The 134,403-nt window shown below is 35.3% G+C and overlaps 2 protein-coding genes across 3 annotated transcripts; one reads left to right on the top strand and one right to left on the bottom strand.

Annotated features, from left to right (window-relative positions):
- The first annotated feature begins 34,373 nt into the window (after window positions 1-34,373).
- LOC105213949 (carbonic anhydrase-related protein 10) lies at window positions 34,374-131,324 on the top strand. Its single transcript, XM_054231309.1, has 8 exons — window positions 34,374-34,637; window positions 85,913-85,963; window positions 96,576-96,712; window positions 96,802-97,014; window positions 117,743-117,838; window positions 118,101-118,322; window positions 124,848-125,031; window positions 127,787-131,324. Exons 1-8 carry the CDS (start codon window positions 34,580-34,582, stop codon window positions 127,807-127,809), a joined length of 984 nt encoding a protein of 327 aa, XP_054087284.1. The 5' UTR covers window positions 34,374-34,579; the 3' UTR covers window positions 127,810-131,324.
- On the bottom strand, window positions 75,910-78,333 carry LOC128922025 (piggyBac transposable element-derived protein 2-like). Of its 2 annotated transcripts, XM_054231308.1 has the most exons (3): window positions 77,981-78,333; window positions 77,142-77,903; window positions 75,910-77,086 (listed from the first exon to the last, which is right to left on the bottom strand). In XM_054231308.1, the coding sequence occupies exons 2-3, from the start codon at window positions 77,899-77,901 to the stop codon at window positions 76,065-76,067; spliced, it is 1,782 nt and encodes a 593-aa protein (XP_054087283.1). In that variant the 5' UTR covers window positions 77,902-77,903; window positions 77,981-78,333; the 3' UTR covers window positions 75,910-76,064. The 2 variants fall into 2 exon arrangements, with proteins under 2 accessions (XP_054087283.1, XP_054087282.1); XM_054231307.1 differs by having other exon boundaries at window positions 77,142-78,333.
- Window positions 131,325-134,403: the final 3,079 nt, after the last annotated feature.

Genomic DNA, 134,403 nt, shown 5'->3' with positions numbered 1-134,403 from the left:
TGGAGCACATTCATCAAATGTTGTCATTTCAATTGCAGTTGTTTATTTGCACTCTGAACCGACTTTGAGTGACAATTTCGGCATTCAAATCTTTCACATTTGAACACCAGAAACTATGATTAATTTATTACTAAACTACTGTTGTAAATGTGGTGAAATAATTTGTAGATAAGAACTTAATTTGAAATGTTTAAGAGCATTGTCGGAAATTCACACTTGTACAAATTTACTATTCTACTAATTTGTCAGCACTGGCATTTGTCATAGTCAGCTTAAAGCACTAGTTCAGATAGCATGTGTGCGCTGTTGATAACATTTTCCCATTTATTTAACACTTATTAGTAGAAAACAAGAAATGGAATACATGAACAATACAAACCTGCCATATTTATCACATAATTTGTTAAATTTCAGACATTTTGCTGTTGTATGTGTTTCAAAGCAGTAAATAATTAATTGAGTATATTGACCAAAACACATTCACCATAGAAAAAGTAAAGACATTCAACAAGTACAGCCGTAATGCAATTATTAGGTTTTGGTGAATTCCAATGTGATGGGAAATTTAATGTTTCACAACAAAAATCAAAAATACATGCACTTAGAAAATGCATTATTATTGCTACGACCAGTGTAGTGCAGTTTATTTACATTAAGTTGAACAATTTATATTATGATAATATTATAGGGATGTCAACAATTTTAACTCCGCTGTTATGTGTGGAATGTTCACAAACATGTTGATAACAGCAGTTATTTACACAAATATGTAACGTATGAGTGTCATTTCTAAATGAGCATTTCAGCACCTCCTCATTTCAATTGTCAGGCCACTTACCATTCCAGCTGTGCACATATTAATTTAATGAATATTTTGTTACGTATACGCACAGTAGGCCATGCTCTCTAGTACAAACACGCACTAAGAAGCGAAGACATGCTAACTCCTTATTTGTCTCATTGTGGATCATATCGTTTGTTGCCAGTATGGGTGAAGATGACTGCCAAGTATTTCGTATTGCCACTTAGTTATTGTCTCAGCAATTAGTGTAATTGTTGTTGTGCTAGATGCTGTAGATAAGTACACATCTTCAACTTACTGTCATAAAAGCGCATTAACTACTAGTTGTTGGCAAATAAGCATGTACACAGCTAGCATGAAGCACAAGTAATTAAATTGCTGCAAACCAAGCGTAAATGTTTGGTGATTTGTGTAAGCAGGCAAGTGGAAAATACACCATACCAATGTGAGTTAAGTGCAAGTATGCCAATTTGCTGTATGTGAATTTAACTATTTTAAATTACTTGCCGAATCAATTATAGTTAAGCATCAGTAGTGACCAGGTATTAATTTCATTAGCCACATGTCAGTGCACTGAAATGTGCCTAAAGCTATATACAACTGATGTGTGAACTTTGCTTTTCCCCACACATACCTCTTATAACTAAATGGAACGCAAGTAATCAGTTACTGGTGAACTTTAAACCATTGTTAGTTAATTGAAAGATATTAGGCACATTAGATATGTGCACATAAATTGCGAAATTAATTAGTTATGCGAAATTAGTCTTAGTAATTTTTCAATATAATAAATTGGAAATTACTGTTGGAGAAGATATTATATTTTTCGTTGCTTATTAATAATGATATCGCAGTACTAATATGACAAAAGAATATGAAAAAGTAATCTGAAACTTGAATTAGAGCAACTATGGTTGGTTATTACGCGTTGAGAGTCTGATCAACCACCTCGCATGTTCGAAATTTTCAATTAATTTTTTTTACTATTAATAGCGTCAGACTACTTTAGGCATAGGTTGACGTCAGCGTGTAAGTGAGAAGCGGTACGAATCTTGAAGCGATAATAGTTCAAATGAGGAGTAATGCTATATGATGTCAGGGTGGAGGCGACGAGGTGAGGCGATCTGCTGTATTTTTTTTTTGGAGATTTCGATGAATTCTGTGGAAGGCTTTTATATGTTAATGATATGATTAACACTTTTGTTGAAAAAAATTGGAATAAATCCATACAACTAACTCAAAAAAATAGCCAGGACCATTGATAATCAAAGTTTAAGAAGAGTGCGAAACTAAATTATCAATACAAAAATAATAAAAAATGCCAAAAATTATACAATAAAACAAATAAAACAACAAATACTTACAATAGCAAAGATAATTTTAAACGAGCTTTACACTCTTGACGTATCTGAAAGTTGCTTTGGTGCTCGCACCTTCTTTGACATCTTTGAGCGATTTACATAATCAGATTTAAGAAGCTACCTCATCTAGAAATGTCATCTTATTGTATTGCTTCTTTTACCCACTCTTACATCAATCTTAGCCTCGTTTGAGTGCCGGGTCACAGTGGAACCGCGGAGATCTGCAGAGCTGGTGAGCTCGCACATAAGGGTGTGCTAGCCGCCATCTCATCAGACTGGGAACGTGTTGGTGCTCTCCAGCACTAGATCTATAGTCCTCTCATGAGCTCAGTGTATGACTGTGAGATGCTTTAGACTTAGTGTGGATCGTAGCAAGTTCACTTAAACATTTGAAAGTAACAAGTGAGATCCATTGGATCACCCCTTCAACCTAATCTAACCAAAAGTACTATGAGTATTTAGTACTCCCGAGTGAATAAAAAATAAATTATTATTTAATTTGATCATGATTTTTTTTCCTGAGATATGTAACTGAAATTGCTGTTGGCTAAATTTGAACTTCATGGTCCAAAGTAAAATTCAACGTTCTTTTAAGGCAATTAATAGGCAACAAAATTTAATTGCAATATCAGTATTTTCCTTAATTTTAATCACTTAAGTACTCACGGAGACTTGAAGCACTTTTTAAGGTCATAGGCGCAATACAGAAAATAACTGTGAAGTGCTATTCATCTCGTACAAGTGGTCACTTGAGATCATTTTTTTTTTTCTTTTTTGCCTACCTAAAATTGACGTTAGCACTCGAGCGTAATATTTTAAAACTCTCCGCACTCAAAACGCTTACGCATCCATCCGCTACTTTCAATTAAGTACTTTTACAACAAACCGGCCAGCCAACCGCAACGTGGCTGGACTTCATTTAGGGTTACGTATACGCCCAAGAGGTCGCGTAAAGTTTCACACACAAACGCCTCACACATACACTTACTTCCATATGCACAGGGTTCGATTACTCAATGATTTGCTTGGATTTTGAACAAATGAGGCAAATATATGCGAACGAGCGCTTGTATGTGCGCTTTTGCGGGTGTGTGTGTGTGTGTGAGTTGCTGTTTCGGAAAATAAACTTTAATGAGTTTTTCGTTTTTCAACCGCAAAAACCATCGTAACCGAAATGCAGCAGAAAAACTTTTTAAGCCTTCTGCGTATTCGAGTAGTACATGTAGGTTCGTATATGCGAAAGGGTTGTGTGTGAGTGTGGTTAGTGTGAATGCGAACCGGTTATTTAGCATGCCAAGTAAAGTATTGGGCAGTTGAGCGTGCCGGATTACAATGCTTGCAAATAGAGATAAATGCTTCCATATAAATATGAAAGTACTTATGTAGAGGGATAAGTTTAACAGTTTTCTGCTGCTGCCAGCACTATATATCAATAGCTTGATGGTGAGTTATAGCCGCATGCCACCGATCATGAGTGTATACAAATTCAAATTAATAACTAAGGACGCCACTGCAAGCGAAATTGAATTGCAAATATGTAGGATGTGAAAAAAGAAGTAGCAAATAATATATATGAAAAAAGAAGAAAAAATTAATTATTAATGATAGGGAATTAAAGACACCTCACAGTCAACCTTATAATCACACTACATAGAGAAGCAAGTAAGCCTACCATACTATATATTATCCGAAAGTAGATGGACTGCTGTCAATGTTAGACTACAATTTTTTTTTCATTCAAAGAAACCTTGGACATAAGTGACTCTGTTAAGTTGCTGCTTACCACAAAGGATAAGAAGCCTTGTGACATTGGTTTACAATAGGGATGAGCGATATTTCACTACCGGTGATTTTTTCAATGTGATTGAAAAATCGCAAATATCAACTGTGATCAATTTTTGTAAATATCAGTGATTTACAATCGCAATTGCGGTTCAGTAATTTGAGTTCGATCACAGTAGCTATAGAGAAGTTCAGTGCTTTTGGTCGGGCACAATACATATAGGAGATCAGTAATTCTAATTGGATCACTGTAGCAATAGCAGTTCGAAAGTAGCAATCACTGTTCAGCAATTTTAGTTGCGATTCCGATAATCTTGGGTACGGTGATTACAAAAGCAGTTAAATGTACCCAAAATTTATTAATTAGTTAATTCAGATTACAAAAGCAGATAAAATTTGGATATTGTTAAAATTAATAAAAATGTAAATGTAAAAAAATTAAAAAAAAAAATGCGGGGTACAAATTCTCATGAATTCGTTTTTTTTTTTTTGTTGTGATCGCAATAGCAATATAAAATCACGGTGATTTAAAAATAGCAATCACTGAAATCACAGTGATTCAAAAATAGCAATATCGCTCATCACTAGTTTACAATATGTATGGATTTGGGCAACCAATTCCAGGCAATTTAGAAGCCAGTTTTATAACCTTATTATAGAATTGCACGAGACCAGTTACCTATGGTAATTTACGAAAGTTAAGCCTAAAATTTAACTCCGATTTTGCTTAAGATTGTTATGTGCGTTTTTCAGTATATTGGTTTTTGTTGCCATACTCCACGATGAATTTCATACACCACTCATTACAAAGCAGTGTATAGAAATATGAAAGAGACAAGGAGAAACAAAATTTGTGGTGGCAGCCAATCAAGTGTGGCAGCAAATTAGTAAAAGTTAGTTTCGCAACATATTTTTTCGGAAACATAATTTTTTCCGCTCATATCATTTCTCATTTTATTTTTTGAGAAATCTTCGTTGGCGCTTGAATAAATCATATGGATAGAAGAGAGGAGACTACACTCATATTCAAAAATTGCGAGTAAAAAAATTGTATTCGTTTGAAAATAAAAAATTGTTGCTGAGAGTTAAACTGAAACAGATACATATGAGATTAAAAATACTTTTTATATTTTTTGCACAGTAAAACCACAAAGTTGAAACAAACCGTTGTGCTTCAGAGGGGAAAAAACTATTTGCGTGTGGCTTGATTATATATATGCTGATACATGATACACATGAGTTAAAGCTAGCTCTGCAATAACGGTTTTTTTTTTCTGCAGAAAGAGCCAAATGTTGCATCATTTAATAGTTATCATCATCTCGACTTCGCTTTAATTACATTCATGTCATTTTTTCAACGCGCACTTCGCTTTTGTAATGGATTGCAGACAGAAAAAATCTCTCAATGGAAAAAATAGTATTATTAATACCACTGAATGAACGTCTGGCAGTATGCGCGAGCGCGCAGCTGCAGTTAACACGGAGCAATCAAAAAACTTTTGTTATATTGCGGTGGCAAGTCATCAGTGACCAAGAGGCGGCAATGAAAAAGCAACCAAAAAATGTTTAGCCCCGAAATTATGTTGCTGTCGCCTCGCCGCCACCACCGCTAACAAGTGTTGCCCAAAACTATTGCAATCAACAAAAGCTGCTTCGCTGTTAACTGTTGCTTTGATTTCGCTTGTTGCGCGCCATTTGCTAACAACAAAATATACCGCAATATAAAAGTAAAACAAACAAAAAGGAAAATAGTGGAACAAGTAATATTTTGTCATTTTCGCAGAGCGGCTACTAAATGCGAAGCAGACTTATGTAGCTAAGCAGGAGCAAACGTTTCCTAGCTGTTGCCTGTAGTTACGTGTGGGCAGTAACCACCAAAGTACAGTTATAATGACTATGTTTGAGGCGATAGGAAATATTGTCATTAACACAGCAGCTAGCACATTTTGTTGTTATTGACGTATACATATGCACATATATAGAAATTAAGCGATTATAATCACGTTTATTCTCTGTTGTCTTAGACTTTAATTTTTCTTATTAGTATTTATTTTTGTTGTTTGTTGTATCACTGATTTGTATATCAAATATTTTGTGCATTTTGACAAGTACGATCGATGTTACGTATACGCATCGTCGTCATTCATTTGGTTGAAAAATTTTATTAATATTAAAATTAAAGAACTGTAAGTTATGTAGTACCCTTATAAGCTGATGATTAAGAGAATGGTCAGTAGTGGGCCCTTTATTATGATCAAAATATAATATTATTTTCTTCTCCTCAGATATTGCATTTAGTTTACGAGTCTTATATATGCTATTCCAACCACGTTACAAGAAATCTAATATAAGACAAATAAGCGATTGAAAAGCATTGATATAATATGGTTGAGCGACTGGTCGACACTTACAATAGAAGCTGTAGTCGACAATCGTTCAGTAGCCGATTATGTACTGATTTTGTCACTGATTAAATAGTAGTAGTATGAGATAATAAACAAAATATAATGTTTAGATACTTAGTTACCTGCGATTGTTAGCCGACGGCCATGCAAAATGTAAATTATGAGTTATGATTCCTTGGTGGCTCCTATGTTGGCGCTGGATAGACTCACACAATTGAGGTATAAATTACCCTAGAAACCCTGGGCATTCGTTTGCACCAGCTTCTTATGAGGCACACTTTTTATCAACAAGAAACAGGTAGTAGTTACTTGCAGACGGTTGACAATTGTACATATCTTAATCAAGAGTAGGAAAGCAGCTAAATCCACGAAAAACATAACAAAACTTTCCCGACTGGCCACCGGAAGATCTTCAAATAGGGCAATAATCGTCGATTTACGGAAACATGCGGGAGGTGTATACTCAATCCAATTTTTGACTTCTTTATCAGAATTGAAGTGCTCGTTAGCTAGACCGTGTTCCATCGATCGGAACAAGTGGTAGTCAGATGGAGCAACGTCTGGAGAATACGGCGAGTGGGGTAAGATCTCCCATTTCAGCGTCCCCAAATATTTTTTGACCACCTTTGCGACGTAAGGCCGAGCATTGCCACGCCGGAGAAAGACCGTGGCCTGTGACCGTTTTTCTTTTAGTGCTCGGCTCAAACGCATCAATTGCGTTCGGTATCGGTCTACTGTTATGGTTTCAGTCGAGTAATGCTTCCAATTCAGCATCTTCGAAACCCTTCCACCACCATGCCGGTCTTCGACTTCATGATCACCATTCTTAAAAAGTTGAAATCATTCGCGACATGTTCTTTTACTTAAGACAGCCTCACCGTACGTATCCGAAAGCATTCGATGAGTCTCAGCCCCACTTTTCTTGGAATTAAAAAAGAAAAGCAAAATTTCCCGCAAATGTCGAGAATTCGGCTCAAAAAGTGAAATTTTCAGTTGAAAATAAGTTTGGGATGCAAACAAATCTCTACAAATATTTTGTTGGATTAATATTGACACAAATGTCCAAGATCGATATAAAACGATTTAATCGATATAATCGACCAGTGCTTGACCCTAGAGAAATATGTTGGAAAACGGCAGAATCAAAGTTGTAGACCAATATTAAAATGATCTTAATAAGTTGCGAAAAGAAATACGCCTAATTATGTTCGAACAATACGTTTAACCTCCTAAGGTGTGCTATTATCTCATATTTTCGGATGAGAAGATATTTATTTATGAAAGCCCTGATTAACGTGCGCCACGGATGGGTCTTATTATAATAGCAAGCACTTTAACCCGAATGGGTGTAATTGTGTAGGAGCCACATCATATTATGGTACCCTTAAATTGCAGTTTTTAACGCCATATAGGAATGCAAATAAATATAATCGAATTTGAAAAAGTGGACTTTTTTTTTAATATTTTTGGAAAGCTAGAAAGGTATTTGCATCACGACAATGACAGTGTTCCGTGGTGGCCGCCATACTCCCCAGACCTAAATATTATAGATAATGTTTGGGGATGGCTTGTTAGAAATGTATATGAGAGTAGTAAACAATGTACCACCAAAACGGAACTAATCGACGACTTAAGAGTTGTTTGGTCAACCATTACACTAGATTTTAATAAAAAACTATTGGGTTCTATCCCCAATAAAATTAATGAAGATTTTATTAACAAAGGTGGCACCTTCCACTACTAATTTCAGTTAAAAATAATAATAAATTTAACTTTTCATATGAAATGAACGGAAAAAATGAAGTTAGTGTAAGGGCGCTATCCTGATGACGCAATTATTTCAAATTTTTGTACTGTTTGGTTTTTAATTCATTAATATGAGAATGAATCGTATTGTGTCCTTTTCTAGCTTATTTTGATGCAAATTGATTAAATTATGTTAGAAAAAAGTGTATAAGTGTTAGAGCTCTAACTCCAAAACCATGGATAATATTTGCTATCAACAAATGTTGCTTGGGGGGCGCTATCCTGATGACGCGCAGTGTATAAGCCCAGGATTGTTATTTTAATTTTTTAAGTATCAGTAGCCATACACAATGCGACATACTTTTATAGTAGCGAGAGCAAGTATACCGGAAACTATATTTCAGTAGTCTGTGACACCACTTTTTTGACTTAATTATACAATTGATATAAAAAACAGTAAATGCAATTATTCCGATAAAAATTTTTCGGTGGCAATTACTATTGTTTTTGTTCAGCGAAACCACAAAGAAAACTTATTATCCAAGCACATTTACCCAGCGGCCAAATTTTGCCACCGAATGCAGATATTAATTTAAAAGCTGCCACGGCATATCAAATGCCAGTCAGAGAGGTTAAAGATGCATGCACACATGAACGCACAAATTTTCTATCCAAAATAGCGGTCATCCAAATGTGTGAAATGTGCCAGATGCAAAACGATGCAACGCTGCACAAAACAACAAATCAACAGCCAAAAATATACTAAAAATTTTTAATTAAATCAACGAAAATTTAAATATACAAATTTCTGTGCTTCGTTGCATTTGAGTGCAATTGATTTGACGCGTAGCGAACACAGGCACACACACACACACACAGGTGTATAAACATATTAGAACGAAATTGCATTTTCCACATGGTGTGTGTGTGTGTGGACGATGTTGCGTTTCCCGTTTTGATTGATTTTAGCGTGCGTCCAGCTTCATTTAAGCATTTTACTGCGTACACTAACCCATATACATATATACATATGTATTTCTGTGTTTATTTTAGTGCTCGTGCGCGTCCTTCAAAAATCGTTTAACACAAACTCAATCAAAAAATTGGCAATTGTGTGCAGGAATTGAAATTTAATTTAACAAAATGGCCACTAAATTACGTTATAGACCGGGCCGCTGAAACGGTTAAGGCAACGCGCGTTGTGTGCCGGGAATTGGGGCGAGCGGAATTGCAGCGGTTACACGGCTGACCGGATATGGAGAGCAAAATAGCGGTCGGTATGTGTGCAACGCCAACCAACTGAACTGCAAAACGCAAAACGCTAAAACAAAAACAAAAACAACAACAACAACAACAACGTGCACAGCACATTTTGCAACAAATCAAACACACTTCAAAAGTCATCAAGTCCGGGTGGCCGGTCCGTACGGACATCGGTGACCGCGACCGCAAACGTAACGAAAACGCTGGACATGTGCGTGGCACATTGAACACATAACCAGAAGAGAGAGAGAGAGAGTGAGCCGTAAAAGCAACCCGAGGGCGGGCAGAGCAGCGTAACATGCTGGCTAATATGGTACCGTTATAAAGCTAGAAGGTGCATGTGGCATGCATCATATTGCACATAACAAATGGCGACAACGACTAGGCGGAAAACAGTTGGCAATTGACAGCGCGAGACCGGCGTGCAGAGTATGCTGCGCAAAAAGGCCATACTCGGCAGTAGTGTAGTGCCTTCCACATACAGTACATACATACAGACACGAGGGTGTATATACATACATATATATGCAGTTGTATGCGAAACGCAAAATCACAAATCAGAAAATCACAAAAATTGAGTTAGCGCGAACTGGCGAAGTTGCAATGTTGCAGTTGTGGTCGCCAACGTTGGCAGGCCGTTAGCTGGTTAGCCGAGTTGACCGCACAAAATAGTTGTGCTCAAATGCCACAGTGGTATGTTGCAATATCCATATATGTAGACCGCGCGGTCAGCGGTTGGGGCAGCAGTTGTCAGTTGTGTGTGTGTTTGGGTGTATGTGCTGCACTGATGACTGCCGACTGCTGGACACTTTGGCAACCGAATCAAATACACATTTATAATACGAAATGAAATGAAAATGAACATTTCTAAACTCGTATGCAAATACTTAGTGGCAGCACAAACCAACAGTGGCGCACATTTGTATGTCACTAGTTTGGTTTCGAATATAATACTACAAAATTAAAAACGTTTAAGATTGATGAGGGAAGCTTATGTTTATTTTAAGGTTTTCTTGAAAGAATATAAAAATAAATATAAATTTTTGGATCCACTTTTTCTATCTCCATCGAGCTCCAGTAGCTGTCTAGAACTTTTCTGCACTTGGTTTCAATCAGTAGTCATTTAAAAAATGTCTTAAGAACACTAAAAGACACCGCAAATATAGCCGTATTCTCTGTTTCTTACTTATACACAATATACTTTACTAAAGAGTTATATTAGTATTCTGCATTTCCTAGAAACTTCTTCGTTCTGCAATTGACGTCGAGTGGTCAGATTCATGAATTACACTCCTTTGTATTCTGATATGTGCGGACACGTATGAGTTTCGTCGGAAGAATGTTGGAAATAGAAAAATTTAGATAGCTGCCTGCTCGTGAGTGTATTTGCGAAGAACTTGAAAAATATTTTCTGCTGCGCAAATATGCTTGTGAAATGTGTTTGCATGCTTCAAAAGCACATACACACACACACATGCGCAAACGCGTAGGTGTTGGAAATAAAATGGCTAGCAAATGAATTCGCTTCCAAAAATAATGCAAATGTATGCTTACAAACTTTCAAATATATATGTACTAAATTGCAAATTAACATAAGTGTTTGTTTGCTTTTAAATGGAATGCCCAGTGTGTGTGAATATAAAAGTGTACGTGTAATGGTCTTCAAGAAAAAAAATTAAGCAAACACTTGCTCTTTTACTTTCAGTTGCCTCGGCGAATGAGCTTCAATTGCTTTATGTCTTTTCGCTGCTTCGGGCTTTCAGCACGGTGGACATGCATACAAATAGTCTAAGAAGTTGTGTATTTAGCTGTTAATTTAGAGTAAATGTGTTTATGAGTAGAAAGTCAATGCCAAAGCAATGCAGTGAGAATATCAATTTAACTGGACTCCAAGTATCAAAGTTGTCTGGAAGAAAGCGAACCAAAATCAGTCAAAGTAAAGTAAGACTAATAGTAAAATATTTTAGATCTTAGATATTCAGAAACATTTGGAAATCGGCTGGAGTTGAAATTAGTGATTCTATCAAAAGTGATTGTTAGAATGATGGTTAAAAAGTTTAGTGTTTTAGTTAATCTTCAGAAAGGTTTTGGTAGCATAAAGACCGATCTATAATTTCCGGTATATAATTGCCCAAGTATGATGGATCTGATCTTCGCGACGTGACGATCACCACTAATATACCCTCTGGATTTCATTAAGGGGTGAGGTGGGTTTCAGAGGTTGAAAACAAGGTTATCAGTCAGGTTCTGTAATTCACTTCCGAGTGAAATTCAAGCAAATTCTCTTTCAATCAGATTTTTTTACTTTTCAAATTCCACATTTTTTTTTAATTCTCACTTTCATTCGGATTGCAGAACCTGCCTGAGACAATCATTTATTTCATTTTAACATTTCAGCATATCAAAGATACATATTTAAGTGGCATTTTGTGAAATTTTTATTTCAAAATTTCGAAAACTCAGTTATTGGACAACTCATTATTGCTTCGTCTAAAATCAATAAACAACAAGTAAGGAAAGGCTAAGTTCGGGTGCAACCGAACATTTTATACTCTCGCAATTTATTTAGAGATTTACCTATATTTTCGGTGAAAAATTACCCTTAGGCACTGAGTTCTTCATGTTTGATATCAGGGGCCTTGAAAAGCCATGGTTCGATTTTGACAATTTTTCCACAAGTGATGTCACAGCTCAAATACAGTATTTGTGTAAAGTTTTATTTCGCTATCTTTATCGGTTCCTTATGTATACATTATAAAGTGAACGAATCAGAAGGATTCAAAATTGAGTTATGTGGGAAGTAGGCGTAGTTGTGAACCGATTTCTCCCATATTCCACCAGTGTCATCATTCATTGAAATCTGTCGAGTAGTTCTTGAGATATGGTTTTTGACCCATAAGTGGGCGACGCCACGCCCATTTTCCATTTTGTAAAAAAATCTCAGTGCAGCTTCCTTCTGACATTTCTTATGTAAAATTTGGTGTTTCTGACGTTTCTCGTTAGTGAGTTAACGTACTTTTCGTCATTTTCAACCTAACCTTTGTATGGGAGGTGGGCGTGGTTATTATCCGATTTCTTTCATTTTTGGACTGTATAAGGAAACGGCTAAAAGAAACGACTGCAGAAAGTTTGGTTTATATAGCTTTATTAGTTTGCAAGGTATATACAAAAAACCTATTTGGAGGAGGGGTCACGCCCACTTTTCCAAAAAAATTACATTCAAATGTACCCCTCCCTAATGCGAGCCTATGTTCCAAATAATTCGATATACTATATATATATATTGAATCGAATAAAAAATAATTCTATTCATTAACTAGAAAATATTATTTCAAAGAATTTTTAACGAAGTCGTTTCATAATTTTTCGAGAAATCGTGTCCACCGACTTTGAAAATTAGTTTTGATATAAACGCGTTTAAAGTTTTACATGCAAATGTTGATGCAAACATCATGAAGTGAAGCATCGATTACTCAATAATCAATGTATCTTAAAAAATCGAAATCAAAGACGGCGAAATCGAAGTATCCATGTATTTTGAACTTTTTAAACATACATATCGCTCATTTACTTGAATAGTGTCACAACTCAAAAAAATTGATTTTTCAGGAGAGCGATTTAAGGTTTTCAATTGTCTCTTATTTAGCAAATATAGAAAAATTCCATAAGTTTATTAACAAATCTAGTGGCCTGTAATATATTAAATACAATGTTGAGCATAAATGGACCAAATAGAGTGTACTAATGCTTTTTCTTGGGCATAAACGTGACCCATTTTGAATTGTGTCGTTATTTGTGAAAAATATAATTCAATTTCGCCATCATCTGTCAAATGTGTTGTTTTTGTTGAAAAAAATCAATACAAAAAATTTAATTACTTTTTACCAATATCGTTGTAATACAAAATGTGTCGTTCTTTCTGAAACGAAAACCAAATTCACTGTATGACAATATGTGTTGTAACACAAAATATGTCTACATTTCCGAAAAAATTCCATGCTTAATTCTGGCACAACTGAGAAGTGCCGTTATTGTGGTTAACAAATAATGCAACATAACAAGTTTAATAACGGCACATTCTTATTTCACGGTTTATTTTTCTACGCATCGGAATGAAATTTGTATACAATATGGACTCTGAAATTGCGCACATTTCTGCATACTCAACTCAAAAATCGTGTTTTTTGAGTTGTGACACTATTAAAGTAAATGAGCGATATGTATTTCAATAGTCAGAAGCAGAACCATAAATAAGTGAATTAAAGTAAGTTGACACATTTTATTTCACTTAGCTTTAGCTGTCTGGTAAAACTATTTCGCAATAAATAAGAGTATTTAAAAACAACAACTCAGAAAGCAGTTTCACTGTCAAGAGGTTTTTCGCTTATTCTTTTGTCTGAAGTGGCAACAGACTTTTCAATTCTGATTGATAGGAGTTACACGTGATCCAAGATATATTTGCTCTTCATCAACCTTCCTTCGTTGTACATTTAGATAAATTTAACAGATTACATTTCATATTTATGTTTAGATGGCTCCAAATATCAAAGAAGCGTTCTGTTTCACACTCATCCAAAGATTCTGATTTTTTGCATATTTTATGAAATGATTAAAAAACAAGTAAGGAAAGGCCAAGTTCGAGTGCAACCGAACATTTTATACTCTCGCAATTTATTGCTATATTTTTATAAGATAATACATAATTTGACCCATATATTCGGCATAAACTCCATAGAAAAACGAAAATCATCATATATAGTACATAGGCTGAGGCTAATTGATGAACCGATTTCACTCATTTTCATCACCAACATACATTGTATCTAAGATTATATGCTCACTTAATTTGTCTAAGATATTTCACATATTAACCGATTTATAAGCTAATAAGCCTATTGTATTTTTGAAAATCCTATAATTAGGTATATGAGAGCTAGGGGAAGTTATGACACCATTTCCGGTACAGAGACACTCTATTAGAAGAAAAACATTTCCTCTGAATTAAGTTAAGATACCTAAGATATTTACCGAAATTTTCGGTGAAAAATTACCATGGGATTACCAGTATTTGTGCAAAGTTTTATTTTGCTATCTTCATTGGTTCCTTATGTATATGTATATTATAAAGTGAAGAAATCAGATGGAATTCAAAATTGAGTTATGAGGAAAGTAGTCGTGGTTATGAACCGCTTTCATCCATTTTCCACACGTGTCACCAGGATGTCAAGAAAATATTATATACCGAATTTCATTGAAATCTGTCGATTATTATCCGATTCCAACTATTTTCATGGTGTATGGTGGGGTACGTAAGGGAACCGGCTGCAGAAAGTTTGTTTTATATAGCCTCATTGGTTTGCGAGATATATACAAAAAATACTATTGGGGGCGGGGCCACGCCCACTTCCCCAAAAGTATTACATCGGCCCTTACCAGGACGAAATTTTGTGGGCGTGGCATTTGTCCGATTTTGCCCATTTTCGGAAGCAACCCTCTCACGGTCCCAAGAAATTTGTGTACCAAGTTCGTCAAGATATCTAAATTTTTACTCAAGTTATCCGTTACACGGATGGACAGACAGACATTCAGATTTTTACTCGTCTCGTCATCCTGATCATTTCGTCGCTGAAGGTACCATCAATGCTTTTTGACTATAAAAATTTAGTTGTAGTCCGACCTATTAGATACTCTAAATTGTATCAAATGATAATAAAATATTCATAAATCAAAAGCAAAGAATTCTATTTATATACAAATATCAATGAAACGAAACATTTGTTCCTGACCTTGTGCAATATTCAACAACAATATATTTTTTTAAATAAGAAGTTCGTATAGAAAATGGGTATTGTTTTGTACGATTTAGATAGATATAATTTTTTAAATACAGAGATTATTTTACTTATTAACATATGTAATACGAGTGGAATCGTACATACATACACATATCTCGATACTATATATGATATAACAAATAACCGTCACGTTAACAAAGCTATCAGGGGAGTCATGAAAGTGCAACGGTTGCACCCGGGTTCTTTCATATTTACATACATATCAATATGTAGAGATAAACTCCCACTCACCAAGTTCAAAAGGCGAGCACGTGTTTCCAATGAACCACAGCAAGAGAATAAGGCGAATCATCGTAAATTTAGAGAGAATTATACTGTGAGAGCGCACAAATTGAAACTCGGAGTGACGAGTTCAAGTGTGGTGAATTTACTCAGCCGAATGCCACACACGAAGATGCGAAACCTACACTGACTCTAACAGCCAACCAAAGACAACGTTTGGCATAACAACAAGCAAATAATAATATGCTACAAAAACACACACAAAGACGATGATTACCACGACGAGCGCGCCGACAATGAACAATACTAACGGTGATAAAAGTTAAAGCAACAGTAAAGGCACACAGCAGAAGAAGAGGCAGCAGCAACAGCACCACAATCAGCAGCAGATGTGCGCTTAGCGTTCGTCCTGCAGCACGGCAATGACAGTAACGACAGCGTTGCGATTGTAGTTGGATAAGCGCTGGCGATGTCAAACGAATCAGTGCGTAGTATGGCAGACGAGCAGACACGAAAGGATAACAAGTGGCAGTTACGTTTGAAAAGCGAACGTGTGCGGACGCTTTCAGCGGCAAAACAGATTTTTTCTAGCAAGTGCGAGTGCTGTGTGTTTTTAATAAATAAATAAAAAACGATGTGATAATAATGCAAAGTGAGTTTATGGTGTTAAAATATATTGTTTTTAATTGTTAATGACAAGTAAAGTAATTATTTAACTGATTTACATAACTCGTAACGAAGCACCTTACATTTCGATTGTTAGAATCAGTCAATTGTCAATCAGCGGTTTATATCAGATTTAATAAACACCGCAGGACATACCAACTCATTAACTTGACAGAAATCGCCGTTACGCAAACACTGACAAATCACGCTATTTCGGCGCGCACCCAACGTCGTGTGTAATTTTTCATTGAATTAAATTCGGTGACAAAACATCAAAATTTATTACAGCGCCCGCAGAAGTAATAACAACAACAGCAAAAACAATTAACGCGCGGCATAGCATATAAACCAAACGATTTCGGGAGCGAACGCGTAAATAAACCGTGAGTGAATATAGCATTTATTACAAGGCTGGCGGCGGCGGTCATAAAATTTGAGCGGCCGGTAAATGAATTTCCAGCCTTAATGGTAACGACCGCAAATGACATACTACTCAAAATTAATAAACCGTAATTGCTGGCGTTGGTGACCTTTGAATTGCAGCGGGCGGCAATCAATCGTGTGCCGGCTTTCAAATTGCCTAGCGGGTGCTTAAATAAGCATTAAGTCTGGCAGATATAATTTAACATAATAGCAGAAATGGTGTGAATACTGTTTTGGCAAAAACAACAACAACAACAAATTAAAAAAAGAAATCATACATATTAAGCGCCATTTAAGAAAATAAGAATTATAACAAAACATTCTAATAAAAAATGTTTGGACAATAGCAACAACAATAGAAAAAACAAAAAACATAGCACAGCCATAGGCGCCTCGATTTAGTACGAGCTTATAAAAGCTCACAAACACACACACTCGTACATGTGCATTGACGTTAACACCTGCACGACGTGCCACTCAACGACTGTTAGCTTGCAATTAGTCGTGGCATTTGCAGTGGCTCCCTTTCGTGCGTACTTGTCTAGTACATGGTATGCATGTGCTTTTACGTGTATCGGCTGAGTGTGTTTGTTGTTTGTGTATTAAATGGGAAGCAGTTAAAAGAACCGGCAACGGAAGTGCATGTAAATCACACATATAAACAAAACAAAATGAAAGCGCCATCGTTGCAAGGCAACAAAAAATAAATAATTGTAACAATAAACGTGAAAACAATATGGCGGCAAAAAAAAGGCAACAATAAAGCGCGCCGACAGTGTGTGTAGAAAGTAAAAAAAAATATAAATAAGTGAATAGTGCAAATCACGGCGAGGCGACGAAGTGTGCAGTGAACACTCATAAAAACTGAAACAGTAATAAAGTTTATTAAGCGCGACGACTGACTGCGGCGATACCACCGACGCACAGTGTTCTAATGCTCAGCACGTGCTTGCTAGTGGAAGACTAATATTAATTATTGAATTTTAGGTAAAGCTTATTTATATTTTGTTGTTTATAGAAAAAATATGTTTTTATGAATTTTTCAAAAATCAAAAAATTAACAGTTTGTTTTTTGATTTTCAAATATGCAAACTTGTGTATATTTCTTACGAGTTCAAATACAAAAAGTGCTATAAATAACAATAATTCTTTATTTCGATTTAAGAGTTCAGTTTTTGAGTCCTTCAAATAATAAATTCCTGCAATAAATAAATAAAATAATAAAATATTAAGATACATTTTATCGCTGAAAATAATACTTATTGAGACCACTGTGGTTTAAAAATTACAACTTTGCAAGGGCTCATAGCACGATCTAGTTTAAAATTGCATAGTTCAATAAGAGAAAAATGTTTTCTGAAAATAGTTTATCGCAGTAATTATTTAAAACAGCTTTGTATGATCTTCTTTTCATCGGCTTACACTTAACAGAAGAAAGAAGTTCCCTAGATATCTAAAATATGCTTGTATAAATGTTAGGTTCTACGAGTATAACATCTAACTGAGTCAAAACTTGTGTGGCTTTTCTGACAAGTATATAAAAGCTGTTCAGTTGCAGTCCCTGGAACTATGAGTGATAAGTCTTGAAAATACGTATGGTTTTCCTGCTCGTTAATATTTTAAACCACTTCCGCTAACTGAAAAAAAAAACTTGGTGATATCATACACGGCTTAATTGTTTCGTGCGATCTATTCAAAACTGTAGACAGCGAGCCAACAAGTATTTTTCCTTTTACATCGCACTTTATATATTTCGAAAATTAAATATTTAGGTTTGTTATGATCCCTATAGATATAGAAGAATTTAACAACAAATGATGTCACTTGAAGAAGCGTCCTATATTTATACTCTCGCAACAAAAGTTGCTAAAGAGTTTTTTGAGTTTTTTGTACATATGTCGCAAACCAATAGAGCTATATAAACCAAACTTTCTGCCACCCCACCACTTATGGGTCAAAAACCATATCTCAGGAACTCCTCGACCGATTTCAATGAAACTTGGTTTGTAATAGTTTCCTTACATCCCAATGATATGTTGTGTAAATAGGCCAAATCGCTTCACTACCACGCCTACTTCCTATATACCAGAACTTTGAAGACAATCTGAATCGTTTGCTTTACAATATATAAAGTAAGCACTAGTGAAGATATGGTAACAGAACTTTGCATAAATACTGCATTTATAGTGTGGCAGCCCCATTCTAAAAATCACCGAAATCGGACCATAGGTTGTCAAGGCCCATATGTATCGAACACGAGGACCTCGGTGCTTCTAACCTAATATTATGGTTTCCAACTTTCAATAGACTTTATACAATATATATGACGAATATGTGGGTCAAATTGTGTATTATATAATATATATAAAGTTAAATTAATAAATTGCGAGAGTATAAAATGTTCGGATACACCCGAACTTTTACAAATTTTTTTATGGAATCATGCCTCGAAGAATGTGATATAATTCGGTGATTGTTCAAACAACATTTTGTTTTTGTAATGCAAATAAGAATTGGTGTAAGAATACACTGCGCTTGGCTTTTTTATTCCCTGATTTACATCATTCTAATGAACTATGAATTTTTGAGCTATGTTTAATTTTAGACTGATATTCGGGCGCGCCACATTTTATGTCTGTTTAGAATTTCCCAATGAAGGTTCGAAGATCTCTCGATGTTGCGTGTTTTAGGGCTGGAGAATATGTATTTTGATTGTCAGTGCAACACTTAGTGCCACTTTGTTGAAATTAGTAACAGTCAATTTTTTCCACATAGTAAATGAAAATCCATCGATATCGTTTGACTTAATAAAACATTATTGGGCAATTTCCAAGTAAAGCTATTCAATTTGTATGTATATTATTTGAAATACCCAAGTTAATTTTATCATTATACAGCTATGGTAATGTAGCTCTGGATACTCGCACAGTTTGATGAAGTAGCTACAGAAGTTTTGGGTTAGAACAAATTAGGACATTTATTAAGTCAAATAAATGAAAAGTCATGGCCATTGATTTATATTAATATCTATTGTATGCCATTTGATGCCTCATTGATAAACTATTTTATTTTAAATAGAATAACACATTCAAATTAATATTTTTACGATAATATATTCTACTATTAAAAATATAAATGATTTGTATGTATGTTTGTAATGAATAAACTCAAAAACTACGGTGCCGATTTCAAAAACTCTTTCACCATTCGTCCATTCGTCCGAGTAACATAGGCTATATTTATTGTTAGAATCTCAATATGTATAGAAAAGTGTGCAAAAGCGTATAACTTTTGAAATGTTTGTTTATACCCTAGAAAAGCCGAAGCGGTCTGCTAGTATTATATAAAGTAAATATTTGTTGGTTAAGAAAGCAAATGTTTGTTTGAACAAAAGGATAAAAATAAGTTAAATATTGTTAAAGAAAGAAAGAAAGTGTTTTAACATCTATTAATAATTTATAAAGTCACACGTAGGAACATATTCAGTATGTAGGATCTACGAATGTATGAACCAATTTCTTTAATATATGAAGACAGTTGTCAACTATTACACTCGGTTAGATATGGGACCAAACTAATTTTTTTGAGAGATATAGTAAGTAAATATCAGTTTCTCCGTTGTTCGAAATTGGTCAAACTTATATGACAGACCAAAATTGAGTCTTCGAAAAAAATAAAAACTTTATATTTCGAAAAATATTGGCCCAATATAAATGGAAAAAATATATTTTTGAATAAGAAAAACTATGCAGAAAACAAAAAAAATGTTTTTAAAATTAATATAAGTGTTAAATACGACAACAAATTTACTTAAGGAGTTTTTTTAACTTAAGCGAACATCAAATGGGTCCAGTACTTTTGAAGTACAAAATTTTAAATTTTTTTATAAGATATGACTTTGGCACTTTATTCTTTATTTTATGTCAAAAAATTATTGAAAAAAAAACGTGTGTGCTATCATGTTTAGACTTTCTACACACTGTACATAAAGCCGGTAGATGAAAGTTTACAGTGAAAGCACTACACAAAGGTGCTCACAAAGTTTAAGGCTTTCAAAGGTTACCGTGTTTATTAAATATATTTACGACTATCTATAGACTTATAGACAGATCAATTGGCGGGAAAATTGCTGAAATGAAATATATAGAAGTTTGAACTATCCTCTGTAAAATCGCTAATAACTTGAATTGTTATAATCCAAGGGATATATATATATTTGTTGTAAAACTGTGTAATTATAGTTATGAGGCTAAAGATATTTTTAATGACTTTTTTTTAGAAACAGCTTTTATTTATTTATTACAAGAACAATGACGTCCCGAACGGCCTCCAAAAAAATTCGCGTAACGGCATGTATCATTTCAGCGATTTGGATTATCGGAAATCAAAACAAAGGTGAATCGTTTTAAAGGACATATTCTTGCTGATATTGAACGAAGGAATAACCTTAAAAAATCCTTCGAACTATGCTCAGTGTGACATTATAGTAAAATGGTTCAGTTATAAAGTCAACCGGAACACTGCAAATTTATTATATTAGTCATAGGGCATCCAACGAATCGGTGTAAACCAATTTCTTTTAATTTTTAGAAGTAAATCACACTGTGTTCGAAAGCACAAGTCCACTTAATTCCATTGTGTGCTTCATACATCAAATGATATATACCTTAGTTTCTCTATGTACCATAGGTTCCATGTTTCGTCAACGGTAACGAAAACGCGCCGGAGCTGATGAATAGTGCTCTCAAGATTACCTATGTGGTGATAGTTCGGTCATACTCCATATTACATAAATCTCTTTGAGACACCTACTGTCTCAGCTATCTCATGAGCTTTCAGTGATAGCGGATTTATTCTTGATTACCGTCGGGATCACCAATCGATACTGATTTTTTTTCATTCTAACTTTCTAGAAGTGCGAATGACCTATTTATGATGTCATTCGACTCAGTGGTCCATGAATAAAATAAGGTACATATGATACGTCTTTAATTTGTTTATTTTTGTCCCAATGTCAGCATTTAACATAATCTCTTTACTGATTGTGGTCGTATTTGCGTCAAATTTTATCTGGGACGATATGTAGTATGCAAACTACATAAATATCCAGAGGTTCATTTCAAAAACTTAATGTAATGAATCCATGTCTTCTAATCTCCTGTATCAAAAGTGTAGATTTGCAGAGGACCGACTAGGTTTTCTATTATGATAAATATTTCCAAAATATGTACTGTGTTGTTATCAAATGGTGCTTATGGTCTCAGTTCATTTAAAAATCCACTTATAATACATTTTAATGGATCTATAAGATCAGCAATTTTTTAAAAACCTACGACTAATGTGAAAATATCGACAATGAAAATAAAATTCAAATATTGTAATTCAAAATCAACCAATAGAAAAACTCGTTGTAAAATCGCTTAATCCGACTGAAGTTAATGGCGACAATTCGACTTATTCTAACATTCGAAATTTTGTGTTGCGTTTGGTTTTAAAAAGTATTTTAGAATTGGAATTGAATAACTTCAAATAAAGTTGAAAGGGAGAATATGCCAAATAGAAAACAAAATTTTCAACGCGGCTTAAGCCGATTTAATTCCATATATGTATTCCACAAATATTCCACTACATATTACGCAACGAATTTGTAAAGCTGTTATTCATATTTTTAAAATAGTAACGGCATTCGAAATAACTGATGCAAGTGATATAAAAATATTTACGGTTAAAAATAACAACTTAATTTGCACTTTCGTTTGCATAAAAACTGTCATATTCTCCAGCACTGGCATTGTAACTCACACAATTCGAAAGGTAAATAAATTCAATGAAAAGATTGAATAATTACAAAAATAATACAGAGAAGTGCCATTGTTTTGTAAACACCATAACAAGTGAGGATTTTTACGCGACTCTGTGTGTTATTGTAGTTGTTTGTATTTCGTGGTGGAGGTATAAACAACTTCATTCAAATAATGCAAAGCGGAAAAAAGCAATTAATCACTGATCGACAGAAACGGCTGAAAAGCAAACGTATGAATAGTAAACTGAATGGTGAGAAAATGGAAGAACAATTTAATATTCATTTCAGGGCAAAGGCACGTGACCCATTGTACGTATGTACATACAGGGGCAGACAGACAGACAGTTAGGCAGTAAATCTGCATGGTGCGGTCGCTGACAAAACAAAACTTGCTTGTGGTCATAACGAATTCATCATTTTTGTGCAGGAGCGTGGAAATATGAATGACCAGCAACAACCACATTCACACTTACGCAATCCCATGTGACAGTGTGTAGATTGCAGTACATACGGACAAATGAAAAACCTCGTACGGTGTAAAAAATGAAAGCAATAGCCGGTGGAAATGTTGGGCGAAGAGGGGCGTAAAATATTGAAACGCCGACCACTGGACAGGCAAATAAACAATGGAAAGTACGACACATACAAACTGGCATTTCTTTCATTCCGTATTGCCACTTACAGATATATTTTACATGCCACATTTCTGTAGTGTATGTCACTGGGTTTTCTGGCACATAAAAGCTATCCTCTTTATTTGCTTACGCGGCCACAGCAGCAAAGTGAACGCGTTCGCAAATACACCTGTGCATTGGCAACAAAACAAAAAACAAATACGGGTTAGAGTTAGCTTTTGAGTCTATTAATTCAGTCGGCCACGCTTTGGATATTGCACAAATATTTGCAGCACATTACTTTTAGGTACCGCTATATTGCGCTGGAGAAGAGTTCGTGCGACGTGTTCACATTGCCTTTGGTATTTAGTTAAAATGTCGTTACTATTTGTATACATTTCTCTTTTAAAGTTGGTGTCTTTCTGTGTTGGTTTGTGGCCACATACGAAATGAGCGGATATTAAAATGTCATCATAAAATTTGGTAGGCAAAGAAGGTCGCAATAAAAGTAACACTAAAATGCATGAAAAACATAAACAAATCAATTTGATGTGAATGGCTGCTGAATTTCGTAGCGAAATAATTTCACATTTATACCGGAATTGTCTTTAGGGGCTACAATTTAGTGACACTCATATGACTTCATAGGTAAATTAAGTTGGTCATTTAAATGCTCATTAAATGTATACTCATTTAAAAGCAGAAAAAATTGTTATATAATATAACAATTCTATTTTTGTATACTCACAAGATATGACAATATTTTTACACTTCAACACATTTTAAATTGATTTTGTCGGATCATTTCAAATCTGGTAGAACCTGAACAAGAAACAAGTTATAGGGTAACTCTTGGTTATAGGTGATAATTTGAACTATATTGGTGACAGAAATTGAAGTGAACTTTTTAGGATAAACTTTGGTATTATCTGTATAAATACTCCATAAAAACTTGGAAACTATCAATAAATATCGATAAAAGCAATGGAAATTGTAACTTCCTTAAATTAAGATTTGAGAAACGCACTGCGACCTAAGGTTTATTGTGCCCTTCCTTACATGATCAATAATAATTTAAGTTCTGTTCATGAGCTCACATTTATTATCACTAGAACTGCACCCTGCCTTGCAAGAATACTCATACATATGTATGTCAGTTGGTCTTTCGAATTTAATTTTGCTTAAGAATCACGATACAAATTATCTAATCTATAAGCGATATTTTTAAATCACAATTTTATATTACTATTGCGATCGCAACCAAAAAAAAAAAAACGAATTTATGAGAATTTGTACTCCACATTTTTTAATGGTTTATATTTTGATATTTATTAATTTTAATATCAAAAATTTATCTCTTTTTGCAATTACAATTAACTAATTACTAAATTTTGCGTACATTTAACGGTTTTGTGATCACCGCCGCCAAAATTATCAAAATCGCACCTCAAATTGTTACTGTGATCCTGAACTTCTATTGCTAGTGAACTGTGATTGCTACTGAACAGTGATTACTGCTTTTCGAACTGCTATTACTACAGGGATCGAATTAGAATTAATGAACTGCTATAGCTACTGTGATCGAACTCAAATTACTGAACTGCCATTGCGATTGTAAATCACTGCTATTTACAAAAATTGATCGCAGTTGCTATATGCGATTTTTCAATCACAGTGAAAAAATCACCGGTAGTGAAATATCGCTCATCACCACTCCTATTAGTACATAAAGGATTCTACATATGTAGCCAATCAAAATCACAAAATTATGTTGGGTTAGTGTAGATTGTGACAGGCCAGATTATTTCTACTGTTAGAAAATAGTGAGTAGAATAAAATGGTAGGAATATTTAAAGAATACTTAACTCTGAGATCTCACCTGAAGAGTTTTATTAAAAAGGAAGAGAATACAGAGCATATACTGAGGGTAATAAGGTAAGAATTTTAATTTCTATATTATTTAATCCTAAGTCGACCAGTACGATTCACTTTTTGTAAACTTTATAAGATTTTCTTTGAACCAATAATCAAATTAACATTTTAATAATTCCAAGAAATAACATCCAAGAAATATAAGAAGTTGCAAAAAAGTTGTTTTCAAATTGAAAAGAGTTTAATAATTCAAGAAAGCAGAGTGGAATCGTATTTTAATATTGTACCGCTGTAATTTGGTTGCATATTTTAGCCATTGAGAATTTTTATTACTTACAACAACTTATAACGCTTAAGTCATGGAAAAATATATTTTGCACCTGAGCATAGGAGTCCGCTGCGTACATTAATGTTTATAAAAATATGAAAATGCAAACTGAATACATATTTCAACTTAAACTCACGATAATAAGGCACTTAACATGCACTTACCAGCTGCTCAGATGGGTGTTATTTTATTTTGCTCCTTTTTTGTTTGTTTCCACGTCTGGTGTCTGACATATTTGTGCATCCTTATGGAATAATAATCTTATGCATCTTTAAAGTGAATTAAAATTGGGGGAGAAAATAATAAATAATATTAGCATAGAAGCCAGACAAAACAATTATAATAATGGACAAGTGTTTAATTTTATTATTTTTATAATTCACAGTTTTGATGAAGTAAACATTTTTCAAGTAAATGTTATTGGTTTGGCAAAACTATCCAATATTGGTATTCAGAATCCAAAGAACTGCATCTCAGTAATTAATTAGCCGATATTACTGGTAGTGGCGCTAAGTAAAGTAAAGTCGATTTCCTTGGATAGTTAATATCCAAATTTATATTTTACTCTGCGAAGTTTAAATTTTAATACTAGATATTTAAGAGAAAATGTGAGCAGCAGATCGAAACTCTCCCGATAAAACTTGTATAGGAGCGTACATAAAATCCTACTGATTCTTCATTTCAGCTAACGGTCTTACAAAAATCTTAGAGCAAAACAAACTGAACTGAATGGCATAAATAAGATAATCAAATATTTCTCTTGTTTTGTAGATCTATATGGCAACATATTTCCTCTAATCAATTATACTCTTTATTGTAAGAGTCTTGATCGTTGCATCAATAATGCAACCTACCTTTCAACTCCTTAAAACAAACGAGAGATCAAGAGGCAATATGTTCTATTTAGGATTGAACAGGCAACTGTCCCAACATACGTTGCAGAAATATACATATGTATAAAGTTTACGCTGGTAAGAATTTTTTGGATAACTTACGTAAATTTTATATGTAGGGTCTTTAGCTTTGAAAGTATAGTACTAAAAGAAGAAACGAAGTATTAGGAGCCCCTCTTCATATTGTGTTACAAGAACCGCAATCCTCTATAAATACTAAATTACAGTTCAATCAATAATTTGCCACTTACATAAATTATATGAAACCCTATTGTACCTGAGTTTAATTAAAATTAATACAGAGTATTAATCCCGAGTTCGTAGTGGAGAGGTTCAACTCAAAATTTGAAAGCGGTAACTACTTGTACATACCTTCACTTCAACATCATTTTTTCAGACAATATCCGCAATGACAGCAAAAGAATAACGGTCAAGTTTATGACTAAGGTACTATTATGTCACGTTTAAGTTATAAGTTATAACAGATTGTCAGCGAGTAAACTGGGGCAGAAGATAAATCGCCTACTCTTAACATTGACTAAGTAATCAGTTTTTTACTCTAATATTTGCTGACTTACATTTAAATTACTTGCAATATGCTTGATTAAGTTTCACCTTGACGCAAAGGGTCAAGCATGTGCCTTTAATGTAATGAAAATTCAAAGGTCGTATGTAAAGTAAATGTGAGTTAAAAATAGAGCTGACTGCAATTTCTGCAATGCATTAGTTGAAAGAGAAGTTGGCCGACAGCAAATGTTGCGACATTACTGTTGCATTAATCAATGGCGAAGGTCAACTGCCACCTACAAGGAATCTAAGTGCTTGAATAACTAAAACCGTTAGTCACCACGGCAAAACGGTGTAGCAATTTGTCTTGCATTTGGCGGCGGCATTTTTAATGGCTGACGCAGCGCAAGGTGTTGCACGAATACATTTGCATATCTTTGCATGCACATACACACAGGGGCAAACGCAGTAGACGCAGTAAATCTAGTGCTATGCTAAGTAATGTGCAATAAAGCGGTTCGGCGTAAATTGCATACCACGAAAAATGTCACCCATTACTTGACATTTCAAGTAGAATTATACAAAAAGAATGAGTAAAGTAGCAAACAATAAAAATTAGTTGAAGCTAAAATTGGCTACAAAGTGCAGTGGCAGTTTTTTACTTCATTCGTACATATGTACACATTTGCCACAGTCTGACTCTATATACCGTGTCTGTGTGTGTGTGTTAGCACGCAACCCACACGCCACAACGCGGTCACAGTTCTTACGTATGTAGTACGTTGTGTCCGCTCAAATCAAGCGCTGCCATGCTCTAGCCGACTTTCAGACATATTCACCTTACTAATTTACATTTTATGTCATGTCATGAACGTAATTGAAATTTCCTACCGCTAAAAAGGCAACAATGGCGAGTGAAGTGGTGCACCGGCGACGGTGTGTGGAAATGCGCGGCACTAGCTCTCGGCATGTTGACTCTGCACATACTTAGAAGTACATATGTACCACCACATTTAGTATATATATATATGTGTGTGTATGTGTTTGCAGACAACTCCTGGCTGCATTTGCCTTTTTATAGTCTGTCTCCCCCCGTGCGCTGCACTGTGGCTAATTACAAACAGCGAAAACAATTCATTTCCATGTTCTTTTTCGCCACTTTGTGGCTCCCCCACCGTTTTACTCGCCTCGCTGCATTCTATTTGCTGCACATTTTTTTCTTACTTCATATCTACCGTTTTTTGTTGGTCGTCTTTCATATTCTATTTCTGTTGCAATGGCGTCATTATTATTTAGCTTCTCTGCTTCTGCCCTGCATGGAAGTATAATTTTAGCTTTTTGCGCAGTACCTTTGTGGTTGTTAGAGTTGGAAGGTAGCAAGTTGAATAAGAAAAACAAAAAGAAGTCAGAAATGGAAGTTGCAACTTTATTGTTATTACAAAGTGTTCGTTTATGTTGATTGTTTACATACATACATATATTTATGAAAGTACTTCAGTGAAGAGTGTAGAAAAAGGGAAAACTTTCTGTTGGCACACCCACATAGAAAAAATGTTCAAATGATGAACCAAAATGTAAATCAATTTATTATTCTTGGTGAAGGACATATGTACATGCATTTCTACAATTGTATTATGCATTGTAAACATTTAGAAATGTTGATTAAAAGTGTTGAGATATTACGAGTTTAGAAAGGTATTGCATAAAGCAGGCTGGAGAAGTGTTCCCTCCACAGATTTAGTACTCTGGGTATCAGCCCCCAGATCACCTCTGAGGGTCCTACAAAAGTGTGATCCGGTTTTGAAACATTCTGTTAGTCGCCGCTTCTTTTCATAGAAATTTCGATCGTGACCCCTGTCGTGCCGAAGATACCTTCTTTGCCTACGTCATTAAAGTCGTCAATCACAATTTTGACATCGTGACGGGCATAACTCTCATAATTTCACTCCAGGCGCCCATAATATAAATCTTTAGTCACATCGTCGGAACGTAGGAGTATATATTGCGGATAATCGCTTTGATGCGGATTGTGACTATACGTTCGGAGTGAATGCTAGGGCTCGACGACTGAGTCTCTCTTCCAGCACGAATCTCATACCGAATTTTCACTCCTTTAATGGCTGCTGTAGTAAACGCCACACCGACCTACTCGTCTCAGTCCTTGTTCCGTACATTGTATTTCTTGGACGGGAGTGGTGATAGCATTTACTCTTATGAGGACTTCAAGCAGCTGGGCAGCGGCACCTTCCCAATTAAGTGACCGCACATTCCAGGTGCAGATCGTGAAATCATAGTCGTTTGCTGTTATTTTATTTTCATTTTATCACTTATCATTATCTTCGTCTCGTCACTATAAGGGACGATATTCCAATACTCTTTAGCTTGACATTAAATAAAGCCGAGGTGATAAAACTAGATAGCAGTGAAGATAGAGGGTTTTGTTCGATAACTTTGTTATTTTTTGACAAGAGAGCTCTATAAGATAGCGAGCAGATGAATCGAAGACATTGTGTTTTTAGAATTGTTTACTGTTTATTTAAAAAATAATTCCAATAGCAAAATGCTTTGCTAAATAATAATTAATTTTTTAATGAATGTCATACTGCTGCTGTTCGAATAATTCTGTCTGTCACTGTACACCAGTGTTATGTTATTGAGCTGCGTAAACATTTATATTTAGTCTTGACGTGAGCGGTGTTATTTCTACAAATATTTTATTAACACAGCTGTATTCCTATATACCTACTTACTATGGACATTTATACAAATAATATTTTGTTTTCGTTGATCAAATTCGTTTACGTCTGTGATCAAATTCTTTCACTTCAAGTCATTTAGTTTAGTTTTTGAAGTCATGCCGTATAAACTGAAACATTTGAAAACACCAACAGAATTTTTTAAGTTAAAGTAAAGTAATCAGAGAGTTGTCATTCAATGAAATGCAGTTAATGCAAATAATATCAGCTCTGATATTATGCATATTATTTTTACTACAAATAAAATACTCAACTTGCTGGATATTTCAAACTCGGCCAAGGAACCGCACGTCATTTGCAAACTTGCGCAGAAGAGCAATACCGATTTTGGGATCCTAAATAGTGAAATGTTCAATACTTACATAACTAGAAGAAAATACAGCTATTTTCTTAAATAAAGAAAATTATAATTAAAAAAATAAAGAAATTATAATATTAAATTTTATACACTAGGCAATATGTAGCGTTAAATCAATAAAGTAATTTCCTTTAGAGAGAGAGACAATTACATACATATATGAATATCTGATTAAACCTATATCTAGACGAGGTTTCTGCTTCCATTTGTGATATGCGTTTGGACTAACAAGGTTAAAGACTACTCCGAACGGCTAATGGGAGTATTTTAATAATTTTATTTTACAATTTAAGTCTTAATAAAATTAACTAACATAATGCCTTCTGCTATTAAAAAAGAGAGGACCATACACTTAATGTTTAATAAAATATTATTGGCACTGAAAACGCGCGAAATCGGCCGAATGTCTTATTATAGAGTAAACCAACTACTTCATTCTCCTGATATGTCTTACGAAAATGGTACAATAAGTAATTAGTTTTGGTACAAAAATCCCATATTCGATGGTCGATTCTTGCTATTAGAAGAAAAAGAGCGCTATATACTATGGCTCTTCTCTTTTGATAGCCACCATCAAACATATTTTCCGTCATCGTCGACGAAACATATATACATTGATTACACCGCATCGTGCGAAAAGTAAAAAAACGATAGCAAAATATTTTGACAAAATATAAACGAATTGTCTCTAAAATGACCAAAATTTTATATATAATATTATAGTAAAACTGTTTTTTCTGGAAATCTAACGGTACTTTTTAAAAATGGAATCGACGACGCGAGTACATGTTCATTTTCACATTGTAGCGAATACTTCTGAACTAAAGGGGAAATTCAATGAGATCTGCCGAATATTTACGTTCCTAAATTTGAATGATTTTAAATGTATTTTTAATTAGAAGGTATATATTTTATATTCCAATAACAATAAAAGCTAATTTGTGTTGTATTTTTTAATTTTAATCAATGCTTTTCTTTGCCTTGTTTTTTGTAGATTTTGTATGCGTCTTTATTATGTTTAGTTAAAGTTTTAGTTCTGTTCACCCCCTCTTCCTCTTTGACTTTTTTGTCCAGTGTATTTGTGGGTGTCTTAAGTTAATATAAAAATTAAAGTTTGCTGCAGAAATTTGCAGATATACGCATAATCTACAATATTCTAACATCATCTTTCTTTCTTCAAAGCCAAATTTGAATTTTTGGTGAATATTTGGATAAAATTATTAACTACTAAAAGTGCTTTAATTAAATTAGGAAAATCACCAGAAACCCTAAATTATGGTAAAGATGTTAAGGAAAAGCTGCATTAAATTTAGCATAAAAATGGACAATGGGCGTGGCGACGCTCACTTATGGGTTAAAAACCATATCTCAGGAACTACTCGACCAATTCCAACCAAATTCGGTTCACAATTTTTTTTTGCATCCCAATACTACAGTTTGAAAATTGACGATATCGGTTTACAACATTTACACCATAATTTTGAAATCCATCTTATAGTGTTTTTGGCTATTTCGGTAAATCTATCAGATACGAACATAGCAACATTTTTTGTTAAATATCTGATTATAATGTCTTATTAGATATGTATGTATGGAAATGTCTAGTTAAGAAATTGTATATGTATAATATGTAAATGTAAAGAAGTGGGCGGGCGGGAGTGAAGCACGCCCTTTTTCCCTCCATGTATTACGATCTCTGTTATTAACCCTAGACGGTCATACTTCGTCAAAATGACTACGAACTATTTTATTTTCACTGTAAATATGTTTTTAATTGTTCGTGTTGATCGTGTTTTAAGTTAAAAGAATATAAGTTTTCCTTTTTATTTTTGCTTGTATTTATTAATAATGAAATAAATAAATTTAAAAAAAATAAAACGCGTTCATTATTTCGACTCACACCCTACTCAAAATGGATTTGAAATAAGTCGTCGTCATATTGACGAAGGATGACGTTAATGTACAAAAAAAAAGGATGACCGTCCAGGGTTAAAATAAATTGACAAAATTTAAAACCAAAAATAACAAAATTATTATAACTTGTCCCGATCGTTCCTATGGGAGCTATAGGATACAGTCGCTCGATGTGGCTAATTTTTATACTCTCGCAACAAAGTTGCTACGAGAGTATTATAGTTTTGTCCACATAACGGTTGGTTGTAAGTCCTAAAACTAAACGAGTTAGATATAGGGTTATACATATCACAATGATCAGGGTGACGAGTAAAGTTAAAATCCGGATGTCTGTCTGTCCGTCCGTCCGTGCAAGCTGTAAATTGAGTAAAAATTGAGATATCTTAATGCAACTTGGAAGACGTATTTCTTGGCACCATAAGGAGGTTAAGTTCGAAAATGGGCGTAATCAGACCACTACCACGCCCACAAAATGGCGAAAACCGAAAACACATAAAGTGTCATAACTAAGCCATAAATAAAGCTATGGAAATAAAATTTGGTACAAAGGATCGCACTATGAAGGGGCATATTTGGATGTAATTTTTTTGTGGAAGTGGGCGTGGCCCCGCCCCCAATTCGGTTATTTTTATATATCTCGCAAACCAATTAAGCTATATAAACCAAACTCTTTGAAGCCAGTTCCCTTACGTACCCCACCATACACCATGAAAATAGTTGAAATCGGATAATAACCACGTCCACCTCCCATACAAAGGTTACGTTGAAAATTACTAAAAGGGGGTTATCTCACTAATGAAAAACGTCAGAAACACCAAATTTCAAATAAGAAATGGCAGATGAAAGCTGCACTCAGATTTTTTTACAAATTGGAAAATGGGCGTGGTGTCGCCCACTTATGGGTCAAAAACCATATCTCAGGAACTACTCGACCGCTTTCAATGAAACTTGGTTTGTAATAGTTTCCTTACATCCCAATGATATGTTGTGAAAATAGGCCAAATCGGTACACAACCGCGCCTACTTCTTATATACCATAACTTTTAACTGAATCGTTTACTTTGCAATATATAAAGTAAGCACTAGTGAAGATATAGGAACAGAACTTTGCATAAATACGTTTATAGTGTTGCAGCCCCATTCTAAAAATAGCCGAAATCGGACCATAGGTTTTCAAGGCCCCTTATATAGAACATGAGGACCTCGGTGCTTCTAACCTAATATTAGGTGTAATATTAATAAAGTTAAATAAATAAATTGCGAGAGTATAAAATGTTCGGTTACACTCGAACTTAGCCCTTCCTTACTTGTTTAAAATATATTTAAAATTTGATTTTTGTGAAAATTTTATAGCGATATCTCAACGGGAAGTATTTATGGCCGCGGCTTCATACAAGCGGAACCACTGTGGCATTGTTGCGTATACCTCAGACTAAGATAGCGATGGATGGTAGCAAAAGTTGTTCATAAATTCGCACTATTGTATACTAATTTCCTAGGTAATACAAGTAATAATACAAATATTCAATATTCGAGAAATTTCAATGAATTTTACACTTAATACTTTATTTCAGAGAGTGAGAGTATTTAATTTTAATCTGTACCTTAATTTGGTCTTTGCTTCGTTTCTTTTGAAACAATTCTTTTTCTATTCCCCTTGAATGGAGAACCTCAAATGCGTATTTCCCATACTTGAAAGTATTACTTCATTCTATAGCAATTCAATACTAAAAATCGTATAAAATGGTTATTTCAATAAGCATTGAACTTATAAGTTTGTGATAACCTCAAACGAATACTCAATATTTTATTGAATATATTATTGAATTTTTGAATTTTGCTACTCTCAGTGTTTTTCTCTGCAATACATATAAAGTTTAAAGTACTTTTAAAGTGAGTCTGTAAATAAATAGTTCTAGACAATAACTAAGACACTATTAAAAATACATACATATACATATGCATGCAAATTATTTTATCGGCTTAAATATAAAAGTTCAAAATGAAATATGCCAACAAATTGTGCACTATTTTCTAATACATTCGCATTGTGGTCGAATTGTATATATACTATAAAATAAAATATAAATATAACAAAAATGTATCTAGATATTGTATATGTGTGTAGCCAACCAATTGCAGTGAAGGTGATTTTAAATCTGCTAGCAAATAAAAACTTTTGCCATAAGCTTGCAACAATTTTAAATATTTTCGAAGTAAAAGTGGCTGCTATTGAAAGAAATAAATGTAGAAAAGATTGACTTAATAATTCCTTAACCTAATTTCTTGATGGTTTTATTTGATCCACAATTCGAATTTATTTAAATTGCGGTAGGAATTTAAAATGTTTCATGCATCGAACGAACAAACTTCTGGCGAATGCAGACTATTGTCTATCATATTTAATAAATCTCACAAATTTTTTATTAACACATAAGCAAAAATACATCTTCACATGCAAATATTAAAATATGTATATATGTACTTCGATATGTAATTAAAATATAAAATTTCAATTATTTGCAGTGGCATTGAAACAACTCGGTGCTCGGCAATAAATGAAAACATTCGAAATATGGGTGCACACTCATACGCTCGCATGCAGTGGCAACAACGGTAAACAAAAATAAAATCAAATAAATTTCAACAAGTGCTGAGATAGTCAAAAATTGCAACCGACGACCATGAAAGGCTGTGTGAAAGTAAAAAGCTTAAAAATAGTTTCTGCAAATGGGACTTTTCGAGGAATGCAACACTTGACAAGCCAGCAGTAGTTGCGGCTTAGAGAGCAGTCGCTTGAAAATAAAAGCAGAAGCAGAAAAAGCAATCACAAAACTAAAACAAAAAGCCACAGCAGCTGCAAGCGGCCGGAGCAAAATAACAAAAAAAAAACATTTGAAACAATCAAACAATCAAACAACTGCACAATCGCATTTGTGTATTTAACAATTTTCGCACAAACACACACACACACACCTAGCAGCGTAATACACCACATACGAATGAAAAATGAAGCCAACGGAGTTGCTGTCCTACTTTTGCCTATTGCTTTTCACAAGGACACAAGGTGAGTGGGCAACGCACGCATGCATGTGTGTGCTTAGATTGTCTAGATTTTTACAATCCATTATGTAGATAAGACTTAATTTCAGATTTTCAAGATTTCGGAATTTAAAGCAAATGCATTTTGGTGCTCGTGCAGCAAGGTTTAATTTTGGAGATTAATTGAGCAACTTGTCTGCAGAAATTTCCTTTTACATGAATAACTATGATATGATACTTGGAAAGTACTGTTATTTTTACATTCCTGAAGCTTGTTAATTATTTGTAGTTAAACAACAATATTAACAATATAAATTGTTACTAATAATCATGATTAATTATATTAGTTCCACAATGAAAATTGCTGTTTTAGAAATATTAAACAATTTTATCAAGTGAAAAGCATTTAAATCCTTCTAAATGTTTTCTGAAATGGATGGGAGTTTTCTTAGTTCCAATCCCGAATATGACATTAATCTGATAATATACCATATGATAAGTGTCAATTGGGAATCTTTTTTTACGATTTTCTTCCACAACAGAGAGATATAACGACGCTGTAGAGGTGATTGAAAATAATAATATTACGAAGAAGTAAATGAAAATATAATGTCTCACAATGAGTGCGTCCAACCTTTTCCGCAACTGAAGATAACCTCGAGATAATCAACATTTAGCAATTTGTTATATAATAAATGAGAAATTTTAGATATTCGTAAATCAGAGAGAATGTTTTAAACTGTGAATATTCATTAGCTTAGTGCAAACAAAATATAAATCAATCCCCTGTAGAAAATTACAATTGTAGAGGTAGTATACAGTTTGTACTACTAACTTTATTATCTAAGTCCTTCACATAATCGGCATTTACTGGTCATTGGGAAGCCAATGGTACAACTGAAACCGTCGGTATTTATGTTATCGTACGGAGGAATTTAATAATTTAATTTAAACAATCTGAAACCTTTCACTAGATTATCAAAATGGTGATAGTGAAATGGGTATAAATAAAAATCGTTTACTTTGTATTACATGAAATTGACGGAAGATTTCGATCAACATTTTCTATTTTGCGGATTCAATGATTTCGTAATAAGCGACATCTATTACCCGCGGAATGTATTTTTTTGAGTCGGTAAGTGAGCTTAATGTGATCGTAAATTTTATATTCGATACGGTTTCAATGATTCCGACGTAACATTTTTCGATCGAATTAAGCCACTTTTCGATCGAAACGGATTCAATGATTAGGCCCAATAATTGCAAGAAAATTATTGCCCTGACTCTCTTCAAATACCTATATTTTCGGAAAAAAAGATTGAAAGCACTGTGGTCCTCATGTTCGAGACATGTGGCCTAGAAAACTTATGCCCCGATTTCGGCGATTTTTGGAAAGGGGCTGCCACACTATAATTGCAGTAAGGAAATAGGCGTGGTTGTGAAACGAATGGGCTATAGCCCTTCTGTACCATCTTTATAATGAAATTTAAATTTTCTTGTGTTTTTTCATTTTATTTCAACATAACCTTTGTATGGGAGGTAAGCCTGGTTATATTCCGATTTCCTCCACATTTGAAATGTATGAGGTAGTATCTAAAAAAAAATATTATAGAGAGTTTCCTTGATATAGCTATAGTAGTTTACGAGATATGTACAGAAAACTTATTAGGGGCCACGCTCACTTCTCCAAAAAAATTACATCCAAATTTTGTATTGTACCAAATTTTACTTTCGTAGCTTTGTTTATGGCTTAGTTACGGCACTTTATGTGTTTTCTGTTTTCGCCATTTCGTGCGCGTGGTACCATTTCGCCCATCATCGAAAGCAACCTTCCTATGGAGCTAAGAAACACTTGTATCAAGACATCTTAATTTTTACTCAAGTTACAGCTTGCACAGACAGACGGACGTATAGACATGACAGAATTTGAATTATACTTTTCACCCTGATCAAGGTGGTATATCTAACTCGTTTAGTTTTGGGTGTTACAAAGTTACAAAAGTTTGTTGCGAGAGTATAATTAACTCCTAATAGTATCATCTGAAGTAACCGGAATATTTGTTTATTTAAGGTTTGAAGCTGAAATTAGAACTTGGATGAAGGAGAAGAAGTAGTGCTTGGAAATAAAATTGGACTTTTGGCAGAGGCAAGTGAAAAAAATCCTTCGTCCGAGTCCATGTAGATTATATCTCAAAGACCTGCCTAATATTTCATGATTGGTTTGAGTATTTCTCGACATATCATGACAACAGTCTTTGAAAACGTAGTTTTGTAAAGTTTTGAGAAACCATAAAACTATCCTAAAGCTGGCAAAGACAGGTTATATATCAAAAACTATCACTCGGATCGAATTTTAAGACAATATTCTATGGCTGTTGTGGAATATAATTAGACAATAAAAATAATCGATCTCAATGTGGTCCTAACAGTAATCTATTGTATAAATATAAGTAAATTATTCAGCATATCCAAATAGATTATTCCAAGGCTATTTTATAGTTAATCAGTAAAATATAAAAACAGTCTATCTCTATGGTTTTCGCCGTTTTATTTTGGAGTAACTCACCGAAAATTATAATCATCAAATTTAATCTATTCGGAACAATAACAACTAAACAATTATTTTCTCTTATTTTCTCCACACATATTAAGTGAAATGCTAAACATTTTACAAGAAACACATCAATAAACACTTTCGATTATTTGCAAGATTCAATGTTCACACTTAACGGTACACACATTTTCTAGCTGTTAAACTCCCCCACCATTATTACATTTTACTACTTTATCATTTTAGTTATTTATTAGCACTTCACCGGTGAAGCTTTAATTTCTTAAAAGCTCATTTCAAGAAATTTGCTTTTCTCGCACTTTACACGTTGCTACGCACACACACACGCACACGATGCAGTAATGTGAGCGCACAAACACATGGACGTAAGAGTTTAACATATAGCAGAGTCGTAAGCAACCTTGCAGCTGATTTATTGTCCATAAAATTTATGGTAACTTTAATCCAAGCGTTTTGCTTCTTGTACCGTGCAACAGCATTTTTTCCAAGCACCTCACGGACAGACAACAGACGGGCGAATAGTTGTGCATGGTTTGTAGAATAGTGGAGAACGTTGGAAGACGCGTGGGCGGCGTCCAACCTTACAAGGTGGGAAAGTGGTGAGCGCGGTAACGGACGGAGCAACTGAAGCATGCAATTTGAAATACTCCACACTGATAGTAGCGGGATCTGCTATCTGCTTGCCGTGCACAATAAATGGTGGAACTTAAATGTCCTGGCGTCCTGGTGTCTAGCACCAAGATCCTAGCATCCGCTCTGACCGATTTCGCTGTTATTGCTTTGCGCGCTGCTTGCTGTTGTTGTTGTTGCTGTGAACAGTTTATCCTACCGCCAAGCTTAATGCTTTTGTTTCCTCTTTTTATTCATATTACCGGGTTATTTTGCTGCTGTTTGCCTGCTGTTGTTAGTTATTTTAGAGCAGCATGCATTCCCGGTGAGTTTATTTATACACACACATGCACCTTTACGCTTAATTGTATGTGTGTTACACACGTACACATTTACATATTTCGAGAAATGCAATGCGCGCCGGAAACTATACTATAAATAGTGGCAGGAGGTGCTGCCGAAAGTGTATTTAGGTTACGGGATTTTTGACAAAAAACTTAAAATGAATGAATCAGAAATAAAAAGCAAGGCGAAAAGTCTATTTTTATTTGCTTTTAAGTCATAGTTAAGAAACAAAAAAAAAACAAAATATTTAGCTCTAGGGAATCAACGAAGGGTTTATTTAAAACTGTGCCTACCACTGAAGTTTCCAACGAATATTTGCAGCTTGGCGATGTGCATCACTGCCGAGTGCAGCCAGAACTTCGCGCGTTCCAAATCCTCACAGGCGGAGGAGATTAGGTCCAGCAATAGCAGAATTGCATAAACTAAGTAGTTGAAATGGGCGATAGTGCGAGCCAGCGTTGTCGTTTAAATTTATAAGGCAAGTTTTGGGACAATTTACTCTTTTAGTAACTAACGATTGTTGTGGAAGAGGAAACTGTTTTATGCAAGGTGTGCCATTTCGATTGCATGGCTATAAGTAAATTATATATATCGACATATTAAGTTGAACTAAATGTAGCTCAGTGTATTAAGTTCAGTGCGGTGATAATGTTATTATTGAATTAAGTCGAATATATATATAGCTATTTTTCAAGATTAGCGCTGTAATGGTTCCGACGTTCGCTGAATGTATTTAAAACATCAATTTTTTTTTCAAGGAGTTCCTAGCTGTATTCGATTAACCTTAACGATTTCATTTATTTATAAGTCTTTATATGTATTTTAAAATCTTTTGAAACTGATCATCAAAGGGAAATTATTGTCATTTGGTGTAAAAATTAAAAACATTAAAGTTTTGCTCACTGTCAGATGAGAGACAGATGAGTCGAAATATACTCAAAATATTCATATAATAAGAAGACAGGGTAGTAAAATCTGGAGATCTGGGATTGGCAGTCCATGCCACCTCTTTTTGTCATTAAACATTCTGGGGCTCATTAGATTGTTGTTGCAGAAACTGGTTACTTTAATTCGTAGTGTTTTGTTACCAACAGCAATCGCTAAGATCTTTTGCACTCACTTGTTGCATATGCTTGATAATATCTACAATTATCTTCATACAACTAAGCGACAGTTTGAAATGGGAAGTGTTTCGGTCTCGGTCCATCGCTTGTGGTGTGAATTAATTACTATTTGGTACTTTACAGCGTTTATATTTCAAAAAATATCTGGTCTTGACCGATATTTTGAAAACATACTTCCTTCTTAGATTTTGAAATAAACAAGTAAAGCCTAAGTTCGTGTGTAACCGAACATTTTATACCCTATCTTTGACGCCATACTACAGTGATTGAAATCGTGGTTTAGTTAATCACGCCCACCCATTAATTTAAATATGAAAAATGACGTGACGCTCCCATTATTTGGTAAAAAATATTATCTCAAGTACTGCTCGGCCAATTTCAACTAAATTGTGTACTTATAATTCCTTGACGTCCTAATGTTTAATCGGTTCTAAAATTTTTTGAAATCGGACTATATCTTTTCACGGTAGAGAATTTGACTGTAGGGTTGAAATAGGTGATCGACTTTTATTGTGAACTCTCAACTTGCTTAACAATTTAAATATATTCAAATGGGATGAAATCATCAAGAACATTTAATGGTTACAACTAATCAAGCTTATATCTTTTTTTTTGTATTTTTAGAACAGCTATATGATTAAAACATTTAAAATTTCATTCACATATACATACATTTCAAAAAACTGAAATTCTAATTGCACTAAAGCTTTAATATCAATAAGTAAAAAAACATTTAATAAACTCATATACATACATATGTTTTTGCATCTTTCGTCGAGGGCCAATTGTGGCTAATTTCCGAAATGCATGTAGACATTGGCCTCAAAAATGGCAACCGACCATGTGACAGCATTTTCCATAAATGCATCCTGCTATTACACACTACCCATGTCTACAACAATCATAACGAACTGAGCACAACAAATACATGCAGTAAACCCGTAAGAAAAATAAGTGGCAGGAAAAAGTCAACAAACAGCAGGCGGCAACATGAAATGCAAATTTCTTTAAAGCGACTGCACTACTTATATGATCACATATGTATATACATATATATATATATATTTAAATATGTTTAATGTGAGCTTGTGCATACGAGTACCACTGACATATGTTCACTTCCACTTTGCAACTCAAAACAAAAGCAGACACATTGCAAGAATTCTTTGGGAAAGCAGAAAACTGGCAAAAGGCAATAGCAATAGGAAAAGGAAAAGGCAAAACAAGAATTTGGCATGCATTGAAAGAATAAAATTTGTTGTCAAAAGTCTACTGTAACAAGTGGCAGATGCGGAGCCGTTCCACTAGAAAGGTTGAAGTCGGTTGCAACATACGCGACCTACGCTGTGCACACTTTGCATGCAAAACATATTTCTCTGTATCCGCTATATGCATATCGTCAACCCATGCCGCCGTCCATGCGTCTGTTCGTCCACACATTCCGACTGCACGTCCAACTCGCTGTCAGTGAAGTGTCCAAGTACTGCAATTCATGTGATACCTCTCGGTGTATTCGGGTTGTCGTTTTGTTCTGTTGCCTTAGCGGACACGCATCGTTGACCAAATTTAATAGAAACGAAAATTTCTCTTTATAACTAGAAGTTTGTCTAAATCATATATGTACGTTGATACGAGTTTGTAGGTAATAAATTGGACTCATAAATATGTATGTACTTCAGTGCTGAGGGAAGATTGCAATAAAGCTCTTTAATATGAAATTTCTCTGCAATTATTTGCTTTTTTTCTGTGATTCATTGCATAAGGTATAATTATTATTACTATTTTCCAAAACTGAGAGCCTCGAACGCCGAGTTAGCAGTCGTCGTTCGAGCCAAAAAACTTTGCTTGATCGATGTTGGAATGAGAGTGAAACAAATTTATTGTTCGGTGATCAGTATTCACGATCGAAATCCAGCATGCGATTGCAAGAAGAGCTATACTTTTTTACACAGGAAGATTAACAACAACGCTGACACTCGCATAACAAGTAAGGAAAGGCTAAGTTCGCGTGCAACCGAACATTTTATACGCAATTTATTGATATAATTTTCTGAGAGATCTACCGATATTTTCGGACAAAAATTACCCTTAGGCACTGAGTTTGTCACGTTCGATATCAGGGACCTTGATTTAGATCTTGAATATCATTGCGACAGTGCTTAGATGAGTGTATACTAAATTTACAAATATTCGATTTCCAGTATTAACATTTATCTGGCATAAAATTTAATAAAAATACAAAAACAACTACTAAGTCCGAATTCCGAAGTGAATGAATTCTAACTAAGACCAAATAAGTTCCAAATGTTTGGGTATCTGAATTAAATAAGTTTATGGTGGGTCTAAGCTTCCGTTATATATTTATACTCTCGCAACAAATGTTGCTAAATAGAGTATTATAGTTTTGTTCACATAACGGTAGTTTGTAACACCCAAAACTAAAAGAGTTAGATATAGGGTTATATATACCAAAGTGACCAGGGTCAAGAGTGGAGTTCAAATCCGAATGTCTGTCTGTCCGTCCGTCCGTCTGTGCAAGCTGTAACTTGAGTAAAAATTAAGATATCTTGATGAAACTTGGCACACTTATTTCTTGGCACCTTAGGAAGGTTGCTTTCGAAAATGAGCAAAATCGGACCACTGCCACGCCCACAAAATGGCGAAAACCGAAAACACATAAACTGCCATAACTAAGCCATAAATAAAGCTATGGAAATAAAATTTGGTATGAAGGATCGCACTATGAAGGGGCATATTTGGATGTAATTTTTTTGGGGAAGTGGGCGTGGCCCCGCCCCCTACTAAGTTTTTTGTACATATCTCGCAAACCAATAGAGCTATATAAACCAAACTTTCTGCAGTCGTTGTTTTTAGCCACTTCCTAATACAGTCCAAAAATGAAAGAAATCGGATCATAACCACGCCCACCTCCCATACAAAGGTTAGGTTGAAAATTACTAAAAGTGCGTTATCTCACTAACGAAAAACGTCAGAAACACTTAATTTCACATAAGAAATGGCAGATGTAAGCTGCACTCAGATTTTTTACAAAATGAAAAGTGGGCGTGGCGTCACCCACTTATGGGTCAAAAACCATATATCAGGAACTACTCGACCGATTTCAATGAAACTTGGTTTGTAATAGCTTCCTTACATCCCAATGATATGTTGTGAAAATTGGCCAAATCGCTTCACAATCACGCCTACTTCCTATATACCAGAACTTTGAAGACAATCTGAATCGGTTACTTTACAATATATGAAGTAAGTACTAGTGAAGATATCGATGCAGAACTTTGCACAAATACTATGTTAATAATGTGGCAGCCCCATTATAAAAATCGCCGAAATCGGACCATAGGTTTTTAAGGCCCCATATATCGAACACGAGGACCTCGGTGCTTCTAACCTAATATTATGGTTTCCAACTTTCAATGGACTGTATACAATATATATGACGAATATGTAGGTCAAATTGTGTATTATATAATATAAATAAAGTTAAATAAATAAATTGCGAGGGTATAAAATGTTCGGTTACACCCGAACTTAGCCCTTCCTTACTTGTTTTTCTTTGTATTAAGTAGCAACATAATGAAAACTATGTCACAGGAGGTTAGAACATTACACAATTCGTCAGCATACGGTGTGCCAAAATAAGCATATCCAAAGTAAAAGACAAAACGTAACGCTGAGCATTTTTGTTTTGACCAACAGTTAAATCCTTTACAAAAAAAATAAAAATAGCATTTTGTTTTAGTAAATATATATATATCACATCACATATAAGCGGCGCCATCAAAGTCATGCAAATGCAGTTAAAAGAAATTTCAACGACAGCTGTTGCCTCAAAAAGAATAACAAGTTGGAAATACTAAATGCAGAATTGAAGTTATGTGGCTGTTTAGAATATTTCGTGTGCATAAAATGGCACGTGGTAGTTATAAAGAAGCACCATGGCGAGGAACACCAACAGCATATGCAACTAAAATCAAAAGCGTTTTCTGTGCTCACACACACGTGTATGCACTTTAAGAGCGCTGCATACAAAATTAAAGCATGTGCATGCAAATTCTTAGCTACAACAAAGACATAGTCGCATATAGTTGCAAAGACCTTGAGACTGCGGTTAGTATGTCGACAAGAAAAATTACTCTAGAAATTTTCAGAAACACTGAAGAAACTTTAAATAAAACGCTAGCAAGAACACAAGCAGATAGGATACACTTACAAGCAGAATATATGTGTAAGGAAGGTTGAAAGCAAAGTTGACGTTGAAAGTTAATTTAAACTAAATTTCACGCTTCCAACACCTGCAAACCGACACAAAACGGCTCAAGCGAAAGGTAAAGCTTTACTGAAAAAACGCTATAATTTATAAGCACACCGACATTTCTACGATCTTGGTTAGGTAACACATATGCAGCGCACCTTTTGACCGTGTTTACGTAACCTAATATACGACGCCACTATTTCTGGTCGAATTATCGAATCCGAGCTGCCAGCGGTACGTGGCATTGCCACAGTGTGAGCGTGTGCCTTTGGTAGCGGTGCCAAACTTAAAATTACTTTAGCTTTGATTGAAAGATTTGAAAATCGATTTATTAAAGTTTCACACTATACTAAAATGCACAAAGGCATGCGAGACGGCGCTGAAGCAATTTGATTTAGAAATATAGTGAAAAGCATGCGTTTGCATGCAAAGCATGTGCGTTGCGTATACGCCATGTATCACCAAAGTACCTAATCTGCATAACGGGTGGCCGAAAAACATGAAGATTAGTAATTTCACAAAATTTAATTTAGCTTACATAATTTACTAATAATACTACCCTAAGACTTTTTTGAAAATATTTTACTGAATCCCTCTCAAAATTAATAAGAATTTGTATTCAGAGAATATGATCTTAATACTGCCACTTTCTTCCTTGCTCCAACTTCAAGTATTATTTCAAAACTACATTTTTATATCTGAGCCACCGGCACCAGTGCCTTCACGAGGAAATAGCACTCGCGGAGTGTGCATTTTTTAAATGTATATGTTGAAGTAGTTAATTTATAAAGTGATGTATGAGAAAGCCATTAAATTTCGGTCAGTGCATTTCCGCTGAACTTTTGTACATTCTCATGACATTCTGTTCATTGCCATATATTTCTTAGTTATGCAAACTATGTAGATTTGGCAGCGCAATTTTATTCTGTTGCCATTTTTTAATGCGAACAGTCTAGTGAATATACATCGAAATTGGATTCTAAATTTAGAGTTGTGGCGTGAGTGCATGCATTTGGAGAAATAACACAGCGAAAATGAAATTTAGTTTGGAGTTAATATTTTATATAATAACAACCAGTTTCCAATTTCTTGATTTTCATTTCATATATTAGAGGAGTGTGATTTGAATTTAGAGTTTGGCCCATGAATTTCTATGCTGTGTTAATAATATATTCAAATGGGCTTAACTCCGTTGTTCCGTTGTTATAGGCACTAATTGTGTGTGTTCTCGATTTATTAATTAATTCAATGATTTAATATGAGTTCCATTCCCATACTAATCTAGGAGCGTTTCTTTAAGTAATGGTATTGGTATTGATACCACAGTTGTGATATTTTGAAGAAACTTTGGTAATTTAGCTCATTTTGAAGCACCATCGTAAGACTTCATATACTTGTTCATCGTTGAGTTTCTACCACCTAACTCTACATTTCTTATAGCAGAACATCCAGGTACTTTCCAAATGAATCCGTCTGAGCGATGTCACCGAAACGAGATGATAAAAGTTGTGCAGACTTTAATAGTCAATGAAATGGGTTCAGCGCCTCGCAGCACATTGTATAACGGCGGCTCGAAGAACCACCCCTACGGCGGTTCTTGAATGGGTACTTAACCTGCCACCGATAGATCTCTTTGTCAAAAAATGCACGCGACGACTACTGGCGGGAGGAGAAATTACATATAATACCGGGCAGAGCACGGTGGCTAAAGTCTGACAGGTACGTGGTTGATCCCATTTCTCAACAGAAAAAGAAGATTCCGAGTAAACCTAGAAAAAGATAGCTGCGCATCGATATGGTAGCTTCATGCTTCACTTTAAATATTTGTATGGAGGGCTCGAAAACTAGGGACAGAGTCGGTTATACTGTCCGGAGGCAGTCTTTCAAACTACCAAACCACTGCATTAGACTTGAAGCGAAGATATTTGCTATTGGGAAAGCCGCAGAGCTAGCCCTCAATGCAGCAGCCGGCTACACTAAAGTTAATATCTACGTAGACAGTCAAGCAGCAATAATGGAAATAGCCTCGGTTCGCATTTCGGCAAAAAAAGGCAGAGAGTGTAGCCAAGTGGCTAGACTTCTACTGGGTGCCAGGCCACAAAGGCAAACTGTCATCCGTAAACGTGTCCGTCATTGGCAAACCCATACACCGTTTTCACGACACAAAACTGCTACTGTCACTCGATAGAAGGATGTACATCGATAAGTATATTTTAATTTTTTTCATAAATCAAAGATGACTTTGATTAACCTGAAAGTAAACAGTATTATTATTTGTAAGAGGCACAGTAGTGAATGTTAACCTGTTTATTATAGCTGTAACAACAATATTAGTGTATTACTCAGTTAAAAAATGGCATCAAGTCAGTGTAAAAATGATGTTGATCCATTCTGTTTTATTTGCGGTGAATTTATTAAAGCTAGAAGTAAAAATTTGCTTTATCAACAAAATTGAAATTGCGAAGCCTATGAAGCCTCATTTGACCTAAAAGTCAGTAATCAAAATAATCTATAATGAAATTGTAGAAAAATATAAAAATCAGTCATTTTTGTTTAAAAATCTAAAATTTTTTTCCTTATTTTTGTCATAGGAGAAACTAAAATTTAACATGTAGATGTCAGACCCAAAAATCGTGTTGACCGGTGTATTCAGTTTAATAGATTATAAGCAATAACTGAATTTATATCAATGTATCATTGCGTAGCGTATTTAGATTATAGTAGTATAGTATATCAATTTTTAAACATTTTTAATCTTTATAAGCATAATTTAATTTCCATACAAATTTATTGTCGGAGCCTAAGGATCCCATTTCTTTTTTTATTTACAGCAATAAATATTTAAGTTTGAAGCTATGTATGCTAACTGTAATCGTTTTAAATAAAGAAATTAGTCGAGAAATGCCAAGGAAAATAGTAAACCAACAACCAACAAACAAATACTAAATTAATAAAAAATTAGAAGAAACTTTATCTGTTTCGTTTGCAGCATAATTTACATTTATTTGGATATATTGCAAAACGTTCTCGGTATTACATGCAATTGCTGCAAGACCACAAAACCAAATGTGAATTAGTTTTTATTTGCACTTGTATATTTCCCCAGCAGTCGTGCCATTAAATATGTATTGCATTTTCTAGGAAACTTTGGCAAATTTCAAAACAGTTTTCTTGAATGAAACAGCACAAATAAGGGAAGCTCATTGCAATTCGTTTTAATTTCGACTTGTTAACTTTGCAGTGAAACCGAAGAAAAAGCCGTAGAGCGAAGGCGGAGGAAAAGCGGTGTAAGAAACTAAGCGAGAAGTTGCCTCCACACAGCAGCCAAGTGGAATAAAAGTGCTGGAATAGTGAAAGAGTGAAAGAGAATTGCTGAATAGAAGAAACTGCATAGGGTGGCTGCGGGGTTGTGCAATCTTTGGCCGTTGCTGTAACAGTATTTACTGAAAATTATCGAAACAAATTTAAAATACTCATAGCCCGGATGTTAGTTTTCACAAATAAGCAGATTATATGTATACATAAGCAAATATATGCACATAACGCCGTAAATAACTGCAGTCGCCGTATGTATAACAATGTGAGAACCGCATAAAGTATGCATGAATGAATGAGATGTTTGAAAAATGTATCACAACTGTACAAAGCACTCAATGCGACGACTTTGGCGCACAAACAATTTAAAGCTATACCATAAATATGTATTATAGATATGCAGATTTAGGTGGCAAGCGGTGAAGCTATGCTAATAAACAAATACTTGTGGAAATGTCTATATAGCTACACAGCTAAGCCTTTATTGTGGGTTTATTGGTATGCACGAGTGTTGTTTGTGTTGTTTGTGTTGTTTGTGTTGTTTGTGTTGTTTGTGTTTATACAAACATTCAGGTATACATAACTGTATGCAAATTTAACACAAACATTCGCACATATTCGGTGATATTTACCCATGCATTGATGCTGTGTCAAATCGAGTTAGACCATTATCACTATTGTTATGAAAGCTAAAGGCTAAACAACTTGTTGTGTTACGTACACGACACGTCGCACACCATTTTGATTGCTTTGCATACGTTCCATTAAAGTGTTGGGTTAGTATATGTGTGTGTGCGGTTGCTATTGAAATAATTTAAATGCACCCAGTAGGTACAGTTTAAAAGCGGAAATTGAGTATTTAACTAAAATGAGTAATATTTATAAAATGGTTTTTCTTTGGAAGGAGGTGACAAATTTACTTTTTTTAATTTATATATGCTAGATATTAGGATATATTATAAAGACATTTTTAAATTTAGACAACATGCACGTACTTTATTTTTATCAGAATATTTGATTCGGCCATTTCAATATATAACTCAAGCACCAGTGAAGATATTAGAATAAAATTGTTAACAAATACTGCATTGAATATGTACCATTTACATATTTTTGAAATCAGACTATTACTTTTCGAGGCCCCAGATACCGGACATGATGGCCTCAGTGCCTATTATGTTTATTTACATAAACAAGAAAGGAAAGGCTACGTTCGGGTGCAACCGAACATTTTATACTCCCGAAATTTATTGCTATAACTTTATTAAGATCACACACAATTTGACCCATGTATTCGGCATTAAATCCAAAAGAAAAACGAAAATCATCATATATAGATATGAGGGCTGAAGTAATTCCTGAACCTATAGTTAGGTATATGGGAACTAGGAGATAATATTTTTGAAAAACCTATAATTAGGTATATGGGAGCTAGGAAATGTAATGACCCGATTTTAATAATTTTTGGAACAAAGACACACTATTGAAGGAAAACAATTTCCTGTGAATTACATTAAATTATCTGAGAGATGTACCCTTATTTTCGGTTAAAATTTACCCTTAGGCGCTGAGTTCAACATGTTCGATATCTGGGGCCTTGAAAAGTTATAGTCCGCTTTCGACAATTTTTTCACAAATGAAGCCAGATATGATATACACTATTTGTGTGAAGTTTTATTCCGCTATCTACATTGGTTCCTTATGTTTACATTATAAAGTGTAGGAATCTAATGGAACTCAAAATTGAGTTATAAGGAAAGTAGTCGTGGTTGTGAACCGGTTTCACCCATTTTTATCCGTGTTATCATGATGTCAAGAAAATATAATATACCGAATTAAATTGAAATCTGTCGAGTAGTTCCTGAGATATGGTTTTTGACCAATAAGTGGGCGATGCCACGCCCATTTTTCATTTTGTAAAGAAATCTGAGTGCAGCTTCCTTCAGCTATTTCTTCTGTAAAATTTAGTATTTCTCACGTTTTTCGTTAGTGAGTTAACCCACTTTTAGAAATTTTCAACCTAACCGTTGTATGGAAGGTGGGCGTGGTTATTATCCGATTTCTTTCATTTTTGGATTGTATTAAAAAGTTGCTAAAAGAAAGGACTGCAGAATGTTTGGTTTATGTAGCTTTATGGGTTTGCGAGATATATACAACAAACCTATTTGGGGGCGGAACCTATGCGTCGCACGGACGGACGGACGGACGGACGGACAGACATTCGGATCTATGAGAAAACAACTATATAATAATGATAATAATCCTTCGCTTTGTATTTACGTCTTCTACATCTATTTAGCAAAAATATTTTCTCTCTAAATTTATATTTCACCTTCAAGTGCTGAATGCATCACATGGCTCTCATGCACATAACATATTTCAGTGACTGTTTTAAAATGATTAAATAATATAGTATTTGTATATATTTTTGTAGCACATTTTGCCAAAAATGAACTTGGTAAATTTTTAAACATTTAAGTAAACAAAAAAATATTTTAAAGATAAACGCTTAAATTGCTCCAAACTATAATTTTATGTGTTGCATGAATGTACATATGTACATAGCATATGCAGCCATTAAGTGAAGCATTCCGACAATTGCCCATGAAATTGCTATGACGCGCCAAACATGCCACAGCATAACTGTCAAAATTAATACTAAAATTTTATTGGTCATAACGGAAAATGGAAAACAATCGAAAATCATCATTACAAGTGTTCTAAAAATTTATTGCACAAAAACAGACAGGCTGCCAGCAGAGATATTGGGAAACAGAGACGAAAAAAAAAACTACAAAAAGAAAATAGTAAAAATGAATTTTTGTATGAAGACATTTGCTTGGGTATATTGGACAACCGAAATTTGGCGTTGATGTGGCCAACAGCAGGTGACACATTCGCCCGGCGGTGTGAGGCTTACGGTATACAGCTGCAGGCAAACTAATAACATGTGCATATATACATACATATATACTCAGGGAAGAGTAAAATAGCTCTGTTAGTTGCACATGTTGTTAGAGAATATATAGAACAGAATAGGTATATACATACATATGTTCAACGGGGGCACGCAATGTGCGGCAAACGCTATACAATGTATTTGCTTGGAACTCCAAGCTTTTATTTACACACGCTTGCATGTGTAAGCTTCTATGCCGCAATCGAGGCGAATATTCGCTTTGTCGTTTAATCACTCGTTTTGTCGGCAATTACCATTAAACTCATTTGACTTTGTGAACTTAGGACATGTTTACATATACATATAACGGTAACACACATGCAATCAAAGCGCTTGCATGTGCCTAGAGGCAGCTTCGTCTCGGTAAGTTCGTACATACATATATGTAGTATGATACATATGTAAGTATTTGGACAGACAGACAGCGGAATGCTTGGACCTCTGCCAATTGAACAGTCAACTTACGGCCATGGAGCTAATAAATGTCACTGAAGGGTCGCTGTGTCCATACAAATTAGCAGTCTATACGCGTTCACATATACATTTCCATGCGCCAGGCACAAGCAGGTTACGTAGTTGCGGCATACTCACGTGTGCGAGTACTAGGTAAGTGTGTGTGGGTGCTGCTACTCACATACAAATATTAGATATTTACACCGGCAGTCTGCTTGGTGTAATCATTTGTTGTTGTTGTTATTGCGCTTGTCTGAGAGCTAATAAAATTTGTAACAAAGCAAATCCCTAAAAATCGACCGTAATTGACATTGAGTTCAAGCAACAGCGAGGACTTTTCGAAATTAGATACCGTCGGTCAAATTAGTACATGCATATGTGTTATATATACTACATATTAGAATGAACTGTGAGCTTTTATGGACTAAATAGAGTCAAAAGTTGAAGACACTGTGGTTCTGACTTGAGATGTTCATTATCATCTTGATTGATCTGGATCGGTCCCGGTGTTCTATAGACATCTAAAGCTCATAGAGGTCATTTTCGAAAGGTAATGCTTATATTTCATTCCAGCAATGGAAAAAAATTATCGTAAATCAATCAGCTTAGCTGTGGTTAATCAGGAAGGACTTTGATGAGTAGATGAGCTATTTTATGGGAGTTGGAGCTTTAAGTTTGGCACAAGCACAGAACTACCCATCCGAGATAATTAGAGTGGGTGTGTATTATTGACATAGATTTGATACATATAACTCGGTGAGCCACACTTTTAATATCACCAAGATATATTAGTATATTTTACGATCTTTCTTTTATAATGGATGTAAGGACTTATAAATTTTCATCTGGTTCTGGGCGACTACTGGATTTGATTAGAAGTTTTTCGAGACAGGAAATCCACTCGGATTATGGTTTTTCTATGTTAGGAGGCGAGCCCTGCTAGGAAAAAATATGTTTTGGTGAACAACGATCTAATTGAGGTCCTGCAGTGTGGTTCTGTGTATCTCTAACCAAAGATTAAGGTAGTTTAAAATCTTCATTTAGTTATAAACTTCATAGAAAAGGTAGATAGAACATAGATTAATCGTTACCCGATACAACTGGTTTTTGGTAGTGGAAGTCAAAATTATTGTTTTTTTTTTTTCAAGTTGAGAGAAAGGTTTTAGGCTGAATTGACTTCTGAAAGATAAAGATTTTCTGCATGTATTATAATACAAATTATTTATCGTTATTTATTTTATATCTATTGGGTTTAGTCTGCCATATTACTTTGAGGTGTTTTTTTTTGGTTACTAAATCATTCTACATTTTTTTAATATAATATAATCTACTACATGTTTAAACACTGTGCACTTTGTAATTACATATGCTGCGTATATAGTATGTGATATGTATGTGAATTCGCGTTTGTAGAGCAACGTATAACACTATATTTGTATTGCTATTAACTGACAACAACGGAATGTCAATTGGCCATTTGCCTTTCCTTTACTCCCAGGCCACTATGTGGTTCGCGTCATGTCCTAGACTGCCATTGCATATAGGTTTTACTGCATTTGTCTGCGCACACAAAGTACACCTACAAAAGCCATTCTGTTAGCAATTGCTGTTGTTACTCTTGTTGCTGTTAATGCTATAGCAAATGCTTAGTCGCATTATAGTGTCCATCAAAGCTGTGAAATCACTACTGGCTTTAATGCAACCGCTGTGTTGACCTTGCAATTGCTGACCCTCGGCTTTGTGACGTGGCGCATGTTGAGGTGCCACAGTGACGGCGGAATAGTTGCTAATGTTGCCGTTGTTGTTATATTTATATTTGCCTCCGCATGTTTGCCGTGTATCATTAAATCGCTGACAAAGTACACTATGTTCACTATGTGCACTAGAACACACTGAAAATGCCAACACACATACACCATATGCTATAATGTACACAGAGTTGGCAATTACCTACTAATGTGTATATAAAGGGTGCTTTTTAGAGGCATAGCATTTTATTTCAAATAAAAGACAGAAAACTGAGTTGGATAATATTTTGATTTGATTAGATTCTCCCCAGAAATAGAAAGAAAATTTCCTTTGAGTAAAAGGAAGTCTGAGAGGTTGCTTCAATACCGACTTTGTGTCTAAGTTATAAATTTGGGTCCTAGACTACGAAAACATTAACGATGGCTGGCTCGCATAAGTCCTTGCATGATACTTTTTCACAAACATTTCAGTCGCTTATTTAGCAACAATTCTTCTTGAAATTATTATATACTATTTACTATTATATATGCTAAATTCCTCTAAAAGTACACCCTTTGCTTGATCGTTTACATAGAATACACCATCATCACCTCGACTTTTGTTTGTTTTTGATATTTGTAATGCGATACTAAATTAGTTTCTATTGCTGCATGCCTGAACTCCCATTCGCTCAGATAAATAAATAATTGCACAAAGGTAAATTGATAATTAGAGTAAACACTTAGTCAACACTGCAGTATCCCTGTAGTAAAACATCAAATTACTCAGTAAACATATTACTTGATAACCTGAAAATTCTTCTCTCTGAAATTGCTCTTTAATTGAAGGTTAAATATTTTTGTTGATTCTCAGATTGATTTGCGAATCACGAAATTTTGAAAATTTGGAAGTATTTTGAATTATAATAAAATGCAATAGTAAATATTCCAAATTGGAATTAATTTAATGTTGTCTACAGCTATGGGATTTTTATTATGAAAGGACTTCAACTTCAACTTCATTTTGTTTGAAAAGGTTATATCACTTTAATGTTTCTGGTAGAGATTTTTCCGGAAGAACAACCAAAAAGCTTAATATTATTTTAGATGAAATTCCATTTTATAAAAAATGTTACTGAAATTTAAAGTAAAATAGCACGGGACCCGATTCGAAGGCTCTTTTCACTGGAGCATGGTCTTCCATTCGTACAACATGATCCCATACAGTACTTGCTCAAGCGGACGCCTCCAAAGATCTTGCGGAGAACAGTTCTCTCGAATGCTCCAAGTACCTCCTCACATCGGGTTATCGGGGGGAATAATTAGAGACTTATAAATCATAATTTTTATTCGTCGAGAGAGGGATCTGATTCCCATTTGCCTCCCGATCACAAAGTAGCACCTCTTGAAACGAGCTATTCAGCGATTGATCTTCGCGTGGAATCTTTTTTGTGGCCTCCAGGCCTTCAACCTTCAGCTGGGGTTGTGCCACTGAGTTTAAGACCCGACACAAATTATGTTCTGTATGTGTTCCAATGAAAAGAATATGGACCTTATATATGTAAGTGGACGGAAAAGATTATCTTACAATAAACAAAAAAGTTTGAGAAATATTGGTATATCAAAAAACCTTGTTTATGAATCTGTTAGCAAAGGCCAACATGTGAATTCTGTTGAGATGAGAATACCAAATATCAATTTGTTACTAAACTCATTAGCGTCGCTGTTCCCTACTTCAGCGTTTTTGCTTCCTGGTATACTAACGTCAAAACTCATCGGTTAACACCTATATAAGAAATGTTTAATCTCATATAGAGCTGACCTTTATGACGGGCAACTAATTTTCCGAGAATAGACCCGACTGTCGTTGGAACGGTAAAATGGAGTTAAAACTTGTTATTAAACCATCGCATTTTTTTTTGTTTCATAATTATCCATTCTTTAGCATATTTATTTTTTAGTTCAATAGTTCTAATCAAGTGCTTTTGGCATTGTTGCTACTAAACAAATATTATAGTTTAGCTAAGAGCTTATAATAAAATGAAAAATGCTTTAAGGCATGCATTTCATAACTAAAGCAATAAACAATATGATATGACAACTTATAACAGCATATTTGTTTAAATAATCGCTATCTGTTTCACATGTTTTTCACAAATTTTCATAATCAAATGCGTTGTGACTCATTTCCTTATAAATCCTGTCAAAATTGACGCAACCAAATGTATGTGACATATATGTAGGTCTGTAAATATTTTTTTTTTGTAAATAAAAAAATATGTTTTTCTGGAAATTCTCGGAATTCACAAACTGCAAAAAGCTGTTATTTAATAAAAAAATCGTGGGCTGGTATCATTGATGACGTGACAAATTTTTTGTTACCGTTAAGCTATTTTTAAAGTGTCGCAATTTGTTACTTCCCCCATTTCCCACATGCTACTATTTAATTTTAATATTCCTACTATGAGTACTTGCGTACTCTAGTGGCACACCACTGCTATGGGATTGTGTGCGCACATTGTGGTTTAAGTTTTTGTCGGGTTAAATGCCATATATTCCTGTATTTTGTCACCTGCACGTAAAATAGCGTCCACACGCCAGCCAAACGTGCCACAAACATGTAAATAATACCAACATTTACACGTTTTACGAATACTTTCATTTCGGCACGATTTATTGGTGATATAAACACGCGACTCGACTAGATGTGAGTGAGACTATTATGTGAACGGCAACACCTCAGTGGCATGTAGAGCTATGTATGAAATCATACAAAATATCGTAATACTTATATGTATTGCAATGTAAATACATATGTATGAGTATATTTGTATAAACTCTCTCTCGTACACCTCTACTAGTTGTGAGCGTGTAGTGTTGGCATGCCAAATGATGATGTATCTGGCTTTGTGACACGCCATCGTTACCGTTACGAGGTGTGGAATTGTAATTAAAATGAGTTTTATTTATGTGCTTTCTTCAAGTGTGCAGCTGTTGCGCTTTTAGTGCTTGATTTGCATAATTCTGTGTGGCCATGTCCAAAATCACTTGAAATAATTTAGCAGCCAAACATTTACAAGTTTTTTGTAACAATGAAGCTTAACTGAGCAACATCATAACCTACCTTACTTTTGTATATTGGTCACAAAGGTCAACATTCATTTTTCATATATTGTACATATTGAATTGGAGTAGAAATTATTTTCTGAACAACCCATAGTCGCCACCTGCTTTACTAGAATCTTTGATCTTTAATCTAGCACTATCAGGCATTTAAGTGAATTAACTGGTATGTAAATTAAATGCCAAGTGGATTTGTGATAAGTTCAAAATCCATACTTACTGCTTACCTGCTTTTAGATGCCCACTGATTATCATGACGACAATCTTAACTTAACCTAACATTAAGTATACTCAGAACATACAGTACTTCTTCGCAAAGTCTTATGTTTACAAAATATTTTCAAAAATTATAATCTTAGTTTTAACAATAACATCTTCCATTGTAAAATTTTCCAATTAAATGCCAGATATTCACTAGATTTATCGAAATTTAATCAGCAGAAGCTATTATTATTCCATACTTTTGCGAAAACCGAAGAGTGTGCAGTATTTCGCCAGAATGTTACAGAACTTATTTATTCCAAGCAACAGGCTTCCAATAGGTTTAGTCAAAGATCAAGATGAGACTCGTTAAGAGAGTTCACATTATGGTTTAATCCCTTAAAAAACTTTTTTTATGTTATAAAATTCAAGAAAATTAATATATCCAACAAGAGAGTGTATATATTAAATTATCGATTTCATCTTTCGTACTTCCTTACTGTGTACATACTACTAAATACTTTCTGACGGACACCACTTATTCCAGTCAGGCACTTTACTAACTTGCTTTGATAATTCGCGCGCCAATAGTGAATATCCAATAAAACCAATTCGCTTTATTAGGAAATTCCATTGATGGTGCAAAAATAGAATTGGCTCGTCTCTAGCAGTTTGCTTTTCGCTGTACTCATTAACTATTTTTTCCTTAGCTAATGCTGTGGTTTTGCATTTTTTTCATAATTGCGCTCTTTCTCTCATCATCTGTTGCTTCCTTTCCTCTATCAAACCACTTACTGCAAATCGCTGAGATATTGCGGGTATTGCGTTTACAAATTTCACAATTACGCGCTTTGGCGCAACAAATCTCAGCATAGTTGCTGGCATGTTCTACTTGCATTGCGTAGTTCGATGTCTCCGGATGATATTCTCTTCGATTATGCTACTATTTTGCTTACTCTTTAATGCTTCATTTGTTCCATTTTCAATGGTAATTAATCGATTCATTCATTACGCAAATTGTGTTCCAACAATATTTCCTCCTTTGCCGCGTAGTTTAAGTAGAAACGCGCGCATCATCCACTTAAATTCATTTTATTATAGTTTGCGTTCCATTATATTATATTATTGGTTTACAATTTGAATAAGGGTAGCAGATCAAAGAAAGCAAATAGAAACTGGGTCAAACTGTAGCGAAATTAAATACAGTTTTCGTAATTTAATCAACAAAATTAATGAAGTAGCATGTTTGAGCAAATCTGGGTGCTTTTAGTGAATTGGATTTAAGTTTAACTTTTACTGAAATTGCTGGTTATTATTTAGTATTAAATTTTCCTATTATGACTATGTACATACACCAATAAAAGGCATTTGCCTAAGAAAATCGCGGCGATTTGGATACGGTATACTATCATATCTTCTGTATAAAGTCAACTAAAGCCACTAATATAATTTCATTGGAGTATGGAAACTAAAGACTTTTATGGATTTCAATGATTCAATGATTTCAATTTACCGATGACATCCTAAATATTGAACGTTGGTACAATATCAACCAGAAGGTCGAAAGTCATTATATGGATGTTATGAGAATGTCTGGATCGATTTCGTCAAAGTTTCCCATTTCATTGCCCATGCTCCATTGACAATATCGACGGAGTAAGGTCAGCCGGAAGAACTGAGATATTTATTTTCTGTAAATGGGAATTTGGGAGAGGTCTGGGCCGATTTCCAGAAGTCTTTGACCCGAGTTGCCATATGTGAAGAATAGTAAAAACACATACGGAGCTTTAAGACTATGAAAGATATGATTTCCGCCATATGGTTATGTGTGAACTTATATTATTATTCGTTCTTTCAAGAAACTTTTATTGCTATTCTATGCCATATATTATTATGCCAATTTAGTCTCAACTTCACTGATTCTACTTTTGCAAAACCTTTAATAATAACATCACTGTTTACTGCATCGACATCGGGTAGAAATTGAAAGGCAACTGTTGAAAGTGATGAACTACATGGAACTAGCTGGAACAATGGCGTATGAAAGCACAAACAAAACCAAATATTCGCTTTATAGCGTATTTGCCTATCGAAATTTCTGTTGGTCTGCGAATAGCGTCCGACATTTCGTGGGGCTGTGTGAGTTTAGCGGAAACAAAAGCTGTAAAAAATTGTTTAAAACAGGAAAAACAGATTGAAATCTGTCTCAAATCAATTCAAGCGTAAAACTGCATTTTTACTATGTTGAATCCTTTAGCAATAGAGAAAGTTAACAAACGAACCGAAAAGGATTCACTTTACGGCAAAAGGGTGGTGCTGCTGCTGGGTGGCATCAAAAAGACAAAAGCACAACGAGTTGGCTGTGGAAAAAATGCAGCTGCTTAAGCGTGAATAGAACATTGAAAAGTGGGCTTGAGCGGGTGGCGGCCATTAAAGCGTTTGAAGCCATGTTGGCGTTGTCGTTTTCGGTGACGATGGCACTGCCGTCGAACTCCTTGTCGCTGACCGTAACTGCTCAACAGTAAAATTACTGCAAAAACACTCCAACAGTCACTCGTCGCACAGTCAATCACACCCAGACACACAGACAAAGAGTAATGCAACGAGGCATATACTAGATATAGATATAAATTTTCCGGACACCAATGATCCGAGGCCAATTTGAAGTGCTGGAAATTATGTTATGCCCAGCCATTGTTTGATGTGTCTGTGGGGCAAGATTATTGAGCTCAGCGTTAACCTGCCGTACTTATCCTTAAATACCGCTACATACAATACACACAAGCGCTTGCGTTGGCATGGGAACGCGTATTGATATAATACCGATGGGTTAATCCTTGGGCTCTGTGCGCTTGGCGTGCACGCTGTCTTTTATGTGAATTGATTTCTTATAGAAATTTAATTTTTGTGAATTTATTTTGATAATGCGACATGGAGTAACTGGAGTCAAAACGCTTACCCAAATTTCAGTGGTGTTTTTATAATAGGGTGTTAGTCATAATTTGCAGCCACTTACTGGCAACAATGGAAATTAAGAATAATTAATTTTAATTTTTTTTTTGAAATAAAAAAATTTCGTTTTTTGTTTTTCTGCTAAAATTCAATTGAATGTAGATAACAATGAATACGGATGGGTTAATTGACTTCTAGTTTTTAATCAATTTGAATAAATGTTGTATTATGCTTAAGATAAATTATTAAAAATATAAAATATCAGTTATAAGATTCTAAAAAAAATGGGTAAAACTGAATAATTGTACCACAAAAGTCTCCAGTGCTGAATCTAAAAACAATATGATAATACGTGCCTAACTAAATGACATGCGTTTTCATAACAAAAAATATTATTTTTTATCTTGTCGAAATGCGACCGTTTCAAAGCATTATTTTGTTGGATGTTTTTCGAAAACTGGAATCGAGCTCACTATGTTGGGTTCAAAATGATAAAGTGAGATTTTTGTGTCTACGCATTAAGCAATTAAAGCTAAAGATCATTATCGTATGATATATCTAGTATGAGATGGATTGTTTTCAAAATCATATTTACCCTATTAAGGCGAGAGATATATTTTTACCAGATATTTTCACTTAATTTAAAAGATATTATTTGGCATTTGTTCATCGATTCTCCGCACAGCTTTCTTGTAATCAATGGAAAAGTTAAATAAAGCGATTTAATATCCTTCCGTTTTAAATCTGAAATACTAAAAATAACCAAAAATAGAATCACCAACGATTTTCGTTTATTTTTTTTAAATCGGTTATTTTATCAACATTAATTTTCTTTTTTCCAACAGACCGATTCACATTTGCATTTACATACAAATCGAATTAGATTAAATTGGTAAAGAAAATCTAAAAAAAGAAATGCAATTTCATGGAAAAAACACACTTCAACAGCGAATGCAATTCTTTGCATTTGTCCATCCATTTAGTTGATTTCCATCGACCGCAATTGAGAAAATCAATCATAATTCAAAAGCAATTAGTAAGCAATAGCCAGCAGCTTGAGCAAACAAACATACACATTTTTTTTTCATATTCGTCTACTTTATGTTAAATTCTTCTCGTATTCTACTGCTCCCAAACTCGTGGCGTACATTTAACGTTTGAAGAAATAGAAAAATACTGTTGAAATGGAAAGGATTGGTGGCAAATAAACAAACGAACAAACAGGAAGTTCCTCTTGAATTTACATAAATCCAGTTGTGTGTTTGTGTGTGGGGGCATGTAGCACATATAGAACACCGTACGTTGAAGGTTAATAGTGTGTGAGTGATTGCCAATATCGATAACGGAAAAAAAATTGTGATAGCAAACAAGGTAACGATTTACTTCGTACTTCTAGCATACGAAATGTGGTGAAGTATTCAAACCATTTTAGACATGCTTCATTCCGTTGAAAGCTTGTAGGTGTATGTGTGCGGTTGTGCAGGTTTCGTCTGCGTGCGATGTTCCAAAAAACCATGCAGATTTGACTTACAAAGCACGCCCACAACAAAATTGCTCGAACGCACTCGATTAATACTCTACTCTAACTGCCGAAGCGCAGTGGGTTGAAATGAATTCCATTTTTAGTAAAATTTAATCCAAAATAATTTAATAAATGTGGTTATCGGCAGGGATAAACAAGATCATTTCGCACGATAAAAAAGCGTTGCCCACTATAAGTATAATTTCACTCTGTATAACTATGAAAATAAACTTCAAATCCTCATTTGGATACCTGATCCACATAAAATATAATAAATTTAATATCTTAAGAGGTTTGCAATGATATAGAAACTTACCTTTTTTTTGAACAGTAATTAAGACTTTTTATGATTTGCAATATTTAAAATTTGATATAACGTACTATCACTGAACTTAATTGATGTAAGTGAACGGAGCTTCAACAAATTTATTCCTCTTAAAAAATTAATTTCCTTTACGAATCTAGTTGAATAAGTCTAAAACAACGATTAATTATTGATTTGCAAAGATCCATGTTTTCAATCAGATATGATTATAAGACCCTCGCTTGTAACTCGATATCTTTATGAAATAAGTAGCTTGGTCGAAAGTTAAAATTTGGTATTTTTAGATGAAAACTGTTTGATTATCTCGACCAAGATATTGAATGCTTCCTTACGAAGTGGCCTGCTTATTTGATGTTCTTAGCATTTGTGGATATTCTCGAGTGTTTTTGTATACGCTTACAATTTTTACATTCTTCAACCACTGTGCAGCAAGCATTCTAGTCTAGTTCATAGACATTCATACACTTGGGAGTATGTTCCCTTTTCTCTCTTACTATTTCCCAGTAGGAAGTTTAAATCGATTACTGGCTTTTGAGTGTTGTACACGTATATTTGTTTGCCGTGGATGATCAAAAAAAGAGAAACATCGATAGTCAAGTGGCATTATCGGTGCTGATGGGTAAAGGCCGACGGAACGTGCACAAAAATATTGACTAGTCATATTGTATTTGTTTGTATTTTTCATTTGCTTTGAATATGCACATCTGTATACGAATATCCGTCTATAAATAAGTAAAGTGTTGGTATGTAAAATGACACTGAAATAATTTCAAATAACATCAAATAAAGTATTCTGAGACAAAAATAAAATATGTATAAAAACATTTTATAAAACTTTCTGATTCATAAATTAATACAAATATTGTTTTTTTAATGTAAAGAGACACTTCTTGATATGCTCAGTAATTTTAAAAAAATTCGATTGAAAATTTCCGATTGAAAAACTGTTCTAACCTGTTCTTTTTTGCAGGCCAGTCTAGTTAATATAAATGAATTCCTTGATTTCAATCCCAATTTATAATTTTCGATGTCAACTATATCTTGGCGTACATTCATTAAACAATTAGATCAGATAATGAAGCCCTAAGACTATTTTTAAACAGAAATAACTAATAACTAATTAAAACAGAATTTACTTATTTGGTGTTGAAAGAGTCTCAGAAATAGATGACGTTCGGCAGGTGTTTTTTCAACCACAATATATAATATGTTAGAAACCGCGATTATTTCCGATAGAGTTGCAAACATATTTATTGATAGTTATAAACAGATAGTTACAATGAAACAGTAATATTATTATGATCAAATCTATCTGTGTTAAGTTTCTTGAACTTATCTTGGGATTCACCTGGATCGAAGGCTTACGTGGCGGAAACATATAGCGAGTAAAGTAGCTTGCATGAAGTTAAAAGCAGCAAATTTAAATTGGCTTCTAAACAAAAATTCTAAACTTAGGCTAGACAACAAAGTCCTGTTATACAATGCAATAATAAAACCGATTTGGATGTATGGTATTCAACTGTGGGGTACGACCTGTGCAACCAACATTGATATAATTCAGAGATTCCAATTTAAAATGCTTGGAACAATAACTGGTTCACCATGGTACATGCGTAATGAAAATATCCATAGGGATCTTGATATTCCTATGGTAAAGAAGGGAATAGAGGACAGCAGAAAGAAATATATTTCTAAACTTCGTGAACATCCAAACCCATTGCCAAATGCCTTGGTACATTCCTGCAACCAAACACCTTTAAAAAGAAGATCTACCTGCCTACTAAAGAGCAACGTTCTACCAAAAAAGCTCAAACACATTCTTGAGCTTACTTAGTTGTAAATAGATTTTGATTTTAATACTTATTTTTAGGATTTTTTTTTTATTTTATTAAAGCTTACGTAATAAACAAATTATTAAATAAACTAAAGTACGCAGGCTTTCGGCTGAAAGGAAGCTTAAATCCTCCGTTCAGGATTTAAACAAAGCAGATTCAATAAATAAAGAAATATTAAAAAAAACAGTTTCTTCACCTTTCAAATAGTTGTTATTATTAAATCTGTAAGTTTTACTTCAGTCCAACACAATATAATTGAAATGTAAAGCGTGTTGTTATTTACCATTAAATATTCGAAATGTACATACTGGCTATGTCAATAATTTGTAACTGCTTGCATATAGCCAAAATTTCAGCAAAACAATTTCCATTATCATTAGAATTCGCACATTAATTATTTCATATTTCCTGCACGCACACAAGGAATGCCATAAAATATTCAAGTACTTGGCTAATTTCACTTTCCGTCCGAGAGTGCAATCAAGTCTTCGTTCATGTCCCTCCTTCATTATATTAATCTGTTTTCCCTTTTGTCGTTACGCCATTTAATCTTTGTGAATGTTATTGGAATTGCTTATTATTATTGTTGTATAGTACAAGATTACAGCTTTATAAGTACATATAAATGTAGCCCAGATATTATATGCTTGTACGGAGAGTAGTGAGAGTTCTGCTCACTTGAGTTAACTGAACGGAGCTGCATAGACCGGAATGGGTTCAAGTTGAGTGTAGTAAGTTGAGTACAGGATGAGATTGCATCAAATTGCACTTCCCCTAATTTGTCAAAAGCCGGGGAATTTACAATAACAATGCACTGAAACGATTACTGAAACCATAGCAACAACAAATAAGAGTTGCGATAAACAATATGAAGCCAGAGGTGAAGAAGTGTAGTGCTGCTCCGCTCTTGTAGTAGGGAGCCACAGCGTGCCGCAGAAGAAGAATGTCAGGATTAAGCGAAAATTTTCACTGACATTGATTTGTTTGTGTTGACTTAAGTTGTTGTTTTTGTAAGTGTATATTTAATTGTACCGTTGTATGCCGGCATGTTCGTTGTCATGTTGTACGAGAACGCTTGTTGTTGCCTTATGGCATTGTTGTTGTTGTTGCTGCAATCGCTCTGCAGTTTGTAAGTTGTTTGCACTTTCGCCTGCCCGTCGGCCCTGCCAGTCTTCAATGCAGAATAAGCTTGCTTTGAATGCATTCGCTGTTGTGAAAGGCGATCAACAACTATCGCCGCTGTTGGTTGCTGGCTGGTCGCGCTGTTACTGTCACTGTTATTGTTGCTATTGTCGCTGGTGTCATTTCTGCCGTAGACAATGGTCGAAGAATTACGAGAAGCAATACAGGTCAAAAATGTCTGCGAAACTAGGAGACAAGCAACAATGGTCACCTAGTTGTTGTTGGAGCAACGCGAGCTCGGTAAATAGCGGTAGCCCAGCCGGCAATAACAGAGACAATCATACCTGTAACTGTTGGAAGTAAAACAACAAACAAAGATTAACAATGCAGGTGGAAGTGAAATGAATACAAGAAGTTGAGTGAAACCTCCAACAGCGGATAAATTGAAGTAGCGCCGAAGTCGGTATGAAACATTGGTGACAAATGTACATTTTAGTTGCGCATACATAACGGCCATTTTCTTGTTCTGTATGCACATTGTGTACAAAACCTGCCGCTATACTAAGAAAATACTTCCGGGGACGTGTATGACACATAGAGCTCCAGTATGGCTGTCTGCGATTTCAAAAAGCACGCTTGCAGCGAATTCAAAGTATGAGGAGGTTAACAATTATAGAAAAAGTTTCTCCAAACAAAATTACGGAAGAACTTCTCCGTTAAGAAGAATATTTTTTTAAAGTAGGTGAGTCTATTAATGACATAATTATCCTTTTCTTCTCGTTTTCCATAAAATAGTTTAAAGCTTTCATCGAGCTTTCAGTGGAAGCTTGCAGCTCTCCATAAATATACTGGCAGTTTTGGTTCGGCGCATTCAACTGTATTAAGTATCCAGAACTGCAACTTATCCGTAATGATTTTTTATTAAAAAGGGTTTTGCACCTGACAATTCGTTTTAGCGCAGCTTCTACGAAATTCGTGGTCTTTCTTTACTGTATTTTTCTGCTCACTTACATTTATATTGTTGTAAGAGATGACCGCACTGGGAGTTACAATGCACGAGTTGCAATAATCCAAAGGGATAATACAAAATGACGGCAGTTAATTAGCAGAAGTGGGTTAGTTGTTGCAGCAAATTATTGCGCATTTGATTGTTGAAGCAATTTCATGCTCGAAATCGGGCTGAATATTTCTTTGAATGAGTTAACATTTGTCAAGAGAGTATTATCGTTGACAACTAATGAAAGTGGAAGATTTGGAATCATTTGTACTTCATTCAAAGTAAAAGGTAATAAGATAAAATGTTGTGTAATGACGTTTATAAGCAAGGAGAGTTAGATACAAAAAATTATAACTACTTAATAGCTATTTTTTACCGTTTTAAGGCTTACTTTATACAACAGTGTTTGCTGATATGCATTTATTTATAGGACAAATGGATTATAAAATATTATAAGCAGAGTTCTAATAATTCTAAGATAGATACACTGAAAGGAAATTTGATTAAATTTTTAGTCATTTTATACTGCATGTTTGGGACAAATCATTCACTTAGGAATCCTCCATTTTGAAATGGAGTCATATCAGTCTAGACCCGTATGTTCGAGGATGGCGATAAGATTAGGTTAATCATTTTATCGTTGAACGACACAAGAACCGCTTGTCTCTTTGCATCATTACTGGTCTCAGCTTACCGATCTACAAAACTGAGGTTTCGTTGTTTTCCCACTCAATCGGTCCCTTACAATAGATATGTTATGCTCTCTTTGCGAATTTAGTAACCTCGAGGTGAGCTCCATTGACCTAAGTACTGGTGTTGATAGCTGAGGTTTACCAGTTCTTCGGCCAGGGTTCCTTTCCCTACTATTGAAATTTGTAAAAATGCGTGAAACGGAAACCTCGAGGTAATCTGATTTGCCTCATATCTAAATTATGGACTGATAATGGCAAGAAAAAAATATTGGAAAAATTGTTTTAAAATTTTGTAATAAATACTAGGTCAAACTTGATTTTGTTATTTAATCATCAACATCTATGGACTCTGTTTAATTCTAGACATGACAAATCTGCACTTGGAATTTCTATTTACAGACGTAGATTGTCGGTCTAAGTCGGGTTTATGAATTTATGAGTGCGCTGTAAACTAACATATACTATTATATAAAGTAAATTAATTTCCAGTTTGCTTATTTTTTCAACTCCACACCTTAAACTATGGAATCTTTTATGTCAACGAACAATATGATTTATATTTCTTTAATGAATGATTTTGACAAAAAAATACATATATTTTTCTTCAAACACATTTTGCGGCACTTTCACAATTGCACTACCTCCGATGCTAAAAATATCACATTACAAATTCATAAATAAATCGCGTGAAATAAATCCAATTTATTTATACGCTTTGCAGAAAACTTTCTTTTCCATAGCTGCTACTAAAGCTGTCACTTTACAACTGCAGGCAAATAAAAACGGGCTGAGACGACAGGCAAACAGTAAGTTCTTGCCAGGGGTAAAAGGTTGGCAAATACAACTTGCTACACTTGCGGATACGCGGGCCAACCGTATACCAAGAAGGCAAAAAAGATGATATACCGAAGGGAAGGCGCAAAGTAGGGGCAAAAATTGTAGATGCAAAAACCAACACATAACCGGAAATATCAAATCGTATTTTAACAACTGCACGGCAAAACGACAGGGCAACAAACATTTGCATTTTTTGCCGCTCACTCAGAAATGCGATAAAAGTGAGTACAACGAGCTTGGACTTGAATTTCGTTGGCGTATTTTTTATACGCCGTAACATAAGGACGAACATAATTCCTTTTATTGCAACCATAACTGTTGCTATTTAAGCGGCTCTGTGTGGCTGCTTCGCAGTGCTGTTTCGTTGTCATAAAGTAATAGGAAACGGTAAAAGCGGCTGTGGGAGAAATTGTTGTTGCCCATACACTTATGTGTCAGCGTATGTGTACGGCTACGGATACATTTCGATTTCTGCTTGTTGCACTTTTACGAGTATTTCGTTGGCAACTTGAATTTCATTTCGTTTCGGCTGCTTGTTGCATATGGCGAGCTCCAGTTTTTATGCCAAAGCACTTTGCATTTGAGTAATTGAAATGCCATTATTTCAACCAACAAGACAACTTGTGTATGCAGTAAACTTTCGCATGAAAAATGAATATTACAAATAAATGAAATTCAATAATAACAAAGAATGCGAAAAACCGAAACCCTAACGGGAGGGTTATACGGTATACAGAAGCCCATTAAGTTCCGAGAAGCGAGCACTTAGCAAAGGCGTGTTCAGTCAACTTTAAACATGTAGCATACATTCACACGCACATTAAATATAACTTGATATATTTCAAAGTTGTAGACAAGGTGTGGCGTCATTGGAACACGCTATGTGTTGCAAACGAAATTAAAATGTGAACGGGTGAGGCAAATCGCAGTAGAAGCATGTTGCTGACACTGATTGAAGGTTCCATGCCACTGATGTGTTTCTCTTCCCACATTGTTTTTCTTATTCTCCTCTTTACTCTTCTCTACTGCTGTCATCAGCTGTCGTTTGCTCGCCTACTTACACATATGCTAATACTACTAACATGTGTAGAGTTAAGGCATCAACAGGATGTTCAGCAATGTGAATTGTCAACAAAAATGAAAACACACACGCACACATCAACAAACGCATACGCATATGGAAATCCAGTTTCAGACATCGCAATGCGTACATAAGTGAAATTACTTTTTAATGACGACCTATCCCGACCTGCCGAAAGGGTTTATCTTGCGATATTGATGTTGAAGTGCACTAAGCGCAAACATATTATGTATAACTTTATTTTGGTTACATCAAAAATAGAATACCCATACAATGTATATGTAGTCAGCACTTTAAAGAGGTTACATACGGTATGCAAAATCCGTATTCGTATACTATTTTTTCAGCGAAAATATAAATTTTCAAAATTTGAATATAAAATCTAGATTTGGATGAAAGATGACTGCATAATGCCAAATGTATTGATTATTATATGAAAGTAAATAATATTTACACAAAAACTGAAATTATAGCATAAACATATGCAAAATCCGTATTGGTACACCCCTAACTGATACCTATGTATAATCAATACTACCTCTTGACTGGTGTAGACACCGCTTACGCGGTTATAGCCGAGTCCAAAACACGTATCCCTCCTTCTGGCAGTTTGGCGCCAATTGGTTATTCCAAGCGAAGCCAGGTCCCTCTCCACCTGGTCCTTCCATCAAAGTGGAGGTCTCCCTCTTCCTCGGCTTCCATCAGCGGATACTGCATCGAATACTTTCAGAGCTGGAGCACTTTCATCCATTCGAACAACATGACCTAGCCAGCGTAGCCGCTGTCTTTTTATTCGCTGGACTATGTCTATGTCGTCGAATACCACATACAGCTCATCGTTCCATCGTCTGCGGTATTCGCCGTTGGCAATGCGTAAGGGACCATAAATCTTCCGCAAAACCTTTCTGTCGAAAACTCCTAGTGCCGTCTCATCGGATGTTGACATCGTCCACGCTTCTGCACCGTAAAGTAGGACGGGAATGATGAGAGACTTGTAGAGTTTGGTTTTTGTTCGTCGAGAGAGGACTTTACTTTTCAATTGCCTACTTAGTCCATAGTAGCACCTGTTGGCAAGAGTGATTCTGCGTTGGATTTCCAGGCTGACGTTGTTATTGCTGTTAATGCTGGTTCCCAGGTAGACGAAATTATCTACAACTTCAAAGTTATGACTGTCAACAGTGACGTGGGAGCCAAGACGCGAATGCGCCGACTGTTTGTTTGACGACAGGAGATATTTCGTCTTGTCCACGTTCACCACCAGACCCATACGCTTCGCATCCTTATCCAATCTGGAAAAAGCAGAACTAACGGCGCGGGTGTTGTTTCCAATGATATCGATACCATCGGCGTACGTCAGTAGCTGTACACTCTTATAGAAGATTGTACCTTCTCTATTTAGCTCTGCAGCTCGTATTATTTTCTCCAGCATCAGGTTAAAGAAATCACATGAGAGTGAGTCACCTTGTCTGAAACCTCGTCTGGTATCGAACGGCTCGGAGAGGTCCTTCCAGGAGGATGGAGTCATATGTAGAAGTTCACGTAAGTGAGGAAAGCTTCTGACTGTCATTCACTTGGGAGTGGCCAGGAACGATTCTTTTACATGTGGCTCAAGCAGCTCACGACTTCCGGTCTTAGACCAAGTATCCTCTGGGTAGATAATAGACATCCGTTTGGAGACGAGCTAAAGTGAGAAGGCGAAACCCGCTTATGCGGTTGTGCGTAGGGTTTGGGATAGGCCATAAATTTTCAATTGGGTATAATCAGGGCTTTACGGTGTTGGTTTTAAGTAAAATGGGCAGTAGTACAAGATCCAAAGGCGAGTTTCCAGCGATATCCACCCCATAATCCACTCCAATTTTCACTTTGATTAAATTTTTTTCCTAAAATATCAATATATTTCTTGGAATTCATTATTCCGTTGATTGGGACAAGGATTCTTACTCCAGCTGCAGCAAAACGTTCCCAAAACATGACGGAAAGTCGGTCTTTTTAATAGCTGTTACTGGAATTTTTGTTGCAAACATACGGCCTCAATTGCTGCAAAAAGTGGTCCACAATTGGGCCTCCCGCCTGGAATATATTATAGCCAGCCTTGGCGGCCACTTGTCCGAAATCATATTTAAAACCCATTGGAAAGTCCTTATCTTAAAAACTAAATTCTTAACCATAATACTAAATTATATGCATTTATTTCTTCACGAAAATCAGAAGTCTAAAAATCAATCCACTACACATGACAATAATAATCATCTTATCAACCTCTTACCAAATTGATTTAATTTATTTGCTCCTAGTGCTTCAATTAGCCAACACCGAATCGAAAATTTTAATATTAGATTTAAATTTCTATGAGAATCTTTATATTTTGAAACCCCGCTGATATTTCAATTGAGTTCATCACAATCTACGTTCTTCGGATTCATGAAATTCGATTAAATTTTCTGTGCGAGAACACAAAAATGTAAAGCTGTAACCTTGCAATGTCATCAGTGTAATGAGTATGGTATGGTTCAACATATAACCATTTTTATGATCCCAAGCTGTGATCAAACACCGAGCCTCGGATGAGAAAACCCCCTTTTGATGACGACCCCTGCAAATGTACTAAGGATCATGATTTGAGGGCATGCACCTGGAATGTCCGGACTCTTAATTGGGAAGGTGCCTCTGCCCCTCTGGTTGATGTCCTCATACAACTAAAGGCTGACATCATCGCCATCCAAGAAGTGCGATTGACGGGACACGGACGGAAGAAGGTGGGTCCTTGTGACATCTACTACAGCGGCCATATAAAGGAGCGCAAATTTGGTGTTGGATTTGTGGTGGGAGAGCGACTCCGTCGCCGAGTCCTGGCATTCACCCCGGTGGATGAACGTCTTGCCACAATCCGCATCAAAGCGAGGTTCTTCAACATATCGCTGATTTGCGCCCACGTCCCAACGGAAGAGAAGGACGATGTGACCAAAGATGCTTTCTATGAGCGCCTAGAACGCACCTATGAGCGCTGCCCCCGCCACGATGTAAAAAACGTGCTTGGCGATTTTAACGCCAGGGTGGGTAAAGAAGGTGTCTTTGGCACAACAGTCGGAAAATTCAGCCTCCATGACGAAACATCGCCAAACGGCCTGAGGCTGAACGACTTCGCTGGGGCCCGAATTATGGTTGTCTGTAGTACCAGATTCCAGCATAAAAAAATTCATCAAGCAACGTGGCTGTCCCCTGATCGAAACACGCGCAATCAAATCGATCACGTTGTGATAGACGGAAGACATGTCTCCAGTGTTTTAGACGTGCGTACGCTCCGAGGACCAAACATTGACTCGGACCATTATCTAGAAGCAGCAAAGATACCCACTCGCCTCTGTGCAGCAAAGAACGCCCGTCAACAAACACAAGGAAGGTTCGACGTCGAAAAGCTGCAATCACAACCGACAGCCGAACGATTTTCTACTCGACTTGCACTCCTGCTCTCTGAGAGCACTCATCAGCATCTCGATATAAGGGAACTGTGGAACGGCATCTCAAACTCATTGCACACCGCTGTAGCCGAAACAATTGGTCTCCGGCAACGCCAAAAAACCAGCTGGTACGATGAGAATTGTCGTTCCGCAGTGGAGAGAAAACAGACTGCCTACCTCGCAACGTTGCGATCGACCACAACACGTTCGGGGTGGGATAGATATCGAGAACTGAAGAGGAAAGCGAGACGCATTTGCAGATATAAAAAGAAAGAGGCCGAAATGCGTGAGTATGAATAGCTTGAAAAGCTGGCAGACAGAGGGAATGCTCGAAAATTTTATGAAAAAATGAAGCGACTTAACGAAGGTTTCAAGACCGGAGCATCCTCATGTAGACACCAAGGTGGTAATCTGGTAACCGATGTCCAGGGCATACTGGGATTATGGAGGGAACACTCCTCCGACCTGCTGAATGGCAGTGAGAGTACAAATCCAGGAGATGGCGAACCCGATTCCCCAATCGATGACGATGGAATAGATGTTCCATTACCCTCGAAGAACAACAAAGCTGCGGGGGCCGATGGATTACCGGCCGAGCTATTCAAATACGGCGGCGAAGAACTGATAAGGTGCATGCATCAGCTTCTTTGTAGAATATGGTCAGAAGAAAGCATGCCTGGCGATTAGAATCTTAGTGTGCTCTGCCCAATCCGTAAGAAGGGAGACCCCACAATCTGCGCCAACTACCGTGGTATAAGTCTCCTCAATATCGCATATAAGGTTTTGTCGAGCGTATTGTGTGAAAGACTAAAGCCCACCGTCAACGAACTGATTGGACCTTATCAGTGTGGCTTTAGACCTGGACAATCGACAACTGACCAGATATTCACAATGCGCCAAATCTTGGAAAAGACCCGAGAGAGAAGAATCGATACTCACCATCTTTTTATCGATTTTAAAGCTGGCTTTGATAGCACGAAAAGGAGCTGCCTTTATGCCGCGATGTCTATATTTGGTATCCCTGCAAAACTAATATGGCTATGTAAGCTGACGTTGAGCAACACCAAAAGCTCCGTCAGAATCGGGAAGGACCTCTCCGAGCCGTTCGATACCAAACGAGGCTTCAGACAGGGTGACTCACTATCGTGCGACTTCTTCAATCTATTGCTGGAAAAATAATACGAGCTGCAGAACTAAATAGAGAGGGTACAATCTTCTACAAGAGTGTACAGCTCCTAGCGTATGACGATGATATTGATATCATCGGAAGCAACAACCGCGCCGTTTGTTCTGCGTTTTCCAGACTAGATAAAGAAGCGAAACGTATGGGTCTGGTGGTGAATGAGGACAAGACGAAATATCTCCTGTCATCAAACAAACAGTCAGCGCACTCGCGTCTTGGCTTCCACGTCACTGTTGACAGTCATAACTTTGAAGTTGTAGATAATTTCGTTTATCTGGGAAACAGCATTAACAACACCAACAATGTCAGCCTTGAAATCCAACGCAGAATCACTCTTGCCAACAGGTGGTACTTTGGACTGAGTAGGCAATTGAAAAGTAAAGTCCTCTCTCGACGAACCAAAATCAAACTCTATAAGTCGCTCATTATTCCCGTCCTGAAGCGTAGACGATGACAACATCCGATGAGACGACTCTTGCGGTTTTCGAGAGAAAGGTTTTGCGCAAGATTTATGGTCCTCTAAACATTGGCAACGGCGAATACCGCAGACGATGGAACGATGAGCTGTACGATTTATACGACGACATTGACATAGTTCAGCGAATAAAAAGACAGCGGCTACGCTGGCTAGGTCATGTTGTACGGATGGAAGAAAACACTCCAGCTCTGAAAGTATTCGATGCAGTACCCGCTGGAGGAAGCCGCGGAAGAGGACGAGCTCCACTCCGGTGGAAAGACCAAGTGCAAAGTGACCTGGCTTCACTTGGTGTTTCCAGTTGGCGCCAAAAAGCAAAAAGGAGGAATGAGTGGCGCGCTCTGGTGGATTCGGCTATAATCGCTTAAAGCGGTTCCTACGCCAAATATATATATATAAGCTGTGATCCGGAGCCATTTTTCGCAAATTGCTAACAACTTTATGATGGCTATTATGTTTCACGCCTAAAAGCATGCTATTGCTTTGGCAGTTTTCGTCCATCAACCCACCCCGTTCACATATTTGTCATTTCAGGTTAAACGTTTACTTTTTTTATTCAACTTCGTCAGCGGCGCCACACCTTCACATCGCTGCCTTTCACTATTTGTTTGGTTTGGGTTCACCCGTTCGGCGTTCGTCGCCAGCTCACCACAGAGAGATAATCAAATTCGTTATTTACTTTATTTTCTTGTTTGCATGTGCGTATATATGTTTGTGGTACCAGTCTGCAGTGATATTTTGTCGCCGGTGTCCTCGAATGTTGTTGCCGTCACACAAAACTGTCATGTGGGTGTGCCAATTGTTTATTTATCTGTGTGTTTGTTGTTGTTTGTTTATGTGTTAACTGACTCAAAGAGCCGGTTAGTTTAGTTCGTGGCTCCGCCGTTGTTTGTTTGGTTTGTCAAGTGTAATGACAAGCCGTAGCGGACTTCCTTTTCACTGCGACGTTTCTCTTTCACTGATATTTTGTCACTTATTGCAAATTGCTGCTATACCCTCAATTATTGTATATGTTTGTGTGTGATATGGATATTGTTGTCATTTTTGCCTTCGTGGGCGTTTATGGGCGTGTATGTGGGTGTGTTTGGTCGATGTTGTTGTTGTCAGCATTTGTCATTTCGCATATTGCAGGAAATTAAAATGACACTTTGCCACAATGAAACTTTTATAGTTTATGGCTTTTTGCGATTGTGTTGCCGCCTGTGTACTTTACCATATACTTTGCCATATCCAAATGTTATTGACAGTTATTAGGAAAAGGAGCTACAGATAATTGTGGTAGTAAAAATTTAAAAGTGTTTATTTTTGTTGGGTGCAGTTTTATGGTAGCAATTGTGAATGCCTAATAGATTGTTAGCACAATTAAAATAAAGAATTGTTGCAGCAGTTTCAATTGAGGAATAAACAAAATTGTCAAATATCAATTTAATATTCTATTTCGTAACTAATATAAAAAGGTATCTAACATTATTTAAGAAACGCCAATTAAACATATCTGAAGCCGCAATTTCTCACTCACAAATTTAAAGCTACGCGTATATATGTTTGATGGTCAAGTTTTGATCTCTAAAGATAATTATAATATTGTTAAATTTCTTCAATCATTACCTTTCTAATATAAAATATTGTTCAATAAACTTTTAAATCCACTTTTTTATTAAAGGCTGGATTTCAATATTTCGAACTTTAAAAAAAACTTTTTGTTGGTTTTATTAATTAACAATATGTTTAACGAGATTTATCTATGAACTATCGAAATATTATTGGTTTTGTATGTTACGGTTATAGTAGAATCGATGATAGCGCGCCACACCTTTCTTTCCCTCGCAGTTCGGTGCCAGTTGGAGATCCCAAGTGTACCAGGTCGCTCTCCACCTGGTCCCTCTACCGGAGTGGAGGCCTTCCCCTTCCTCGGCGTCCTTCAGGCCTGGAGTGTTTTCGTCCATTCGGACAACATGACCTAGCCAGGGTGGCCGCTGTCTTTTTATTCGCTGAACTATGTCAATGTCTTCGTATAACTCGTACAGCTCATCATTCCATCGTCTGCGGTATTCGCCGTTGCCAATGCTCTGAGGACCGTAAATTTTGCGCAAAATTTTCCTGTCGAAAACTCCCAAGTGTCGTCTCATCTGATGTTGACATAGTCCAAGCTTCTGCACCATAAAGCAAGACGGGAATGGTGAAGGACTTGTAGAGTTTGATTTTGGTTCGTCGAGAGTGGACTTTACTTTTCAAATTACCTACTCAGTCCAAAGTAGCCCCTGTTTGCGCATGGTGAATATCTGGTCAATTGTGGATTTTCCAGGTCTAAAGCTACACCGATAAGGTCCAATCAGTTTGTTGACGGTGGGCTTTAATCTTTCACACAGTACGCTCGATAGAACCTTATAGGCGATATTTAGGAGACATATCCCACGGCAATTGGCGCAGATTGTGGCATCTCCCTTTTTATGGATTGGGCAGAGCACACTGAGAATCCAATCTTCAGGTATGACTTCTTCCGAGATGCTTTCTTCCGACCATATTCTGCAAAGAAGCTGATGCATGCAACTTATCAGCTCTTCGCCGCCGTATTTGAATAGCTCGGCCGGAAATCTATCGGCCCCCGCCGCTTTGTTGTTCTTCAGGCGCATAATTGCTATTCGAATTACTTCATGGTCGGGTAATGGAACATTTGTTCCATCGCCATCGATTGGGTAATCAGGATCGCCATCTCCTGGTGTTGTACTTCCACAGCCATTTAGAAAGTCGGAGAAGTGATTCCTCCATAATCCCAGTATGTCTTGGACATCGGTTACCAGATTACTACCTTGGTCTCTACAAGAGGATGCTCCGGTCTTGAAACCTTCGTTAAGTCGCTTACATTTTTCACAAAATTTTCGAGCATTGACTCTGTCGGCCAGCTTCTCAAACTCTTCATACTCACGCATTACGGCCTCTTTCTTCTTTTGTCTGCAAATGCGTCTCGATGCATGATGATGATGATGAAGACCATGTATGAATTATGCTGTGCTTGTTTTGGACACGTAATGGGAGATAAGGTACCAACGGCTGAGTTTTCGGAATTTTTAAATGAAAATTTCACAAAATACTATTTAAATATGTATCTTTGATATGCTGAACTGTTTAATTGAAAATACAATTTCTTTCAAATTCTGAAACCCACCTAACCTAACGAGTTATGCATGTTACGCAACTTACTGTTTAGGACTTTTGCAATTATAATTAGTGTAGCTAGTTATCGTAATTACACGCGTATAAAGAAATTCGCTAGGCCGAATTATTTTTTCTGCGATTTACCAGAACTGCTCTATCTATACCCGTTTCCGAAAGTCCACATTTAGAAGTAGGAACTTTGTTTATTCTATATTGTGCTTTTTATTTCATACATACTTATCTGGCTGGTAAAAGTTTTATTGTTTACATAAATGTTTGTAAGGGAAATTGGCAATGCTTAGTTCAGTCTTGAAAAATATTTATAAAATGTTGAATGATTATTAATCAATTCCGAAAAAAGTTGTATTAGATCTACACATTTTGCTCCTCTGCTGTCTTGACTCCAACCAATTTTCCTATTCCTCGAAAACGCTATAAGTTTAATAATGTGGCTCATGTAGTGCTAGCAAAGACCTCGTCATGTAACCAGATAGATAACTCTAGCGCAAAATAAAATAAAATCCGGCATCTTTGATATATACTATACCAACACAAGCGGCTGCGAAAATTCAAATAAATTAAGGAAAAGAGAACGAAAAAGAATAATTAAGCTGGAAATTGTGAAAAGATAACAGACAGAAACCAAAAACAAAGATGTCAGCAACTTGAAGCTGTCCCTTTCCCACCCGTCACCATCAACGAGCAACAACAATACACCTGCACATGCAATTGAGCCTGAAAAAGTGTTGACATTAAGCAAAGTAGAGATATAGGTGTGTGTGAGTAAGCGGTCGGTGGAAAAAGCACCAAGTAGAGATAGTAAATAAACGAACTTGCGAAGAAGTGTAACGAAATGTTGAATGTCCGAACTGCCACTTGGTGGAACGCACTTAACCCTTTCGACCCCGATTTTCTTCCTGTAATCTTAAAATTTTTTTTTAGTTTTAATCTCATTATATTTATTCTAGAAAGGTATAGTAAAATTTTCAACTCGCCACTCCCACCCGTTTGAGCGCTACAGAATGTTGCCTGTGAGCAACGTTGGGCAATGGTGGTATAGAATTTATTAATATTTTTTTTTTCTAATCGCATTTTATTTTATTTATTGGGGAAAAATTAGGTATGAAAAGACAAAAAACAGTTTTTATTGTTATTGCAGCAAAGATGGACCTTACATTTAAGACATTTGGACATTGGAGTTCCTGTCTTGCACAACCTGCAGCGCCCTTTTTCACCGAATACTACCCAATGTTCCGTCTTATCATATCGTTTCGTTTCTGGAGGGTTCGGCTGGAATCTGTACTTTTTCGTATCGCTATCATTCCTCTCTGCGTTGGACGGTCTGCCTCGCTTTCTTTGCATAGAAACTGCAGAAGACGTAGATTGCAGAAGGGCATCAGCAATTTCCAGTTGAAATTTTATTAGGGGAATGTGTTTCTGTTTCGGATGAAGCAAATTTAAATGTTTTCTATAAAGCAGCCACGCATTTGTAACAGACGTTCCCAGACACCAATAAAAAATTCGTATATACCACTTCCTTGAGCGGTGGTTAACTTTATAAAGTTCCATCAACATGTCCGCTAGATCCACACCTCCCATGCCTTTGTTGTAGTTAGCAACTATCGCAGGTCTTTGGACATCTACGTGTGTTTTTTCTTTTGGGTTCCAACGTTTGCAAATGCCAACTGGTTCATGACTTATATGCGATGATATAAGTTGGACCGGCTTATTGTCAAACCACCTTACACATACAATATTATGATTGGTTTCACATTTCATGTCATAAGATCCTCTTCCACGTTTTTTGAGTTCCGCTTCTGAAAGTAACTGGCAGTTGCTTATTCGATTTTTACGTATAGTACCAGTGGCGAATATGCCCATTTCCTTCAATGCAATCAGAAGGCTTACTGATGTAAACCAGTTATCAAAATAAAGTTTGAAGTTCTTGTGTTTGGGAATAGTTTTCGCTAAATAGAGAACTATATCCGAGGAAAGTCCCAATCCATATGATTGACAGGTGCCTTCACCAACATACAGCGTGAAATCATATACAAGTCCAGACGTTCCAGCACGCGTAAACATTTTCAACCCCCATTTGTGAGGCTTAGCTGGATTGTATTGTTTGTACGTTGATCGTCCTGTAAGCAAAAGTAACAACAAAAATACGGATACAACACATGTGTAAGCACATACCTTTGAACGCAATTATTTGCTCATCAACGCTTTGATGTTCTTCTTGAGGAAGTTTATTGAAGTTTTCTCTGATGATATCGAGCAGTGGACGTATCTTGTATAGCTTGTCATAATTTAAATCTTCTTTTTTAGGCTGCTTGCTGTTATCATTAAAATGTAAACACTGTTTAATTTTGTCAAATCTATTACGAGGTATTGAATCTGTTATAGCGGTAAGCTTAATATTTTGAGACCATGCCATTTTAAATTGGGGTAGTTTTAAAACACCTAAGTACAGTAGAGTACCAATATATCGTCTTATTTCTACACTGGTACATTTAAGTTCAAGGCCCAGTTCTTGAAGTCCATACAAATCAGTTTGCTGCGTGATCAAATCAATAGCACGACAGTCAAAAAATTGTGAAAAATATTCTACGGGCATCATGACGTCGTGAATTTCCAAGTCGACATCTGCCTTCCATACACTTTCAGGAGCTTCAAATGGCTTTGATCTCCATTTTAATGCCTTCGAATCAATTTTTTCAATGCAAAACCCTTCACTAGAACAAGATTCATGCTCGTTGTCTTCCGTAATTATATTGTCAAGAAGTCCGATTTCTATGCTTTCCCCTCTTTCCATAATCCCTTGCAAATTCTGCTCCAGCACTGCAGACACATCCTCTATCTCATCACCACTTTCTTCATCAGTTGAAACATCCCAATCGAAGTTTAAAATTCGTTGTACGTCCTCATTTGACAAACCTTTATCTTGAGGCCTCATAACTAAAGTCATGGAAATTTTATACCACAATTGCCCAAAGTTGCTCACAAGCAACTTCGCATATGTAAAAATTACTCACCTGATGTTGGTTTAAAACTAAAGAAATTTTCTTGCAAAAATATTTCACTTAACAATCGCTGAAAAGTAGTTCATTTACAGATTGATAATTTTTGTTACAATTATTTAAAAAATTCTCTCTTTTAAAAATGTTCTCCTTCATGCAGAAATAAATTTTCGCCGACACTGCTGCAGTCTTTATCAAATTGCTTTGCTAAATGATTTACTAGTGATTTTTTTTTTGATCACACCACGTGCTGACTCATAAGACTACCGTTATCATATCGGTTCAATAAACAAAAACAAAAATAACGCTGGTGGTAGGCCTATGAACTAGCGAAATTGCCCTCAGGCAACATTGGGGTCGAAAGGGTTAAGCTGCAAACGCCCACAACTAAAGCAGTGGCCGCAATTGCCGACAAAACGGTACTCGGCTGTGTGTGTGTGTGCGTGTGCAATGTATGCGTATAAATATGTATGTGCTGCGCCGGGGGTGGTGAGGGCGTGCAAGGTGTTACGGATGCTTTGACGTGGAGCTCGAGTGCAGACGCAGTAAATTAACTTAATTAAGTGCTGCTTTGGTGAAGCGGCAGCCGCCAAGGCGCTACAACAACATTGTTAGTGCTTAGTGTGAATAAGCTGCGCTTTTGGCTGCAAAAGGCAGAGTTCGGTCGGTTGCCGAGCGGTGAATGCGGTGCTGTTGGTGTTGATATGCCGACATTAATGTGTTTTTCAAAGCATTTGCCGCTGCGCAAGCGAGCTGATGTTGGCGCTGGTGTTGTGGGCAGTCGCTACTATTTTTTTTTTTTTTTATTTTTTTCGAATATTCGCAGCTTAACTTTGCATTTAACTGCGCATACGAATGACTGCACTCTGTCAAAGCAGCATATTCGGCACATTCGGCCGGTGCGCAGTGAATGGAAGGAGTGTGTTTTATTGACCAACATTTTTTTGCGAAACTAATTTATTCACCTGGTTTAGTTTTCAGTAAAATTTTTTGCCTTTGCCAATTCCTGTGCTTTAAACTTGTGTTCGTTAAATCACTTTATTTGCATTTCATCTGCCGTAATGTAACCAACTTAATGATGCGGAAAGTTGTCTGACTGCAAATAAGCAACGCTACGACTCACTTCAGTTCAGTGGCTGCGCGTAGTTGCAATTAAATTTAGTTTGTAATTTCTAAAAGCAACTTTGACTAAATAAAGCTTTGCAACAGGAGCAGCAGGAGCGCACAACCGGAACATGGTTCAGCAAAATTTCATTGCATTTCATGCGCTTTGACAAGCGTCAACATGCGTTTCGACACCTTCTGACAGGCGCACGATTGGCATAAAAGGATTATCTGCGCCAGCACCGCACGAAAGGCAGCAATGAAATTTGAAGAAAGCGAGAAAGAAGCAGAATCAGTAAAATACACAAATTTCTTTGCGACATTGGCAGTTATGGTAGAAAAACTGTACTGGCACTCAGCGTGTCTGCTTGTAGCTCTAGGAGTCACGTGGAAATTCGCTGAGTCATTGAATGAAATTTTATGCACTTTACCGGCTAACGAAAGTAAGCAGCAACTACCGTTGAACATAAATCTCAGTGAATATACCATATAGAAATATAGAAAAAATCAGCGAATGAAAACCTTGCGCTAATGTTATTACTTTCCTTTCAACTTGTTGGCATATTGCTGCAACAACAATGCACAGCAGTAACAACAAAACAACAACAACAACAAAGTTACTGTCAATTGTGCCTCGCAGTTAAATTGCGAGCACGCAAAGCCGAAAAAGCAAAGTAGTCACCTGAATAGTATTTTTGCTAAAGCGGAAGTTAACAAATTACGAAACGATTGACGTGGTAAGAGAAATGAGCGCGCAATTGTGGCGTGTTAGCAAATACTACAAATACAAGAGGCGGTATTAATACAATAAGAAATACTCAAGTAGCATTACTATTGCGTTGCTTCGAGTTGTATATCCATTCATCTTCTTCGTTGTTTTCAAATATAACCGCTATGCAAATATATTTTTTGTGGCACTATCTTTATCTATTCCCATTTGCCATTTGTCTACGCACTCATTACAACAAAACACTTGAATTTTTTTTTTAAATGCGGCATACCCGCTCGTCTATTCCACTGAATCACATTCAGCCCACGTGCGCAATGTAAGTCAATATTTATTGCTTGAAAGAAATTCATCTACTAAAATTATTGCAAATCAAATATTTATTTAGAAAATAAAATTGATTTTAGTAGTAATCAATTAATTTTTGGTATACAACGAATTTTTTAAAATTATGTGTATCTTTCAGCTGAAATAATTCCAATTGGTTAATAAGGCTAATCAAGTGATAAGTACAAAAATTATTCGACAGGGGTCACTAGTGATTCCTTTACCAGAGCACACTTGTGATGGAATATCAAACTAAAAAGTGGTATCGAAGATAACTTCAAAGTAGAGTCCGACCGATTAATTGGTTTTGGGATCGGCCAGTATCGCACATAGAAATTAGCAATGGCATGGTCCATATTGGCCGATTCTTTGTATTCTTTAGAACATCACTTAAATTAATGTCTTGAAAATTGCTTTTTTGATTTCTTCAGTTTTGTTTAGGTTTAATTTAGCACTGTAAGAATGATTGAATGTCAAGTACGCAACAAACAATTTTTTCAACAATTTGTAGAGATTTTGAAGTTTATTTCATAATGCTAGACTTATAGAATTGGCAAAAAATTGGAACAGTCGATTTTCAAAAGTTTCTCTTAAGATGATTTTTTCGCAAGCAACATCATTCGCCATAGGCAGGAACAGGTAATAATAATCTTGGAGCCTGGTCTAGTCAATATATGTAATCTGTCAATGCTCTGATGAAACACATATCTTCTCTTATTGGCCGGCCGCTTCTGGGCGATGCCAAAAAAAGCTATACACCGCGAATAAATTATTTAATTCATAAAAGAATCGGCAACGGCATTGGTATCGGTCGGGCACTACTTCGAATATTTTACTCGCAGACCTGAAATAAATTTTATATACTAACGAAAAACTTTACAAATAGTGTTGCACAAGTGAATAAATGAATGAAAACGAATCTATGCGTTTAAAAATTTGAAAAATACAAAAAAATTTAAAAAAATATTAAAAAATAAAAAAAAAACAAAAAGGGATTAAATGTCTGCTACGTCCACGTCGTTAATCCTAGGTTACGCTAATTGCAGATAATAATAGTGCATTAATCAATGATTTTTCACCATGTTCTGAGTTGGTTTTTTGTTTGTAGCTCACACAAATATTGCTGTCCCAAAATTCCCTTTGGGGGATAAAAAGGTGATGAAATAAGGAACATTTTAAGATATTTTCGAAAAAAAATCGAAGGGGGCATAAGTTGTTAATAATTCAAAAAAAAAAAAATTTTATAATTTTTTGCTATGAAATATTAATTTTCAAAATTTTTACGATATACAGTTTCAAAGTTTGAGAAATTCTGTACAAAAAAGTCACATGGTGTTTTAAAATCTGTTCATTAGTTTTAAAGTTATGGCGGTTCGAAATTTTTTTTACAAAAAACTTTGGCCCCTTATAATATGGCAACCCCGCGTTACACAGACCTAAAACCATATGTTTTGTTTTAGGTTTTACATGTACTATAAGATATATAATTGCCAAAGAAAATAAAAAACTTTTTTTAAAGTGGCTTTTTTTCCAGAGAATGCCCCGCCTATAAAAATGTAAGGACTCTTAAGTAATAACTATTCCATCCAACATGTATGCCTACTCACGCTTAATGACATCAAACTTCGTCATGTTCCGGCTAATTGCGCTGAAACAGCAGCTTTAAATACTGATGACAATCCTCATTCGTTTAAATTTACACACGTTATGTCATCGTCAATACGGATTTTCTAACTTCCTTGTCATATCTTCAAAATTCTCAAAAGAATCTCATTTCAATTTCCATACAGTTTTCTCATATCAAATTAAAGCTAATTTGATAAAATGCTTTTAAAATAATTAGTGCAGTCTAAAAGAACCGTAAATTTAAATTAAACGTTAAACTTGAAGTCGATACGCATCGAGTAGTTTCCGAATTTCATCGTTTACCGTTTCAAAAAAAATAGTTTCGGGGGAAGCTCGCTTGAAATCTCACTTCCTGAACTTGTGATGTTGTTACTGCTACTCTACTACATTTTATAGCTTTCCCAAAGAAACACTATACTTTGATTTATGAGTCATTATGAATTTTGGAAGTAGTACAGCAAATTTAAAATTACAGCACTATCTCCTTAGGCCAACAAATTGGATGGTGTGCCCATGTGCAATATCTACGAAGTCTAAAGTTCTAATTAAATGAAATAAAAAATTTAAGTGCATAAGTAAACCTCGCAAAACGCCTTTTAATGACCCAAATCACATCACCGTAAACAAAAATGCATAGTGCAATTCGCTAGAGTGCACATGTATGAATTGTGCAAGCTGCAATCAGGCCATTTAAATTTTCGCTACAATCCATTCTTATGCTACTAACCATTTGTGGTATGTGGTGTGCTATTTGCCGTCTTTGGCCAGCAGTTTGCCTGGTCTCAGTTTCCGGTGGCCATCGGGCAATGCGGTTACAGCGCTAAGGCACTGCTGGGCAGCGGTTGGTAGGTGAGGCGTGAGAACAGAGAAACATTAGTGCTGACCCTACTTCCGCTACCATTCATTTTATTATATTAAAGCGAGTGAAAATTGCACAATAATATTGCAAAGTCATGGGCAATGATTGAAATTAATGGATTTCTAAATGTTTCAACTAACCCTACGCGCTACATTTTTGGCTGCCAATACAACTTCTCGTTCGTTCGTTCTCGTTATTTTGTTGTTGCTCTACGTTTTTTGCCTTCGTTTTTGGGTATATTACAACAGCCGCAGCATTGAACTTTACACTTTTCCATTTCTCACTCGTTTATAGTTTTCACTAGTTTTACGCTTATTCACACCCTTGCAGAACAGCAGCAGAACACCTTCCAATTTCCCCGCCAACCCGAAATGACTTTCACCACTCTCCAGCAGTTTCGCCAGCTCAGTAATTTTTCGTGAATATGTCCGTTTTCGGCACAGAACCACGAACGCGCGTGGATATATTAATGTGTGTGCGCATAGTTGGCGGCTTCTGGCTGCATAACGGCATAGTGCGATGATTTTAGTATTAAATTTCCCTTTAATGTTATTGTGGAAGGCCATTCATGTATAGGTGTGCTGTACTGGCACAGACCATTTACGATCGTTCGTGTTCGGTTGCACGGTTTTTATTTTTGTCAGCTCTTGCAACCGAGAACCTGAAAGTGTGACGTGAGCCCCTCCGCTACCACCCGCACCCTCCTCTAATAGTTATTGCATTTTTAGTTGGTCGATAGTCTTGGTAAATGGTATTATGCTCTTATAGTTATTTGTAACTATGGTTGTTATTGGGCTTTGTTGTTACTGTTAGTGTAGTAAGTTAATGTTATCTCGTGAGTGGTAAATAATGCATTTAGTTTGCTAAATACTTAAAATGAAATTAATGATAGTGAAAACTGTACCATTTTTAACACTCTACATACGTACATATATTGGTGCAAACATATATATATACAGAGTATATATGAGAACGTATGCTTATACCAATGGCTTATGCTATTACAGCAATTTCGGAAATTTCAAATATTTTGTTGTTTGTATGTATTCAAACCGTTTACGCACTGAGTGGAATATCTATATTATATTGCTACATATTAATATTGAAAAAAAAATATGTGTACCAGTTGCACAGAGTGGCTGTGAGTTTAATTAATGTAATTACTAAAGCAGCACATAACTTTCAATTAAAATTTAATATAATTTAGTTCATTCAATACAGTTAAAATTGTTGTAAATGCTTCGTTAGCTTGGCAGTTTTATGTTTACATAAAAACCAGCTGCTGTATAAAATCGGGAATGTAGAAACAATATGCTAATAAATGCTTCATTTGAATTTAAAATATACAGTTATGTCACCTTAACAATTGTCAAATAAATTAAATTTAAATATTTCAGTTAATGTGCGCTACAGCTCTAATAAAATATTGATTTTTTAATTACCTAACACAAAAGATGAATTTGTACTGATTTGGAATGATTGAAAAATGTTGTTCGAAATGAAGGATGTTTCGTGTTTAATTAATTTTTCATGCCAATATCAATATTCTACTTTATATTCAACATACTTTGATTTATGCATGTTCATATTAGCTGTCTACTACAGCTAGGTACTAATTGCTTGATTTGTACTAGAATACAAGTCTGTATCGTTTACATCCATACAATGGCATTTTCAAATTTTGATTCCAAAAATATTTTAACTATAAGCAATCCATAATCTATTCCATGGTAATTTGATCGGGATAAAGAAGATTTTTCACATTAAACAGAGTTAAGATCTTTTGCTTTTTGTTGCCATTGAAAAAACATGTATTGCTTTGAAACTCCAATGCTCTAAGACCAGATAGTCTTTACTATGAAACACCAACTCAAACTAGAGGTATTTCTTCAAGAAACATATTGATTTAAGGTATTGGTTGATATAGGTGAAATGATCATTTTCTAACGGAAACCTGTAAAATTTTTATCACAGGTTCAAATTAAAATACTCTCTTACGAAGTGCTTTATATATGAGAAGAGAGAAAACAGACTACATACCTCGCAATGTTGCGATCGACCGCAACACGTGCGGGATGGGATAGATACCGGGAGTTGAAGAGGGAAGCGAGACAAAAAACGAAAGAGGCCTAAATGCGTGCGTATGAAGAGCTTGACAGGGGTAATGCTCCAAAATTTTACGAAGAGATCCGGCGACTAAATGAAGGTTTCAAGACCGGACCTGTTGGACCCCCAGAGGTGATCTTGTTGTTAATGACCAGAGTATACTGAGTTTGAGGAGGGAACACTTCTCCAGCCTGCTGAATGGCAATGAAACTACAACACCAGGAGATAGCGAACCCGATTCCCCAATCGATGACGATGTCTGACGATGAATTGCCCGACCGTGAAGAAATTATAATAGTAATTACCTGCTTGAAGAGCAACAAGGCGGCGGGGGCCGATGGTTTGGCGGCCGAGCTATTCAAATATAGAGGCGAAGACGAAATATCTCCTGTCATCGCATTCGCGTCTTGGCTCCCACGTCACTAACACTTGACAGTCATAAGTTTTAAGTTGTATATAATTTCGATAATAATGTCAGCCTTGAAATACAACGCAAAATCATTCTTGCCAGCAGGTGCTACTATGGACTAAGTAGGCAATTGAAAAGTAAAGTCCTCTCTCGATGAACAAAAACTAAACTCTACAAGTCACTCATCATTCCCGTCCTACTTTATGGTGCAGAAGCGTGGACGATGTCAATATCCGATGAGACGGCACTAGGAGTTTTCGAGAGAAAGGTTTTGCGGAAGAGAAATGTTCCCTTGATGAGCTGTATGTGTTATTCTACGACATAGACATAGTCCAGCGAATAAAAAGACAGCGGCTACGCTGGCTAGGTCATGTTATTCGAATGGACGAAAGTGTTCTAGCTCTGAAATTGTTCGATGCAGTACCCGCTGGTGGAAGCCGAGGAAGAGGGAGGCTTCCACTCCGGTGGAAGGACCAGATGGAGAAGGACCTGTCTTCACTTGATATTAGCAATTGGCGCATTGGACTCGGCTATAACCGCGTAAGCGGTGCCTACACCAGTCAAGAAGAAGAAGAATAGTTCAAAACATAACGGGTAATTCTTTAGTGTAAATTTGCTAGAGCTCTTTTTGAATGTGGGTAAAATGTCAAGTTGTTATATTGAATTATTACTAAATTGATAAATTGCATTTCTACAATCTATCGTTAAGTTTTTCTTTAGAAAAGCTATGTCTATTTATGCCACTTAAGAATAAAAAAGTAACTGTATCTGTTGTTTTTTACTTTTCAGTGATATTGGCAGTTAGTTGGGAAGAATGGTGGACGTATGATGGCATATCAGGTGAGTTAAAATAGCAAATATCAACTATATATTCTTTCCTTATGAGGTGGTATTTACGTTTTAAAAATATGAAGTTATTTAAATGAATTTATTGTATAATAATATTGCAAAGAATGTGTTCCCGTGATTAGTTATATTAATTACTTTGTTACTTTATATTATTATTATATTTTATTTATATTATTATTTTTAACTGAAATTCTACTTTAAATAAAAGAAGTATTTCATTTTATAAAACTAGTTAGTGTCCAACCAGTGTTCCCTATTTTAAATGCTTATGTTGTACTTAGTTCGAAAAAGCGACATTTATTTTATAAGGCAGGAGTTACCAAGGCGTATGAGTAACCTACATCCATAATCTATAAAAACATGCATTTTACATAAATATTCAGATGTAGGTGGAATATAAAGAAAAATTGCCTTTATATTCCACCATTTTCATAGTTTATTACCTATCATTGTGATGACATTTAATATATACGAACTTGTAGCAGTAAAACATTTGTCATAAGTTCAAAGAAAGAAAAGCCAATACAAATTTAAATTTGTCAAACATTTTTCATAAATCTTTTCAACCAAGAGAATTATGGTGCCCTTACTTTAAAGAAACTTGAGGAAGTATGAAAAACTTAGCGCTTTTTGTGCACGATCTACATACATATAAAAGCATTCAAGCAATTCGCAACAAATTATAAGCAAAATTTATTCAGCAACCTAAACGAAAAGAACGCATACTGAAAGTGTGCGCGTTTCGGCTACATGATCTATGTATGTACGTGCAGGACCAGATGTGAGGATGTCTGCGAAATAAGATTTGGCTAACCCGTTTCATAAATAATTGTAACCAATTATGTAACCCCGAAATCTATAATTATTCGTTGGTTCGCTAAGTAATATCTTAAGAAACTGTTGGTTTCGAAAAACAACAATGACGACATTTAAAATTGATACTTTCATTATGAAATGTTTGAACACCTACTATTGACTCTGCACTCTGCATCAATTACTTTTAATTTCTTAGCAGACTGAATTTGCTGAAATTTCAGAACCTAGGGCTTATTTCGATTATCGAATAATGCTTTAAAGTAAAAAAAAAAATATTTGAATTGCAGACAAATCTTTAAGCAGGAATTAGTGGTCTCCCTTCTAGTGCAACGAAGCACCATTTGTAAATCTAGACAGCGGGAAGTGCATGCATTTGCATGCATATTTGTAAAATCACACAATTTATATTGGTGTGTTCAATATTTATAGGAGCGCCGTGCTCTGGCAATTGCGTTTGGGCGTACATGTCTGTACTTTAGTGTAAGTGTAAGTGAGAGCATGAAAGATTTCCTGTTACTTCCGGTTCAGAAGCGATAAATATGACACTCGCAACAACGCGCTCCGATTTTCCTCACGCTGGTGCTACTGACTGTGGCTTCATTACTTCGTATTTTCATTAGAGTGGTACAACTGTTTTTGTTGAAAACTTTATACATATATAAATTACGGAGAAACTCACGCTGAAAATGCTCTAAATTTATAATATTTAGGAATTTATAAAAGTTATACAAGCTGTAAAAGAGTTAAGGATTAAGAAGTTATTCCGGATTAATGTTGGATCTACGGGAAATTAACCTTTCGATATAGTCCTTTCGAGTTGATCCATCCTAATGTGTACCTATCTACGTAAATTTATAAAATACTTGCACCTTTGATTCATCTTTTGCACTATAAATACAAATTGTGTTTGTCTGGCTTGAACAAACAAATATATACACACTTATTCCTGTCATCGCATCCATGCTTTTGATACCAGTACTGTTAAATTGCCATGTTGCCTGTCATCTAAACTTCATCAAATCTCAATTTGATCCCTGCTTACAATTTCACATTAAAAGATAAGCTTTATCAGTCTTACCACATTCTACTTCTACTTTGTATCTTCAACAATCCGCTGGTTAACGATTTAAATGGATCTTAGTTGTAAAGTACGCAACAAGCTCTTCAAATGTGTAATATTTTCGTAAGAAGATAATAGCAAAGTATTCGAAGTTAAGTAGAAAATACAGGATTAAACTGAGATTAGAAACATATAATGTGATCATTTAATTTTATAAAAATTTACATTTATGTATATATTACTTTGATAGTTATCGCTTTCTCCTTGCGCAAAATAGAGCTGCCAAGATCAACATTAATATTGATTCATTTCATTCATTCAAAGGCAAAGTAAAGGTTTTTTCTGCCCAACTTCAGTTCAATTTTAGCAGCTCTCAAAATCGAACCCATGAATATATTATAGCTTTTAGCATTATTGATAGCAAAAAATAACAGCTTTTAGATTTGGTGATAGTAAAAATGTAAAGTCTTAGATACTGTTTCACAATTGCGCTTAGAAATAGTTCAATAGTTCTTTTTTTGGAGATAAATGAATGCTATAAAAACAATAACTAACAAATAAATTCACCAAAGAAATCTAATAGAACCACAATAGCCGTCTTTAGGGGCATTTCAGCGACGCATTGCAGTCGTTTTGGTTCTCTTCTCACTCAAAGGAATTCCAATATTCTCGCATAAACTTTCTGAGAAAACACCAAACGCCATAACGCCACGTTCGTAGCTTTGCGGCCATTCAGGACACATAACTACTTTTGGTATTGCACATTTCAACTTCTCACATCCGCTTCAACGCTTCGTGACTTGTCAGCGCCGCGTGTTGTTGGTTTGCTGCATTTAGTGGCGAAGTTCTAAGTGCGAAATTCTGATGCCTTGAATTGCTATACCTGAGGTGTACGCACACTCGCGTGTGGCAGTACGTGTGAGTGTTGCTGTTTAACTGGCATTATTCTTTTTATACGCGATGTCACTACACTTCTTCGTTTGCTGTTTCGCACTTTCTTTTTCTAATGGCATTTTTTGCAATTTTCTGCTGTGCTGGCATTTACTGTTATCACTTGTTATCGCTTGCACCATGGCACCTGCGCTGCGTTTGTACATCTCGTATCATCGATTGAGACAATCACATCTCCCTTCTTCTTTCTTCAATGTATGCTTTCTTCCTCCCTTGATAACGAAATGTTTGTCCTTACTTCTCTATTGGTAGAGTTACAAAGTCTCAAGTGTTTCTTCTTTAGAGCGTAGAACTTGAATTATGTTGTAAGACGATTATTTAATATTTCAGTTTTTCAGAAGAGTGCAGCATTTGTCCCATTGTTTTTGCAACTGCCGATGAACAAGTTGATGACATCAAAAATTGTTTTTATAATTCAAAATACTCACATTGATTGGTCCTATAATCTCAATAATAGAACCGTCTGATGAAAGTAATCGTCCATAAGGGGCTAGCTTTGTCCAAAAGTAGAATAATTTTGAATTAATTAATACTCGTATAACACTAGGTGGCAGATTTCATCAATAGGGTCTCGCTATAAGCTCCAGAATCGTGATTTGGACTTTATTTTGTATCCACCTTATTCTCCGGGCTAGGTATCAAGTGAATATTACCTCTTATTGTCTATGGAATTTATTTTCGATGATCCAATTATCGTCTGAAGAAAATATTATGAAAATCGAGGGCCAGAGTTTCTATGAAAGTACCTTCAAAATGTCAACAAATTATCGGGCAAAATGGCGCATATTTGAGATTATTATATACGATTAAAGAAAACTTTGAGTATTGGTAAATTAATTTAATAAAATACGAATGTATGTGTAATATCGAGAGGATACTTGGAAATATTTCACAAGGCTTTACAAACATATTTACAAATTGCAAGAGTATATAATATTCGGCTACAGACTTTCCATGCATTTATTTTGATATATTTATTTTTTTAACAATCAATATTGAGAGGAAGTACTATTAACCGATTAAGGTACTTAATTTTTTGCTTCCCGATGTGTGTCAACAAAGATATATTTGCATGTCAAGTCTTGTGTACATCTTGTATTCTCCAGTATGCAAGTTATAGATACGTCACGTAGCACAACAAATAGATTGAGGCGAATAAGAGAAGCATTCGAGCGTTTTTTGACCCCCATGAAAGGAGTATCACAATAAACACATACATTGGCAATACCAGCTACCAAAACAAGTAGCACAATTTAAGAAAGTATGCAAAAAAGCGAGGAATCAGCTTGTACACAAGTATGCAACATTGATAGCATCATCTTAATAGCAGCTGTTGACAGCGACACAAAACAATCATGGCAACCCATCAGCCATTGTTGTCGTGACAAAAATTAGGTGACTGATGCTGTCGTATCGCCATAATCGGCACGCCGCGATTTCAGAGCGCTCCAGCGGTGGTTGCCACACGCATATAAGCAATCATCACCGACGCGACAGGGGGGTTTATAAGTACTTAAGCGAGAAAAAATCGTTGAATTTACAATATGAAGTGGAATCACTAAGACTTTCAGAAGCAAAACAAATTGTGGCTTGAAAGAGTAAAAAATAATGTTTAAAAGTGTAATATGCGAAATCCTGCTGTAGTTTTCGATATTACAGCATGATAATATCTTGATTAACTTCCTTTTAGAGTCACCTAAAATTTGTTATGGAGATGGATGTATGACTAGGATTTGTTATATGTATATGTAAGCTTTAAATTTTAAAAATAAAAATAAAATCAATAACGAAAAGAAAATGAAGGAAATGAGAAGTGAAACAAGCGTACACAAATACAATCGAAGCTATAAAAATTTGGCGGTACTCTACAGGTAAACAATAAATAAGAAAGGGAAATAAAAAATGATAAAGAAACTTTATTTGCTGCATTACACAAATTCCAATTTAAAATTCAAAGCATTCTAGATATTTTTGTATTTATATAAGCAAAACTATATGAATATACATATATGCATGTGAAATTTGCGGTGAAATAGCTTTGAAGTTGGCAGGAGCAACACTCTGCCAGGCGTCAACTATGTGGAAGCCGAGAGAAAACCGCAGCAGTAAAAACCGCAAATGCAGCTGCAACTGAAACACGCGAGGCAAAGATGAGACGATTACTCCAATACCCACTACAACTTACAGTTATTCGTTTTGTCTTACATACACAGGCATGCTGGTGTTTCACACGTTGGATCAGATAAATTTTCAGTCTCTCGCATTTATAGAAAACCGAAATTTCAGGCAACAGAGTTACCAACGCTCTAAATAAGAAACATAATGAAGCGAAACTCTAATTTACTGTACTTTCAATTAACAGTACAAATATTATTTTCAACATTTTGTTATACGGAACTCAACAGATTCGTCACAAAATAAAAAAAAGCTTAAAATATTTTTATTCAAATCTAACCACGACAACCCTTGTTGAATTTCTTTGTGAATCAAATAATTTATTCTTACTTGCCTTCCCTTCGCATTCGCCCACACCCATAAATAACTGCACATTGTATTTTCTTTGGAATCAGTTATGAATGTATGAAGGTCCTAATGAGATTACCGATAAGTAGAACTCTCACGTAAAGCAAATCACACATGCAAATACTCAAATACACCCACAACTTCAGCACATGCAGTTACGAAACAGAATTGCAAAAGTCTGTGTTATCCATCATGTTAAGTTATGCGTTTTGTTGTTGTACTCACGAATTACGTTGCATTGCAAGTTTGTAGATCAATGCTTACTAGTTGGGCTTCCAACAAAGTAATCCAGCGCAACAACTACAAGTTTCAAGTTGCGAGTTGTGAATTACTCACAGTTTTTAGTTTATTCTCTGATATTTGTTATTCTGTTGTACAATATTAGTTAAACATGTAAAGTTTTTAGTTGCTAAGAAAATGCAAGTGCATAAGCACAGGTGATAGAATAAGAGGAATACGAAATAATATGGTTCAACGGTTCTACAGTATCTTGAGTTTTAACTCACTGAATGATACGGTGATAATAACTATCAAACTGCGTCTTGTTGTGACCATCAGGATCAGGAAATGAAGTCGACTGTGGGATATAATTTCTTTAATTTGGTAATTTTTAAAAACTACGACGATAGAACTCCTATATACAAATCGTATCCAGTATAAACCATAACTTAAAGATATAACTATGCAAATATTTCGATGTTTACGAATTAAAATTTATTATTTAGAAGAAATATTATATTTCCGAAGAGATAATGGGTTATCAAGCTATACTATACTATAATTTTACCTTGCTTGTATACTCAATACTTACTTAAACCAATATGGTATACTTATGTATATCAATAAGAAAATAAAGGTAGATATCCATGTATAGATGAATATGAGACTATATTAATAACATAAAGAAAATGCTTGACTTTAACAGATTGTTTCATTACACTATAGCTTAAAAGCGTTAGTATTCATAATTATTAATATACTGTTTGAGGGTTTTTGAGCTTAAAAAAGGAGATGTCTATACAAGCATGTAAGCCTCGACAATGAGCCATAGGACATAACGTATCCTAAGCTTGATCTTCCTTCATATAACAATGTTCCTTGTAGTTCTATAGGATCTGCATCCATTCGCAATTCAAGCTCTGGGTTTCGAATATGCCCGTTAGCATACCCAGACTTTATGGTATCTACACTAGATATTAAACCTTAGCTTCAGTTACGCCCTTATTTTTAAATAGAACCAATTCCTACAAGTAATACATGTTTGTGGCATAAAATAAACAACGGGATAATGCACTTAAGTTTAGACCAAGTTTTCTACTATTTTGTAAGCGACTAACCATACGCTGCATAAAACAAAAAAAAAAACACAGGGACAGAACAAGAGCAGAATGCCAGCGAAAAAATTGCCAACACTTCATAGACCACAAAACTTCGCGCGCTCGGTTTGACTTATGCAACAACCACTGACCACTGGCGCTGTGTTGCAGCCTGTATGCTCGTCCCATTCACCTTGTTTATGTCCCTGTGGCCATTTGCCGATGCCAACCAGTATGTGTACACTACACAGCCGCATTGCCACAAGTTGGTCGAGCTTATTCTTTACTTCACTATTTTTCATCTCGTACACATATGAATATGCATGGGTGTGTGCATGCAGTTGTGTTTGCTGGAACTGTTGCTACTGTTGTTGCAGCGCTTGTTTATTTTTCATATTTCCCAATTTACTGACCACCATCGCTTCATTTTGCAACGGAAATGAACTGGTTGGCCTTTGGATATTAAATGTGTGGTTTTCGCTGATTCTCAGTTAGAAGGCGTTGGAGCAACTCGCTGGGCTTGCATATGAATGTGTTCACCTTTATGTTTTCCATTTGTTTATGTATTTCGTTGGCAGCTGGCAGAAGATGGGATCTGTTGGGCAGCTGCCCTACCAAATACGCTATCTCAGCAATGGTGATACTCACATATATTTGAATGTTTGTAACTCCCCACATATGTATGTCTATTCGAAAGTGCGACACGGTGCATTTGTATTGCACATATTTTTTAAGTCTTGCGTTGACTCATAAATTTTGTTGCGTCCACAACTGCTTCATCCATGGTGCAAGTTCCGCTCATTTACATATGTATATCCGTTATATATCGCATCACCTACAAGCGTTATCCCCCCTTACAAGCTAAACACAAAATTTAGATATCTATGCATATTAGTATGGACTATATACTCCCTAAATCGTTAGCAGCATGAGGGGAGCAATTGACTTGGGTTATTTCGGCGATTTTGTAGTTTATTTGTCATAACTTCGGGCACTTCAGTCGCAAATAGCGCTGCGAAAGGTGTGTGTACATCATACCCCTGGCTTTACCCCTCTCCCTTCACACACTTCTGGTCTACTGATTGGAGGTGGCGGTAACAAATTTTGCACATAAATCTTTGGGTGTGTATTTGGTAATGTGCAAAATAAAGCAATAATTATGCCTTAGATTTCGTTGGAATGCATGTGATATTGGATATATGTGAGAGCCGGTGTGTGAGGAGGTAAGCTGATAAAACTGTCAAGCACTGGCGTGCGTGAGGAGTGGTTATGAGTGCTTTCGGCTCAATGCTGCAACAGTTGCAAGTTGAACTGTAATAAATTTTGTGGGAATTTGTGCGAGATTAGTTGGTGTGTATCTACTTACATATGTGCACACACAACTAATATACCCATGAACAATCGAATTAAATAAGCACTAAATTGTGTGTACTCATTTATAAAATATTGATTCATAATCAATATACATATATAAGAAAATATATACGTTATATTAACTTAAATTTAGCTCAAAGAAATCTATGAATATAAGTAACTTCTGTAGTTCAGTATAAATCGGAGTAATGTCATATATTTTTCGTCCCTTCTCAAATCCCCAGCGAAGGTGCATTTTTCTGCTCAGTAAGATCGTATTAAGTCTAAAAAACGCCATTTCCACCAACAACTTGATTACTACGCGTGATATGGGTATCTTATAACGAATAGAAAATCTATACAGAATTTTGTGAATAAAATTTTAGGTATATTAATGTTACCAATGCTTCACAAAACACGCTATATCAATATTTTATGCCCTTGTGCTCTCATAATAAAATTTATTTACATTTTTCAAACTAAAACAAGTTTTCATTTTCATATTAACTTCAACTTCATCATCTGGTCCCTTTACACTATCCATTTCTAGTTATTTACATTTCTTCGCCAAAACTTTTACTTTCCAAGATTTTTTAGTTGAGTCAAACTTTTAAGTTTATAGTTTTTATTTGTATATTTATTTACTTTTTTATTTTTAGTTTTTTAGTTTGCACAAGCAAACCGGTTGCCTCTTTTCGAATGGCTAGTTTCCGTTTACTTCAACTTTATTTGTGTTTTGTTATTCTTCATTGTTACCTTTATTTACATGCACAACTTAGCTTGTTATTTGCTTGAAACATTCAAAAGTTGTAGTTACTTTACTTACTCTATCATTTCTCTACTACAAAATCATTATTTGCACTATTCAGTTAACTATTTTATTTGCAGTTGTTATTGTTATACTTTATTTAGCAAGAGGCATCGTAATAAAATACTGCTTTTAAAAACTGTATACATTTGTAATAAAAACGTTGCTGGGTTTGGTAAAAAGAAAAGAAATTCACTTCAGGCACATGTAGTACAGGGCGTATGCGTAATTATGAACTAATGAAGATCATGTACGTGGCGTATGAGTAATTTATGTTTATTCAGCCGGCATAATTTTTTTGGTTTCAATTCACAGTTTCAATTTCTTTGTTGAATTTTTGGTTAATTCGAGTACTCACTTAGGGGTATGTTTTTCAATAAAAATTAGATAAATATCCGTAAATCGAAGTTTAATAAATTGTTATATTAAATTCTGTATTAACAAGTAAGGAAGAACTAAGTTCGGGTGTAACCGAACATTTTATACTCTCGCTATTTATTTATTTAATTTTATTAATATAGTACACAATTTGACTCACATATTCATCATATTATGGTATATATGGGAACTAGGAGAAGTTATGACTCGATTTCACAAATTTTTAGTACGGAGACATATTATTAAAAGAAAGATATTCCCTCCGAATTTCTTCAAAATATCTGAGAGACTTACCTATATTTTCGGTAAAAAAATTATTAGAAGTACTGGGGTCTTCATGTTGTATATATGGGGCCTTAAAATCATAGGCGATCTCACACTATAAATGCAGTAGTTGTGCAAAGTTCTGTTCCAATATCTTCACTAGCGCTTAACTTATATATTGTAAAGTAAACGATTCAGATCGACTTCAAAGTTCTGGTATATGAGAACTAGGCGTGGTTGTGAACCGATTTGCCCTATTTTCACAACATATCATTTGAATTCCAGGAAAATATTACGAACCGAATTTCATTGAAATTGGTCAAGTAGTTTCGGAGATATGGTTTTTAGCCAATAAGTGGACGGGTCAAACGCCCATTTCAACTTGTGTGTACCAATTTAAGTGCAGCCCTTCTGTAACATCTTTGTAACGAAATTTAAGGTTTCTGGTGCTTTTCCTTAGTGAGTTAAAGCGTTTTTAGTAGTTTTAAACATAACCTTTGTATGGGAGGTGGGCATAGTTATAATCCGTGTTCCTCCATTTTTGGACTGTATAAGGAAGAGCCTAAGGGAAACGACTCTAAAAAGTTTGGTTGATATAGCTTAAGCAGTTTACGAGATATGTACAAAAACCTTAGTGGGGGGCGTGACCACGCCCACTTCCTCAAAAAATTACATCCAAATTTGCCCTTTCCTAAGGCGAACCTTTGTACCAAATTTTATTTTTGAAACTTTATTTATGACTTAGTTACGGCACTTTATAAGTTTTCGGTTTTTATTTTGTGGGCGTGGCAATGGTCCTATTTTGCCCATTTTCGAAAGCAACCCATATAAGGAACATGTGTACCAAGTTTCGTGAAGATATCTCAATTTTTCCTCAAGTTTTCCGTTGCATGGACGGACTTTCGGATTTTGACTCATCTTCGCCTTGATCATTTTGATATATATAACCCTATATCTAATTCGTTTAGTTTTATTACTTACAAACTTCCGTTATGTGAACTAAACTATGTATAATACTCTCTAAGCAACTTTGTTGTGAGATTATAAAAATTAATGACAAAGAAATTATATAATAGAGATTTAATTTGTGATAAGTATTTGTTGCTCACTCTCCTTCAATTGATTAAATTTCAGGTCCTGCATTTTGGGGTTTAATCAACCCAGAGTGGTCACTTTGTAATAAAGGACGTCGACAATCACCTGTAAATTTAGAACCGCAACGCTTACTATTCGATCCAAATCTAAGACCGCTGCATATCGATAAACATAGAGTAAATATCGACGAATTTTTGAATTATATTCTAAATAATAATATTATGATATTTTTCTCTGCCTCCTGCTTCTATTCCTACTTCTTTAGATAAGCGGTTTAATCAGCAATACTGGTCACAGCGTCATTTTCACTGCTGGCAACGAGACTGTTGCGAACTATGATGGCATGCAAACGCCAGTTAACATATCCGGTGGTCCATTATCATATAGATATCGATTTCACGAAATTCATATACACTACGGATTACATGATCAGTTCGGGTCAGAGCATAGTGTGGATGGATATACATTTCCAGCGGAGGTATGTATGGATAATTGTTTTATTAGTATTATGTATTTATGTGTTATGTGGTGTCCACTGTAATGATGCACATATTTCAAAAATTGTTTTATTAGTTTCTAATATACCAGGAAAACAAAGGAAACCGAAGCATCTCGATACTAAAATTAAAATATTATTAAGTTAATGTAATATATAATGGATAGACGTGGCGTATGAGTAACTATGAGAACTGATTTGTTTTAGTATGAAGCCGCAGTAGATTATATTATTAAATTTTACGCCTTCGAACACACTTGGCTCTAACTCAGAGATTAAAATAATCTTATGCAGACTTAATATAAAATATGCGTAAAGTTAATAAATCAGTCTGATATTTAAAAACTTCACTTGCCACTTTGACTGCTTTAAACTTGAACGTTTTTCTATTTTTAACTTAAATATTTAATTGCTTTGAAAATGTACCAGACTTTTAATCTAGCATTCACGTAGACACATAATTTCTAATGCCTCACATACAGGTTGCTGAGCACTTTTCCATACTACTTCCAGGCGCGCTTCAAATTTAAACTGAAGACTGAGAGCCAAAAGTAAGTTAAGTTGAAATATGTGTCACTCAATCTAAAACAAAAATATGCGACAAGAAGCTGGAACAAATAAGACATCAAACACACACACAACCACTTTGTAAGTACACGCATGTCTAAAACTTGTATGCTGTATTAGACGCGTGCAGTGATATGGAAAAATGTAAACATTTCAAAGGTTGTGTCATTTCGCCAAATTCAATTGTTCATTTTATAAACGACATTTGTTTGCTAAGTGACATACAAATACTGTACGTTAGACATGCGTCACATATTTACACAATTCAAACATGCTGCTAGATTTCCAAAAAAAGACAATTCAAAGAGCAAACTCTTAGACACACGCGCTGAGAGTGTGGAGTGGGAGCACTTTCCTTCAAATCCAAATATCTAAATGCTTCTATGCATACATGTCTGCACGAATTCAATGCCAATTCAAACTTGAATTGGTCCTTTGTCGACACTTGCCTGTACGAAAATCATTTTTTGACATTTGCCGCACAAGTGCACTTATCCAAGCGTTTGAGCATGTGTGCCCATCTAAGATTGTGTGTGTGTGTGAGCTTAGTAATGTAAATATGTTCACACATATCCGCTGTCATGTCGCATGCTTATTTCTGTTTTTATAAATCTCTTTTCCCGACTTCTAACAAAATATGCTTACACTCTCGTGCTACCAACGCGCGGTGAAGGCGGTGTCAACGACAGCTGTTGGCGTTAGCTACTCACTGCAAATACCGATTGTCGTCGTGTTTTTTGTTATATAAATACTACTAAATAGGCGTGCTTACTTTCCGGCTGATATGTCTTAACTCTTCTGCTTCGTTTGCTCTCTGCTGCCTTGATTTTTCGCCATTCTTTATTTATTTTTTCGCATATTTACTTAGATAAACGAGCGGAAGCTTACTCATGTTCGAGTTATTGTTGTAAAATTGTTTGAAATATTTGATCAGCTTTAAAGAGACATAAATGCGGATTTGATGGGATTTTAGACCGTGCTTTTGTCACTTTCGTTTTACGCATTTTGGTGGGGATGCCGCATCATGTCCATTTCGCAGTGAATTTCAATATTTGAAGTACTCTTTATCTTAATCAAAGTAAAGGTAGTATACCTGCTGCATAATCTTTGAAGTAATACTAAATTTTAGCACAGAGGATCGCAGTAGAAATTGGCATCTGTAGTTTACGAATTATTTAAAAAGTGTGTGTGATCCAGCTAATTGTACATACCTAAACAGGTGCTAAAGATTTATCATTCACACTGAAACATTTCTTAACACAGTAAGAAAACTAATGAAATAAAGGGTGATTTTTTAAGAGCTTGATAACTTTTTTAAAAAAAAAAACGCATAATCTCATCGGTTCTTTATTTGAAACGTTAGATTGGTTCATGACATTTACTTTTTGAAGATAATTTCATTTAAATGTTGACCGCGGCTGCGTCTTAGGTGGTCCATTCGGAAAGTCCAATTTTGGGCAACTTTTTCGAGCATTTCGGCCGGAATAGCCCGAATTTCTTCGGAAATGTTGTCTTCCAAAGCTGGAATAGTTGCTGGCTTATTTCTGTAGACTTTAGACTTGACGTAGCCCCACAAAAAATAGTCTAAAGGCGTTAAATCGCATGATCTTGGTGGCCAACTTACGGGTCCATTTCTTGAGATGAATTGTTCTCCGAAGTTTTCCCTCAAAATGGCCATAGAATCGCGAGCTGTGTGGCATGTAGCGCCATCTTGTTGAAACCACATGTCAACCAAGTTCAGTTCTTCCATTTTTGGCAACAAAAAGTTTGTTAGCATCGAACGATAGCGATCGCCATTCACCGTAACGTTGCGTCCAACAGCATCTTTGAAAAAATACGGTCCAATGATTCCACCAGCGTACAAACCACACCAAACAGTGCATTTTTCGGGATGCATGGGCAGTTCTTGAACGGCTTCTGGTTGCTCTTCACCCCAAATGCGGCAATTTTGCTTATTTACGTAGCCATTCAACCAGAAATGAGCCTCATCGCTGAACAAAATTTGTCGATAAAAAAGCGGATTTTCTGCCAACTTTTCTAGGGCCCATTCACTGAAAATTCGACGTTGTGGCAGATCGTTCGGCTTCAGTTCTTGCACGAGCTGTATTTTATACGGTTTTACACCAAGATCTTTGCGTAAAATCTTCCATGTGGTCGAATAACACAAACCCAATTGCTGCGAACGGCGACGAATCGACATTTCACGGTCTTCAGCCACACTCTCAGAAACAGACGCAATATTCTCTTCTGTACGCACTGTACGCATTCGTGTGGTTGGTTTAATGTCCAATAAAGTAAACTGAGTGCGAAACTTGGTCACAATCGCATTAATTGTTTGCTCACTTGGTCGATTATGTAGACCATAAATCGGACGTAAAGCGCGAAACACATTTCGAACCGAACACTGATTTTGGTAATAAAATTCAATGATTTGCAAGCGTTGCTCGTTAGTAAGTCTATTCATGATGAAATGTCAAAGCATACTGAGCATCTTTCTCTTTGACACCATGTCTGAAATCCCACGTGATCTGTCAAATACTAATGCATGAAAATCCTAACCTCAAAAAAATCACCCGTTAGGACAATAAAATAGACCACAATAACTAAAAGATCGAAAGTTTTAGTAATCTGTATATCGGGTTGTACAAGTACGAACTTACGAATTACGCCTTATTGCATTACAAAGAAAATATTTCATACTAAACACCTTCTCGGACAGTTTTATGTTTGCTTGAGTCGGTATTTTTTGAGCTCGAGACAGAGATGGACAGGCCAGGGGGCTGATACTATAACAGCCAATCAAGCGCAATTTCGGTTCCGTCGATTTTATTCCGGTAAATTTGAGGTCAATGATGGACCACACTCTAGAAGGCCTATTGTCGAAAATATCGAAATAATCGAAATAGTCCAGTTCAGTCATCATGTCTGCATTGTTTTCATAACCCTGGACCTAAACATTGCACAAAAAAACTGTTTGGAACGAATTTCAATCAGTGAATCGTTGTTAAATCGCAATAAAATCGATAAAATTCTAAAACGGATGGTTCTTGGTGATAACGATAACGTCAAGCGAAAACAATTAAGAGAGGCTAATAGCGGCGAGCCGGCACAAACGGTACCTAAGCCAGGTTTGGTGGGATTGACAGCAAATCACTTAGCCTGAGCTGCTGCCCTAGGGGTAAACTCTTATTTTTCTCAATTTCTTTTGTCTGAAAGAAGAAGAATGTTCCATCAGGAATATGTTAACTGCATATTCATACTCATTCGACAGCTTATTTATGAAGTTTTCATTCATACACCTCATTATTCGGACCAGTATTTTTAGAGTGGCATTATGAAATTATCTTTAAAATGTCAACAAACAAACGGGTAATTCGGATCATTCTAATTATTATAATGCAAGTGGTTAATAAACCTCTGTTAATGCATAGCAAGCAGTTGTTGAGGCATAATGGAATGTATACTTACATCGTAGTTGTTCGTAATATAGTGAGATATGCGTGTCGACCAAAACTCCGATTCCATAAAAATATAAAGAACCGTTGAAGTCAAGCCAACTATGTTACAACTATTTATAACTCGGCCGAAAATAGAAATAATTCTAATATTTTTAGAATATTATTAAGCTAGTACAATGCAGTATCTAGTTTAATGTAATCAATATTCGAAAGAAAAATACTGAAGATATGGTAGAAACGCAGAGTGGAAAAGCTATAAAAATATGCTCACCCAATTTGTAATCGATATCGCATAATTAAATCAATCTGAAAGCCACACCAATACACAAGAAAATTTCCATCGATTATAAGGCTGCCAAGCACAAAGCCATGCATATGGCTGTGTGTAGATATGCAAATGCAGCCACTAATTTAGCCGCAAAATGTATCAACGCACACACATAATAAGGAGTTGGATTTAGGGTCTCATTTAGATTTACAACGAAAATACCACCTGCATGTTTGCCGGTGATTAAATTTGCACGCAACAAACAAGCTAAGCGCACAACCCAACACACGCACACACAACTGGGATCAGTGCTAACTCTATATGGATGTACACGTACGTACGGACTGACTAAAAGCAAAGCGACCACCAGCAAAACCCAAAACCAAATCGACCACCAAAGCAACACCCGCAGCTAGGCAGCGTGCAAAGTCAAAGGAAACCCCAACACAAATGGCGGAGCGTTAGGCAAAGGCAACCGCCGCTAAGGCAACAAAGCAAAGCTAACTAAAAAGCGTAACAAATTGATTCCGAAGCTCAAAGCGAATGCAAAAGTAAACACGCCGTCTCATACCGCCGCTGAAAACACCACTAAGTGAGGCTGCAGCCAAAGCCAAGCCGCACATTCGCATGCTGTCATGCCATGCTTTCAGCCGTCCACCGCCAGTGTTTAATAATCTTATAAGGATTTCATGAGGATTAATTAAAATTGCCAATTAAGAATTCATTAATGCGTACCAAATTACATGTAACAGACACATATAAAACCGCGCCAAAAGCCAATAGTTGGGCCGCAAAATATTTATTTTTTTGTTATTATTTTATTTCATTTATTTGTACTTTTGGGAGCGAAATTGCAACGTCTGGCGGTGGATTAACATTTTATTTGACACATGCCAGCTTTTCCCTTAACAGCACGTATATTACATTTACAAAGCGTTCTCCCTTTTTCGTTGGGGATTTTTTTTTCGTCCCTCTCACCCACGCTTCATTACACAAAATAGTGGCGGTAACTATGATTTCAATTAATGACGCACCTGTGGAATTGCGCGCATCTCTGCAAATATTATTATTACCGACTATAGTCAACCACATTTATTTATGTACTCATTTATGTATTTAGAACTAATAATTAAGCTGATTTACTCGTGCTTTTGGCAAACAAGCAACGCACACTAATTCCATGGAAACACACTTGCGCTTATATTGTATATATTACCAACGTAAGTACACAAATTATTATGCCTATGAGAATTCGAACATAAACAGCAAGTCAATTATTGCTCTCTTCTTATACATATATATATAAACAACTACGAAAGTACTGCTGTGTTCTAATGTTGATAAAGAGTTACAGTACATGAGGCCTGCGCAAAAATTAATCCACTACCATTTACTAAAAAACGTAAAAAAGTGTTTAATATCGTTTCTGTTAGCTAAAAAAAAAGTTAAGCGATCCGCATTGGATTGTTTTCAAACTATAATAAGTGATTATGGTCTTCCTGAATGTGTGTGGTCTTCCAAATATGTTGTTGCGGTTACGAGGAAATTCAAGAAACCAATGAAATACTGGCCACGAAATTAACTTTTTCCATTTTAAAGAAAATATCAGTGGTCATTTTGAGACAATAATTTAAGAACTATTGAAACACAATCTTTGATACTTTGACAATATTCGAAAAAGTAATATAAGACAATGCCCTAATATTTGTGTTTTTGGCGCAATTACTCGATTTTTCTTTTCAACACAAAATTTTGAAATTTTAATTTTATTATGTTATGATACTTAAAAGCTTTGGAGTGTATGCAAAAACATCACAGAAATTTGAAACCTAATCATATTATAGTAAAGATATAAAAGTACACATAATTTTATTAACACACGGATAGTATATCGGAGCTGGCATAAGATTGGTGAAAAGGTGAAAACATTTTATGTTGTATATAAGGGGACTCAGATTCAGTGAATATTTTTCAAAAATTATGGGCTAATCGCAATCAGTCAAATTCCATAACAAAATACCAGCTTGAGGATATAATGAAAATTAATTTTACGCTGTCCTAAATTTAACTAAAAGATGTATAAAAGATGATCTATTTCGAGGTTCCCTACTTTTTTTAAGAAAAAACACATAAAATTTAAATTTAATGTTTATTATCATTTGATGTTCTTTCAATTAATTTTTTAAAATATTATCTCTTTCAAATATAGACTGCGGCTATGTCTCAGATAGTCCATCCGTTGAGTCCAATTTTCGATGACACGTTCGAGTATTTTGACTGTTAACTCGCGAATGACACACCTGATATTTTGCTCCAAAGCCTTAATCGAAACGGGAATGTCCGCATATAATGATGAAATGGCAGCTCTTGAATCTCTTCAGGTTGCTCTTCGTCCCAAATGCGGCAATTGTGCTTGTTTAGATACCCATTGAGGCAGAAATGGGCCTCATCGCTGAATAGAATTTGGCTTGAAAACGTCGGAACTTCTTGGAACTGACTAGAGCAAAGCGATGTCGCTTGGCAAGGTCGGGCGGCTTCAGTTCTTGCACAAGCTGTATTTTGTACGCTTTCAATTTAATATCGAGAGGTAAAATACGCCAAATCGTTCCATACGTCAGTCCGAGTTGCTGCGTACGGCGCCGAATCGACTCTCCACGGTCTTCGTGTATATTCTGTGGTATATTTTTTTCACTGCGTGCTGGAAGTGGTTTATTCGGTCAAATATTATCCAATAATGAATACTGGGTCTCAAGATGGGTGATGGTGTTGTGAATAGTACGATCAGTAGGTCGATTATGTTGACCATAAGTTGAGCGAAGCGTGCGAAACATGTTCTTTACAGAACCTGAATTTTGAATGAAATAAAGTTGAACAATACTGAACAAAAGTACCTCTACTTGGATCACCCAATATAATAAAATTTCTTATCACTGAATTTCATAGCTTTCATATGTATAGAGAATTAATTTAAATTTCAATTTTGCGATATAAATGGATGTTGGGCTTATTTAAAATATATGTCAAGTAATCAAATGATGACATTTAGCTTTAACAATAGCTTAAGAGGAGAACTTTTTCTCATTATATTTTATAAATAATTTTCGTAAAAATATTTTACAAATTTTTGAATGTTTTCTCCTCACTGCTTAAAAATTACAGAATTACGAGGCTATAATTGAGGCCAACCACAAATTGATGTTATACATAATTTGTTAAATAGTCTACACCACATAGCGGTTTTTGTTTGGATCCGCCAATGCTTACATATCTGTTTACAACTTTCTTGCTATATTCATCTCCGTTATTCTGTTTGCTTTTTGCATTTTTGCTTTACATTCCGAACTGATTACTCAAAATATTACCATGTCCCACTTCCTGTCAGCGCAACGCTTAGCTTCCGTCTGCACCAATACTTTTCCACAGATGTACGCATGTGTGTACCCGCATACATACATATATCCATATATGCCTACTGGAAGTGCTTCGTCAGTCTTTCTAAAAGCCATCTCGATTGTCTGTTGCAACTTGCGTGTCAAAGTCGTTAGTCTGCTCGTTTTGTGGTTTACAAAATGACAAATCCTTCAACCGCCAACGGCTTTGTGCTGTGTTGTTTCGCTGTTGCCGCTTTAACTGCGATCTACCACCACTAACAACAACAAACACAGTGCTATTGGTGCAATTGTCACGGTTTGCAACTTGCTGTGCTATCAGATTGCATTTCATTCAACAATACTGCCAACGACACTGTCATTGCAAGCAAATTCATTGCGGCATTCTTACTTCAAACCATTTGCCACACACACACGCACACCCACGCAGTTAAGGCCACACATGAACTAGCTAAGACAAAGCCCGTAAGATATACATATATGTATATGCGAATACATTTGCATTGCGGTTTTGCGGCAACATTGTTGTGTGCCACTGACATACATATGAGTAGAGCCATACATACACACATACAGGGTGTTTCTATGAAGTGTCAAGCTTTCGTAAATCGGGTCGAACGAGCAATGGGCGGGGACGACTGGTATGCGTGTGCGTGAGTTTATGTGTTGGCACCACGATAAATATGTGTATCTGCAGGACGATAGTGGGGTAATTGTGCTTGAACAATTTGCTAACAATTTGCCAAATGTCGGAGAATGAAGCAAAAAGCACAGTGCTCGTATGCAAAGCACTGTGCTCTCGCATCTACTTTCCAAATTTGTAATACCGAACTGGATATCTGAGCTTTCTAACACCTGCAGGTATGCGCGTTCGAATGCTGCAGTTTTCTTATTGCATTGAAGCTGCTATTGATAAATGAATCTAGTACCAGTGTTTCCATTTGTTTACGGACTGGATCGTTACTACAAAAACAACAAGAGACGTTTGTGTTATACATAATTATTATTTAGTAAGTAAGAAGGTAACCGAACACTTTTTACTCTCGCAATTTCCTTATTTAATTTTATTAAGATAACACATAATTTGATTCAAATATTCAGCATCCACTAGAATAAGTGAAATAGTTATATTTACATTCTATATAGTATATGGAAGCTGAGATAATTCCAGGATTATTACACCCTGAACAGGGTATATTATGTTTGTCACGAAGTTTGTAACACCCAGAAGGAAGCGTCGGAGGCCCTATAAAGTATATATATAAATGATCAGTATGTTGAACTGAGTCGATTTAGCCATGTCCGTCCTGTCTGTCCGTCCGTCCGTCTGTCTGTATATATACGAACTAGTTCTTCAGTTTTTAATATATCGTTTTGATTGAATTGAATTTTGCAGATGTTATTTTCTCTTCAAGAAGCTGCTCATTTGTCGGAACTGCCGATATCGGACCACTATGTCATATAGCTGCCATACAAACTGAACGATCGGAATCAATGACTTGTATGGAAAACTTCCGCATTTTACTACATATCTTCACGAAATTTGGCGTGAGTTATTGTTCATAGAAATAATTTAATCTCCGAAAAAAGTATTCAGGTCGGTTCACTATAGCATATAGCTGCCTTACAAACTGAACGATCGAAATCAATGGCTTATATGGAAAACTTCCACATTTTACTACATATCTTCACGAAATTTGGCGTGAGTTATTGTTCATAGAAATAATTTAATCTCCGAAAAAAGTATTCAGGTCGGTTCACTATAGCATATAGCTGCCTTACAAACTGAACGATCGAAATCAATGGCTTGTATGGAAAATTTTCGGATTTGACGGCTAAAAAGAATTAGTAAAATGTTTTTTTTTTTATTTACTTTTTCTTACGTCTTTAGATTTGCATAAACACATAGTTACTAAAAGAAATGCACCTGTGAAGGGTATATTTGCTTCGGTACAGCCGAAGTTAACGTTTTTTCTTGTTTTCAACTATATTTGCCTCCAAGATATATTATATCCAAAATTTGACGTTCACTTAATCACTTCACACATTAACCGACATATGTATACGTTATTAAGCCCGTGAAATTGTTTGAACAATAAAATATTTGGTATATGAGTTATAGTGGAAATGCAAAGTTTTATTCCGATATCTTCAGAAACTTGTTGACCAATATCAATAAAATTTACATTTCTTGATATTTATTTCGAGTGGAAAATGGGCGAAGTTGGTTAAAAATTTTACAATTTCGAATTTATTCTGACTCTTCAATATATCATTGGTTCAGCTTTACATTTCTTGATATTTATTTCGAGTGGAAAATGGGCGAAGTTGGTTAAAATTTTACAATTTCGAATTTATTCTGACTCTTCAATATATAAACCAATGAATAGAGTCAGAATAAATTCGAAATTGTAAAATTGTGAAACAACTTCGCCCATTTTCCACTCGAAATATCAAGGAAATGTAAATTGCATTGAAATTGGTCAACAAGTTTCTGAGATATGATTTTTGGTACACGCCATGCCCATTTTTCATTTTGTATACAAGTCAATAAAATGAAGTGAGTTAACCAATTTTTAGTAACCTAAAATAAGAGGTAATTTCTCTTTCAAGGTATATGATGGGATATTAAAGAGAAATTCTCCGAGTAAGTTTGGTTTATATAGCTTTGATAGTGTGGGAGATATATACATAAAGAAGCAACATCTTGCGAGAGTATAAAAATATCTATGGATCCCAATATTGCTATTTATTATTTTTCAAATAAAAGTTGGCTGTACTCATTGAACTGGAAAGCATTTTTTAGATATAGTTAAAGTCAAAGTTCTCATTTGGTTTGACTTATTTACACATATTTATGGCAAAAAAGGTTTAAACAATCTTCTAACAAAATTGAATCGGGAAATATAATTTATTTCTTCAAACTTTTGTACGATCAAGAACAGCTGTATATACATATCTACTTCAGCTCACAAATTCATATTACACATTTGTGGGTTGAAGACGGAGTTTGCAGAAACACCTGACTGCCTACGTAAAAAACTAAAAAACATAAATCTATTGGCCCAAAAAGAAATCATTACTTCCAAGTTGGTCACTGGATCGGTGTTAATCAATCTGCTGTGACTGACATTCAAAACAGCATAAGCGCATATAAGACACTCGTTAAGTGTTCGCAATGCAGTAAACTTCACCACAAGGCAGTTATAATTCAAAATTCAAACACATTTACGTAGGCACAAGACGTGTACGATTAACTATGTACTTATTTAAGTGCGCTAGTTAAGTCAAACTAGCCGAGCAACTCAGGGGGATATGCACAGATGTAAGTAATTTCGTAAGTGCACACATACTTTGAATATATAAGCTACATCACATATGACATAGATTTACTTAAATCGGGGCAACTAACACTTGCAACACGAGGAGAAATAGCCTGTCATTAATTGACATGTCACTTCAGAAGGAAGTCACTGCTATAAACATTGCACCAAATAGCAGCATCAGTACATACAGCTGTTGCCAAAATATGAGCAGTGAGTATATGTATATTTCTTACATGATTACCTTTGTAATTACTACTTACAACTTGTACGTGTTCACATCTATGCTGTTATATCTGTTTACCATATATCATTTACTCTTTTAAAGAAGAACACGTTTTAAGAAAAAATATTTGGATACTTAAATGATTATCGCAAAATCAAGATTATACTTATTGAACAAAACTCAAATACAGTTTTCACCGTAGTATGACTATTAACATTTTTGTTTGCAAATGATGTGTCTTGGTTTTGAGATAGATATGTATTGAATACTACGATTACGTGATACATGTTGATTACTAAAGGGAACAGCATAATTATAACTGATTGTGTTACTTTATTTGACTACTGCACTTCTGAAGGTAACACGTTCTCCAACCAAATCCATCAATTAGTTAAGGGATGAAATCTTATATGGGTTATTTCAATATTCTGTATACACTTCACAATAGTCATAGTTTCTCATTAATACCTTTCCAGAGTTATATTCACAATTGTATAAGAACTCTTCAACCATCTGTGTAAACGGATACTTTTGTTCCATAATTGTATAACTAAAATTGAATTATATGAACTTACATACATATATGTATGTATTTGCGTATAAAAAAATATTTTATAATGACATTTTGGTACAAATGCCGGCTGCTGTTCCAATCTATGGAATCACTTTTTCAAGAAGGCATCAACGGTTGGTACGTTCAAAGTCACTTTCTCCACGCTGACTGAACGGAAGGCTTCGAAACTAACTTCGTTGTTTTTGGATTAAAGACAAAAGATTATTTTACGAATCATTACAACAAACTTTGGTTTATGTTTTTTTTTTGTGATCTCAAAAATCATATCAAATGATCTGAAGTTTTTGTTTTGTTTAAAGTCTCAAAACATAAGCTTGGCAACGAATTATGAACCAGATTGGACTCCCACCGATTTAATATATGGGATCGATAGTAAGGATTCTGGTATGGTTCGCCAATAGCGAAATCTACAGCCATATGAATCGCAACTTTTCTATAAAACAATAATAACAAAACAATTATATTAGAGAACTCATTATATAAGGGGAATATGATTTCACGACTTTAAGTTCAAGTTCTACGTTCTAAAGTTAATAATAAACACAAACTAAAACACATTCATATTTATATGTTCATATTCTGATATTCTTCTTCCGACTGTGTAGAAAACATACTACCGGAGTAAATTTTTTAAACCGTTTTAAAACTTGTCACAGTTCTCAAAAACCTTTAATAACTCAACGTGGGTCTAAAATTCATAAGAAGCTAATTTCAATGGCTAAATAATATTCTTAGCAGTTATTGAAACGTGAAAGGTTTTTAATACAGAGCTCAGTATGCTACTTTTTTGATCGCAAGTGTCTGATTGTCTGGCATTTGTATTTAGATATAACAATTATATAGATAGATATCTATCTATCTGTATATAATGACTAATTTGTTATTGTTATTGTACATAGCTTTCTTGCATGCATTTGTCATGCAACATTATACAAACTTTTATTTACACATACTCGTATTATACATAAATACTACTGGCACACAGCGTTTAGGTACAACAACAATACATTCGCACACTCACTGGGCACTGACAACCAACCTTTTGTGTGAACGACCAAAGCAAATGAGGCAATAAAATCAATGGTCAATCCTGTCAGAGATCATTAAACACAAACACGAAGTTACAAGCGGCATTAGTATGAGTAATCAGTACAAAAAAGACGTCAAAAGACAAAGCGATGCCGACTAATAGGCGTGTGTGAGCACAACGGGCGAAAAGCAAGTGGTTAGAGAAAGAGTTTCCATGAAACTGAACACAAATGTAACGGCATGCTGCGAACAATAACACGAATACCTTTCTTCACTCACATGTGTGTGTGTGTGAAATGCGTGAGTGTGTGACCACTCAAAGTGTTGAAGTGTTGCCTAAGGATTATAGCCTGGGTGGTGACGCCACTTCTGGGTGGTACAGCCGAATTGGGGGCCGGTCAATCGGTTATAGCAAATGGCTAACATTTGCTCAGCATTATGTCTTATGTGTTGAATGCGAAATGCATGCGAAATTAACTGGAAAATTAGCGTTTACATAACATGTGTGAGTTCTGTGTTATAATATATGTATGTGGAGGTATGTATGCCTTCTAGTGTTTGTATTGTATATGTGTTCAAGTAGTTTCAACTGTGTCATTGGGGGCGTTATAGTGCACCATAACTAATGACAGCAAATATCAATATATTATATGTAGACCGGAGTATAGTATACAGTTCGATATTGTGATAGCAACAACAACTGATTTATAAAATCATATTAATAATACATGTACGTATCTTGGAGCATATATGATAGCAGCAGGCATGCTCATCATGCATTGTCTCCTATTTATTCTATGAATATCGAAGGCATGACTATCTCCAAATTTCACTACAAAGACAGGAGGAGATATGAATGTGTGTGCAGTATAGCTACGAAATTATAGAACAATATTATATAATCATCCAAAAATTTATAAATACATATGTATGTATATAGCCAGATTTCAAATTGAATGAATGATTGCAAATCAAATAGTAAATTATCAAGTTTCAGTCGTTTAAGCAGTCAATTAGATCACATTTCATAATAAATTAATCATTAAGCACTATGCTAAGCAGCAAATAAAAATATTTATTATGACTATTACGCAGAAATACCATGAAAAATGTCTCAAACACCAAGTTCTAGTGAAGGACAAATATCTATTCACACCAAATCGCATACATAGTTTCTTCGATTGAATAAATACACAAATGCCACCAAATAATATTCACACATGGAGTATATGCATTCATATGTACATGTAACCACAATCTAAGTCAATTTCATACAAAATGCTGCTAAATGGCTATGTCTATATGTATGACGTATATGTATATCTACAAATATGTATGTATGTGCAAAAATATATATGAGAGTACGTATATACGTGCTGTTTGCACACCAATTAGTTAAAATTGCTATAAATGCGCCACAAAGGAGACAGAGTGCCACTCACTCACTTATGCACATACATATATATACGATTTACATACACAAGCATAACAGTTAAAACGGATATACGCGCACATTCGAGCTGAAACAAAACCAAGAGAGCAATTTGTTGCCCACAAAATGATAGACTGCATAGTGCTAAATGCCTGTTAATATATGTATACACTTACATATATACATATATACCTAGAAACAAGTAACTAAGTCTGTGAGCTTAGCTGCAATGCTCGGTTTTATACATACATATACATGGTAACACTAAGATTTGTGTGCGTGTGCAGGCAAGCTTGCATGTTGCCATTATAGTCTAGCGAAATTGCTTACACTAGTCATTTGAGTGCGCTTACACGCTTCCCCATTGTGCTGTTGAGCTAATTTGCTTCATTTGTCGACTCAGCCTACCCTACTACAGGCAGGCACCAAGTGGCCGTTCTTACATACAAACCATTAGTACACAAAATATGTGGAACATAATTGAGCTTTGAGAGACACTGTAGTCTTAATTTCTAAATTTCTATATACAAACTTCAGGAAGCTTTATTATATACCTTATCTTTGATATCTACTTTAAATTCAATACTATCCGTATATAATATTATTCATAAAAGTTGAAATTACAATGGAACTTCTCTAAAACGAATCACCATAATCCAAGAAAAAACTTCAAGTTAGAGAGACTTCTAGTTATAGAATTTTCATTAAAACAAACCTTTTTCAAAAAGCTGTAAAATATAGATTTCTACACTGTTTTATTTATTGACTTCGCATAAATTTTTATTAAAATACTTTAAAACATGTATTCTGTAATTAGGTTTGTTGCAGTTTGCTTTATTGGCTCTTGACGCCTTTGTTCGATGATTTATGCAATGAAAGTGGCACTCTATTGCCTCTTCAAGAGTTCGAGTTGTGGAGAACTTCGAGGTATAGAAATTCGAATTAGGGAAGGAAATTTGTATGAAATTTGGCTTCTAAACGCAATTGCCAATTCAAGTGGAAGTTCCACTGAATATTGACAGTTTTAGTATGTAAATCAAATGATTTTCTGTTAAGGGATTAGGTGGGTTTCGTCCGTGAAAAAAATTACCGATTTTTTTTTTATATAAAAAATTTAGTTTTGCTCTTTAAAGTCTAGCAGAACACATTTATTCCTTATTAAATAGAAATTTTTGAAGAAAAATATTGAAATAGTGACGTAATTTGCGCAGTGCCTCCGCGAAAAAGGCAGGATCTCCTGAAGCTGAAAATATGTGTTTAGTGAAGACTTTAAATCAAAAATAAAAATAATAATTGAAAATCGTATTTCGAAGAGCTGCCTAAAATCCATCAAGATCTCTTGAGAAGATCTCGATAAATACTGAAAACCGACTTTAAAAACATAGTTTTGAGTAAAACGCTTTTCAAGTTTTGATTGACAATTAGATTACTCTGAAGCTCGAAATTTCTCCAGACTGTATCATTAAAACCAATATTAGGATCGGATTTTAGAACAATGTTCTAAAGATATACTTAGATTAGAAGTTTAATAAAATCACAGTAAATTTTACAGTTAAGCGAATGTAACTCCATTAATTAATTAATTTTCTAACTTTATTGCTTTTAATAAATTAATCAACTTTAATTTTTTTACTATGCAAGTTCTCCGAATTGAAACGTCACAGTATTTACCTGCTTGCTATACTTTTTTATAATTATCTTATTTGTTCTCTATGTGGGTTTGTCAACTGTTTTAAAAATTTTTCACTTAGCTGAGGCTTGCTTTTTAAAATAAATTTAATTAAATCAAATTACCATTCCAGCCGTGATTGCATTTAGTATTGCTGTGTGTAATCTGTTGTAATGGAACAATAAATGTACATAGGTAGAGATATATATCAATGCCGGCGATTCGACTACAGACAATAGATTTACAAATAGGTATTAAAGTATATGTGGAATACGGATATTTTACTATCTTACATACACAGCCATTACATACACACTCACACGCACATTGCATTTGTATATAAGTGCTTGTTTTAAGTGCAATGCTTCTGTCCGGGTCAATAGAGCATAGCTGTTGCCACTGATGTTGTTTTTACTAAGCTTTAGTGCCCACTTTATGTAACTGGCTGACCGGCTAGTAACAGTCTGCCATAGTCCGTTCGTTTATTCCCCGCTGTTGCCTTGTGTGTTTTCTCCCTTGGCGCCCCCGTGGTCTATATAGCCTCGTACGAGTATGCAGATATTGAAGCGCATGCAGTTGATTTGATTAGCTTGCTTGTGCTTTCAACGCAAATGGAAACTATTCAAGCCAGATAAATGTATGAACATACTCGTACATAGCATGTGCGCACTATATTAAATATCTTGCCGGAGTCAATGCGTTTGTGAGGAAATGCTTGCACGCAATGACTGTGTGTGTGTGCAGATGGTAAGCAGGATAGTGGCAACTAGGATTGTAATTGCACTTTGTGCTCTACAACAGCATTATTATGCTTGATTTCATTTAATGTATGTATGCAAGTAGTTTACATTGCATCTTAATTCGATTGATTTGAGAGAGTCAGGGTCAGACTGTCTTTTCACAAGTCTTTGAAGAGCAGCTAATGAAAGGGAAATAGCATATATTGCTCACAAAATAACTTCAAGTGTGAAATCAAGTTGCAGAAACTATTAAATGCGCATTAGAAATATGTATGTGGATACATAACTATGTAATTCTTACTTGTTAACATGAGTAAATTTACTGTATAATACAGGGGAATTATTCCGTATGCAAAGTGTTGAGGAATGCAATTTTGCTATTTTAAATGGAGTTAAGACTTTGCAGAATACAATCCTGAGCACCTACTTAACCAATATATTCAGTTTTATATATATTTACTACAACATATTTGATATTAGACTCTGTGCTTTGATTTTGAGGTAGACAAAATGATCTAAAACTTTAAAGCTATGTCTGCCAACAGTGACAAAAGAAAACGATACTTGCGTCTGATAATGTGAGTAGACATACAACAAATCCTCCATTAAAGATAAATAATCATATATCTAAAAATTGTTTTACCAAAAAAAGTCAAGAAAAGGAGAGTACCCTTTCTCCAATATACGATATCTCAAAGCGCGAGAATGGTTTAAAAAAGACGATAAAGGATTAGCGTAGCGAAGAAAGTGAGTAACTAAGAAATAAATTGTTGAAACATTAGAACTCCGCAAAAAACTGATCGATTTTAAACAGAAATATATACTCAAAAGCGTTCCTTGATCCAATTACAAGTATCTTTATTTTCGTATAATTTCTCAATTTAAATAGTGATGAAGATATTAAGTAATAATCATTGAAATTACACGTACAAATTGTATATATACTTGTGATATTTACCCATATACCTATAATATAGCATCTTTCCCCAACGATACTACACCCTCTCGATTTGTTGACGTTATTATTGGTGCTCAACTCACGGCAAAGTGATGCTGTTAATATTGCCTGTTGCAATTTTTCAAGTAGCTGCAGCAACCGTTGTATTGTCCCCTCTCAACGTTGCTGCTGAAATTACGATGGGTTTTCCTTGCCTCTGCTGCTGCTGCGTGCGTTTGTTAACCTCCTCCACCTTCGTATATTTGTTTGCGTCCCGTTGATAGTTGGGATTATTTTGTGGGAATTTATATGCGGCAGCTATTCGTAAAAGGACGCCAAAGACTCGGTCGTGTGTTTGTGTGAAAGCATGTCTCTACAAACCCATGAATAAATGGACAAGGTGCCATAAAACAATAACAAAACGAAAGGCGAAAGCAACAAAAATAACAAATTGCGCAAACACTACAGTAACAAGATGAAGAACAGTGGATAAACATGGTTCAGGCATTACTGAAATAAATGTGTGTGCGTGCATAAGTGAAGAGCGCTACCATTCGGGTCTGCGCTTCTGTAAAAACATATCACACTTAACACTTACAAGGCTACATATGCGAGGATAAAACTATTTGTATACTCAAACGCAAGCCAACTACTACGGTTGGGCTTGTGTGTATGCAGCTTGTTTGCGTCCATTCTCAGATGGGTGCAAACAAAATATTCCTGCAGGAAAAAGTCGACGTAATAAAGAAAAGCTTTGGTTCAGTACTGGTACCACTTTGATAATTGCCAGTTTCTTTGCTACTACGAAGCACTTTTTCATTGTTGTATTCTTATGAGATAACTACAGTTATTTTGCTGCAAGTTCTATGCATGGTTATGCTATTTGTTACACATGCTTGCACATAACGGATTTTTGTACCACCTGAATCGAAACCAGATGAGTAAAGGCTTATATTTCAAAATTAAAATGGTATCCCAAAAACTCCCAAATGTGGTACTAAACCCTCATATACAAAAAAAAAAATCCGGAATCCTTCAAAAATCTTTTGGAACGACAAATATCGTTTTCAACTAGATCGGTTGGATAACTAATGAGCTGAGAGTATTTGAAGCTTATTTTAGAAGATATTGCCGAGAAATGACTATCTCACCTTCTTCAAGGCAACTTCAATTGTCAATATGTATAATGATCGGTAAAGCGCTATAAGAAATACATACGGCCCATTTATATAAATGTAGTCAAATGAAGGTTTATGTCTCCAGTCTCTTATAGAAAAAGGATAACTTCACATTATTTGATAACAAGCAAAATCATACTATAAAAAAGTATATAGTGACATCTCTGTAAATAGTTCATGAGTCAACAATGACATCGAAGGAACCCCTAAAAAGGGTCCTATTCGTAATATGCAGCAACTCGGATATCAATACTTAACTAACCCTAGCCACGATATAATGAATATGACAAACTGCGTCCTCCCAGTTGAATTGATATGGTCTATTATCACTATAATTTCGTAACGTTATTGAAGTATTACGTATAAGATATACATTCATTCATTCGGTCGTTGACTTTCCAGAAGGAATTTGATTTTAATTTAAACACACACAGTTTTAAGGTTTCATTATTAATATTTAGAAAAAACCATAGATCCGCAGTAGCTTACATGTGTCTTTGTAAACTTTTCAATGTTCACTACGAAAGGTTCTCGATTGTATCCCTGATTACTTGGACCACTGCACCACGGAACCGTCCCCTAGAGGTTTCTTCTCTGCGCATGTACCTACGATGGATATGTGGGAAGGAAGAAGTAAATGGAGAAGTGCAGTTAGCTTTTCACGGATGGATCGAAACTAAGGGGGAAAGTGGGAGGGGGAGTTTTCTGCCGGAAGCTCTCTATCAACACCAGCTTTAGACTATCTGACCACTGCAGTGTCTCTTAAGCAGAGGTCGCTGCGATTAAAGTAACGGTGAACACACGGCTCCGTATGGTGCCCTCTTTTAGAGTGGTAGGTATTTACTACGACAGCAGAGCGGCAATACTAGCATTGGAATCGATGACATTACGCTCTAAGGAGAGTCTTAGATCCTTATCAATAGCTTCTAGCTATCCGACTCATGTGGGTACCCAGTTGGAATTGTTGGTAACTGTAAAGCGGACAAGCTTACCAGAGAGGGCAGGGAGCGGGCGTTTGACAAGAGCGTTTGACATGCAGACTACGCATGAGCTCGCCAAGCGCTGGTCAACAACCAAGTTGATGCAAGTTGCCAAAGCTGTATGGAGGAAGGCGAGGTGGAATCATCTAAGCATTACCGTCTCCACTGTCCAGCTTTTGCCAGACTGAGGTTGAAACACCTAGGCTAAAATCGACATTAGCTGACTAAAGAATTTCGTAACAGATTCCAAGCGTTTTGCAAAATCTTATGGGTCTTTGATCCACCGGCAGCTCACTGGTATCACAATGGACAGCGCTCTAAGCTGTCTAAGTGAGATCTTCTGTATTTGCATAGATCTGCCTACAACATATCCTAACGAAAGGTTCTTTAAAATTTTCAAACTCGATTTTAGTACTTCTGCGTTTATAGAAAGTCGTGTTGAGTGTGCCCAATCAATAAATTAAATTGGTGTTAATAAAATATATATTAAGAATCATGCTTATCAATAAAGATTGAAATAATATATCTTACCACTGGGCATAAACACCCACCGATATGTGCAAGAATACTTAGCAATTGGTGTTAAACCAAATTAAGCCAACAATTGCACCATTTCACAAGCAATCTAAGGAATTTATTTATGCACCACTAACACTGACTCCCAAGCACCACAAAAAGCAATATCATTGCAATTCAGATAACAGCACGATTATAAAAGGATAAGTGCATGTATGCATTGCAAAGTGTATATATAAAGATATACATATATGAAAGTAAATATATTATATATTTATGGTAGATACAATCTCAAGAGTTTGTGCAACTGCATACTAAATATATAACTCAAGTTATTGTTAAGCCCATATACTCCTACTTTTTCATTCTTTATACCTACAGGCTGGCTCATAATTCTTTGTTGCTTTCTGCTATTTACTTACAGATCCAAATATTCGGCTACAATTCTCAACTCTATGCAAATTTCTCGGACGCTTTGAATAGAGCGCAAGGCATTGTTGGTGTGTCGATTTTGCTGCAGGTAAGTTTCATATTGGCAAAGCATTGTAGCAATAGTGTGCCAAAAGTGTTCGTTTATTCGGCAATATATAAGTAAATTTAGCATTTAATGTATGAGATATAGTTTTAAACTGCAATAAGTCGTAAATAATTTAAATAATTCAAATACAGTGTAATGATGACATACTACTAATTTATATATATCTTCTATATATCATTATTACTTTAAAGATTCTTTTAAATACCTCTAAAGTAATTACCTTTTTCCCAAAAAAATATTTTAGCTCGGTGACCTGTCCAATCCAGAATTGCGCATGCTGACCGATCAACTGGAACGTATACGTTTCGGGGGCGATGAGGCGTTCGTCAAGCGGCTGTCCATACGCGGATTGCTCCCAGAAACTGATCAATATATGACGTATGATGGCTCGACAACGGCACCGGCCTGTCATGAGACTGTGACGTGGGTTGTGCTAAACAAACCCATTTACATAACCAAACAACAGGTAAGATTGCTATGAAATCTTCAATACGTACCAGCATTTTCAAGAATATAACAATATGTAACTGCCATAATTGAAATCACTTCATGCGTCTGTAATCACCCATGAGATTGATCTACGTCAAATTACCCTTAAGACACATTTTCAATATATAATATTAATTATACTAAAAGCGAATGTTGTCATTCTTAAATTCGTTTATGCTTTTGTTCGTTCGTGCGATTTTTGTACGAGTACTTTTCGTTGAATTATATGCTTTATATGCTGTCAAGAGCACTGCAGAGCGAATGTCAACAGAAATATATGAAAAATACATAACCTTAAGATATACCTTAATGCCGTGTAGCCTCAAATGATTTACACAATCGCATTGGGATTCGCACAGCACAGAGGACGGTGGTGCGTATGAGTAACATTTGTGCACGTGCGCCATGACAAAAGCAGCGCATACAATAACCGCTGCGACAGACGCTTTACTAACTAACTAATGATGATGATAAATTGGAGAGTAGTGGTGATTGTGATTCCAAATCGATAAACATTTAATTTAATTTCATAAATTTACCGCCAAAATAATTTTCTTTTTATTTTAAATTAAACTTAAACAGATTGGGTTTTTTTTTATTAAACAATAAAACGAATATTTCTATTTATATTTTCTTTTATTAATTTTCGAATAAAATACTTTGAACAACTTTTTAGTTTGGATTTTCATCGCCTACGGTATACTGTGCCAAAACGACATCACCCATGAAAGCTGATGTTGACACCACTGACAGTGTGACATTGATGAGCCGCTTGACACATTTTGTCTTACTACCTTTCTACAGCTTTTTATTATTCAGCCACTGGAATTGTTGGTACTTCGAAGAAGTATGATTCCGGCTGAGTGTTTGTGTATGCTCAGGGCAAAATATACACTCATATCCATTAATGGCTACAGGCTTACATATACAAGTATAGCATACCAACAACTAGTACGTATCGCACAGCATGCTACGCAGCAGTCGGTCTAGGTTGTTGGTTACTTTGAGCGCTGAGCCCATGTATGGTATGTCCTTACGTGACTCACGCTCTTATAACTTTTTTTCCCTTTTCGCCATTTTTCACTTGTTGTGACGGTATCGGTTGTATACTTATCATGTTGTACGGTAAGTACGTACTTGCGTGTTGCTGCACTTGTTGCTGTCTCCTTGCGAGCGCTCGAGCACATAAGTAGGCTTCTTTACGTGTTTCATTCATTCCTTATACACTGTTATCTTCTTTTCTCACTTTTTGGCTTGAAGTACTGTTTATATTTTCTTCTTAATTCCGGGAGTAAAGCGAGTTGCTTGCTGAAGCAGACAATTTTAGACGAATTCATCATGTCATTTAATTAATTATTTACAGCTTTTTTCACGGTCGTCACAATATGACGTTCTAATTATTTTAAATGTTAGCACGCAAGCTATAAATACACAAAACTTATTTTATTTAGACGTTTGTAAAATGAAGACTTGTAGGAAGACAAGCACATACGACCTCATATGAATATGTATTATTCGAGTTGTGCTAGCAGAAATGTCATGTCTTTTGCATGTGTTACTGAAAAGAATTCATGGCTTTAAAATGTCAGCAAATGGTAAGTGGCCAACTACTAAAGAGGCTTAATAATGAGATAATGGCCTGGAAGTTCCGGCGTCTGTGTCGAAAAAGGCGAAAGATTAAATACTTTTCTTCTCTTTAAGAAATAAAAATTAAATTAAAATAATTTAAAAATTTTAAGTAAAATATAAAGACATTTACATTACCTTTGACTTTGAAAAATTAAGAATGTATTCTTTTTTTTTATTTGAAGTAATTAATTATTTATGAATCTAATATAATATTATATTATATTTTAATTTTATAAATAAAATTTTAAAATTATTAAATGTCATAAAAATCTTTATGCAAGCACTTTAAAAGCGCTGCCGTGGACTCGCCAACAAATATGTAAAAAGACATGAATATATTTAAAAGCGAAATGGCAAAAATAGCCTGCAATGCTGCAAGCGAAGGTTGCAACCACTACTGAATACTCATGGCTGTGGCTTTATCGATTACTTGTACAATTACGATTCAACACAAAGGTGGCAAAAATAAAATAAAATACTAGCCAATGGCAAGATCGCAGTTCAAGTTGTAAGGAGGGTTAAGTTCGGACGAAATCTAATAATAATAATTAAAAAATTTTAAATTTTAATTTAAAATTCGTTAAATGCTATTTGATCATATTATACAAATCTACATATATGTATATTGAACTTTGATCGTTTCGGCGACGTTCGCAGCAACTCTGACTGTCATCGCGCCATGCTAACCGAATAATGAATTCCTGAAATTGAAACTTGTGATCTCGGCGACATTGAGAGAACACTTCGGTGAGCACATAACTTCAAGTTTTTGCCGGTTCGATTCTCGACTTGGAGCAAAACTTCACCAATTATTATAGTTACCAGTCGAAATGCTCCAACGAGAAATCTAAAATTGGATTCAATGGTCATCTGACCTGTAGCCGCGGCCAACTTTTGAAAGAGATAATCTTTAAAAAGTTAATTTGGTCAAGTTAATTGCTTCAACAACCGCATTTTATTGGTTGATAACAATTTAGTGTCCGACCAATTCCCAATTTTTTACCGATGCCGATGCTAAATTTTTGACCGATGCACAGTATCGGATGCGGTTGCCAAGGCCGATTAATCGATTGGACTATATAACAACTACACTAGGGCTTCCTATGAATAATCTGGGAAGACAATATCATTTCAAGTATATACCTTTTTTGAAAGTACTTCAGTGAATTGTTAAGAATCACAACAGTGTAACAAGTAGCAGGTTTGGTTTCGAAATTATCAGATCAATGTGAAAAACAACTATAAGTAGAACACAACTATAATACTCTGAGGTGACATATACGCTTGGTGTTAAAAAAAGTAAGAAAACAGCGAGTGGGCATACATATCATAGTTATTGCTCACTTTCAGAGCAACAGACTTGAATAGACGGACGACGTTTATTTACTTATTTGTTCATGGCATGCACAATATTATTTTTGTTGTATACGAAAGTATTACAAGATTTTCATGTTTTTCCATCCACTGCTTTTCATAGCCGCTTTTTTCGAGTGGTTTTCACGGCGAAGTCACAGAGATTTGCGCTTTTCTCCGAAGTTCGACCATTGCAGTAATTGACATTAATGACTTGCCTGCTAGCAAAATCGTCTCTTTTCCACTGCGTTCGGTTTTTACTTTACTTCCTCCTCTCTTCTTTTCAATGTTTTTTCTTCCATGGCTTGGTGAAGCATGATGCATATATGCATTTATACTTGTATATGTCGCAAATTGCCGGTGTCATTTCCGTTAGTCGGCATTACTTGCAACCTGTTCCGCTTCCGTTGTGACAGACACAAGCAGAGCTTATCGGCAGATACTTAAATGTTGAACGATAAACATCTAAGGTGTGTATTGTGTGCATTGCAGAAACAGCGTGTATACCGTTGTTATTCAAGCTTAAATTTAATTGAAAATTAACTTATGTTTTCGTAACCACGTTAATTATAAATTTACTACAAATCGAATCCTAAAAACGTTCTCCACCCACTCCTTCGAAGTTGGGTTCATATTCCCATATTTATACCACGGTTTTCAATAATAATTTATAAAGCTTTTGGCTTTCAGTTATTCCTCAACACATATTCCAACACCTAAAAGCAGCTGACTTAACTGCAATTTCCGCTGCTACGGGCGGCATACGTTCACTCTTAATGTCAGTGTCATTTTTCATACGTTTTGTCTCTCTCACTCCTTTCGCCCACCCCATCAGCACTTTAAATTTTGTCCATTACAGATATTTGCAAATACATTACACACTTTTAGCACGCTACCTTGCCGTTTACTTATTTTAAATTTTTTATGCTGCCATTCATTGTTTTACTAGTAATTTCCCGTTAGCAGTGGGCTCTGTGCCACTGCGGCGCGTTTTAATTTGCTGCATTAAATATATGCCGCACAGCAGCGCACTGCACACGAGAAGAATGCTCTACGCTCACAACAGATAATATTTCCGCATTTGCAGTGACACACACAAACACACACTTATGCGACACGGCAGCATCACAGCATTCACACACACACATACCCATATTCCTATAGGCAGGCATCCTTTATGCTGTCGCGTGAAGCAGATACGTAGCATGCGCTCGCGTGCCTTAACTTCCGTCTACATTTTGTCTGCTTTGCATATGTATGAGCAAAAGTACACAACCGTTTACACCAGCATATGAGCTGAACATGCATATGGCACACACACACACACAGGCATAAATAGATTATTATGCTTTTAAATAGTTTGTGTGGGTGTATGAACATATGTATGCATGTGTGGTTGTGTGTGTATAGTTCGTGTCATTTCGCACGCCGCTGTGTTGTTGGTACCCCGACGCGCCACATAATCAAGTCTCAGGGGCACCATTGAAACGCAGCAGACCACAACCTGCCTCGCTTGGCTTTCTCTTGACTCTGTGCCTCTCCATTCTTTGCTTTATCGCATGTTTCTTTCACTTTATTTTTCACGTTTTTCGGTACCCACCACACGCTGCCATTCGCTTAATTAACATTTGCGTTACATTTTTGTAGTTCATTTATTTAAGGTTCACTACAGCGACGCAGCACACCTGCGAGGCCCTACTTACACATGCATATCTGCTATACATATATAGATATACCCGTGGTATACGGAAGCGTATGCACATATTTGCTCAAGCACTTGCTCGAGCTCTTGTGCGCGTCGATGTGCATAATAACGCGCCAAGCGTATGTGTTATCATGTCAGTGGGAGCTGAAAAGGCAGTTAAAAGTTTTTAAAGCTATAAGTCAATATGTCACTCCTTAAACAACTGTTAAAGCCTTACCTTCATAACTGCACTTAAATTCACACAATTTTTAGGGAAATTTATTTTTGAAGAAATTCCTTTAAAGTTCCAGCATTTTTGGAGGTTGAAATATCAACTTTTTTGAAATCATTTACTTGTTTTAGAAGTAATTTTAAGTCAAAAATTATATTAGGCCCTTACAGTAAGGAATAACTAATCGCGGCGCAAATGTAATCCTAAACTAATGTTCTAATGAATTTCGAAACATTCATATATAGCAATCAAGTGTATACGATGTTCAGCGGACTGGACTGAATTGTTGTTATGGTTTTCAAGAAAGCCTTATTTTTGTGGACCTATTCGAATTTAGTGTAAACCAGATCGGAAGAAAAATTTTAGATCCGTACGGATCATGAAAGATTTATCCAATATATAATTTTGATACCTTGCCTATATCTACTGAATCAATTTTGCAGTCATTCAATATCATACATTCATTCTTTTCGTGATGTGTTCGCCTGATATGTAGCAGCAGCATTTTGTAAATCAAAAAATAATATTTCTGTTGTCACGATCACAATTCTTATATAACTTTTTGATTATTCCAAGTGGTATTATATTGGACCAAGTGGTTCATCTCAACAATTCTTCCTCCGTACTGTACTAACGAACCAGCTCTTTAGCCTAATAAGTTATGTTACAGTATAAGAAACTTCATGAATATGAAAATATATGTGATTATCTTAAGTCTTAAATTAAATGAAAAGCATAGAATGTAACTTTTTTGCATTCAATAAAACTAAGAATGAGATAAGAAGAATTGCATCTCTCTTATTGTTATACAAGTTTGCCTGCTGGAACTCAAAGGAATAATCTCATATATATGATGCAGAGCCGTACAGTGGGACATGACATTGTTAATCGTACCTTATACTTTATTTACATTATTTCTAATTCTGTAGTACTCTCTGCTCTATGTGGATAATTCATGTATTCATTGAACAGCTAATTTTGTTTAGCGATTTAACAAAGTTGCATAGCTTGTTTATTAGTTACAAGATGACAATGAGTACGTTTGAACGTTTCTGCATATTGACAATTTAGCACAACAAATTGCATCAGCAAGTGACTAGCGTTTGAGTTACGAGGAGTGGAGTTCTTAAACTTCATCTCCAATATAAAACTTTAGCGGTAGACAGCAGTTATGTAGCGTGAAGCATATGGAGAATGTGTGTGCTAATCCGATAGATTGGTATGATAATTAATGTCTGGCAGTTATAAACTTATTAAACTTTGCCGTGGATTGCGGTGAAGCAGACTGGAAAATTACTAATAAAACTAAAGGATGCAAGTTTTATATAAATTTAAATTGACATTGAAAATGAAAATGAACAATGTGAGGGCTCACATGTACATCTGTAACCAAGAGAAGGAGAATTAGAGGGACATGTCTTTACTCTATCTTATTTTTAACTATGAAATTTGTATTAGTAACGCTACAAAGTTTATTTTTATCACACAAAGTTGATCTTCATAACATTTGTATCTAATATCTAGAATGATAAGAATAATTATTAATAATATTTAAATTATTTTATAATAATTTTATTATCTTCTTTATAAATTTCTTGTTCTAGTTGCACGCCCTACGACGCCTAATGCAAGGCAGCCCCGATCACCCCAAAGCACCGCTAGGCAATAATTATCGACCACCACAGCCGCTACTGCACCGGCCCATTCGTACTAACATCGACTTCAAAACGTCAAAAGTGAATGGCAAAGCTGCGTGTCCCACCATGTATCGCGAAGTGTATTATAAAGGTAAGCCCACTAAGTGAAAATAATAACAGTGAATAGTTGTTCTTGAAAGTATTACAAATTAGACCACATGAAGTTATATCAGACTACAGACAAGTTTATGTTAAACACCTTCGGACAACAAATATAGCTTTAGTGATTTGTTCTGTTGGAAATAAATAGCTAAAATAAGTTCTGAAAATCCTACGAATCAAATGCTTTAGGTTTAGGTATAATATTATTAATTGTCGTTCACTAAATTATTTCGTTTAATGACATCACATTTTGTAAAAATTTAGTTTTAGTTTAGTGCTCTATTGAAGTAGTAAGATCGAAAACAGCATTTTCGAGATATTTTGTTTATTATATTTGCTATCAAAAAAACTATAGAAGCTGTGTAGACTGAACCCCAATACCAAAATCGACTTGCAAAATTTCGTTGCGGTAATTTCGATCTTGAAAATGTACCACGTCATGGTAAGCCTCTTGAAGCCAACGAGTATAAAATGAAGTTGGTGCTCAATGCAAATGGTTGAAAATGGCATAAGGTATTGGATCGAAATGTACAGGGTCAGAAAGCAATTTGTTAAAAAACCATATTAACGTTAAGAGATGTGGTTAAATTCATTTGAAACGAAAAATACTAAAATCGTTTCAACAAATTTGTATCATATCAAATATTTTTGTCTAGAGTGTTTTCATTAATTTAATAAATGATTTGACAATAACTTTCTAAAAAGAACTAAGCAACGGAACATGTTTAGACATTTGATTTTCAATAAGGCTATACTTTATTCGAGTTGATCTTTTTGACAATTGTCAAACAAGGTTTGTTGCTGGCACTCTACCCCATTTGCTATATAGAGCCTCTCGGTTGAAATTTATTCGAGCCAGCCAAAATCATTTCAAAACATAATAGCAAACCCCTATCTTTATAATAAAAGCTTAATTAAAACAAGTAAGGAAGACATAAGTTCGGGTGTAACCGAACATTTTATACTCTCGCAATTTATTTATTTAACTTAATTAATATTATATAATACACAATTTGACCCACATATTCGTCATATATATTCTATAAAGTCCATTGAAAGTTGGAAACCCTAATGTAAGCTTAGAAGCGCCGAGGTCCTCATGTTCGATATATGGGGCCTTGAAAACCTATGGTCCGACTTTGGCGACTTTTAGAATGGGGCTGCCACACTATAAACATAGTATTTGTGCAAAGTTCTGCACCGATATCTTCATTAGTGCTTACTTTATATATTGTAAAGTAAACGAATCAGATCGTCTTCAAAGTTCTGGTATATAGGAGTAGGCGTGATTGTGAAGCGATTTGGCCTATTTTCACAACATATCATTGAGATGTAAGGAAACTATTACAACCCAAGTTTCATTGAAATCGGTCGAGTAGTTCCTGAGATATGGTTTTTGACCCATAAGTGGGCGACGCCCAGCCCATTTCCCATTTTGTAAAAAAATCTGAGTGCAGCTTTCATCTGCCATCTGTTATGTGAAATTTACTGTTTCTGACGTTTTTCGTTAGTGAGTTAATCCACTTTTAGTAATTTTCAACCTAACCTTTGTATGGGAGGTGGGCGTGGTTATTATCCGATTTTAACTATTTTCATGGTGTGTGGTGGGGTACGTAAGAGAATCGACTGCAGTAAGTTTGGTTTATATAGCATCATTGGTTTGCGAGATATATACAAATAACAGATTTGGGGGCGGGGCCACGCACACATCCCCAAAAAAATTACATTCAAATATGACCCTTCTTAGTGCGATCCTTTATTCCAAATTTTACTATTACATCTTTATTTATGGCTCAGTTATGGCACTTTATGTGTTTTTGGTTTTCGCCATTTTGTGGGCGTGGCAGTGAACCGATTTTGCTCATTTTCGAAAGCAACCCTCTCACGGTCCCAAGGAACATGTATTCCAAGTTTCATTAAGATATCTCAATTTTTACTCAAGTTACAGCTTGCACGGACGGACGGACGGACAGACGGACAGACGGACAGACGGACGGACAGACATCCGGATTTCAACTCCACTCGTCATCCTGATCATTTATATATATATAACCCCATATCTAACTCTTTTATTTCTTGGTGACACAAACAACCGTTATATGAACAAAACTATAATACTCTCTTTAGCAACATTTGTTGCGAGAGTATAAAAACTCGAAGAATGAAAATTTTCAGTTTGGTTAGCATAATCTTGAATAGTATAAAAATTTTATTCGGTAACCGTTATTTAAAGAGGTACTAAATTTATACCAAACTAAACATATGAAAGTAGAATTTTTGGTGATTTTTGTTCACTCATTCTAACTGTAACTTTAACTTTGTTTTTCAAACCATTTATCAAGCATCTACCACCCTTTCATATATAAAAATTATAAAAGAAATACCAATATGCAGCAATTTACAAATGTGTTCTTACGAAGTCACTTTCATAAAAATGATTGCTATCCTGCTTAAAGGTTATCTAAGAATATACTATTTTATCTTAATTGCATATTCATATTCAGAAAGCAACGAGAAGACAACTGCTACGATAATATTGTCGCAATTACAGATTTATGCTCTCATATACACAGATTTTATTGCCGTTATTTATAAATCATTTACCAGAATTAAATAATTTATTTGCAAAAGTTCAACAATTAAAGCCCGTAATCGTTTTAGGTGTAGTTTTAATAAATTTGATATATTTTATAAGATGTATATAATGTGATAACTTTCATTCACTTCATTTCCATTTACGGCAGCTACAAGTTGGAGACAGCATTGAGGCGGAACTCGGCTATAAATAACAACATTAGCAGCAGCAATCAAAGCCAAACGCATTTGCAACATCAACTTACAACAGTTATCAATATAAGCATATATTTGCACACACTTATACATACATATGTACGTAAGTACACGTAAATCGGCGTGCAACAGGAGCTTCCATAAATTTAAATAAATATATTTCTAGTAGTAATGTAATTGTAATGAAATTATTGAATTACATATGCATAGCTGAGTTACAATGAGGTACATACATAAATATGTTCATATATAATATACATAATAGTAGTGTAGGTGCATATAAAAATCAAGCAAATAAAATATACGTACATATATGTAGCTGTATGAAAGAAAATAAATTAGACTAACAATAAAGATTGCAGTTAGAAAATGTGTGTCTAAAATAAGGGAGCAGAATTTCTATGAAGCAAAGCAAAGTGGGCAAAGCAGTAGCGGAGGAAGTAGTACATATATAATCGTGTAAATAAGCAACTACTAAAAAATATTTTTGTAACCAGGCCCACTGAAAATACCAATAAGTAGTTAGTAATAGCTACATTATATAATACTAGTATAACATTAGATGAAGCTAGCATAATTATATATTTCGAAAAAAAATATCGAAATATATATTATTTGCGACTATATAATATCTATAAATATACGTACATATATAGCATATACTGTTAACTGCTTCTTGCCATCTGCCTTCTATAATTAGAATCCAAATCAACATTTCATTAATCATTGTTCGTTCGTTTCTAAAAAAGTACTTGACTAAGCTTTTTAGTTTTGCTGACATATGCGTTTCTGCGAATGTTGCAAGTGTGAGTAGAATGCAGTGTATTCGAAGAACACCTCAAATGCCACTCTAGTAATGTATGCTGATTTCGCCATGAAAAACCACATGATTTTCTTATCATATATGAATATTCATACTTCGACGTCATAATCGAAGCATGTTTCGCTTCAGCATCTTTGAATCATTCGTAACAGAGTTTCATATGGGGAAATTACTTCGAGTGATGTCAATATGCTCTCGTGACTTCAATGTCCAATTTTTTTTTCGTGAGTCAATCAGACGTTTTGTGGTAATTGCAAAAATGTAGTTTCCATAAATAACAGTGGAAATTCCCGTTTACTATTTTAGGTACAGCAGCTCTCTAATAAATTACTCACATCAAGCAAATATAGATCGCCTGAGACATTTTTCTTCGGAGAGACATTATGTTTTGAAAAATATTTAGGTGATTAATGTATGCCAAATAAATCACCATTACACAAGTATGGTGGACTTTCCCGAAGCAGTTAATGTTGCCGCAATACTTGCTTGTTGTAAAAATTAAAAAGCGTCTAGCCAAGGATCCTAGAAATATATTCTTGACCAGAAATTATAGAGACAAGATTGCTTCAGAAATGAAATGTATTGTAGAGCTTTCATGACAATTGTAAACATAGCTTTCCTTCCTTTAGTCCATGACGTCACGAATCATTGTATTATTTGTCAAACGCTCTCCAAAAAAGTAACGGTAAAACCGTAATCTCATGTTCTGGCTTTCCTTTTTTATGCTCTCTTGTAATGCAACTCAGTACCGTTTTTGTTGTTTAAGCTAAGCTAGCGAATGGAGAAAGGACGAATAGAAGACTTCTTTTCTAGCCACAGTTGCTGTAATATACATGTAAGCATTTCGTAGAAATACTTTTATTTGCATATGAGTTATGTAAAAGAAGTGTTATTAATAATAACCGTTAAGTAAGTTTAGCTTTTGTTATAGCAATCGCCAGCGTCAAGAGTAAAATAAGTAGAATAAACCCACCAGGACGAATAGACCCGGTCCACTCTAAAAATAGATTAAGTTACTATGCAATAGAATAAAGTAAGCACAGTAGTATGGAAAAAATTTAAAATTTTATTTTTTTGAAATATAAGTACACATATTTAAATATTTTAATTGCATATCCTTCAATAATTCTTTAATTGAGAGTTTTTCTTCCATAAATGTCTACTCATTTCAAACATATTAAATTCATCCAATTTTCAAATGAATCCATTTCATAGGAATTCAATTTGTGATTTAATTGATTTGTTCGGCTCGTTTTTTCGACTGCAGCAGTATTGCAAATTAAAGAAACACTAAAGCAAACTCAATTAGAACTATTATATTATTTACGGTTTAACGAATAATTAATACCAAAAAACCTGTAAAAATTGTAGTGGTTGTAAAACGTAAATATAAAATAAGAATTTCGCCAGAGAAAAAACAACATAAAAACACAACACTTTAATTGTAACACTATTTTGCGCTGCTGACATAAACGGAATTTGTTGCCATATATCAACATTTTAATTTATTAATAAAATCTGCGCACAAATATTTGTTATGAAGTTGATATAAATTACATCAAATAATTAAGCGCCGTATTTGCAACATAATTCTGACATATTTTCTGACATGGTTTTTTTCACTATATCTCGAATTTTTTTACCTCGACTGGCTGCACATTTTTGGTTTATAATTATGTGATTTGTTATTGTTTGCACAATTAAGCGCATTTGAGTGTTTATTATGAGTGAATAATTGTTGGAAAAATATGTTCAGCAATAAAACATGCATTAAAGTGATAACCACACACTGAGCGAGCAAAACCACAACACGATTACGAGTTTTATTTACTTTTTATTTATTTCGGTTTTTTCACCACTTTTTTCGGCCAATAAACCAACCAATTTAAACGAGCAAGCTGGTATATTATATGTAGCAAGTAAATAAATGACTTAATTATGTTCTAACACTAGTTTATGCAGTCGGAGCGCAAATAGTAGATAAAAACTTTTATTTAAGCCTTTTTTGTTGAGGCTCACCGCTTTCATATTTAGAGCCAATTATGTGTAGATATAAGTGAGCAGCTTCATCAAGCTGGTGGAATTATTAAATAAACTGCATTCGAGCTGAAGCAATAATGAAATTTTTTAGTGCGTTTATAAATTGAATGTCATCAGTAAGATAACAAAAAAATGTAAATCCTAGATCTAAATTTAGACTGAAATTGACTCACCTGCATCAAGGAATGCTCTTTTCTAAAGAAACAACACAGAAAATTCAAATTTAATGGAGACATTTATTATCATTCGAAAGGACTTTATTTGACATTAATTTTTAAGAAGGTCCATCCGTTGAGTGACACATTCGAGCATTTCGACTGATAACTGACGAATGACAAGCGTCATGTTTTGCTCCAATGCTTAAATCGAAGAGGGATTGTCCGCATAGACTTTAGACTTTACACCCCACAGGATAAAGTCTAACGGTGTGATATGACACGATATTGGTGGTCAATTGAGGTTATCTTCTCACCGAAGTATTTTATCAATAAATCAATTAATTGATGCGATGTTTAAACCAATTTTATTTTAATTCAGGCATCAAAGAGTAGATTATCATAGCGCGAAAAAGGGTCGGTTACGTTCTCACCGGCATCCCTTTTAAGAAATATGGACCGAATTGACGCCTCATGATCACGTGGTATATTCGTTCGAATATTATCTAATAAGTAATGCAGATAATATTAAAGAGAGTTTATGCCGATACTTTCGTTTATTAAGAATGATTCCATGTTTTATATAAACTAAAGCCTATAATCGTTGTACGTTGCACATTATTTGTGGTTGACTGACGACAAGGTAAGCAATCAATTATTGTAACACCTAGGCCGCGCCAAACATTTACTACTTGTATGTCAAACATTGCGCAAGGGATGTAAGTTTGTACACGGTAAATATAATTAATGCTACGACCAACGATAGTTGTACACAATCGCCATTAACTGGCAACTTTGACATACACAGGTTAATTCGGAGGTTAATTTGCAAAATCGCAAATATGTTGATACGCATGTATACAAACATATGCATATATACATGTTGCGGCGCAAAATTGGCAACATTGACAGCGGCTGTATAACGATGTAACGTGAAAATCCAATAATTCACACAAGATATATATACATATACAGCATACAACAACTAAAAACAATATACAACAACAAAAACTACGAATGAAAACAATAACATGCCACATATGTGAGCGTATTGCAGCACAATATTGTTAGCAACAGTCACATGCAAGCATGCCACACAACAAAGCTAATAAATATTCAATTTGTTAGCCATGCCGTAGGCCACATTACCTTCACCTTGGTAATGCCGCAGCTTATGCCTTTTCCAGGCACCACTTAACATGCTACTTCCACTTCCTTTGCGTTGTGGAGTTGTGGCAGCAGCATAAAGCGCTTAAATGCTCGTACAACCATATTGACCACGCTGGTTAGGCGTCGCATTAACGCTTGTAAACGCAAATGTAAACTGTTGGCTTATCGCACACTAGGCGTAGCATACATAATCGCAGGTGTGCCAGCTATTTGTTGTGTGTAGGCGAGGATTGTTTTAAAATCACTTACACAAACGTGTTACTGATACACATGTCACACATAGCCGAGTATATTATATGCGAGCGTGTAAATATTTTGGTTTTAATTATAATATCGTCATATAGAAGTAATGCAACTATTGCTCAGTTAAATATTTTGTTGAATAATTTATATTATATCAATTTGCAGATGAAGTTTAATTTCGATTATTATTAAATATTCCTAATCAAATAATTTTAATTTAATATTTTTTTCTCAATTTGCGCTCTATCTTCAAACGGACTATGTGTCTATTACTTCATTTACATTCCTATTTAATAGGAAAATAAATGACTTCGAGCATTTTCACAAAAATAACACTCAACACATATCCCTCTTCTAACATTATTACATTAACATTAGTCTCAACATGTAAGAGAGCATGTTCATTTTTAAATAAATGCTATTAAATTGAAGATATTTTAAAATTATTTACATAAAGCCAACATTGTTCATATTTATCGTGCTTATTTAATTCCAATACAATTACAATTAAAAATCTTGTCGATTCGATTTACATGCAGCTAAGTATTACTTGCCATAACCAAAATCTAGGTTAAATGCTTAATTGACTTCAATTAATGTTATAATGACTTATGTCTTTTCGCAGGAGTTAATTGAACAATTAACTGGCCTTTGCTCGATTAAAACGCTGATTTAAATCGATTCACCATACAAAATTAAATTTTTTCTACATTAGTTTTTAATTGATTACAAATCGAGTTGAAAATGCAGTGCAGTTCTGCGAGTTGTTGTCCAAGTTGGCTTGCTTTTATTGATAAAATAGCAATCAGCTGATGAAGCCAACCAACTTCTTATGAACAGCAAAAACATAAATGTATGACTACTGATCGTTAATCGAATAACGGGCAGTGCGAATACTCGTTACTCAATTATAATCTTAAAGTATTAAAATATGTATTAACATATAATTTGGATGTGCGAAATGACTGTTAGTTAGTATATGAGATTAACGAATCGAGAAAATACACTATGTACTGGGCCCCAATTTTAAAACTTTAATTATACCTCTGGCCTAAAAAAAATTACGACATTAGTCATTCCAGTCATAAAAGTCACTCTATCAAGTTCTTAGATGATTCGCTACTTCCCAGCGGTTATCGTTTTTAGACAGGAGCTAATTGATCAATTAAAAGCTTATTAAGAACGATTTACCATACAAAATAAAATCTACTTTGATTTTTAATCGAATTTTAATCGACTTGAAAATCAAATGCAACTCTGCGACAAAGATTGACTGAATTTTTTGATAAAAAAGCTACGGTAGATGTCGCTGCTAAACATGTCAATCAGCTGATGAAACTTACCAACATCTTATGAAAAGCAAAAATAAAAATTTATAACGGCTGATCGGTTACCAAGTAGCAGGCAGTATAAAGGGCAAAAAAGGGTTTCTCAATAAAAATTCTAATTGATCAATTAATTTGTCCGTCTAAAAACGCTACAAGTTTGATTTATCTGGTCGGACTTATATTGAATATAAATTTAGAAATTGTAAAAAAGCAATTGTATTTGTTTTCTTTATCTTTTTTAAAATTTAACAATTTGTCTTTATTCCCGTGTTCGTTTGGGCATTAATTTTAAATTTATAAAATTATTATGTGTATTGTTAAATGTAGATAATTTAGTTTGAATTTAAAGCTGATAATATATAATTATAATTATATAAATGCAATCTCATAACTAAATATATAAATGTGCAGCTAAGTGATTCAGCATATACATATGTAGAATCAGCAACAAGTACGTCACTTTGACAGCAAATCGACCTTCGTCATTTTGGTTTTGTTTAATTTACTGCATAATTATATTTATGATACATTTGCTCGATTTTTTTTATCTAAACAATAAAGAATAAAAAGAAAACAAGAGCAAACTTAAGATATATATGGATAATTGTGCATTTTCCAAAGAGATTACAGTACACTGTAAATACTATATAGAAATTAAAGAATAAAAATAATTCAATATTGCTATAGACATAAGCACATATGTATATTGATTGTTTGTATTTATATCGTATTAAAAAACAAATGTTGGTGCTGGCTTGGATTCCGTTGGTATATACGAGTAATAAATAATTGAAATAAGCGTATGAGTAATA

The sequence above is a fragment of the Zeugodacus cucurbitae genome, chromosome 5, assembly GCF_028554725.1.
Source record: "Zeugodacus cucurbitae isolate PBARC_wt_2022May chromosome 5, idZeuCucr1.2, whole genome shotgun sequence".
Classification (NCBI taxonomy): domain Eukaryota; kingdom Metazoa; phylum Arthropoda; class Insecta; order Diptera; family Tephritidae; genus Zeugodacus; species Zeugodacus cucurbitae.
Note: the sequence above shows the minus strand (reverse complement) of the source record. Positions and strands in the feature narration are given on the sequence as shown.

Coding starts and splice junctions, on each gene's coding strand:
- LOC105213949 (XM_054231309.1), top strand. CDS start 34,580: ATGAAGCCAACGGAGTTGCTGTCCTACTTTTGCCTATTGCTTTTCACA. Junction 85,964..96,575: donor GACGTATGATGGCATATCAG/GTGAGTTAAAAT, acceptor ATTAAATTTCAG/GTCCTGCATTTTGGGGTTTA. Junction 118,323..124,847: donor TTTACATAACCAAACAACAG/GTAAGATTGCTA, acceptor TTCTTGTTCTAG/TTGCACGCCCTACGACGCCT.
- LOC128922025 (XM_054231307.1), bottom strand. CDS start 77,913: ATGACTTTAGTTATGAGGCCTCAAGATAAAGGTTTGTCAAATGAGGAC. Junction 77,087..77,141: donor GCAAATAATTGCGTTCAAAG/GTATGTGCTTAC, acceptor TTTTGCTTACAG/GACGATCAACGTACAAACAA.